Source organism: Malaclemys terrapin, chromosome 3 (assembly GCF_027887155.1).
Source record: "Malaclemys terrapin pileata isolate rMalTer1 chromosome 3, rMalTer1.hap1, whole genome shotgun sequence".
Classification (NCBI taxonomy): domain Eukaryota; kingdom Metazoa; phylum Chordata; order Testudines; family Emydidae; genus Malaclemys; species Malaclemys terrapin.
In genome coordinates, this window is record NC_071507.1 from 36,964,739 (window position 1) to 37,082,216 (window position 117,478).

General features: G+C 42.1%; 3 protein-coding genes across 4 annotated transcripts; 1 reads left to right on the forward strand and 2 right to left on the reverse strand.

Annotated features, from left to right (window-relative positions):
- Positions 1 to 333: 333 nt before the first annotated feature.
- ABCG8 (ATP binding cassette subfamily G member 8) lies at positions 334 to 27,557 on the reverse strand. 2 transcript variants are annotated; one of them, XM_054023266.1, is made up of 14 exons: positions 27,358 to 27,557; positions 25,941 to 26,051; positions 24,955 to 25,111; positions 22,634 to 22,872; positions 22,094 to 22,226; positions 18,898 to 19,167; positions 15,739 to 15,904; positions 15,545 to 15,637; positions 13,891 to 14,090; positions 13,677 to 13,753; positions 10,759 to 11,026; positions 9,481 to 9,608; positions 8,377 to 8,517; positions 334 to 3,160 (listed from the first exon to the last, which is right to left on the reverse strand). In XM_054023266.1, the coding sequence occupies exons 1-13, from the start codon at positions 27,427 to 27,429 to the stop codon at positions 8,380 to 8,382; spliced, it is 2,052 nt and encodes a 683-aa protein (XP_053879241.1). In that variant the 5' UTR covers positions 27,430 to 27,557; the 3' UTR covers positions 334 to 3,160; positions 8,377 to 8,379. The 2 variants fall into 2 exon arrangements, with proteins under 2 accessions (XP_053879241.1, XP_053879240.1); XM_054023265.1 differs by lacking the exon at positions 334 to 3,160 and having other exon boundaries at positions 5,808 to 8,517.
- A 306-nt stretch (positions 27,558 to 27,863) lies between these two features.
- On the forward strand, positions 27,864 to 56,563 carry ABCG5 (ATP binding cassette subfamily G member 5). The gene is made up of 13 exons (XM_054023268.1): positions 27,864 to 28,030; positions 28,887 to 29,008; positions 31,538 to 31,674; positions 32,026 to 32,124; positions 34,450 to 34,582; positions 36,215 to 36,354; positions 37,309 to 37,438; positions 46,136 to 46,349; positions 46,614 to 46,819; positions 47,879 to 48,017; positions 51,887 to 52,072; positions 53,455 to 53,567; positions 56,306 to 56,563. Exons 1-13 carry the CDS (start codon positions 27,915 to 27,917, stop codon positions 56,500 to 56,502), a joined length of 1,932 nt encoding a protein of 643 aa, XP_053879243.1. The 5' UTR covers positions 27,864 to 27,914; the 3' UTR covers positions 56,503 to 56,563.
- Positions 56,564 to 56,804: 241 nt separating this feature from the next.
- On the reverse strand, positions 56,805 to 114,731 carry DYNC2LI1 (dynein cytoplasmic 2 light intermediate chain 1). The gene is made up of 13 exons (XM_054023267.1): positions 114,509 to 114,731; positions 112,785 to 112,902; positions 106,181 to 106,215; positions 105,587 to 105,656; positions 103,226 to 103,314; positions 99,179 to 99,365; positions 94,242 to 94,310; positions 92,609 to 92,686; positions 87,774 to 87,850; positions 87,304 to 87,374; positions 86,715 to 86,812; positions 81,505 to 81,597; positions 56,805 to 58,444 (listed from the first exon to the last, which is right to left on the reverse strand). The coding sequence occupies exons 1-13, from the start codon at positions 114,520 to 114,522 to the stop codon at positions 58,382 to 58,384; spliced, it is 1,062 nt and encodes a 353-aa protein (XP_053879242.1). The 5' UTR covers positions 114,523 to 114,731; the 3' UTR covers positions 56,805 to 58,381.
- Positions 114,732 to 117,478: the final 2,747 nt, after the last annotated feature.

Genomic DNA, 117,478 nt, shown 5'->3' on the forward strand with positions numbered 1-117,478 from the left:
ATACTGTTTTACAGATGGGTAACTGCGGGACAGGGAGAGTAAGTGACTTGCCTAAGGTCACACGGGAAATCTGTTCCAGGCTCAGCCTTTCAGATCCTATTAGAACAACACTAATAAAATACCTTATTATAGCTGCTTATCATGCTTTTGGCATTGCACATATTACAAAGCAGCTATAATAATAAGGTACAAGAAACATAACTAAGAATAGTTTTAAGGTCAGAAGCTGAGCTTGGAACACCCTTTATCTGTGCTGTTGCATGATTTATGCAGGGAATTGCTGACATTTAACTTTCTTTTTCAAGTTGTAGGGATAACAAAAATAATTTGTTTCTCAAATATATTATTGAGAATGCACATACTCTGAAAAACTAGCCAATTTAGCCTAAAATAAATAGGGTTACCCTTAGTATCTGTGGTATTGCCTTACGATTCACGATGTGTACTATGGAAAATACCTTGAATACCTCAAATACCGAGATTAGCTTAACTTTAAATCTTCAGCTATCTAAAGTAATTATCAATTTTTTAAAAATAGCACAATGGATACAGTGAAAACTCACAATATGATTAGAAATGTCTGCACACTGCCCACTCCCTTATGAGCTGTACATCTGCAAGCTTTACTTACACGAGGTTTTTTCTTTCCTTTGTGATTTTATTGACCTAGCCTATACTGCAAATATTAAAATGTTCATAGCAAGATCACTAGTAATATTTCATGTTACACCTGATTAATTGTTACATTCCATTGTCAAAAATTAACAGCTTTAGTTTAATAGTCAAATATACATTAAGTTATTAGATGAATAAACATTAACTGGAGTTGTTCCTTTCCCTATATTTTTTTAATGACAATCATAGTCTTTGTGTCTATATTATAAATACTTCAGGGAGCACAGTATCTCATGCCTGGAAATACAATGTCTGCATTTGTATGTCTTTCTAGCAGACACCAATAACATGGTAAATTTGTCTACATTCAGCAAATGAAAACAAGGTTGAAAAACTGAGTTGTACTACTAGCTGCAGGGGGCATAAAAATTATGGTAATTTATAGCTTTACTATTGTTAGTCATGCACATTAATGTTTTCAGTGGTAATTTATCATGCTTCTGGCACTGAACATATTACAAAACAGCAATAATGCACTCTTATAATATGGAAGCATTGATGAATTCCCTATGAAATGCACAAAGCTAAATATTCATATCCTTTTATTTTATTCTATTTTCTAAAAGGACAAGTGTAAGCCATGTACATCCAAAACGTTTGACAGTGTTGAGACCTATTTTAATCATAAATGTGCTGTTCTCAATAAAGATAATACTTAGTCAAACTATCACAGCAAATGATTACAAGAAGGGGACGCTTTGTTCATTCTGAAGGCAGGGGAGCGGTTATAATATTCTGTGATTCAAAAGGCCACTGTCATTTTGCTCAGAATAAAACAAATGGTGTGAAATGTTGGCTTTTTTAATCATTCCAAGTCGCCTCAAATTCCCCTGCAGAGCTCAATCGGAGGCCTAGACTTGGGCCGGTATGGCTAGGAATTTAAGAAGTGTATTGCTTTTAGTATTTTATTAATTATATTAATTTATTATATTAAACATACATTATAAGAGAAACAATATGATTTTAATAAGCTCTTTTCTTTTCTCAGCAGTGATCTGATTCCCTTGTGGTGATAACTACCATGCTTTTGCCCTCATGAATTATCCTCTCCTGAATCTGATTATTGTCTTATGTAACAGACGAGCAATCATATCGCTCTTAATTAGAACAGCAAATGCCCCGTGTTTCAAAGTTTCTTGTTTGTGAACTGCCTGTTACCTCTGTCTCTAGCCTGGTTGTCATGCTATTGGGCCTTAGAAGGCATTCCAAACAGCTGCTTACATTTTACATCTGTCTATGGACTAGCTGATAACACAGTTAATGAAATGATTGCTTATTTTTAAGAGTACAGTATATTACTAAAAGTGGCTACTTTTAAGCTACAAAAAGGAAACCTTAAGTGATTATTTTCAGGGTGGTAGCAGTGTTAGTCTGTATCAGCAAAAAGAACGAGGAGTACTTGTGGCACTACACATGCTCCTCATTCTTGTTAAGTGATCATGGTTTTAATGGCTCTCGCTTTCTCTAGGTCATTGGTTTTGGCACCATGGCTTGCATTGCTAGCTGGAAGATCCAACTTTAGACTAGGACACACTACATGATCTAGTCTCACCTCTGCTATATCACAGACCATTACTTGTGGACACCAGACCGGGATGCAGTATTCCAGCATCAGTCTTACCAGAGCTTTGTATAGAGCTAAAATCATGTCCCAACTCCTCCTCACTGCTCTCTTGTTTGTATAATCCATGCTGAGGCCGAACTGGTCACACAAAGGTGATATATTTTTGCTTCAGCACTCTCCCAGATGAAGCATGGAATACTATTGATTTTAGCGCAAACTATAAATAGCTTAGAAAACATTTCCCCCCCCCAAAACACAGTATAATATATGGAGATATACCTATCTCCTAGAACTGGAAGGGACCTTGAAAGGTCATTGAATCCAGCCCCTGCCTTCACTAGCAGGACCAAGTACTGATTTTGCCCCGGATCCCTAAGCGGCCCCCTCAAGGATTGAACTCACAACCCTGGGTTTAGCAGGCCAGGACAATGCTCAAACCACTGAGCCATCCCTCCCCCCCAAGTATAGTGGAGATAAAATTGTGGAGAGCAAAAGTAGTGACTTGAGGAATGCTACAGACCATGTCCCAAAATGGCTGGCATGTAATGAGCATCCTGGATATTGCTGTCAGGCATTGGCCAGCCAAGGTAGCAACTGTCTTATCAGAAAATGCTAGCACAGACATTAGAAAAGAGCGTAGCAAATAATTCATAGCAGGTAATTTGTTCAGTTAATTTAGCCTGTATCTATTTGTGAACTGCCATGGCTTTACAATTTTCGTGATTAAGTCTTCATCTGTGGATTGTTCATAAGCAAGTCATTGAGAGTCTTCTCTGCCTTAAAATTTGAGCTCTCTTGGTCATGTGGCATTGTTTCTGTTTCCTCACTGGACGAGTATAACCCTTAGAGTCAGATTTCCGGTTTCTATTCTTATGTTGATTCCCTGAACATTCCTGCCAGTAAACTCATTCACAAGAAAATCTGTGGAAAGTGAAAGCACAAATGAGGCACAAAGCACGCTGAAGTGAATTAACTCTTATTCAGGCAAATATTCATGGAAAAATATTTAAGGTGCAAATCATGATGGTAGGAATGGCTTTGGTGAGATGAGATAAAAGCAGCTAAAGGTGCATAGGAGTATGTGTGTGCTGGGGAAATCTTATATGCATATACATAGATACGTTTTTGGTAAAAATTTATTAAAGTTCAGTTTCTTGTCAGAAGGAGGAACAGAAAACTGAAATGTGCTATGAACATGCAAGTCAAATAACTTCAAGCTGAGCTGCAGCCCAAAGTAAATATGTAAGAGTTGTATTTATTGGTGAAATCCACAAAAATAAATAGCTTTGCTTTGTCGGCAACTACCTTTAAGACTATATTATGAAATATGGAGTCAAACTGCAATTTGAAAGAATCATACACAAACTATTAAGATGTAATAGAAATTTATGTGCATGCATGAAAGAAAAATACTTTTTTAAAGCTAGTTAGGCCTGGAAAGGGTTATGGGATTTAAAAAAAAAACACCTCATCCCACTGCTTAAATGAATAGCTACCAATGCTGTATGAACTGTTTATCTTTGGCTTTCAGGTAAAAAAAACAAAAATACAGCATGTCACAGCCGCATATGTTTTATTGTTTCTTGTCTACTGCAGTCTAAAGGAATCACTATGGCTGAAGCCTGAAAGGTTTGTGATCTCCAGTACAAGTGGCCTGATGAGCACCTTTAATTTTCTTTCTATAGTGCACTGCATAAAGACTGCCATCTGCAAGAAACTATTTGTTTCTTAATAAACTGAGAAATTGCTGGTTTTTAAAAAAAAATTTTTTTACTGAGTTAGCACCATTAATATTTAAGCATTTTTCACAATGCATAAATATGGCATGGCATTTATTACAGACATTTATTAAAGTGACTGTCACCTTGAAATCAAATGAGTTAGAAGTAGTTTGAGGAACCGTCTCTGCCCCAAGTCTGAAAATTGCTGAAAATCACACTTTCCTATTTTTAAAAAATGTTTGTCTTCCCCCTTTGCTATGTGAAAGATCCACAAAAACAGGGAAAACTGACTATACACAAAATGCTGTCAAATACACACAGTAAACAAGAAAAAATATTCTTTCTTTCTTTCAGTGATAGTGATCTTAGATGGTGCTTATAACAACACAGGAAAATTTCATAGAAGATATTTTTAAGTGTCACTTTAACAAAGCTTTCTTGCTTCTAGGCTTTGATATCTATTTTGTTTATAGTCAGTTATTGGTGCTCCATGTATTTTATGCCATACTTCTTGAGACTCTCTCATGCTGAGTTGTGCCTGAAATAGTGTGGTCTAAACTGAAAAATGAAAGCAGTTTGCAATTAGCTCATCCACTGGCCAATTCCAGTGTCTGCAAAATATCTCACTGGGAGCTCGGCAGCCACTTACATGTTATGTCATTTCAAACACTGTCAGTGATATGGAGATATTCAAAGCATGCATTTAACAAGTGGGTGCTTTAATCAGGAAATACAAATTAATAAAAGGTGCTCTGGAACCAGAGTTATGAGTGTTGTGAAAGAACCAGAATAGATTGGAGGGTGAGGGGAAGATAAGCAAGCAAATCCCTTTGGAATAATAGCAATGTCCAATGTCTAGGTGCTGAAGTAAAAGCTGCCTTCACAAGTTTCAAAGCCGTGAATGAATTAAGAAAAGCCATTGTAGTCCAATATAGTGTATTACAAATTGGATCACAGCACTTGCACAGATGAAGATGCACATTCTCTGCTTATCCTGGATAGTTACTTGATGCAGTGGGAGATTTCATAGTAGACAGTCCTACATTTAGAAATGCAGCTTGAGCATAATCTGCTCCCAGATTCACAGGCTGGATTTGACTCTGATATTCTACCCTACACATGTACGTGTATAACGCCCACTCAGGTCAGTGGAAATTTTGCTTATTGATCATTCTTGTAATTAAATTAGGAGGTACCTGAACACTATGGTGAGGAGGGCTATAGAAGGAATTCTGTGCGTAGAAGAACAACAGACTATCCGCTCTGAAATCCATTGCATGGACGTTGCCCTTGATCTACCTAAGCCAAATGTAATTTAGAAATTTATTCCCTCAGTTAATTTATAGTGAGTTTAATGCCATATAGAGCAGGATGCAAGCTAATGTAAACGTGTATTCACTACCCCATGCAATGAAAGCCACCCTGGGTCCCATTATCCTTCGTATAAAACCTGCTGAATGGTGGTGAAAGATGGAATCTGCAGGAGGTTTCCCAATTGCTCATTAAAGCTAGTGGGGAAGTGAATGTTTGCCTCCCCTCTTCCTGCACTGTACAGGCCACAAGAGACACCCACAAACCCTGTGGATCCTGAGGGGCCAATGAAGGATGTCTGTAATAGAGGCTTTATGCCCCCACCAGATCCCTGCATAGAGGGGGCCTATAAGAAAAATAATTCTTTCTAGCGCTGTATTATCTTTCCACTTTGATCTCCGTAGGGCCAGGCTGTATGTCATCCACCCACCTTTTCCCCTGGCCTGCCCTTTCCCCTCTTCTCTGCACAGATTCAGGGGGTGGGATTGCTAGCAATGAAAGTTAAGTGCTGTCAGTCCAAGACTACTTTTTTTTTGGGGGGGGGGGGGAATGCTGTAGTCTATAACAATAGTCACAGACTAGTTCCCCCTTTTAGTATCTCCAGGCATTAAGGTCTCATTTCTGGAGGGAACAAAATTTGATCATATGTAATCCACTAATGTCATGGCAGTATATAGAATGTGAGCCTTTTGAATGTAAACATACACGCTGGCTACCTCCTGTGATAGCTCTCTTCCAACATTCCATAAGGCAGCTGTTCCTAGGCTCACAATTCGAGTCCCATTATGTATACATCTACCCTTGTCATAACACTACCTCTAAAACCCTCACACCGCTTGGTCCCCATACATACTGTTAGGAGGGTGGAATTTAAAATGAAAAAGACTGTTTAAATAATGTCAACAGCCTGCCTAATTTCACAAAAGGAAGGAAATTCAAAGTTAAGGCTCTGGGTATATTCTTCTCTAGATGCCTGAGGATTTTTGTTCATGACAATATGCCCCTAAAATTCAGAGCTGTCCCTTATTGTCTTTAATTTCTCCCATTGTCTCTCTCCTTTTTTTTATTAAACATCAAAGTGAATTCACAACAGAGAGTCAGCCTAGAATTTAATCCTCTAAATACCTTGGAAATAGAGGTTTAGAATAGAAGTACCAATATACACCCTTAAAATTTCAATGTAATATAAAAGAGATTCTAATCACAACAGATCATTACCAAGAAGAGTAAACCACTTTAAAAAAATTAAGTGTCTTAAATATAATAAAAAGGAATAATTAAGAATCAAACAGGAAGCTGCCATACAGACAATTTAATGATGCTGAGTAGGACTGAAAGAACTGGCTTTGCCATTAGAAAGCCGTGGAAATCTGATGTTTTCTATATGGCACTGGGGTAAGTTCTGGTCATGTTTTTCAAGAGCAAAGGTAACTGCAGAAACAATAGTGGGGGAAGGGGCCTGTTTGTTTTTTTTAACAAGAAAACTAAAAAAAAAAAATGGTAGAACTCACCAAAAAAGAACCTTGACATGTTCTGGATTCCTACTGCTGTCTAATGGTGAATCTGGTTCATTCAGTCCTGCTTTGTCCAGGAGTTACAGTGCAACCCCCAGTGACAGCCCCATTCATTGAACGGAACTAATGAAACAGTGTCTGGTATTTTTTTAAATTATTTTTTGAGATTTCTCTTTTTGTTAAAGAAAAATCTATGTACATAATGTCCAAGGCATTATAACTAATTAAACTATGTTTTCCATTAACTGAAGTATTACAATTATTGACATTGGAATAGGAGATTTATTTTGTTTTTACATAAACATACAGATATTTAGAAATGCATCCAAATAATGTACTGTTTTTTCAACAAGTTAGGTATGTAAAAACTAATTTATACATGCAATTAGTATGTCTGCACAGGCAAAAGATGTAATGTCACATGGAAACTGCTAATTGCAGCCACTGGTTACACCATGTCTAATCTGTGTGAGCAGTTGTGGTAGTTGCATACCTTGTATGCATTAAACGTAAGCATGTAACTAGATGCACAACTGCAGGCATTCTTTGAATGCACTATCAACCCGTTTAAAAAAAAATCAGGCCTGGTGTATTCAGCACCAAGAATGTGAGGATACAGAGTTAGTAAACTGCTAGCATACTGACTGTTTGTATGCGGGATGATGTTCATTGTTTTTTTATAATGACATTTTATTAATATTGTCAAATATAGACTATGGCAGTATAATACATAGTGACATGTTGATTTGTAACAAGGAATCATCCATACAGTCAACAAAAGTGCATCAACAACATGCAAATAAAATACAAATGCAGAATCTCTGAAACATTTAACAATTGTTCTGAGTTATTTTTAACTCTCTGGATTGGATCATTACCTTCTGCCTACATAAAATTCTTCAGTAGCTTCAATGAAATCATACGCTTCATCTCCTGTCCTAAATTGCTTTGTTACAAAGTTACCATTCTCGGTCTGCTCTCTTGCACTGAGTGAAGTGATTTACATATAGTGTATACACTGGTTTCTTTGTGGGTGAGAGATGTTGGAAAATGTAAATCATTATTTTCATTATACTGTTACTCTGAGTCTCCAAATCAAGTACATGGTCAATATTCATTCAGAATCTATAGACCAGATCCTCAGCTGGTGTAAATTGGTGTAAGTGCTTTTAAGTCAAGGGAGCTACACCGCTTTACACCAGCTGAGGATCTGGCCCATATTCTTGAACTAAAACGTAGATGTGAGTCACATGCATCTTTTCACCTATATAATGATGACGTCAAAAGGAAAAAATGTTGAAGGCACAATTTACTAGTTTAGTTTTTTTACCACTTATAGTACAGTCAAAGCTTCTGAAGCTGGCTTTCAACTATCTGTATTCTGCTGCCATCCAGTGGTTTACATAAAACAATGTGATCTTAAAAGAATGATTTTTATGGTACATCTTTGCTGTAGAGTATTAATAAAACATATGAACATTGTGAAGTGTAAAAGGTGGGATCCCTTTTGTGGTGAGGGAGTGGGCAGGTGTTTTACAAGAGTCACAATAACCAACCACCCAGTAGTGCTAATATTTTCCTTCATTTTTACCTGTTACCAATCTTGATTTGATTTCTGCTTGATGAACTTCAGAGATAAATAGTATAAAAGCATGAAACCAGTACCAATACCAATGATGATGAGGTAGCTTGCATAGAGAGGGTACGAGTCCAGATTCATAGCTTTAATTACCTGTAAGCACAGACACCACAAAATAGTAATTAAAATGGATGTGCAAAGTGGCACATCTCCTTGGTTTTGCTCCTCTTCCTTCCTTGCCCCTGGTGGCTTTTGTGTTCTTATTTTCAATTACAGCAAGATCAGCTTTGTCACGTCTCTCAATAAGTGTATTGTTAGGAGGAACACAGTTCTATTTCTAAACATTGTTTTCCAATAAATATGTAGCTGAGGTTTGTGAAGGGAATTATTGCTTTATTTGCTCTTTAAAAATGTATTTCATCTTTTCCCCTCCCCACATAACAAGGCACCATGTAAATATTCTGACACAAATCTGCCACTGCATGATCTGTCTCAAGCAGAGGCTGCCATTTGTGCTATATGATATGGTGTCTTCAGTATATGAACACACATCCACTGGAAGACCAAAGTGACACCACCAGACTTGTTCCATTTAGTATCTACAGTAACAGGCACTCCAAAAATGAAATGCCAAGACATTCAATCACTACACCAGTGGGTCTCCATGTTATTTTTGCGGCAACTGGCACCCGTCCTTTTGTACTGCTTCAAGCAGGCTTTGAAGGTTTCCTAGTACAGGGGGAAAACATATCTCAATCTCTTTCCCTCCCTCCTGTGTGCTGGGATGGGACTAATTTAATATGGCTCTGTCAAACTCTGGCCACTTCGTTTCCCACTCTGCCTATGTGGGGGCTCAAATAGCGAGTTGACAGGGAAAGGGAGCAGTCCTATTATCCCACCAAACTTTGGTGATGCCGCAGCTCAGGCTTACGCCAAAGTTCAAACAGCAGCCACTATGGCTCCAATTTAGCAAAGGTAATGAGCATTAGCACGCCCTGACAGTGCTTTGCTGAATCAAGGCATATATCATTTAGTCAACTACAATAATAAATGCCTTAGTACCTGTTCCTCAAATTATTCATCAAATATAAAAATCTCTCTGGGAGACTGACTTACAAGTTTCCCTGGAATTTGATAGGTAACATTTCCAACAGTCATTTGGTATGTGAGTTCAGTGAACTGAATTTGCATCAGGCTTTCGTAACTCCATCTGACAAAAGATAGTTTAGAAATCCAACGTGGGACTGGAAAAGATGGTAGGAGGGGGAGAGAAAGAAAGGGAGGAATCTGTCTTAATATAAACACACAAAATGAGCCTATTATATCTAACGCTGCCATGTCTACATAAGTTATATGAACCAAATCCTCGTATCAGCTAAGTTGTTGATTAGTTTGTCCACACAAATTAAATATGCATAGAAATTTGGTACCCAAAACTGGATGAAGAAGAGGAGGCAAAAAAAAGGACTGTAGCTCTTCTGGAAGGCTTTTTGCACATCCCCAGTTACGATAAGGTGTTTTGATTTGTTAGTTTGTTTTTATTTTATATATTTTACAGAGCCACTTTGTTCCAGTAATAAAATATAAAAGGACAGACTCAGGTCAAATTTGACTAACATTTTAAGTTTTGTTTTAAAAACAACCAGTAATTTTTGAAAATATTCCAATAAAGCTTTATTTAAATTGCACTCTAACAGAATGCTTATTATGTAGTCTTTGGAACTCTGTCCTTGTGCTTTGAGTACCTGATGTTGACTAGAAACTGACCATAAATAGTACAACTGAGACATCATTGTACAAGTCGAGCTAAAATTAAATAAGCATTATTAGTAAAAATGTTGATTTTTTTAAAACTATTTTTCATTTAAGTACCGTATCCTAAATATTTGTTTCCTTTAAATATTTAACTTGACAGTTCAAATAGCAAAGCAACTCATATTCTGTTGCTATTTGTTACATGACAGTGCTAAATTTGTGTTAAAGGCTTTCTAAATGACACTTATCATGTTGCCTTGAGTGTAATTTTGAACTTATCAATGAGACTGGTTTTGTACTCATCTTTGAATTATTTCTATATTTACAAACGCTGGAACAGAACAAAAATGTACAGTACATATAATACATTCTTAAATACTGCTTTTTATCCATAGATCTCAAAATATAGTAGATGATATTCCCATCTTATAGATGGATGGGAAAACTGAGGCACATAGTGATGAACTGACTTGTCCAACACCACCCTATAAGCTAACAAAAGTGTTGAGATTAGAACCCATGTTACCTGAGTTCCTGTCCAGTATTCTATCCACTAGGCCATAATGCCTCAAAAAAATTGCCTCTGATTTACAAAAGCTGTAAGTAGTTGTCAGTTATAACTTCATTTGTCAGTCTTACCTAGCCACAGGTTTTCTAAGCTTACCACGAAACCGCCACTCATGAAGAATGTTGTGAAAAGGGCGTTGCTAAAGAAGGCTGACAGCTGCAGTGTTGGGAACAGTGCTGCGAACCATAGTGCCATTGCGCGGGCACAGAAAATCACAAGCCAGACTGCCAGGAAGTTAAGAAGGAAATGTTCTGGTTCAGGACTGAGATTTGCCAGCCAGTAGATCGGAACGCCATAAATTATTACAAAAGCACAGTGTTCTGGGAGCTCCCCCAAAATCTGTTGAGGAAAAAAAGCACTGAAAATTATGGAACTTTCTCATATTAATATATTTATTTTTAAAAAAATATTTGCAGGAAATCACCTATTAAAATGCAATCGCCTTCTTCAGTGTTGTCATTGACACACTAAAAAAAAAAAAAACAGAAAAAGGAGGATCCTAGCTCATTTTCCTTCCATTTCTAGTTGTGACATTTTCTATAACTAAAACCTAAATTGATAGGCTTCTTGTTAAGGATTATATGTCTTGTTTTGTTACAGTTTGTCAGTTTCTGGGAATCTAAGACATTTTCCATAAAAGCTCATAAACTTGATGGCAATAATGCCACTGAGTCTCTGCAAATGTATTTTAGTCCAAATTCTGTTGAATCTTTAAGATGAGTATACTTCAAGTCATCCACTATGAAGTCCCTTCCTCATTTTTGCCTACTGTTGAAGCAGCACATTCTGCTGTTAATCCAGGTGTTCTCAAACTTCATTGCACCACAACCCCTTTCTGACAACAAAAATTACTACACGATCCCAGGAGGGGGGACCAAAACCTGAGCCTGCCTGAGTCCTGCCCCCCTCGTGGGGGGCCAAAGCCCAAGGGCTTCAGCCCCAGGCAGAGGGCCTGTAACCTGAGTCCCAGGGCTGAAGCCCTCGGGCTTGGGCTTCAGCTTCAGCCCCAGGCCCCAACAAGTCTAAGCCAGCCCTGGCGACCCATTTTGGTGTCCCAACCCACCCTGTGAAAACCACTGAGTTAATCCATTGGAAAACAAAAACATTAGAAAAAAGAACAGCAGTACTTGTGGCACCTTAGAGACTAACAAATTTATACAAGTACTCCTGTTCTTTTTGCGGATACAGACTAACATGGCTGCTACTCAAAAACATTAGAGTTTTAATAAATAAGTAGTAAAAGGCATATGTAGTGGTGTAATCACTTCACCCATGGGAGATAAGTAGGAGTGTACTTGAAGGTCACTTAATAGTATACGTCTACTGCTATGGTTCATAAAAAATTGATATAATTTCATTGTGAAAACTGTGTTGTCAATATGAACTACAAAGAATATTTTCCCCCAGAACCATCACAAGGGTTTTAAAGCGTGTGTGGGAATGGAAACCGAAATTACAGATGCTGTGGTGGGCAGAGCTGTCCTAAAGGAAGGGATTAGCCTCAGCTCTGGCAATAACAAGGCATATTTTTAAAAGTATCTTTGTAATGTTTTTTTCTGAAACAATTGTGCTCCATACATTTAATATGGTGGTTTTCTCCAATCACTGTTAGGTTAAATAAAATTTGGCCCTCAAAGGTGAAAGATGAAATTGCCACATTCTATGTCACTTTCTTATGCTACTACTTCTCATCACTTTGATTTAGAAGTGTGTCTGATGGTTGCATGTACATCTAACATGGCCACCTTGTGTCAGACTGCAGCATTTACAAAGATTCTTCTGTAACACGGGTCTCTTCATGTTACTAAACTCACAACAACACTTCAATAATGAGATATGCAGAAAAAAAGGTATGTAAAACTATCCAAAACAACACCTTTCCTTTTCAGAATGCCCAAGGTTGGCACCAAGTTGTGCTTCAAAACCAGCTACAGGTTTGTTATTTTAGAGACACGTTTTTTAAAAAAACCACTGTGGGAGCCAAAACGATGGATAGAAGCTCTTGAGGAAAAAAATAATAATACACTTCAGCGGTATAGCCTCCTGATTTGTAGGCATAGATGTTTACATCTGGAAATCTTATAAATGCCATTTGTGTTCAGAAGTGACTAACAGCAAAAGTGGGTCACAAATAATTGCAACCACAAATTTATGCCACGGTGAGGCCCCTTGCTGAACACCATGTCAAAGATGCATTGTGAAAACAACCATCCAATCTGATTTCTAACCACTCTCTCTAAATTATACACTTGAGACATTGGACTTAGCCTCCTTGTGCCCCAACACCTCAACCAGGGACAACCTGAAATGAAAGTGATGGTACTTGCCCTTCAGTGATGTCTGTTTCCTATGAAACAACTATTGCCCATTGAAAACAAACAGCTCTACCTTGATTGCCTAAATGGTAATGCTGACCTTGTTCTCTCACCAGTTAGCATAGAGGACAATGATAAGCTACAGTCCCCTTTAGTCAAAGGCCCACTTTTACCATTTCTCTACTCTTGGGCCGTGCCAGTGAATGGTGGAAGATTACACCTGCGCCTCCAACAACACAAAAGGGCTCATTTTCCTTAAAGGGGGCAAGTGTGACAGCCCCTGCAGCCTGACAGCTCATTGGTGAGACAGCAGAGAATAACTCCCCTAGTCTGATCTGACCTAAGGCGTTTCCATCTCCTGCCCTACCCCAGCCAGTGAGACTTACAAATCCCCTTGTCCCAGCAGTCTAAGAGAAGCCAGTGAAAGGATCCTCTTGGACTTTGACTACTTTCTGACCTAGGGCCAGGCTCGTGGTTTATGGAGACAGATGCTTTAAGAACGTTGTGAGGCTTAATTAATTAGTTAATAAATGTTTGGGAAGCAGGATGACAGCTTTAGATGACAGGCATGATAAGTGCGAAGTATGAACAAAATTTCATCACCCACACACAAGGCTTTTACTTTTCATGTTAAAACCAGATATACACTTTTCTTGACAGCTGAAACCAATTACCTTAGCAAAGAAGTAGGGAGTAACAGAATACATCCCATCTTCTAAATCATGATAAAGCATAGCTCTTTCTGAATGACCTACAGTATAAAACAGAAACAGACAGGTATATTCCATGCTAGAACTGCCCATAGTCAATACATTTTTCATTATCCATTTAAGTATTATTTTGTTTGATTGTCTTAAAGCATTATCATTAAAACTGACAGACACTTACATTTTGAAACAACATCCAGAAGCACTGTGAAGGGGATTAGTGCACCTATCATAAACAACAGTGCTATTGTGTCCTGAATAGATAACTTGCTTTTCTCATGACCATAGTATAAGAATCCAATTAATAATGACATTAGAACGGCCTCAGATCCATGGATTAATAAAGTTGAAAGATCTCTGAAGTTACTGGAGATTTGACGACTAAGAAAAACAACAACACTGACCGTAAGATACTATAATAGCTAATAATTCCCATTAAGCTACATTTAGATACTTTGGCCTGATTCTCTTATCATTGACACATATGGAACCACATTGACTTCAGATGGGATGGGAATTTGGCCTTTTAGACAGGAACATGTATAGTACAAATCAAAACTATTGTTAACAAATCTCTGGCCAGCTAGCACTTCATGGTTGTCATCATTCTAGCTAGCATGGTCATTGGGAAATTCATGGTAGAAGTGGGGATAGAAATCAGATCCTCAAGCTCCAAAATATAGATCCAATCACTTGAGCTAAAGCAGAATCCCTGTTTAAGGATAAATGACACTGTTAAATAATTCTGGCACAATCCAGCACAGGGGTGGGCAAACTATGCCCCGCGGACTGAATCCGGCCCATGATCCATTTTAAGCCAGCCCGTGAGCTGCACCACACAGCTTGGCCCCGCTCTAGCCAGGGCGCAGGATTGGGGCAGCACCACGCGGCTCGGCCCTACTCCAGCCGGGGCACAGGGTCAGGGGCCGCAAAACGCGGCTCCCGGAAGCTACTCCAGCTTCTATGCGCTCCAATGGGAGATGCAGGGGTAGTGCCTGTGGATGGAGCAGCATGCAGAACCGCCCGGCCGCACCTCTGCATAGGTGATGGAGAAGGGACATACCACTGCTTCCGGGAGCTGCTTGGGGTAAGCGCTGCTCGGAGCCTGCACCCTCTGAGCTTCCCACTCCCCAACCCCTGCCCCAGCCCTGATCCCCCTCCCACCCTCCAAACCCCTTGGTCCCAGCTCAGAGCACCCTCCTACACCCCAAACTCCTCATCCCCAGCCGCACCCCAGAGACCACACACCCCTCCCGCACCCCAACCCCAATTTTGTGCACATTCATGGCCCACCATACACTTTCTATTCTCCGATGTGGCCCTCAGGCCAAAAAGTTTGCCCACACCTGATCCAGCAGATAGTAGTGGTACTCCAGACACATTAAGCCAGTTAATTACAATTTTTTGAGTAATTGTGAAAGTACTAGTGAACGTCACAGCTAACCACAGCAGTCACTACCAGTAACAATCATGCTAAAATAAGGATAAACAAATCTCATGCCTCATGATATCTTAGTCAAAAGGAGTTGATGAAATTTCTTGAATCCCCTTGCCTGGGGGAGCATGGTGCAATGGGCTAGGTTTAGCGAGGGGAAAGGTGTGACTGCCTTTCTCTGAAGAACGAAGTAAGAGTGGCAGGATATGGGATGGACGTAGGGTCAGATCTGGTATAACAATTTCTATATTCCAGTGTGACACAAACTCATCACCAGCTTTCTCCAGACTTTCAGTCAATGTTCAATTTGCCCTTCATGCTTCTCTCTTAACATTCATTTCCATTGCACTTTTAAATTTTATTCCTGCAAGACATCAGTTTCTTTTAAAAATAAGATTACCTTAGTAATACAGTAAACTGCTTTAAGCCACCTGGTAACTGATCAGTTGAATGGGCATGCATGTTAATCACCTCTTCTGGAGTGAAAAGGGAACTGTTCAAAAGCAAAGAGAGAAAATGGGTATAGAACAATTTCAGCAACTGTTTCAGATCAAGCATATCAAGTTCTTTTTATAAATAACATAATTATTTTACCTTTGTTCACTGTGAACAGTCGTCACATAGGCTCCTTCATTAGCTTTCCATAAGAAGTCATCAAAATCTTTGACCTTCTCCCAGAACAAGGTGGCAAGTGAACTTGCCCTTTTCTGACTTTCCATCTCCTTCTCTTTGCTCCGTTTATCAATGCTGGTCAAATCAACTGCAAGACATTATCTGATATGGGTCTACGTACCTAAGAGATGATAATTTACTCATATTTGTATTGCTAATAATAAATTTCATCTTCAATAGAACCTACCAAATTATAGCACATATGTGTGATATGATGCGACAGTGGTCACTCTTAAAGTTTGTCAATTGCTCTACATAACTCAATACCATTACTTCAGTATTTGCAGTGTGTTCCCTAAATTTTCTCTAGCCACCATTCAAATCCTGAATTAATGTTATCTAATTGCTGAAGGAAAAAGTGGAGGCTTTTCAGGTTGACCACTCCAACACTATATTTTACTATTACGGTATAAATACATTTTTCTCTCTAGTTTGGGAATGCAGTCTAGTGGCTAGAGGGCTTAGTCTGCCCTTGCATGCCCCATTTGTCACATACAGGGGCTCTGAGTGTCCCCTACAGCTCCCTCCCCCTCTACCACTGTGCCCTCTTCTTCCCCATCCCAAGGGCTCTGTGTGCCTCCCTTCCTCCTGTATAAAGGGCCCCCATTCTCTCCTCCCCCAGGATTCTGTGTGTGCTCCTTTTCTCCCATGCCCTCCTATACTCCCCTTCCCCTCAACCATTCTCATTTATTTATTTACCTGGCTGGGAGCTAAGTCATTCAGGGTGTCAACATTTTAAACTGAGATGGGGAGATACTGTAATGTTGGAATATGTTATTGGCTGCTATCAACAGATTTTTTGCTCTATAGACAATTACAGGGGTGGTTGAAGGGGACAAGTCTGCTAACCAGATATTGGGGCTCTGTGAGTCCCCATTTCCTCCTTCCAGTTTTCCAATTTTCACCCAAATCAATAGGGTTCTGTTGATCGATACCTAGAACATTTTGCTAAAATTTTGGAATTGATCAGATGCAGCGTTCAAAAGTTATCACTTCCAAACGCCCAAACAACCATAGTTCAACAATCAAATTGTGTACAGAGGCATATAAGCTTGGCCAGCTATGGTTTACAGAATGATAAATCACACTGCATAGACAGATGATCAAGGCTCAGTGCAAGGAGCGGCTAAGCTGCTAATTTGACCATGATTGCTCCATTAGTCCATAGGCACAGTCTAAACAGATTATTCCATGAATGAAGACACAATACATTACATGTCCCCCCCTCTCACTTTAGGATGTGATCAGCTAATTTAGAGTCTTCAGATTTGAGACAAGTAGCACAAAATATCTCCAGTGCTCCCCGTATACAGGCCAGAATGAAAGACAAGTTTTTGAAAATCTCAACTAATAAACACTATTTTTTTCTCCGCTATAGTACCATTTTCCCGCAAGTAGAAGGGCTGGAATCCTTCAGACAATCCATTTGCCCATACCCTTTAACCCTGAAGGATCAGAAATCTGGAGAATTTAAGCAAATATACAAACCCTTATTTGCATATTAATGAATATGTAAACCATTATTTAAATAATTGGCAGTAAATATCCTGGTGTAAGGCTAATAAGGTCATCGCATGGAGTGAGTTGCTGGAATAGAGGAATTGTTATGCTCCTGACTGGCTCTGGCAACTCCCTGGTTGGTGGCCAGGTAAGTCTGGCTACTCCTTGTCCTGGACTAGGTGGAGGGTTCTAATTGGTCTTCCAGCTAGGGTTCCAATTTTGGTTGGACGTATTCCTGGAGATTTCATTAAATGACATAATCTTTAATTAAAGTTTCATCTTCAATTCCTGGAGACTCCAGGACAATCCTGGAGGGTTGGCAACCCTACTTCCAGCCCCGCTACCGACCCTGAGCTGGGGAATCTGCCTGCTACCAGCTGGAGAATACTTTGGGTGCCCAACTAGGGAGGCTGCCCCAGGCTGGTGGGAGGGGCATTCTGGCTGCTGCTGTTTGGCTGCTACTCACAGGCCCTTGTGGCCAAGGAGAGAGGACTAGAGACCTGCCCAGTGACACTCTACCATAGCTCTGCATGTGTGGACACCAGTGTGTTTGGAGGGCTACGCTCAAGGTAGTGTCTCTGTGGTCAGCATCCTGAAGGACACTAACCATAGAGATCTTGCCTAGAGAAGGCCAAATGACAGGGAGACTTCCCAGAGTGCCTCTGAGGCAGTCTCCCCAGGTGGAGGTGCTGTACACCCTGGGCGCGGCCCTGGGAGGGGAAAGCCTCACTGTGCTCCAAGCCCAGGCCTCCACCAGTGACTACCGCTTTCCTGCCCTGAGTGCTGGAGCTGGCTCCCTGAACACAACTCCAGACACACCCAGAGGGGTGACCCTGCAGCAAGGTGGTCTGTGTCCGCTGGGTCCCAGCCCACTGGGGACCACAGGATTGAGCATCTGCCTTAGAGTCCTGCAGGGTAAGATCGTCCCTGAGCTGCACATAGCCCTCTGAGCCACTGGGGCATGGGCCAGGCACAGCCAGGAGTAACACCTCCAAGATACTGGCAATTCCACGGAGGAACCTGGGACAGTGACCAGATTTCTTTGCCAAGAGGAACAAAGTACCAGCTGTTTGGGTTCCCCCTCCTTCCCCACTTCTCCAGTATCCCACAACAGGGAAAACAGGAAACTCCTATAGCCACCATAATGCTCCCCCACCCAGGAAGTGGTGAAGTTACTTACCTTAGGAAACCAGTTTCCTGCCCTAGAAACCAGAAGGTAAAGAGATCTCTGCAGAAGAGCAACTGATTGGCTCCCTTATTTTGTACTAGGTGCAGAAAGCTCCAGAGCATGTGGGACTAACCGTGTGTGAAACAAAGCAAGTGCAAACAGTAGCCATACTTCGCAGGGGTGGATGGATTGTCACATACACAGTTACTTAAGGTTGGTTTTGCCATACGATTCCACTTATTTTTAAACTGTTACTCTAACAAAGAGTAACAAAAGCTCTGATACAACATTGGTTTATAAGTCACCTATCGGACAAATGGAATTCAATAAAAATCAGTGCATTACATAAGCTTATGAAAATAAATGATTTCATGCACCCAATTTTTATTTGTTTAATCACATTTGATACTAACCATAGAAATCTGCAGGATTGCTGTATTTTGGGCAGGGATAGCCTATTTCTGTGAAATATTGGACCATGTCCCGGGCTGTTCCAGAATAGATGGTAGTTCCAGAGGTCAGCAGAAGAACTAAATCAAAGAGTTGGAAGATATCTGATCGGGGCTGGTGAACTGAAAGAAGAACTAATCTGTTTCCTCTGGCAAGCCTGGATAGTGTTATCACAAGGTTGTGTGCGGTAAAACTGTCTAGTCCAGATGTGGGTTCATCAAGTATCAGTATTCCTGTCAAAGAGAAAAGTCGATGATGGGAAGCAGGGCCGGCTTTAGGACGATACCCCTGATTCCCCCGATTTGGGCCCCGCGCCTAAGAGGGCCCTGCACCCTAAAGAAGAGTGCCTAACTTAGGCGCCTTTTTAATTTTTTTACTCATCCGGTGGCGGTCCGGGTCTTCGGCGGCACTTCAGCAGCGGGTCCTTCACTCGCTCCGGGTCTTCGGCGGCATTTCAGCGGTGGGTCCTTTAGTGCCGTGGAAGACCTGGAGCGAGTGAAGGAGCTGCCACCGAAGTGCCGCCGAAGGCCCGGACCGCCCCCGGGTATTCGAATCGGGTCCCGCACTTCCTAAAGCCGGACCTGATGGGAAGCATTGTTTGATTTTGTGTTGCATGTGAAATGGCACCAGTACATAAAATCTTATTGATACATTTTTAAAGATTTTTTTCAAAGCAGCAAGATCAAATATTATTTAACAAGGAGAAAATTCCCTTCCCTAAAGTTCTTTCTCCACATTACCAAATCATTTCCTGTAGTCCCAATCCTGCTCCCACAGAAATTAATAAGAATTGGCATTGACTTTCAAAGGGAGTAGATTCAGGCCCTATATTTTAATTTCCAGTGTTTTTCTCTTAACTTCCAGCTTTATATAATAGATACAAGACTGTAACAGTAGTCAGTTCTGTATCTTTCCATGTACAGTAACTCCTCACTTAAAGTCGTCCCGATTGACGTTGTTTCGTTGTTATGTCGCTGATCAATTAGAGAACATGCTCGTTTAAAGTTGCCCAATGCTCCCTTATAACGTAGTTTGGCAGCTGCCTGCTTTGTCCACTGCTTGTGGAAAGAGCAGCCCATTGCAGCTAGCTGGTGGGGGCTTGGAACCAGCGTGGACCGGCAGGCCCCCTATCAGCTCCCTGTTCCCCTAAGTTCCCTGTGGGGCAGTCACCCACCAGGCTAGCAATTGCAGGGCAGTTCAGCTGTCCCTCCCCCCACTGCCATGTGCTGCTCCTGCCCTCTGCCTTGGAGCTCCTCCCAGGAGCCTCCTGCTTGCTGTGCTGGGAGGGGGAAAAAAGGGGCCAATGTCAGGGTGTCCCCCTCCCCCCTGCTCCTGCACCCTGCTTACCCCATCTCCATAGAGCAGGGGAGGACACGACACAACACAGCTCAGGATGGAGGGAGCTTGCTGGTAGCAGCTGCTGTCTCAACTTCCTTGTCTACTTAAAAAGGCAATGTACTTAGAGTGCAGTCAGCATACTTAAAGGGGCAATGCACATCTCTCTCTCTCTCCCACATACAGGGTGTGTGGCTCTGTCTGCCATGCTGTCTCCCCTCCCTCCATTTGTGCTGCCTTGTAGAGTGTGAAGTTACATTAACAACAATGTGTTAACCCTTGAGGGCTCAGCCAAGTGCTAGTTCATCATTTAGCAGCAAGGCATTCCCCGGGAAATATCCCACCCTCTTCCACCCTTTGACTCCACCCCCTCAACCAAGCTTCACAATCATCATTGCTGTGTACAGTATTAAAATGTTTAAAACTTATACTGTTCATATATATATAATATAGTCTTTTGTCTGGTGAAAAAAAATTCCCTGGAACCCAACCCTCCCCCCCCAGTCTACATTAATTCTTACGGGGAAATTGGATTTACTTAACATCGTTTTGCTTAAAGTTGCATTTTTCAGGAACACAACTACAAGGTTAAGTGAGGAGTTACATGAGATGTTGATTCAGTGTGGTTAGAGTTTAGTGCAATACTTCCACTCATATTCTGTGTTCAGACTACTTGCATCATTCAGCTGAAAAGAGTCAACCAGGGTGTGTAAACTCCTCAAAACCAGAAAGATAAAGTTATCAAAAATAAATAAATAAAATAGGAGCATGAAAGTGATGAGAGGAGAAATAAGTTCTACATTAATATTTTCTATCTGAAGGTTTCTTTGCAATTGGTTGTTAAAAACTCAAGTGGGATAATGTCAAACGTTTTGAGACCTAGTATTATTCACTATTTATATTGAGGCCCCAAGTATCAAGTGCTGTACAGGCACACACAAAACCATGGGCCTAGATCCTAGAAGATATTTAGGCATGTAGCTCTCACCTAAATCCCACTGAGGATCTGGACCATGGCTCCTACCCTGAAGAGCTTATTATGAGTAAATATAGAGTTTGAAGTGCTAAAAAGGAGAAATGTGTATTTAATTTATCTTTTCCTGGAAACAGAAAGTGTTTTGCATCAATACATATGTCTTTTCCTGAGCAGCACTTACTGAAAAACATTTTTTTGCCTTCCCTGTAATTGTGGAAAAAATAGCCTTATCTACACTGGGAATTTTCAGACCCATGTTTCCTAAAGAAGGCAAGTATACTAATAGAAACTACAATGTAGACATGGATTAGGCTTTATTACCACCATGTTGGCAGGTGAGAACAGGGGTAAAAACAGCTGAGCCTGCCTGAGTTTTCACTGCATGGGGCTCACCCTGTTGGTAATTTACAAATCTGAAAAATCCTAGTGTAGCCACAGGCACTGAGATTATCATCTAGTACCCTGATCCTACAGATTGTTACTAACATAATCTTTACTCTCACAAGTAGCCCAACTGAAATCAACAGGACTAAGAGTGTGCATAAGAGTTTGAAAGACTGGGCACATAACACTGGAAAAGTGATTACAAGATATAGGGTCTGATTCTGATTCCACTGAAGTTAACAGAAATTCTTATGGTGACTTAAATGGGAGAAGATTAGGTCGATAAACTGCATAATAAAGCCATTAATGTCCAAGTAAATAATCTTCCCTGCTTGTATTTAAAATGTAAACAGGTACAATTGCTGCAGCCAGTGGAAAAAAAAAATATTTCCCTTACTAATGTAACCTCCCCTCCCCCCGTCTGGTTTTGTGGTTTAATTAAGATGGATGACTTTATTGCTCACCAGGGTTCCATAGCAGCTGCACTCCAATGCTTACTCTTCGCCTTTCGCCCCCCGACACACCTCGGATGTATTCATTCCCTACTCTTGTGTTTGCACACTGTCGTAACCGCAGTTCTGCAATAACATTTTCCACCTGGAGGGTCCGGGATAAAGCAAGGGTTATTTGTTTAACCATTAAGTACAACGCACGGGGCACATCCAAAATTAGGTTTGGCTTTAATCGTCATTCAAATATTACTGTGCTATCTGATCAATAGCCAGCTTAAAAGAAACCTTGACTTTCTTTCAGCAATTCATTTCTCATTTTAGCTCCCCTAAAGCTTTCCCTAAATTGCCATTTGGAACAATGGTCGCCTTCTATCTGGGAGCAAAAAAAATTAAAACCTATTTATAAGCAAAAACGGACAAATCAAGCGTTAGACTTTACAACTTACATAACAAATGCCCAGTTCAATGTAACTGTTCTTACCCCAAACATACTTGGGTAATTACGTCAAATACATTTTTGACAACTTATTTTTTTTCAGCAGCTTTAATTACCCTTTTTTCCCTTTGTGAGTCTGAAAAAGTCTTCGGGAGACGCAGTTTTGCAACAAATAATAATGTTTCTTTGACTGTTAGGTTGGGTAGTAGTCGATCATCCTGCCGCACATGTGCAATGCATTTCTTAACAAGCTGGTGAGTACTGGGTTTTCCATTGATTAAGATTTGGCCAGATTTAATTTTTCCACCATGATCTCGACAGGTTATCACATCAAGTAAGGATGTTTTTCCACAGGCTAGAAAAATCATAATTTAAAAAGTTAAAAATCTCTCTGGGTCAAATTCCAGAGCTGTTCCATTTGGTCACAAAAATGAGGCAAAAGTTTTTGCCACATTCATGTGCCTCCATATTCACCCCCATCCTAAGCCTCTCTGTAGCTTATTTCAGAGGCATGTTCTTATGCAAACCAACCAGACAGAATTTGCCCCTGTGTTTTTAAAACGAGCATATTACATCTGTGTTGCAAACATTTTCTGAAACAGGCAATGTGCATTTGAAACCAATTGGAGGATCTAAGCCCCAGGGTTTTTAGGTGGTGCAGTGAGCACCAATAAGTAGGAGAGCTGAGTTCAGGGTTTGACTGTTTGTTTTGAGCCAAAGGTTTAGGACATCTCTAAAAGTTATAATTTGAGCTCGTATAGGGTTACCATTCGTCCGGATTTACCCGGACATGTCCTCCTTTTTGTGCTAAAAATAGCGTCCGGGGGGAATTTGTAAATCACTCAAAATGTCCGGGATTTCCCCCCTCCCCGGCAGAGCAGAGCGAGCAGCTGGGAGGGCTGCAGGAAAGTCATGGGCTGGACTCCGGAGCAGCTGTAGAGGAGCTCCTCCTCCTCCCCCCCCTCCCTCCCTCCCTCCCTGCATTCTGAGCCAGCAGCTCCTCCTCCCCTGCAGCCCAGTGTCCCGGTCCGGCAGCACTGTGCAGGGCCAGGGACCGGGTTGTGTGTTGTGCTGGGGAGCGCAGCCACGTGTCCGGCTCTGCACAGAGCCCAACACCCTGTTCTGAGCAGCAGGGTAAGGGGGCCAGGGGGCAGGAGAAGGGGCAGGGAGGTTCTGGAGGGGGCAGTCAAGAAACGGGGGGGGTCGGGAGTTCAGGGGGGGGCTTTTGGGGGGAGTGGAGAAAGTTTTGGGCAGTCAGGGTACAGGTAGGGGGTAGGGTCCTGGGGGGCAGTTGGGGGGGGTCTTAGGAGGAGGCAGTTAGGGGACAAGGAACAGGGAGTCTTAGGTAGGGGGTGGGGTTCTGGAGGGCAGTTAGGAGCAGGGGTCCCAGGAGGGGGCAGTCAGGGGACAAGGAGCGGGGGGGTGGGGGGCTGGGAGTTCTGGGGGGGAGCTGTCAGGGGGCAGGAGTGGGGAGAGGGATCGGAGCAGTCAGGGGACAGGGAGCAGAGGGGTTTAGATGGGTTGGGAGTTCTGGGGGGGGGCTGTCAGGGGGTGGGGAGTGGTTGGATGGGGCGTGGGAGTCCCAGGGGTCTGTCTGGGGGTGGGGGTGTGGATAAGGGTTGGGGCAGTCAGGGGACAAGAGGCAGGGAGGCTTAGATGGGGGTGGAGTCCTGGGGGGCAGTTAGGGGCAGGGGTCCCAGGAGGGGGCAGTTAGGGGACAAGGAACGGGGGGAGGGTTGGGGGGTCTGGGGGGCGGGAAGTGGGAGGGGCAGGGGCGGGGCTAGGGCGGGGCTCCTCCCGTCCTCTTTTTTGCTTGCTGAAATATGGTAACCCTAGCTCGTAGGCTAGAGCAGTGGTTCTCAACCAGGGGTATGCTTTCTGACCCAGACAACCCCAGGAAGCAGGTAAATTACAGAGGAAATTCCGCTGGCCTCTGCAATGAGACAGGCTGTGGACACAAGGTGGTAGAACTGCCACCGCACACTCTTGGCGCTGGCTGAGGTCAGGACAGCTGTGTATTCTGGTCAGAGCTGTTGATCGCTCACTTTTGGAGGTGGGTCAGCCAGTGCAAGGCCCCTTCACTCCCAGCAGTTCAGGGACTACAGGCACCTTGCATTGTTCCAGGCAGACCCAGGAAATCTGGCCCATAAAATCAATTGATGGAAAAAACATCCTTTAAGAAACTGTGTGGCAAGCAAATGTACAAATCATAACAAAAATTCTTTTCACAACAAAATCTAACTGTCTTCTGCTGGGGGCCCACCTTATATTTTTTATGAGCATACTGCAGCGATGTATAACATATATTTCTAGGGAGTGTTTCTCTGTTGGATAGTTATATATCCTTTGGCATTCAAGGGCTTCAATAGTACTGTTGTCATCTATTGTACATTTTATTGTAAAGGCTTGGTCAATGCAGTAAAGCTTTCAATCCTACCAGAGCTTCCTATAATAGCTAGCATCTGTCCGCTTTGAACTTTAAAGTTCAGATTCTGGATTGCTGGCACATGGGAATCTGGGCCTTTGTTCCACATCCAAGGCATTTTCAGCTCTGCTAGGTTCTCATACCAGGGAATCTGAGATGCCATGTTAGCCTAATATAAATAAATAGAAAAAAAAGCCCTCCATTCAGAAAGTCAATACTGTAGCAATAAATACTTCAAAAGTTAAGATATATACAAAACTGAAAATGCATGAAAATAGCTGCAACCAACCTCGTGCAAATGCTCTAAATTATGTTTTAGCTAATTCCATTTGCCCTATATGCATTGTTTCCATATATTCTTTCTTATCATTGATTGATTGCCAAACTGGTTGATTACCAAATATCTGTCTGTCTCTCTAAAATAAAAGGTACTGTGTATTTGTCTGTTTGAAAATGCAAATACTGCCCTGCCCTTTACCAAATTATACACAAAGCATTAAGCCTTTGCAAGCTGAATTTCTTCTTGTTAAATTAATGGGCATGATTTGTGGGGTCTCCGGCAGCTACTTTGCAGCTCTCTGTCCAGCCTAGGGTATGTTCCTGAGAGAAAGGAGACATAACTTTTCACCCTGGTGATGCCAGCTGCCAGAGTAGCCCCTTGGATTTTGGTCATTTAAGCATAACTTCAAGCTGCCCTGAGCCTGCCCCAAATCAGGAGAATACTGGTGGCTGTCCCACCCCTTAGTGGTGTGAAGTATATCTCAGCTGCAACTGAGGATCTTTCTAGACCACTATTTAAAATGCAGCCAAGGACCCGATCCTGTATTCACTGTGCACCCAAAACGTCCATGGCTTCAGTGATGTTTGTGTGTATAACAACTGTAAGATAGGGTCCCAGTTGCTATATGTAATTTAACTCCACATTACTTTTTACAGTGTCTAAATGTTACGAGAAGGAAATTGTTGTATACATTAGCAAGATAAAGTAGAACTTGTACCTGGTAGTTGAGCTCTCTGACTTCTAGGACATTTGATTTGCCACTGTATGTAAAATACAGACTGTTATCCTCTTCAGAGCAAAAAATACTATCTCTGAATCTCCTGATTGCCTATAGGAATTATTAAAAGATTAATTACAACTCACTTCTTTCTCTAAACAGCATTTAAAAAACGAGAGGCAGCAAGGGAAATGCTTTCAATGTGTAATAATAGTACAACTGATTTAGTTACTGCAGCACAAAATATAAATAGTTGAAATGAGTTACCTCTGTCTAGTACCTGGAAAATTACTCTGCAGAGGTGTGTGAAAAACTCAAAGGAATACGTGGTGGGTTTTTTGTTCATTTGTTTGCTTGCTTGTTTGTTTTTTGTCTGGACTTAAACACGTCCACTTTCAAAACAAAAATGGACCCAATTTCATTCAGCTTTGGTCCTATTTCTGAGCAAAAATGCACAAGTTTTGAAATTTTGATTTTTAGCTTCTCCTTACATAGTTAAGCAGGCCCTGTTTAGCCCAGGCAGTCTTCAGCCTTAAGTGGGGAGAGCCTGCATGCCTGAAGTTCCTACTTCTAACTCCCTGTTCTCTTTTTCCTTTGAGCCACGGGCCCAGCTTTCATCAGTCTTTATTCCTGATTTCCCCCTCGCCCCCCAAGACTATCCTCTCCACGTCCCTTTATTTGCCATGATCTGGACAGACAGGTTTATTCCTCTCCAGTCTATCCCTGTTGTAAGCCAGACATTGGTTGGAAGTGAAGCTTCAAAGGAATCCACACGTATATTGTCTTTGGCATATGTTGATCGGGCTTATCTAAAGTAACTGTCTGCACTTCCTGCATACAGCCAAATTACAGCTCAGGTCTGACTTGACCCTTTGAGTCCAGGTAGATAGCAGTGAAAAACTGAGCAGATAAACCCAGGCACCTACTATTCATAGAAATAATACAGAAACCTCCCACAATTGCTGAAACAATTTCAAACATAACAGAAAAGTACATTAAAGTCACTTTTTATATAGTAACACTCCCCAGCAAATGCATTTAGTTAATTTTAGTATGTATATGGCCCCTAACACTATCTGAGTGCCTTTTGCATGTTAATGCATTTATCCTCCCAGCACTCCTTTGTGCAGTGTGCAAGTTCTATTATCCCTTCTTTACAGACAGGAGGACTAAAGCACAAGTTTATACAGGAAGTCTGTGGCAAAACCTAGAAGAGAACCCAGATTTCATGTGTCCCAATCAAGCGCCTTGACCACCAGCCCATGTTGCTTCTCTAAGGGCTATATATTGCCTTCATTCCACATTCACATGCAGATGAAGGACACTATATGTCAAATCCAATTTGCTGTTTAATACATCTAGTGCTAAATGCTGTCTGAAAGGGTCTCCCCTTCAGTTCTGTATGAACTCCACTCACCGACAAATCCAGATCGGTATCCTGGCTCCCAATGGCATGCTCCAGTGGGACTTTTTCAGTCATTTCTTTCATATTTGGGATGGAGCTTTCTCTCCGTATTGCCACTTTCTTTTCTGTTTTTAAATACTGTGCTTACTGTGGAAATCCTTCTCCTCTTGGTTTTGAGCTTGACCCCCTTCTAAGCCCCCTACAGAAATATAGCCGGTGTTTCTCCTGACACTCTGGGTCTCTCTGGTCTACGTGTCTCTGTAGATGGAGCAATGTTCTCCTTTTCTGGGATAGTAACAGCTCAGGCTAAAGGTTAATCAGATAATAGTTATGGCTAATCTGCCAACTGTGCTTGGAAAGGAGAAGAAAGAAAAAGTGAACTGAGAGCTACACAGCTTTCTGTCGAATAATTTCCTGGGTGTAAAAATAAGGCTGAGTCCATGACTGATCCTGTGGACTACTGGCAGAGTGAAGCGGTTGCAACTTGGTGGCTGAGTGTTTACCTGAATTAACTGATTTACCAGCTGGTTGAGAGGGTGATTTAAGTAAAGTGTCCAGTCTGCCTGAAGATGATGCAGCCTACTGAGATGGAAAGGAGCGGCGGAGGTTCCAGAGCAGAAGAAAGGACGTCTGTTGTGATTCCACATAACAGTGTCAGCGTCCATGGGATCTCTTACACAGTCAGGTAAAGCAAGTAAGGACTAGCAATGTAAGCTGGGACTCTGCAATAGCACTAATCCTCAGACCATGGGGATAAGACTTCCCTTAATTTATAGCATAACAGTAACAGGGATTTAGTTTGAAGACGATAGACCTTAGTCTTAGTCCAGTGAAGGGAGACACCAAGGATGAATTTGGCCCTATCTGTCTTGTAGTTAAGACTATATTTTCCTGAAAGTAAGGAGTGATTCTGCTTTCTGAAGATTTAATATGTGATGCTTTAAAGGAGGTCTCCAAAGGAGAATAAAACTAGGCCTGTACCTTTCTTGCATCTTTATGATGTATAAAGAAAGCCTGAAAGGGTTGTGGTTTCATTTCTTTTGCTTGTTTTTAGACATTTAAGCTTCTGTCTTGGCTGGAAGACGCTGATATGACTAGAGAGCTAGTGAACTGGTGATGCCAACAGAGCCAATACAGAATAAGATGAGCTTTAAAAGGGGAAAGGGGAAAGGGGAAAGGATTTTTAGTCAACTCTGTTTAAAACTTTGTTTTTTTGTTAATTGCTATTTAATTTCAGTGGTTCTGTTAAAGGTCTAAAACCCTCATCCTTACATTTAAAGAGCTCACAATAAATATTACTTATACCTCCCTTTGGTCATCCACCAAAACCAGGTTAGATCAGGAAGGTTAAGTCTGATTCTACTAAGGTAAAAAACAAGCAGAAAAAAAACCTTTTAGAAATTATTTTTTCCCAATTCTCTTTATACATCAAAGCAGCAAAAAAGGGCACAAGCCCAATTTTTGAAACGTTTTTTACATGTTATTTTAAATTCTTCCAAATGCCACATTTCATCCTTTTCAACCTTCTTTTTTTTTAAAAGAGAACGTGTTGGACTTTGGTGGGATATCCCATCGTATCATAAAAAATACACACGGCAGATCCTCAAAGATGTCTCATTTCACATAGAGAGTGGCCAGATCATGGCAATTTTGGGAAATTCTGGTAAGTAGTTCAAAACTTCCAAATCTAAAATGATACTACTTAAAAAAAAAACATGCTACATGAATTTTGTAGAATGTGCTGAATGTGGGCACTTCTGTAATAAGGTCACAATGTGGATAAGCACTGGTTTACTTAGATTAATAATTTACTTCTCGATTGTTATCAGCAGGCTCTAGCCTATGAATGGCCTTCTTGGGGACATTACACTGGTGAGGATTACTGAAGCACACTGCCCTAAGGCTCCACACCCTTGACACCAGAGTATCCCCTCCCACTGCCTACCTTGAAGGGGCTGGGAGGGGTGCTGGTATGGAGCTGGCTATTCTGGCTTTCCACTACTTGTAGATTCTCACGCAGGGTGCCTTTAAGGTCACTTTGCACTGCACAAGTGACCTTAGCAGGGTCAAGGACCTAGCCAAAAGATTTGTATTTTTAAATAATGGAACTCTTGCAGACTATCAAAGACTTTCTGAAAAAGAAAAGTTGTATCAATGCATACATAGTCACCATCAACCTATACTCTTTAAAAACATGGCATTTTCAGTCGCAGTCTCAGTAGAATATATGTGTGGTTGTTCTCAGGGTACCAGGGACAGTGAGTCGCCTTGTTACTCCCTGCCTCTAGTGAGAGAGGGTCTTGCCCATTGTAACTTTAAGCTAGTGCCCTGACACCACCAGCCTTTCAGCCACTCAAGCACTCTCCTCCAGGCTATGCCAGCCCGGTCTTTGCCTTGCAGGTTAACAATAGGTGCATCCTGGTCCCCAAGTCCTTTTGAAACATTCCCCTGAGATATCCAGCCCCTAAACTGACTACTCACAGAAATTCCAGATCCTCTGCCCCCACAGATTTCTTTAAGAAACAATGAAGAGTCAATTAGAAACAAGATAGTGATGGAAACGAATGGTCACAATATGAAACAAAATCATAAAACGCAAACTAGGGCCTATGCTTATTAATAGTTATCTTTCCTATCTAATAAAGTAGGTTTTCCCCTAAAAGTTCAGTCTGTTGTAGAGCTGGCTGGCTTTGCAGGAACCAAGATCCAAACTTTCATGAAAACATCCCCATGCCACAAGTTGTTTCCTCAGTGAATGGATCCAGAGTGCTTTTCCCCACTCTGTATTATGCTGAAACAGTCTTTTGTCTTTATTCACTTATAGGGTGATCCCGCTGTCTGTTATAATGGTACTTTTCCACCTCCAAGTTGTTTCAATTGTTTTTAGTTGTCTCTGATGGTTTTCCATTGATAGTCTTGGGAAACAAGGCTAGACAACTGAGCCTCTCCTTACCTCACTGGGTAATATGGGAGTGTTGACAATTCTGCCTGAATGATCCATCACTGAGATGAATCATCCCCTGGTGTCTAACTTTTACTCCAAGACCAAAAAAGCATCCTTTCAATATAGTTATATTATTTCTTCAATATTACCCATACATACATTTCACAATGATGATGAGTTTTAATAAGTTACGAGCTTTCAGTAGATACCTTACATGTTAGCCGTTATGCATAAATACCCTGTACGATGTGTTTGGTGTGGTGAGTTTGTCAGACTTGAGATGAGAGTTGTTTGCAAAGAACAGGGGATCTTTTCCCAAGGGGCCTCTGTGTCACAATATGGTTTCTTCCAAACTTGCCAGAGTTTTTCAGGTCTGTGTATGTGATTGTTATATGGTTTCCTGGGCTAACATTTTTAATCTTTTTTTCATCTTGGATTAAATTAAACCCTGTGCAAAGAGCCAGCACAGGGCCTATTAATCACTTAAGCCCTACTTAAGCTCTTTTTTGAGCTTCCAGTGGCACTTAAATGGTGCATAGGCCTTGTGCTGCAGAGGAGTTAGGCCCTCTCAAATCCTCCATTATCTTCCTCTTGCATTCCAAATGTGGTGCAAGCTACCTGCCCCGCCTACAGCGCTGCTCTTGACTCTTACTACTGCTCCTCTTCCTCACGATTCTGCTCAACCTTCCTGTCTCCCTGCTACCTTCATGGCCTTCTCCCACTCTCATCTTCATAGCTTCTCCCATGTTGCCCCTTATTCCTGGAATTCCCTCTTGCCCCTGGAACCAAAGGTGAAATTTCTTCATTTACATTTCTCCTCAGAACTTATTTCTCCCACGAAACCTACTAGTCTCCTATAAAAATGCTCCTAAAAAGAAATGCTCTCAATGCTTTGAAGCAGAACCAGCCCTGGTCCTCCATCCTTGTCTGATCTGTTTTGTCTTTCTGTTTAGATTTTAAAAGATAGGACAGGAACTGTAGTCCTCAATGTTTTGTATAGCATCAAGCATAACGAGAGTGCTTAACAAGTGATGAGAAATCAATTGAAATTTACACAGACTCTAACACTCCATTTAACTTTCATGGGCTGCCTTTTCACACTGTTGTTAGTGATAAAATATATATCTATTTTTTCATTAGATGTGTGTACAGTGTCTAGCACAATGGAGTCACAGCCTCTGATAGGTGCTGCTATAATAAAAGTAAGAATTAATGTGAATGAGAATTTTTTTTTAAACTGTCTAACAGGCTCTGGAAAAACAACTCTGCTGGATGCAATATCAGGAAGACTGAGACAAAAAGGAAATTTCTTTGGTGAAGTGTACATGAATGGGCAAGAGCTGAAGAAAGAACAATTTCAGGACTGCTTCTCATATGTTCAACAGGTTGTTTTTAATTTAATTCACATGCATGGAACTTTTTGTTATCACAAAGTTGTAGAGATAATAATAGAATCATATGGCTTGATTGTGATTTCACTAACCTTGCTGTAAATCAGGAGTAACTCTATAGAAGTCAATGGAACTATGCTGATATGAAATGTGTGTCAAAGCAGAACCATGCCCAGAGTTACTACAATACTGTTAAGTATCAGAGGGGTAGCCGTGTTAGTCTGGATCTGTAAAAAGCAACAAAGAGTTGTGGCACTTTATAGACTAACAAATGTATTGGAGCATAAGCTTTCGTGGGTGAATACCCACTTCGTCAACAATACTGTTGTTCTTTTCCTATTTTAGAATGATACTTTGTTAGGTTATCTCACCATACAAGAATCTTTGACTTACACGGCTTTACTCGCACTTCAGAAGCACTCCAACGACTTCATTAAAAGGAAGGTCAGTATGTTTTATTCTTCCACTGAGACAAACAATACAATCTTTTCAGAGATGTCCAGCGGATCAGATACCCTAATTTTATAGACACTACCTTTTAGCTGATTTGGATTCCCAAGTTCAATTCATGCTCTCACATTATCCTTTCAGCAATGGCACTTTTAATCCATAGATCTCACAGTGCTTTACAAAGGAAGCCAAGTATCATTATTCCTATTTTACAGATGAGGAAACAGGCATGTACAAGTGAAGTGACTTGCTCAGGATCACAAAGAAGTTCAGCAACTGAGCTAGGAATAAAACTCTCTGGTCTCCTGACTGCCAGTTCTGTGTCCTGCTGCCATCTGGGGAAATAATGAATATGTTGGAATGAAATTAGTGTTGCTGTAGCTGTGTCAGTCACAGAATATTAGAGCGACAAGGTGGGTGAGAACATCTTTTATTGGACCAACTTCTGTTGGTGAGAGAGAGAAGCTTTTGAGCTTACACAGAGGAAGATGACCTGAAGAAGAGCTCTGTGTAAGCTCAACAGCTTCTCTCTCTCTCACCACAGAAGTTGGTCCAATAAAAGATGTTCTCACCCACCTTGTCTCTTTGGAATGAAATTGTCATTCCTGAAGCAGTACCAATTGCTACCACGTGGGAGAATGAATTTGATACCAAATTCAGAACTCCTGAAGTGGCCATCCCCATAGTATCTGGGCACATTACATACATTTAGAACTCCATCATTTCCCTCCTGGAAGAAGAACCAAACTTTTATATCCTCCCCACTTACTGCTGCTTTATTGTGAGGAATTGAAGATATTATTTATTTGTTAACCCCTGACAAATGATCAGCCCTGCACCATGCACAGAAGAAACACGGCCTCTATCCCACTGAACTAGCCATCTGAATAGAGACAACAAAAATAAACACCAAATGGACTGGGAGACCCAGAAGGAGGGGTCTATCTAGGTTGTTAATTTCTTAGTGTCACTTGTGCCCATCCAGGTGCTTTATTGCATAGAGCTGGCAATTGATGCCATTTTTACAATTTTCCAAAAAGAAAAAAAAAAAGATGAATTCTACTTGTGCCCTAAAGCTGGCAAGATACAGGTACAGCCAGGTGTCTGGTAGAAGAACATTCTAGCAAGAGGGCAAATGGCTGCTGCCAGGCGGCCTTTGGTGTATGGAAGTCTATGAAGCTGTTTGTGAGAAGTTGCCTAGGAATCGAATAGTGGCCTCTAGACAAAGATGTTTACCCATCAAGTGTGGAGTTCCATCTCCTGGGAGGTTCCATCTATTTAGGACTTAGCCTGCAGCCTTCACTCAAGCAAACATGAGTTGTGCTTGACTAAGGTCACAGAACCTGTCCCTTGGTCAGTGAAAAGCCTGGTTCTTTAAAGCCCTACATCCTGATTCTCATTTATACTAAGGGCCCTATACACTGCTCTGGCCTTGCTCACTTTAAGGCCCCTTTACATAACCAGAGAGAGCTGTACAGACAGGCAAGAAAATACTGCAGCAGGAAGGTCCATTCCTTGCTCTTCTGAGCTACAGATCAACACCAATAGCCTGTACTGGATATAGTCCAGCACAATTCCTGATGGGAAGACAATTCAAATACTGTTCTGCTTTTGGAAAAGCACATCTCTCCAAAGTGGCCAGACATGAAGAGAATAGCGAAATCAGATAAAAAGGCAAAAAGAGATTATGAACAATTTTACAATAGACGTCACTCAGTTAGAGAACTGCTGGGTCTAGAATCTGATGAACCAAACTGGATGGAGAAAAAGGATGGACAACTCCAGCTGTTGTAAAGAAAAAGAATTAATTGCTCAGCTCATGTGATTGAAACTGACAATGGAGAGTTCAACAGAAACCATAGACATCTACAAAAAGCGTACTCCTCAGAAAGAACACTCAATAGAGAAAACTCTATAGGTGGCAGATGCAGAACAATACTCAGAGATTCCAAACTGACCACTGCCAGTCATTTAAACTAATGGACAGACAGATGGCTAAGATGCTATGCATCAGGTGGTGTAAGTAGAAAACCAGTGTCAGAGACACTTGATTGACTGATCCGTGTTGAACTTTAAAGATAGCGTGCTGGTGTAAATGGTCAACTGAAAATGAAATTCTACCTTCCCATCCAAGAATGAAATAAAAATAAGTCCAGATTATTGTAAATAACTCCCACTAACATGGAGCGTGGGCAGCATATCGGGGGCAGTTTAGAATGCTATGAGCTGCTTCTCACAATTTTTAATGTAGTGTGCAACTGTCTGAGTCGGGCAGTGAACATTACTTCACATTCTTTTTACATTGTAACTATTTTGCAGGTAGATGCTGTTATGGCTGAGCTGAGCCTCAGCCATGTTGCTACTAATGTCATTGGAAGCCGTATTTTTAGGGGAATTTCTGGTGGTGAGAGGCGTCGCGTTTCAATTGCAGCCCAGCTATTACAAGATCCTAGTGAGTACCGAACAGCTTTTCAGAATAAAACAAATACCTTGTCCTTTTCATTAGGCTGTCACTTTGCACACACTCCCACCACCCACCTCTAAATAACATTTTAAAATATAATAGCATTTTTCTTCTATCACAGATCCACACTCCAAACTGCCACTGATTTCAACATGCAGGCTCAGTGCACAATCAGCTCTGCAGAGAGGCAGAAATGTCTAGAGACTAGAGCATAGGCTGACACTCCTGTTTTGTCACTGACCTATGCTGTGGCCTTGGCAAGTCACGTAGACCCTGATAGTTAAGTTTAAGCACATGCATAGATCTTAGGGATTTCAGCATGTGTTTAACCATGTGCTTAAATTAAGTCCTTTACAACTGTGCTTCTATTTCCCATCTGTAAAACAGAGCTAATAAAACTTACTTATTTTAGCGGGGAGTTATAAGGATTAATTTTGTAATGTTTGTTCAGCACTTTGTGTTTTCAAAGTGCTATGTAAGTGCTAAATATTATTATTTATTATTATTACTTAGTCCTTCATATTTATTTATTTGGATATAAAACAGAGCCAAAAAAGTAGCCCATACCCAAGCTCTACTTGCCTTGACAATTACTTAAATTTGCAATTCAATTGGAATAACCATTTAGCAGTGCTCGTACATAAGTTAATGCAACCAGCCAGTGAATGAAGCATACTCCATACCTTAGCTAATGCAGCTTTTAGAGCACTGATATGCTGTATCCACTACTTTCTTGAACATTTTTGTGAAGAAATTTATGATTTCTGTTGGGAACTTAAAAGGGGCAGTATAATACCTATGTTGCAATAATTGAAAGAATCAACATTTGTAGTTTGCTACATTAATTCAGCCAGTGATGAAATGAGAATTGTATTTCCCTTGATGAATGATCTACACTACATTATACACTGTATGAACTCTGGTTCAATGACAGCAGTCATAGATACTAATAAAATTGGTGGACTGGTCAGGGTGGGAATTTTCCACGCTGTACCACTTTTGTGAAAAAAATAAAATCATTCATTTTCCAGGACTGTCTCTCTCTTCCTTCACCTCCCACCCCCTGAATTCTTATGTATAATAAAATACAATTAAAATTACAAAGAAAATAATGCACTAATAAGACTGGTTCACATACAGAACTATATACTGTACTACAGGATAATTTTAAATAGTTTATTATATAAAGCACAGTTATGTATCCTGTGTGCATGGCGAATACACACTTTTAGCTAATTTTATGTAGCATCCTATCCTTATAAGCATCATTTTATAATGCTAATTCTAAAAGCTGACAAACACACTGAATCTATTTTGGTAGCTTCACTAAGAAAAAATCAACATGAAAAAATGATCAAGTTCTAATTCTGGTATCAAAGAGAGGACCTGATCTTGCACTCTGTATTCACTGTGGTTGAAAATGGACCACTGAAGCAACTAAAGGCTGAAGGATCAGGCCAGAGAAATAAATGTGTTGTAGTTTTGCGTACACAGGTTTGCATGGCTGTCACATTTTAGAGATAATTCTACAGTGTGCATTGAATGACCTATAAAGGACAGAAACTATAAATTTGCTTACCATTTAACTGAGTTTTCAGAAATTATCCTGGTTATTCACAGAGGTCATGTTACTCGATGAACCAACTACGGGACTGGACTGCATGACTGCAAATCAGATTGTCTTGTTGCTTTCGGAACTTGCACGCAAAGACAGAATTGTGATTATTACAATTCATCAACCACGGTCAGAACTTTTCAGGGTAAGGAATATCAAAATAATAACAGCTTCTTACTGAGCATCACTCCATGCAGTTTTTCTTGCAGATGAGAGTTTAGTACAAAATTAAATACAGTCTATCTTCAAATCCCAGCACTAGTTCCCATTTTCCACTGCATCAAATTCAAGCTGCTTGTCCTCACCTTCTGGGCCCTTACAGCTCTGCCCCTTTCCACTTCTCTGTTCTTGTCTCTATTCATACTTCCCATTGATCCCTCTGCTGTACCACTGATGCTAACCTCAACTGCTCATTTGTCCACAACTGCCTTCATGCTTTCCTCATCCCTGCCTTTCTGAACTTATAACAAATTCCTCTCCAGATTCCTCTCCAAAACCCATTTCTTCTGTGATGCAAGAAATTGACCAACCAATGACAGATAGGCTGAGGCACAGTTGGTATAGTTTGCGTTTTTTTTTTTTTAAAAAGACAATGTACACAATGGCTAATATTTTCAAAAGTGGCTGGTGATTTTGTGTACCCAACCTGAGACACCCTTAAAGGGACCTGGCTTTCAGAAAGTGGTAAGCCTGCATGTCTGACCCTCCTGAGGCAGATTAGTATATTTGCATCCATTTTACAGATTGAGGTTACTAAAACACTGAGAGGGTCAGTGACTTGACCAAGGTCACAAAGTAAGGTTGTGTCAAAACTGAGAAGTCAAGAGTTCATGGTTCCCATTCCTGTGCTCAGCCTGCACCTTTCTTTTCATAGCTGGTAGGATCCAATACCTTTTAAAAGGGTCAGTTCTAATAGTTTATGATTAAAAAGACATTTGGCAGTTCAGAAATACAATAAGGAAATGTAATGATGGGTCAAATCTACTCTTCCTGTTAAAGAGCCTTTATTTACCAAATTGTAAAGTACTATTCCAGTATTCATGTTTTCCTTGTTAGTAGTAAGTTGATCTCATTAATATATATTGTGTTGTCCAACCAGTTATTTGACAAAATCGCCATCATGAGTTTTGGAGAATTGGTTTTCTGTGGGGACCCTCCAGAAATGATCACATTTTTTAGTGATTGCAACTACGCCTGCCCTGAACAATCAAATCCTTTTGACTTTTATGGTAAGTTTATCCAACTCATATTAGCAAAGATGTTGGCATTTTATTCTAGGCAAGAAGGTTGGAATTTTTTCCAACATAACTTATTGTAATTCTTCCTGTTCTTTGTAATTGTGCTAAGCTAGTTTGTTCCATTGCTTCTAAGTGGGGATCAGTGCTATAAAATTATGTAACGTATTCAACAGAACAACTGCTCTTAGATCTGAGAATAAAAGTAGCTGTGGGATCAGCAACAAAATAGTTTAGGCCAGTTTTGAAAACATGCTGCTTTTATCTGGTACGATACTTATTTTAAACCTGTGGGATATAGAACATTCAGATGCCCTAGTGATAGGCAAACTAGAGACAGAAAAGAAAGAACAAACTGATGTGAACTTTCCTTTGGATCAGTAAACAGTAAAAATACACAATAGCACTGCAATAGAGCAATATGAAATAATAGGGCAAACTAACACCACAACTAGTGTTCCAGGTTCAGGAATCCTTTGGATTCATGATGCTCCTTTGCTCCTAGGAATTTAGACTTGATTTTCCAAAGTATGGAGTGCCTTCAATTCCTATTGACTTTAGTGGAAGTTGAAAATGCTCAGAGACTCCACAGCATCATGCAGTATTTCGCTCTTATTGTTGATTTAAAACAAAACATTTACTTACCTCGCAGTTGTTATGGTTCTTCAAAACATTTTGTCCATGTGGATCCCACTCTAGGTGCACACGAGACTAGATGCTTTGATTTGCAGTGTTTGTGTGGCTGCACTTGAGCCCTGCATATCCTTGTGTCCCACCCAAGCCAACAGCATATAAAGGGGAGAGAAGTTGCAAACATCCCTCAGTTCTAGAGCTAATTCAGAAAATCAATTTAAGGAAGACTCACCAAAAAAAAAAAAAGTGGGGATGGAGGACAGGTCATGAGATCCACACTGATGGACAGCATCTTGAAGAACCACAATTATTGCAAAGTAAGTTGCTGGTTTTTTTCTTTGAGAAATTGTCCATGTGCATCCCACTCCCCCTTCTAGGTGATTGGCAAGCAATGCCCCATCTGGATGGCAAAACTGAGGAGTCCTAGTTGCCACTAACTAAAACACTGATTGTAACACTGACCTCCCAAATTTGGCATCCAATCTTGCGCCCAAATCAAGGACAAAATGTTTAACAAAAGTGAGGGGATTACTTAGGGTGACCAGACAGCAAGTGTGAAAAATCAGGATGGGGGGTAATAGGAGCCTATATAAGAAAAAGACCCCAAAATCGGGACTGTCCCTATAAAATCTGGTCACCCTAGGATTACTCCAGGTGGCTTCCTGGCACATCTCAGACATGGTTATATTTCTGAAATATGCAGACAAGGCAGCCTGCGCCCTAGTCGAATATTTGGCAGAAGATGTATATCAACCATGTAATAACAGACTGAATACACGGTGTAATCCATTTAGATATTCTCTGGGGAAAAACAGCTTGTGTTTTAGAAGTGCTACTTATGGAAACAAAAAGATAGGTTGTCTAAAAGGGCTTGTCCTATTCAAGTAATATAGCAAAGCCCTTGAAATGTCTTAGTATGAAATTTCTTCTCTGATGGGTAGGAGTGGGTTTTGTAAAGAAAATGAGGGGATTAATGGATTGATTTAAATGAAAGTCTGAGACAACTTTGCAAATAAATTTAGTGTGAGATCTCAGCACCACCTTATCTCTGCGGAATGCTGTGTAAGGAGGGTCAGCCATGAGAGCTTGGAGTTAGTTGACCCTACTGACTGATGTAATGACCACCAGAGTGAAATGGTGTAGAGAGCAGAAAGGCATTCAAAGGGGGAGGATCCATGAGTCCTGAAAGGACAATCTTAAGATCGATAGATAAGTGTGAAGCAGAGCTGGATACAGTAGGGTGGGAAAAATTAAACATGACTGGCTAGGAAGTTGGCATAGTGAAATTGCTACAAGGAAGACTTTAGCTGAACTGAATGAGAGTTCAGAGAGCTGGAGGGCATGTCTACATGGGAGTTTTAAATTGGATCAAATCAAGTTAATCTGGTTTGAAAATGCTTACATACACACGACACAATCTATCACTGCACACCAACTCTACATATGTCGCCAACTCTGGAGTCATCTTGCAAAGTGAACGAGGTTTCCTCCAAATTAAATTAGTTTGCACCCACATGAACAGTAGACCAACTGCTGCACAATACTTTTTGCATGCTTTCAATAGCTACCCCACAGTGCTTTGCATATTGACAATTACTAACCTGTCCGGTTACCTGTGTGCCCTCCCTGCTCTAATCAAGTTCCAAGGACAACCCACCACCCCATAAGAAGCTGGTGTGGAGCCAGATGTTGCCCATTTGCTCCTGGATCTCAGGATACAATTGTGATACACTCCCAAAGCCCACAACATGCCTTGCACAGCTGCTTGGAGCCATACCGAGACCATGGATCAGATCACCATCTGGGAAGAAGCACTGGTTCAGGAAGTTGTTGTGGCTGGACACTGGAAAAAAGATGTTTTTGTGGACATTGCAAAGCAGCTGTCCATGAGGGATCATTACCAGGACATCAAGCAGTGCCAGATATAGCTGCAATCCTTCTGGACTTTACATATCATCAGAGCTTGATTCTATGGTATGAGAAAAGTGTCTTGCACGCAGGGCCATACTTACACATATGGAAAGTATGCAGCAGCATAGGGCACCAGGAAATATGGGGCACCACATTTCCTGGTGCCCTGCGCAGCTGTGTGCTGCTCTAGTCCCTACCCTGCCTCTTCCCCATGGCCCCCGCCCCTGCTCCGCCCCAACCCCGCGTCTTCCTGCCCCTGCCCCTGCTCCGCCCCAGCCCTGCCCCCACTGCACCCCTTCCCCAAAGCCCCTGCCCCGCCCCCACTCCATCCCTTCCACAAAGACCCCGCCCTGGTCTGTCCCCGCCCCTTCCCACCCCTGCTCCACCCCAGCCCTGCCCCTTCCCACCCCTGAGGATTGCTGCAGGGCCAGGCCTGCACTCACTGGTGGCAGGAAGTGCAGCGACCTGGCCCCAGCTGCGCCACCGGTGAGTGCTGGGGGGCAGTTCCCCCTGTCCTCAAGCCAGCCCCATCCCCCCGTGGAGGCCTGGGACTAGGCCCCCCCCCCCCCCCCCCCCGCGGAGGCCTGCGGCCCCCTCTCCCCTATGTAGGGCCCCAGAATAGCTAGGGATGGCCCTGCTTGCATGGATCCTGGGCTCAGGCTCCGCCTGGAGCAAAACCTGGGCACTTTGTGTTCTCTTCAATGGCAAATGAGTCTATAATGGGATTTCCTATTGTTGAAATATCAGGCTGAGTATGGAGCTCTTCAGAGACCATTGGTGACAGATTGTCTGCTATGTTGTTGTTGACTCCTGGAAGGTGAAGAGCAACTGGGGTTATCCATGGAGTTGACCATGTCCATAATCTGATTTCCTCATGGCATAGAGGTGATGAACAGATACCACCCTGCTTCTTTATATAATAAAATGCAGATGTTTTGTCTGTGAAGATCTGTACAGTGGAATTCTTTAAAACTATAAGGAATGGTTTGCAGATAATCTGATTGTCCAGAGTTCTAGGATGTTTATGGGGAGGCTCATCTCCTTCTGGGACCATATCCCATGTATCTGAAGTTAGTTCAGGTGGAGACCCCAACCAGTTCCTGATGTGTCTATGGTCAGTGTCTTTGTAGGTGGAGGGGTGGAAAAGGTTCTGAGCATCCCTCCACCAATATAGTGATAACAAGATATAACAGTAATAATAAGAACTACCCTAGCTCTTATATAGCACTTTTCATTCATAGGTCTCAACGTGCTCTACAAAGAAAGTCGGTATCATTATCCCCATTTTATAGATGGGGAAACAGGTACAGAGAGGTAAAGTGACTTACTCAAGGTCACCCAGCAGGCCAGTGGCAGAGCTGGTAATATAATGTAGGACCCTGAGTGTCAGTCCAGTGCTACTAGGCTACATTGCCTCTCATTGGCCTTTGATGCCTCCCTGATTTTTGGAGGAAGCTTGTTCACAAAGGGAAATACTTTGTCCCACATCAAAAAATCATACTTGATGAATAATGCTTGGTAATTCAGCATGCGTAGAGTGCAGGAGTAAGCTTTCCTCCCCAAGAGATACAGCTTTTTGGGGTCTTTATCTTCAAGAGTAACTGTTGGTAGACCATGCAGGCTCACTTTCTCATGAATCACAGAGACATACCCGAGATTCGAGGATTGGATGTGTATAGAATTGTTCTAAGCCTCTCTGTGGAACTTTTATCTTTTTTCTGCTGGTTTTGCAGTCATGCAAGGGTAGCAGTGGTCTTCCAGAGGTCTATAGCTGACTCCAAGATGCCGTCATTTATAGGGATTGGTAACCTGCCCACAGTGGAGGGCTGGAAGATATCAAATAATGTATGGGCCTTTCATCAGTCACTGAGGTCTCAGTTTCCAGTGTGACAGCAATTTGACACAGCAGCTCTTGAAAAGTCCTGAAATAATCCAGAGCCAAAAGAGGCTCCTTGTCAGGGGGAGGAGATGATGACGATGAGTCTTTGGGAGAAGCTAGTGGCTCAACTGCCAGTGCTGGCTCAAATATCAGTACGTGATGATTGGTGTTGAGGAACTGGTATCGGCAGGGACCAGGGTGGCTGAGCTAAAGCTGAAACCATTGTTGTTTGCCCTGAAGCATAAGAGCACTTTGTGCTCAGTCCTTGGGAGGAGAGTGGAGGTGAACAGCTCTTCTTAGGCCTTTCAACTTTCCTCCTCTTAGGGGAGAAAGACCAGTGCCAGGAACTATGCTTAGTCTGGGGCTCTCATCTACCTTGCTTCAGCATGGAGGAGACAGTCCCGGTCTTTGGTGCTGGAGCAGCCATTGGTGCCAAGCTGATCTTTGGATTCTATCTGGCTTGTCAGTGCTGGGCCAGATTCCTTACCAGTTCCAGCTTTGGGAGTCATATTCCAGTTGATGGGGGTGTTGACAGTGTAGGACTTAGAGGTGGATGGTTCCATCTTGAAGCTTGATGCCTGTTCTTCTGGGTCCGAAGTGCCTCTGATAAACTCCTCCAGATGATATAATTTTAGATGGGTGTCTCTAGATTTTCTCATTCCTCAGGAGAATGACCATCAAAGCAATGGTCAGGCACATGGCTCTTGTTGAGATGGAATAAAGAGCTATAGCAAGGAGAATGAGTCTGTAACAAGACAGGCAGAATGAACCCCTAATTTTGAATTTGCTATTTTAAGTGGTTGTGGCACAAAGTGTTGAGAGAAAATAAGTGTTTGTTTAAAAAACAAAACAAAATAAGTTTAAGTACATTTTTAAAGAGAAAAAAAAGGATAGATTTCTATGGAAATAACCCTTAAGTAGCCAGGTAAGGATAGGCTTGGAGAATGTAAGAAGCAGACACAGCCTGGTTTCATTTTGCTGCCACTGGTGATAAGAAGGAACCGAGGAATGGTTTCAGCCATTCTGCCCTTGGGTTTGGGGGCAGAAGAGGACCTGCAGGGTGTACATCAGAAAGGAATTCACAGATTCCTATTCTAGTGTGTATGGGGTATATGGCACCTAGAGTAGGATGTACATGCCCAAATACTCAAAGAACCCATATTTTTAATCTAGTATATTTGGGTGGCAGATTGCTGACAGCTGTTTGAACGCTAACTAGTGAATCCAGAAATGTCCAAAACGTTGTATGAAGAAGCGTGGCACATTCAGAGGGAAGCAGTATTTTTCTATTGTTTTGGTGGCATTCTGCCTTCAATTAGGAGAGAGAATGATTGTAGACATGAAGCTGGAATTGAAAAAAGCTGAAAATACTAATATGACAGTAAGGATAATTTTGTCATCATGAATTTGAATAGTCTCAAAATCACAAGTTTGAGATTTAGACTCACATTTTAAAACGTTCAGTAAACACGAAGTGCTACATTCTTCAAGTGTCAACCTTTGAATGTGAAGATAAAGAAAAAAGTTTAGATCAAAGAATTATAAGTGTTCTGAAAATTGGTAGCTTCTGTGCATTCTGACTATATAAACAGGGGGTCTGACTCTGTTATCCCTGAGGTCACTTTTCACTATTGTTACTCCTAATTTACACCAGTGTCAGAGGAAAATAAAGCATCATGTTTCATAGAATGGATTGTATTAATTATGGAGTCCAAGTACAATGTTTGGTATTTGTCAAACATGACAGTAAATGAAAAACAGAATGTTAACTACAGCAATGGTTCTCAAACTAGGGCCGCCGCTTGTTCAGGGAAAGCCCCTGGCAGGCTGGGCTGGTTTGTTTACCTGCCACGTCCGCAGGTTTGGCCGATCGTGGCTCCAACTGGCCGTAGTTCGCCGCTCCAGGCCAATGGGGGCTGCAGGAAGGGTGGCCAGCACGTCCCTCGGCCCGCGCTGCTTCCTGCAGCCCCCATTCGCCTGGAGCGGCGAACTACGGCCAGTGGGAGCCACGATCGGGAGCTGCGATCAGCCGAATCTGCGGACACGGCAGGTAAACAAACCGGCCCGGCCCACCAAGGGCTTTCCTGGAACAAGCGACGGCCCTAGTTTGAGAACCACTGAACTACAGGGCCTAGTGGTTAGTGCAGGGATTAGATTTTAAAACTCTCACATTGACTTGCTGTGTGACCTTGAGCAAGTCACTTAGGGCCAAATTTTCCAAAGTTACTTCTGGGTTTGGGTGACTAAATGTTGGATCCCCATCTTTAAAGACATATGACCTGATTTTTGGAAGTACTGCCCACTATAGCTGAGGACAATATTGCTTATTTCAGTTACCTCTCAGAGGTGCTCTGAAGCTTAATTAATCTTTTGTGAAGTACTTTAAACTCCTTGGACAAAGGTGCTAAAGGTGCTATTGTTATGGTTTAACTCCCATCTGACAACATTTTACGGTATGTCTACACTGCAATTAAACACCCACAGCTGGCTCAGGCTCCTGGGGCTTGGGCTCCAAGGCAGTGTAGACTTCCAGGCTTGGGCTGCAATCTGAGCTCTGAGTCCCTCTAACATTTCAGGGTCCTAGAGAGTCTGGGCTCCAGCCTGAGCCTGGAAGTCTACACTGCAATGAAACAGCCCCATAGGCTGAGCCCCACGAGCCCGAGTCAGCTCGCGTGGGTCAGCTACAGGTGTCTAATTGCAGTCAAAGGCTAGGTCTACACTACCCGCCTGAATTGGTGGGTAGAAATCGACCTCTCGGGGATCGATTTATCGCGTCCCGTTGGGACGTGACAATCGATCCCCGAATCGACGCTCTTACTCCACCAGCGGAGGTGGGAGTAAGCGCCGTCGACAGGAAGCCGTGGAGGTCGATTTTGCCGCGGTCCTCACAGCGGGGTAAGTCGGCTGCGATACGTCAAATTCAGCTACGCTATTCACGTAGCTGAATTTGCGTATCTTAAATCGACTCCCCCCGTAGTGTAGATGTAGCCTAACATACCCCTAGAGTTTAAGCATAGACAGCACTGAAAAACAAAACTTATGAAGAGAAGGTGTAATATGAACACTTTATGTAGCCAGCTTAGCAGGTTTAGAGAAGTAAGTTATCTGTTAGAACATATGCTCCTGAGGACTTTAATCCAAGTTCTGATGCTATTGGTCAAAATTAGATAATTATTTGCTTCAAAAGAAATGTGATTTTCCAAAACTCTGCAGCATTAGCATTTGATCATACAAGTAAGACAACTAGAACACACAAGGTTCTCATCTGCTAATAATAAGAAACATCTGCTGGTGGCAAGACCAATTTATAGGTGAATTTATTAATATGGAGCATCCAGCTATGCAGAATTTTTATCTTCTGTAAGTTCCACTGCAGTAAATAATTTTTTTAAATAAATTTTTGCTTTACATGGGGTTTGGGCCAGTAATGGGTAATGTGACCAGCCAGCATTTTCTATTTTACATTTTTAAAATGGGTGGGGGAGGGGTTGTTGAGACTGGAAGTTCCCTTCCACTGGAGGAGGGAGCAAAAACCAGTGCAACAGGGCAAAGCTGCGTTGGAGAGAGAAGAAAAGTAACTCTGGTAGCATGTTTCAGAGTAGCAGCCGTGTTAGTCTGTATCCGCAAAAAGAAGAACAGGAGTACTTGTGGCACCTTAGAGACTAACAAATTTATTAGAGCATAAGCTTTCATGGACTACAGCCCACTTCTTCAGATGCATAACAAATCTTCTGGTAGCATGTTATCCCCTGAGACCAATATTTCACAAAATGAAACCCCATGGGTTAGGTTGGAGTGTCTCATAGTAGAGAAGGGGTAGGAGTCAGAGAGAAGTTGTTCTGTATGGTGGGGATTCCTCAAAGCCTGGTAGATTTCTGAGTGGAAATCTGATCATCCATTCATCCATCCTAAGCAGCATTAGCAGCTCCTTTGCAACTTCTTTTCCCTGAACAGAAGTTAGGGCATAGGCAATGGCAATATGGTTCTTTTCCAGTGGGGAACAAAGTTAGAGGCTCTACCAGTGAAAGGCAAGTCCATTCATTTCAGGATCTAGGGCTCCACAGAGTCAGGGTTCCACAGAAATTCCAGAGACTGAATTCCCCATATTGAGAGAATGGAGAGGAACCTCCACAAGGTGAAAAGTTTCCAGTTGACTTTTCCTCCTCCTGCAGATTTTTCTACAAAGGCTTTGGTGAAGGGAGAGTAAGAAGGGGAAATGATCAGGCCTTTGATAATGTCTGTAGTTTAACACTTGGGTAAATTTGCAGTGGATCTGACATCTGTGGACACTCAAAGCAAAGACCGTGAACTGGAAACCTACAGAAGAGTTCACATAATTACATCTGCCTATAAAAATTCAGAGATCTTTCGCAAGACTTTGGAGGCCATTGAAAGAACAAAACGCATGAAAGACCTGCCAGCAATACCATTCAAAAGCAAAGACTCACCCAGTGCAGTCTCCAAACTATGGATTCTCTTACGGTAAGGACTCACTCTAAAAAAAAAATTAATTTTGAAGCTCTCTAATAACATCATTTGGATAATCTTATTCACCTTGCATATACGCACATACATTATTTCTTCCTCTGGGCTTCCCAGTGCATCCCATTTTCCTTATGCTGTCTTTTACGTTGTAACATCTTTGGGGCAGAGTGCCTTTGTTTCTTTTTCAAAGCTGGACACATTATCAGTGCTTAATCAGTCATAACAAGCAAAAATAGTACAATGATTTTGTTTCAATTTCAGGAGGACAACAAGAAACTTCTCCAGAGATAAGACTGGCATCATCATGCGTCTTTCTCAGAATCTGTTGTTTGGCCTGTTTTTAGCAATTTTCCTTCTCAGACTGAAGAATGATCTTCTAAAAGGAGCACTGCAAGATCGCGTGGGGCTCATTTACCAGTGTCTGAGTGCTACACCTTACACAGGAATGCTCAATGCTGTTGCCCTGTGTAAGTTATTCGTTCCTCCATATGATGCGTAGCAAGTACTGTATATACTATGAAAAAGGCCTTTAAGAATGCTAATTTTAAGAGCTACATCATGGTTTTAGCAGATAGCCCGTAATAAGAAGTGGTACATAAGCACAATGTTCCACAGGAAAGCAATGGAAGGTACAGTGCCACAGACAAAGACCGTATAACTCAAAGCAACCTGATTGTGTTCAGTGAAGTAAGTTATTGCACTTATTTAAAGAGTATAGCATGCTCCTCTGGCATGGCCCTCTAGCTGAGATGGCAGGGAGTATGGAACAGTGGCTCCACCTAATCCCTGTCCTACCTTGTCCACTTTCTGCCTCTGTGCGGGGGCTGTATTTTTGGCCAGCTTTTACATGAATTATGCAAGTGGGGAATAGTCCTTTCTTCCTCCTATTCCCCCATCTAGCTGTGTAAAGGCAGGACAAAGTCTAGCTGCAAATTTGCACTCTGTTAATTGAAATCACAGTTATGGGCATGGAAAGGTTGAAAGGGCATATGACATGGCTGGCTTCAACAGTGACTAAGGATAGAAGTCTTGATTAGACTTTTTTATCCTTGAAAGTATTATATTCTGGTATCTTATACTTATGAATATTGTTATTTTCACATGCTCTTTCTTTTACAAGTGCCATATGTTGGCCTCCCATGTAGTAACAATACCTCTGTTTGAAGAGTGAAAACTGTTTTTTCTATCAAGGGCACATATGTGGCCCCCATCATCATAGAAGATGGACATCTCCATAAATTGACCATCAAAGACAGTTCTTATGAGTAGTGTCAGATTCTTACCTGCTAGAGATGAAGCTTGTATCTCCCGTGACGCATCTGGCCACCTCTGGTTAAGTGTATAGACTGATCTACTAGTGAACATGGTTTTCACTAGCACTAGGCCGCCCAGATGGGTTTGAACAAAGTGTTTCTGAAATATTCTAAGAGTTGTCACGTTGCCTTGTCTAAGCTTTGCGAGCATCAACTTCTGCATGGTATTTTTGGTCAATGGTGGTTTAATTTCTATTGTACTTTTCACTCCAGTTCCTCCATTACGTGCTGTCAGTGACCAGGAAAGCAAAGATGGCTTATATCAGAAGTGGCAAATATTGTTAGCATACATACTACATTTCCTTCCCTTCAGTATCATCAGTGTGGCGATTTTCAGCACCTTTCTATACTGGTAAGCATTGAGACAGTTATACCCCTCTTAAAACTATATTCTCATTATGGTGCTCTTAAATTCCTGTGTCAGGAATAGGCCTCCAGGAATAAGCTTTATGATATTGCCTTTCAGAGAGATCAGAAAAGCAAAGAAAAGGCATAGGGATGATATAGTACTTGCCCTACCTGTAGCTCTTGTTGTGACGTTGTGCAGTCTATATGGTTTTATAAAAACATGATAATAAGTGAATATAATGTAACTGGGATAGTTTTCGAAAAATGTGGTAATAAGTGAATATAACGTAACTGGGATATGCTTCATGCAAAAGGTCTCTTGTAAGGTATCATTACAAAGCTTATAATCTACTGAGTATGATCATCCGATTTGTATAAATGTACCACTTTTGTATCTAAAACTAGAAATATAAAATATAACTCTGAGGGCCTATTGTAATTATGTAAAGTGTGGGCCATTAATGATGGTTTGGAATCTTGATGACTCCCATTATTCGCAGATGGCTGTGTTTACCTGTGAGTCTTCTTATATATGTGTATGCTGGCAAGTGGGCAATGAAGTCTTCCAGCGACATGTGATCATGTCACCTGAACTGGAATCCATCTTTAACCTGGTGCTTTTCCAGTGAGGGGGGGTGGAAACCCAGAGGGACAAAGGGTTCCTGCCTTATGCAAAAGATATATAAAGGGGTGGAACAGAACAAAGGGGAGATAGGAGACATCATGAAGAATCCCCTAGCTACCACCTGAGCTGGAACAAGGGCTGTACCAGGGGAAAGAATTGTGCCCAGGCCTGGAAGGTGTCCAGCCTGAGAAAAAACTTACTGAAGCATCTCTGAGGGTGAGATTATCTGTATTCAGTTTGATTAGACATAGATTTGTGCATTTTATTTTATTTTGCTTGGTGACTTACTTTGTTCTGTCTGTTACTACTTGGAACCACTTAAATCCTACTGTCTGTATTTAATAAAATCACTTTTCATTTAGTAATTTACTCAGAGTATGTATTAATACCTGGGGTGGCAAACAACTGTGCATATCTCTCTATCAGTGTTATAGAGGGCGAACAATTTATGAATTTGCCCTGCATAAGCTTTATGCAGGGTAAAACGGATTTATTTGGGTTTAGACCCCATTGAGAGTTGAGCATCTGAGTGCTAGAGACAAGCACACTTCTGTGAGCTGTTTTCAGGTAAACTTGCAGCTTTGGGACAGGTGATTCAGACCCTGGATCTGTGTCTGGAGCCAGACAGGAGTGTCTGGCTCAGCAAGACAGGGTGCTGGAGTCCTGAGCTGGCAGGGAAAACAGGAGCAGGGGTAGTCTTTGCACATCGGGTGACAGCTCCCAAGGGGGTTTCTGTGATCCAACCCGTCACACTTGTCTACACTTAAAACTTATGCCAGCATAGCTACGCTGGTCAGGAGTGAGAAAAACCTATACCCTTGACTGACATAGCTATACCGACAAAACTCCTAGTGCAGCCATAAGAGCACTTCTGTTGACAGAGAACCTGTCACTTCTCCTGTCAGTGTATGCTGCATCTTTTTTTTTTACACGAGGGACCTATGACAGCATAGCTATGCTGACATAGGCTATGTAGTGTAGACATAGCCTTGGTGAGTTAGAATTTTGGTGAAAATGTTCTAATAAACAACACAAAAATGAGACAAAATGCTTGTTTTGGCTCTTAAAAACATGTGAATCTAAGACAAATAGATTATCTCAGTATTTGCAGTATTGCTTTGTAGTTCTAATAGGAAATACCTTGAACAGTCCAAATATTGAGGTTAGGGTAACTTCATATACTTATTTAAGGCCTAATTCTGCCAGCCACAGTCATATTGAATAGTTTCTTACTCAACAAGCGGCTCAAGGATTAAGGTATTGCTCAGCCTAAGTAAGGCTGTCAGAATTTGGCCCTTCATTATTTAAGGGATTTGGCAGGTTCTGAAGGGTCAGGTCTTATATCATTTTCATGGCATGCACAAGGGTAGAGGGGCCCACAGCCTCCAATCCTGTGGAAGCCTGTCTGTGCAAACAGTTTGAAGCTGGCATTCTGAGAGGTTTTGGAAAGAGCGGCTGCTTAGTGGCATAGTCTCCCTTCACTTCTCCAGAGTTTCTTACAGAAGTTAATGCAGAGTACAGCCAATAATCTAATCTTTTTTATTATGTGATGGGTACATGCTTAGTGTGTCTTTGCAATGGGAAAGAAAAATATGGAGTGGAAGGTTATCAGCCACTTGAAAACGCCATTGAATGAGAATTAGATCATCCTCTGGACATAGCTGTGGGATATTAAGTGAATTTGTAATCTGCGAGGGTTTCCTGTCAGTCTGAGACTCTACAGTTTCTTTGTGATCTCCTGAAGATTTTAACTGATCAGGAATAAACAGCTCCCACTGATAGACTAACCACTGGGAAGATCCCTGGTGTTGATGGCCTTCCTGCACACTACTACAAAAATTTTTGATTTATTTTGGGGTACGATTTGCTGATAATTTTGAATAAAAGCATCAGAACAATTGACTTCCCGTATATATGGCTGATTTTATACTGGATCAGGCAAAGTTGGCTTTCATAAAAGGCAGGACATGCAGCATTTTAGGTTCAGGGAATATTTTTAATTTCTTCCAAGTTTTAGTGGTTTTGAATTTATAATTTTTAGTACTATGTATCTTATTAATTTGATAATTAAAAAATTCATGTCTCTAGGTTTTTTTTTCCTTTCTCTCTTCTCTTTCTGGTATCACAAGATTATTAAAATCTCCTTGTGTATATTGAAGAGTTCTTACTCCTGCCACACTGAGGCAGTGCTTCTAAATCTGATAGTTTCTGTTCAGTTTCTCCAGTTTGCATAGGGCAGTCTGAGAGAAAGGAAAATATTTTACTCCTAGAGCTCTAAATAATGTAAACAGTGAATATTTCAACTTGGGAAAAATAATATAGCCAGTGCAAAAATGATGTCGTGAATGTTGATTTATTTTGCAAATATCTAATGGCCAGTAGCATTACATAGTATACCATCTGATCAATGTGAAATTGATTATGTCTTGAATTAATGGACCATGTAATTTCTGATTATGTACTCCCAGTAGAAACATCCACAAGGCAATGTTTTTATTTACAGGTATTTTGCTCCTTGAGGCTTCATATATTTCTGAGCTCTTTCATAAATTGTTGAGCCATTAGAGTGCTGTTTTAGGAAGTAGGGAAGGAGTCTTGCTATTGTGATCTTGGAAGGAACCACTCTAATTCACTTTTTGTTATAAGCCTCTTTTCTATACCTAGAGATGTGCTCCATCTCTTGCTGCTTATCCTGACCACTCCCTCATGCCAGCCGCACAGGAAGGCCATGGAGACCTTATTGAGAAGTCAAGTTAGGGAAGAACCAGGATGGAGCTGGTAGTATGAGATCAGATTTCTCAGCAGGTGGTGGGAGCAGGGGTGAGAGAAATAAGGATATGTTTTGTTTGGTGGAGGAGAAGTAGGAGCAAGAGCAGAAAGGGGGTTAAGACTCCTTCTGTGGAGTGAGGAAATTGATGTAGATATCCCTTAATAGAGGGTACCAAGGATGTGTACACTCTTCTTTAGGACTATAACAGCCTGATTTTAAGCAGGGCCCCAATCCAACATCCTTTTTTGCACCCAGAATGTGCCATTATAAAATATTGTGGATACAAAATTCCATCTGTAATTATCTGCAGACAGTACTGATGTTATTTAGACATCTAACTATATGATTGCACCTCCATGACTAAATGACAAAACATTAGTGCACTGTGGGTACAAAAAGTGAGGATGTTTTTTAAAAGTCTGATGCCATAATGTTTATTTTTATATTTTAAAATGCTCTCTTGACTGTATTTGCACAGGACTGTAGGAATGAACCCTGATGTTTCCAGATTTGGATATTTCTTTGCTGTTGTGTTAGTACCTCATATAATTGGCGAGCTACTAACGCTTGTTTTGCTTGGTGTGGTTCAAAACCCAAGTGTAGTCAACAGTGGAGTGATGCTACTTAACATAGCAGGAGTGCTAGTTGGAAGTGGGCTTGTAAGGTAAGGAAAAGTATTATTAAATAATTGTGGTTTTAATGATAAAATAATGTAACTATAGAATAGTCTCAAGAATCTCTGTTGCTAAAGGTGTCTATGAGTGTGTTACACAAGAAGGTAACAACTAGATAAAGTGCACCTGTAATCTTTGGCAAGGCAACTATCTAATCACTGATCTTTTAAACCTTGTACTAAATACATGGGACACACTCAATCCCGACTTTTCCTACAGAAACTGAAATAAGCCTAATGATAGTTAATGCCAAAGCCACTTCCTCACTGAAATGGCTACACCTCATAAAGTGATTCTCAATAAAAAGTATGTCTGTGTCATATTTGACAGTGCTTTTTCTCCCGTAAACAGATTTCAGCTAAAGCTGGTTCTGCAAAGTAAAACTATGTTAACACCTTCTTCAGTGCCCTATTAGCCACTGCTAAATTTAGTGAAGGGTTGTAGTTTTGTTGTGAAAGTATTTCCCACCACCTTAGTTCAGTGCCTTACTGACCTCTTTGAGTGAGATGTTTTTTAGTACACACAGTGCTAATTAAGACTGTGAATCTCTTCATTAAAACAACAAGGAGTCCGGTGGCAGCTTGAAGACTAACAGATTTATTTGGGCATAAGCTTTCATGGGTAAAAAAACCTCACTTCACGAAAGCTTATGCCCAAATAAATCTGTTAGTCTTCAAGGTGGGTTGTTGTTTTTGTGGATACAGACTAACACGGTTACCCCTGATACTTAATCTCTTCATTGTCTGTGAAGAGAATCAATATTGCCAGTGGGTCTTGGATTGCTGGACATTTCTGCAGCATTTGCTGTGTTGGATCATAAGGAGTTGTTTGGAAACTTTGTATGAGAGACAGGAAGTGCACACACTTGCTGAGTACAGTTACACTGAGCTGATCACAGACTCTGTTTTGATTCACATTATTAATTCTTTGTTTTGCAAGTATCTTTAGTAGTCCTCCAGGGTTTAATATTCACTCTGTGTCTACTTTAGAGGAAATGAAGTGAATACACATGGTGGACTTTTGTTATGCAAATAACACTCATCACTCCTAATAGTTCTTCCATTGTCATTTTATTAGCTTTTTTGATGACACAGCAACATGAATATAAATAAGTTGTAAAATTAATTGCTACTATACCTAAACAATTCATTACTGCATATCCTGACACTGTTAATGGTCAATGGTCTCCTTAACAGGTCCTTCAACATTTGTCACAAATACAGTTTGTCCTTGAAAATTGTGCAGGCAAATTAAGGAGGCTCTCTAAAACGTGGCTGTAAGGTGCTGAAGGGAGCTTTGCAGTTATAAGTTTGGGTAGAATTGGTTCTTGAAATAACAGAAGGCCAATTTAACTAGTTTTTGTTTGTTCAAGGCGCACAGAAGACATGCCTACACCTTTTAAAGTTCTAAGTTACCTTACGTTCCAAAAATACAGCAGTGAGGTTCTTGTAGTCAATGAATTTTATGGATTAAACTTCACATGTGGTAAGTATTCACTGAGCCCCCTTAAACCAATTTAATTTGTAAATCAATTTAATTAAATATATGTTTAAATTTATACACATGCTAATAAAGAGTACTTGCCATACCTTTGTAAGCACCCCATACAACTTACAAATACAACATAATTAATAACTAAGCATAACAATTCATTATAAAGCAGTATAAAGCAGTATAACCCACTGCTAGCAAACCATGCCACTCAAAAGCTTGAATCTCCCTCTCCCTCCAACAGTTCCCCACTCTTCAACTTCCACCACTTCCTCACACCCACAGGCTGTTTTCTTCCCCATGCATTTTAAAAGATGAGCTTTGCAGCAGGCCTTGAAGGTCATAAGATTTGTGCTATTTTGTAGATCATGTAGAGGAACCAAATCCAAAGTTGGGGGCCTTTGGAGAGAATGCCCTGTCAGCCACGATTTCTTGTTTATATCCATGGGGCATCACTTGAGCACCTCTGCTGATTTCAAATGCAGTGTAAGGCACCATGAGAGAGGTATTTAAGTTAGGCAATAATCTGTTTAGGGTTTTATAGGAAGGACTATGGCTCATAGTTGAAAGTAACTGATGTCAAATTAATCATTAATTTTTGATAGTGATCCTTTTCAATTATGGATTTTTTCAGTATGTTCTCCAGGCAGCCTGGCTCCACTGCCCAGGCCTCAGATTCTGCAGCAGTACCACTTCCTCCCAAGGAAGGAAGGCACATCTAGCTTCAGCAACTTATCTCCTTAGAACTTGGTTATTGCACTATTATCTCGGCACCCAAGAGCATCAGCCTACACTTCTGGCTTCCCTTGCTTCCTGACTGCAAGTTATGGTTCCCCAAAGCACCGCTTCCTGGCTTCATAGAACAGTGGAGAGAGTATCACCCTTCAATTAATTCCCCCTTGTGGGGTAAGGTAGAGTGCAAGAAGCAAGTGCAGGCGAGTTCTGGCAGGAAATGAAGACAAAATAAAAGGCTGGGCACCTGGCTCTCGCAAAATGGTGAATTCTGTGCAAAAAATGTCAGCTTCTGCTATTGTGGAGTTCACAAGGCCCTGAGCAAGATTAGTGGGGCAACTCACACCTCCGAGCTATTGTTTTAGACTTGCAGCAAATTGAGGAAGAGAACAGTGCAGCAGTTTGCACAGTTCACATTTCCACTGTTATCTCCAACTAGACTGGCTAGAAACAATTTTTGAAAACAAAATCTGAGATTCTGGAGCAGTGTTGTGACAGGGGTGTGTGATAGGATGTACAAACCCCACACTGGGCAACAAGGGGTTGTACAAACCCCACACTTGCAGCAAATACTCCATCTGCTGGAGGAATTAAAAAATAGGAATAAGCTCACTGGGGTAGCAGAGCTGGAAGAGAGCAGATTTGCAGCCCACAGCTCCAGCAGAGCAGAGGGAAGCCTAAGCACTCTGACACAGCTGTCCAAAGGGACCCACCCCAGAGAGAACCAGAGAAGGAAGTTTCCTGCGGACCTTGGTCACTCCCTCTTACTTATTTTGGTTTGGATTTTCCCACCAGGGGAAAATCTTGGACTAAGCTTATGGGGGTGGAGGGTGAAGGAGAAGGGAGGACAAGAGGAAGAGACCCAGGGAGGACAGCCTTAAGCAGCCTTGGTTGCCAGACTACTGGTAGCCAAAAGGGCCCTGGGTTGGAGCCCCGTTGACTGGGAAGGCTTGGGCTCCCCTCCCCACACCCCTTGGGCAGTCAGGGGTTGTGGCCATGACCACTAGGCCACACTTCCCAACTGGACCCCAAGTGAGATGCATTACAAGGGGTGAAATTCTCCAACTATGGACACACGGGATCCTGTTTATAAGTGAAAATCAACACCTTTAACATCTCCTTCATGTTAGCGCAGATCATAACAAGATACTACATGCTCTAAGCGGACTGACATTATAGCTAGCTTCAGTTTTGGATGGTTTTAAAATGTAATCCCATATAGAGCATATTGCAGTAAGTAACCTTGAAGACGACAAAGGCATTCATCACAGCAATGATAATAATACCTTGCACTTTTCTGTAAGGATCTCAAAGTATTTCATAAATATTAATAAGCCTAAGTCAAACAACTTCCCAGTGCTTATGGGTCCTTGTAGACAGCATATTTGATGGGCCTTAAATCTTCCATTTGGTGTGAGTGAAACTAGTGACACTTCATTCCTCTCTTTAGAAAATGCAAAGCAGGTTAGACACAGAAACATGCAGAATGCCCCAATTTCCCAAACACGGCAAATTGGCTGGGATGGGCACTGAGGAGCTCCTGGGAAGCCTGTCAGGGAAGGAAATCTGCTCAGCCACTCTGTGGGTATTACTCCAGTTTCAGGACCACAGTAAATTGCAGCAGCTGTCTGAGCTGTGGTATTTGCATAGCAAGAGATCTGCCAATATGCTCTCAAGTTTTTTGCTCTCAAGTTTTTGCTGTGAAGCAATAAGTCATTGCAGAGCTGAGTTCTGAGCATACAACGATTGTACAGCCTCTGCCCAGATTCTCCTGGAACAACACTGGCTCCACTATCGACAGTACCCTCCATCCCCACAGGGGAAGAGGAATGAGTTGTGAACACATATGTTATATTAAAATAAATTGTAAGGCCAAGTATATTAAATAAAATTGAGGTGAGTAGAACGTGGGATCCAGGTGTTTAAATCAGTGCACCACTTACAGTAACTAGCCTGGCATGCTCTATAATATAATACAAAACCTTTTTTTTTTTTTGCAGGTGGCTCCAATGTTTCTCCTGGAGTTGATGCATCATGTGTTTTCCCTCAGGGCATTCAATTCATTGAGACATCCTTTCCTGATGCAATGTCCAGGTTCACAACAGACTTCTTAATGCTATATGCTTTCCTACCCGCATTTGTCATTCTAGCAATTGTGAGTTTTAAAATAAGAGATATAATTATTGTCAGGCAATAAAAACGTTAGGAATTCTAAACTGGCTGTACAGTACTATATACCAAACTTGCAGTATTTGAGAACATTATTTGGGCAAAGTAGTATCCATCATTTTGTTGTCTTTCTAAATTATAGTAAGTGAGGAGTGAATTACATTCACACTATTCATATCTTTTTCCTTTCAGTTAACAGTTTTAACTCATGTTGGAAACAACATGTTAAATACTATGAACAAAACAGTAAACACTTAAAACTAAAAATTTTATATAATTTTTTTAATTCACAAAAATGTTTTAACATATTTGTAAGTGCACTTAATAAAGAGGTGCAGACACGGGAACAAATGTCATTTGCTTTGTTAGGGATTATTCTTGCAAGCTTGATGACCAAGGGGCACAGCAATATTTCCTCTAACAGCTGCACCTCACCTTCCCCCCCCCCAATAAATAATGTTAAAATATCAAAACATAATATAATAGACATGGTAACTCAGTTGTGTGACAGGACTTCACTTTGGTCTTCAAGTTATTAATGCAAAGGGTGGAACTAAGATACTACAAAATTTGCACAGTCGAGTGTGAAGTAAAGTGAATGTCTGTGAATCTGTATATAAATTTAAGCTCAGAAATTGTGAAATTGCTCAGCACCTGTGACCAAATATGTAACATATAATAAACTATAACATTCAGAGAAGGAAAAATTCATGTTAGATCATCCTGCCCAACCCCTTTCCAGTTCAGGATAGTTCACCAAGAAATTTTCTTATGTCTCCAGCCCAGTGGTTGTTCAATTGTCCATTTTTGTGGTAAGATGACATACCTCTCATGGGCCACCTCTTGTCTCAGTACCTCAATCCTCTATTGCTTGGTTCTCAAATATTTCATCCTGCTGATGGACAAAAGGCTGAGCTTTACTGGTTTATGTTAAGTTGGACTGTCTCCATCAATGACGTTTCCATCTTTTCAAATTGCACTAGAAGACTGATAATGAACATTAGGAATAATTTCCTACCACTAATCTAAATTTCCCTTTATTAATGCACACAAATATCCCACAATCTGTGTATGGAGAGGTGGGGACTTATATTTACTGATAGTTAACACCTTTATTAAATTAGAGCATTAAATTTGACAAACCATAACAAACTATCACTTCCAGGATGGGTAGCAGTATGGTTCCCATTGTCCAGAAATCATAACAGTACTCAATGTTATTGGTGAGCAGGAGCCATAACATAGTTCTATGCAGAATGGGTATAGTCTTTGGGAATGTTCTCCTATACAAGATTAACAGAACCTGGTTTTAACTACATTATATCAGGCAGCTTGTATGAAAGTCTCTCTCTTATAGTACTTATCAATTAATGGGTAACATAGCACCTAAAATATGTATCTGCAAACTGGGAAACATCTGACTTTATACACATTATATTTTGTGTACACAGGTACAGCTCTGGGCTTGCAATAATCTGTTTGTGCCCTTAAATGCATATTTTATGTAGGAACTTAAAAAAACCAACAAAACATATGGCCTTAAGAGTCCCATGCTTCATATTTAAACCCATCCATGGGAATAATCGTTTCCAAAAAATTTTTTCCAAAATTTTGAGTCTGATGATCCAGGTTTATTTTCTCACCAGAAAATATTTTCAGTTCACATGATAGTACATGAATTTAACTATTAATTTATAACAAGTTTTTTTTATAATTTAATAATAGATGCAATCATGCTATATTAACTGTTTATTTATTGTATGTTTGTTATTTTGTATTACATATTTTTCCAATTGTATAAAACACCAGTTTCAATTACTTTGTATAATACTCAAAAATGATGATTGATCTTAACATGTACAAAACATAAAATTAAAATCAGTGTGAGAGCTAAGCACTTATCTCAATCAAGATTCAAACTCCATTTCTTTCCAGGATTTAGAGGCATTTCTCTTATATTGTTCTAGTTCCTAAAACACAAACACATTTCAAAACACTTAGCATAGAACATCCCCAGTAAAATAATAATAAAATGCATCCATCTGTAACTTTCCAATCTACCTGCAGTTTAAGGTTTCTAGCTATGTTTCTAAATCATACATTATCACATTTTGAAAAAGTACAAGAAGAAATTTTGATCTTACTAAAATTAAAAATGTTTAGCTTTAGAGGCTGACTAAGTTGCTTCAGGAGAGAGAGCGAGATGTGATTTCCTCTCCTAGCTATTCACTTGCCAGGCCAGGGCAGGCCAAGCCCCAAGTTGGAAGCACTGTGGAGACATGGAAATTTGCCACTATCTATTGAATATACTTTAATTTTATTGCTTTGTTTGTATCATAGAGCCCTAGATTACAATGGCAAAAATAGTTTCTTATGCACGGTGTGCCAAATTCAGGACTTTGTCCATTCCAAGCAGTGAACTGTATACAGGGTACTGTCCATGAGAATCCTATGCGGGAAGGAAGCCATTTCACAGAGATTACTTTTACACATGACTGAAGTAATCCCTCCACAGCCCCAAAACACTTCATGTGGTGGGGGCGGGGGGAGGTTGCATATGTGTGTGGAAGACCAGCTGAGTCACAAAACAATGAATCCACTCCTTTACCCATGCTAATTCATCAGGATCCTTTACAAAGCTGAAGCTTCACAGGGGTGTGTGCATTCCCTCCAAATCAAGCCCTTGGCCCTCTTGTACGAGTTGTTCTGCTAGCGATAACTCTGTGGCCAGGGTGATGTAGCTAGATTTCCCTCTTCATTAGTATGCTCTATTTTGACCAGAAAGTAGTAGCCTGAAACATTTCTTAAAAGATCACAAAGGATTTATTTGACATGTATACAGGAAGATTCTTCCCTCTACATTAATTTATTTTTTAATCAGCTATTCTGAATAATCCCTTTATGGGAATGAGATGTATACACCTGAATGTAAAAATAAGCAAAAACTAAAGAGGTAGCATTTCAGGAAGAAGTAAATCCCAGTCAGTACTGGGAAATCTTTAGGAAAAAAGCTTTGAGGAACAGATTATTAAGAGCAGCAGTAAAAGTTGTTACTGTGAAGATATTAAAAAGGCAGGCACTTAGAGGCAATCACCACTACAGCATAAAGAACAATAGCCGGGTAGACAGATGGACCTACATGACCTTATTCCATCCAAAAATGTTACTATGAATTTTGATGCATATAAAAAGCTTTAGAAACATTAGCAAACAGCAGTTTTATCTTTTAGTTTCATGCAGTGATGCGTACCGTATGGCATCATAGTGCTTAAAGATTTATGAGCCGAGTTATTTAAAAGTCACTATGTCTTCTTTACATACACGACTCCAAGTTAGCTAAAGGTTTGTATTATTTTAATTACAGACATATAATTTTAGGTCTATGGTTATCTACTTTTGCAATTTCAAAGATCAGTTATCCACCTGCTACTGCATTAGAGTGGCATGTTTAGCTACACCACACAGAAAAAATTCATTATGCTGGAAATTCCCAAGTGCGTTCAATTAGTTTACATGAAATTTTGATATAGCACAGTTATAACTCACCAAACACTGAAGTAATAGTTTTTAGATAGCAAAAAGACCTTCCTGCTATGTTTTCAAGGAAATACACACTGTATCTGTGTTTTATGTTACAATTCTAATGTGAGGCTAGCTGCTTGGAATCTGAAGCAGGAAAGTCAGTGTAATGGCTCCCCTTTCTTGACTAGGATCTCTTCTGAAACTAAATGCCCAAGCCACCAGGAACCAAAAATCTACTGAGCCTTACCTCCCACGCAATCTTACTGCAATCAATGGGGTTGAAAGGGCTGCAAGTCAAAACAGATTTTTGTGCAAGCTCTCCTCATAGCTTAAGAATTCACGCAAAGGCAGTGGTATGGCAGTCTATTAAAGGCAGCCATCAAGTAAGATTCTCAGCTGATTTAAACTGGCATAACTCCATAAACTTTAAGAAAAAGATGCTGATTTGCAAGAGCTGAAGAGACAGCCCTTCTATTTAAGTGAATAAGGGAACTTATTTTATGTCTAGCAGGACTGTTAATAATCAGGACTCACTAGTTTAACATGTTTTAAGAAAAAAAACAAAATAAGGCAGAGAGAGACAGAGAGTGCACTGGATTTCAGGCATCCTTTCTAAAACCAAATAAAGGGATAGAACAACAGTGCTAGAAACCTTTGCAAATTCCAGAGCCAGTCTGCAGGAACCACAGTTTAGTAACTCTTGTAAATGTGACTGGGGATTGGGGAGTTCCAGTAGCTTGTGAGGATAGGTGGGAAATCAGAGAAAAAAAGGTGAACACAAACCAGTGATTAGTAGGAGTGTCATATGATTACTATCCTGATTTTAATGGTATGGACTAGATAAAACACTAGATGTTTCACAGGAGTTATTCAGGCAAATTGACATGAAAGCCACACTTGTTTGTGTTTAATAGAAATGATGGTCATGAGGCTCGTGGAGAATAATAGGAGACATAAGCTAAAATGATATAGGAATGGAGACGATTTCTTCTAAAAAGGGAATATGGAAATAAAATATGAAGTAAATACATGCCCCTTTTGAGGAAAATGTACAACCTCAGAGTCTTGAATCTTCTTTTAATATAGATTTTTAAAGCTATCTTTAGTGGTTAAATCAAATATTATTTCAGTACAACCTAACTAATCTGTACACCTGATAAAGTCACACAACCAAAAATCCTCTCTCCATACTTACCAAAGCCAGCATCTTTCATTATCAAGGGAGCCAGCATGCTGTCTGATGCAGATTCTTCAAACCCTTTGTTTTCCTGAAGGTTTGAGGCATGTTCCAATATCTTCAGGAAAATAGGTTTGTAGTAGTATTTTATAGTGTTTTGTCAGAAGGGGTGCTGCCATTTGCTTCAAAAACTTCAAAAGTTTTTGAAGATAGTGTCTGATTTTCAGGGAGGTGTTCTGTGTGTCTGATATTGGTTAAGTCACACAATCTCCATTTGCTTCAGTTAACCACTGCAGTTTTTTTTTTAAATCATATTCTTCTAAGAATCAATGGTTCAGATCTATTTATCATTTAGGTACTTTGGCCCTGATCCTTAAAAGGTATCTAGGTGCCGCCATCTCTCTTTAGGCACCGAAGTCTATAATTTAGGTGCCACTGCCATTTTCAAACCTACTGCTCAGCTGCTGCCTTAACCCTGTACCTTGGCTGAAAATTCTACTGGGCAGCAGGCTGCGTATGGGCTAAGGGTCAGTGTTAAGAGGAGCTGCACCTAAGTATCTTTAAGGAACTGGGCTTCCCTGGGTTCCAGTCTATTGATTTAGTCACCAGGCCAAGGCGAATAGTAAAGTGATGTTAACTGTAAAATATTATTTATACAGATATATCAAAATACAGCTTGCAAAAAATGAAAAACACGTGATGAAAGAATCCCAGAGTCAAGTGTTAAGTATTAAGGCCCTTGTAATAAGCAATTTCATGATAACCTAAGCACCTTTCCAAATAAATTAATGAGAGTCATCAAGATGCACATTTGGAAATCCCTTGAATACAAGCAAACATTACAATATAAACCTAAAAGCTATTGGCATTTTATGCTCAAATCACTAATTTCTAAGTGCAGCTAACACACATACACAAGTCTCCATTATGATGGCACAACACTAGTATTTAAACACTCACTACGTATTCAGGAATTACAGCAACAGAAAAGTCAGGGTACCCCATGACCTTCAAAGAGATCAATCCTATACCCCACACCTGGGGTGACCTTGAATAACTATACTGAGGTAAAAATTATAGTGCTTTTCTGTGCTAGGATTTTACAGAAATGGCTCCCTCAAGTTACCTATCGTGATGTAAAAAACCACAACATTTTTGCGGTGAAGAAAAAGTCTTAGAGCTTCAAGTGTTGTTAAGTAATGCATGCCTCTTCTATTGTGAAGAATTAAAAACCCATGGAATATTATAACAACCAAACTAATGCAACAGAACCTTGATAATTTGAACTAGTGACTAAGACCCATTGGAAATGTAAGTCAGTTTTGCAAACTAGCAAGTAAGTGAACAAATTTTAAAAGTACTCTGTTCCAATATTTTTGTCAACAGATATTTAGCTTTACCTAATTATAACTACAATTAACAGTAAACTTAATAAATGTAAAGAATATTTTGTAAAACTAATGAAATACCTCTGTGCAGAATCTGCTACTAAATCTTTGCTGAGTTGTGAGAAGATTCCACCAATGGCTCTGTGGATATGGGGAAAGCGGAGGATATGATATATCTTGACTTTAGCAAAGCTTTTGATACGATCTCCCACAATATTTTTGCCAGCAAGTTAAAGAAATATGGATTGGATGAATGGACTATAAGGTGGACAGAAAGCTGGCTAGATCATCAAGCTCAACGGGTAGTGATCAATGGCTCGATGTCTAGCTGGCAGCCGGTATCAAGCGGAGTGCCCCAGAGGTCGGTTCTGGGGCTGGTTTTGTTCAACATCTTCATTAATGATCTGGATGATGGGATGGATTGCACTCTCAGCAAGTTTGCAGATGACACTAAGCTGGGGGGAGAGGTAGATATGCAGGAGGGCAGGGCTAGGGTCCAGAGTGACCTAGGCAAATTGGAGGATTGGGCCAAAAGAACACTGATGATGTTCAATAAGGACAAGTACAGAATCCTGCACTTAGGACGGAAGAATCCCATGCACTGCTACAGGCTGGGGACCGACTGGCTAAGTGGCAGTTCTGCAGAAAAGGACCTAGGGGGTTATAGTAGACGAGAAGCTGGATGAGAGTCAACAGTGTGCCCTTGTTGCCAAGAAGGTTAATGGCATATTGGGCTGCATTAGTAGGAACATTGCCAGCAGATTGAGGGAAGTGATTATTCCCCTCTATTCAGTACTGGTGAGGTCACATCTGAAGTATCGTGTCCAGTTTTGTGCCCCCCACTACAGAAAGGATGTGGACAAATTGGAGAGAGTCCAGCAGAGGGCAACGAAAATGATTAGGGGGCTGGGGCACATGACTTATGAGGAGAGGCTGAGGAAACTGGGCTTATTTAGTCTGCAGAAGAAAAGAGTGAGGGGGGATTTGATAGCAGCCTTCAACTACCTGAAGGGGTGTTCCAAAGAGGATAGAGCTCAGCTGTTCTCAGTGGTGGCAGATGACAGAACAAGGAGCAATTGTCTCAAGTTGCAGAGGGGGAGGTCTACGTTGGATATTAGGAAAACCTATTTCACTAGCAGGTGAAGCACTGGAATGGGTTACTTAGGAGGTGGTGGAATCTCCATCCTTAGAGGTTTTTAAGGCCCGGCGTGACAGAGTCCTGGCTGGGATGATTTAGTTGGGGTTGGTCCTGCTTTGAGCAGGGGGTTGGACTAGATGAGTTCCTCAGATCTCTTCCAACCCTAATCTTCTATGATTTTTTGTGCAGATTAGTGATGTTCCAATCTATTTTACAAAATCAACATTAGAAAAGGAAGAATCTGATTATCTGATGAGAGTTTCAAACATATGGCTATCTGGTATAGTAACCTAGATTGGAGCATACTTGGCAAGTTTCTCTCCATCATATCTTTACACCAATGGACAGGCAGAAAAAACATTAGGAAAGATATCTAAATTATTGTTTGCCACACCACTTTTTACAGTTTGCATGCTAAATCCTGGGATCCTGTCAATGCAGTTAGCACAGAGGCAGCTGAAACAAAGTCTGACTCTCTACTTCTTTGTGCCTTCTCACCATTCCTTCCAGCTGCCTGATGCTACCATGGAAAAAGATATCATTTTTGCCAAAAGGGTTCTAGTAGTTTAAATTTAATCTTTGTAAATAGAGCTGTTACTTACACTATAGTAACTGGATCTTTAAGATGTGTTGTCCACACGTATTCCACTTTTAGTGCATATGTGCCCCAAGCACATGAGACTGGAAACTTTCTAAAAAGCGGTGTTTGTTGGGGCTGCACCCTCTAGCACCCCATAGTCATGGGCTTAAAGGGGCAGGTCAGCCACAGCCGTTCTCTAGTTCCTATACCAAGGGTGGGCAAACTACGGCCCTTTTAATCAGGCCCTTGAGCTACCGTCGGGGAGCGGGGTCAGGGGCTTGCCCTGCTCTGCGTGTGCTGTGGCTCCGTGTGGCTCCCAGAAGCAGCAGCATGTCCCGCCTCCTATATGTAGGGGCAGCCAGGGGGGTTTGCATGCTGTCCCCACCCCAAGGGCCGGCTCTGCAGCTCCCATTGGTCGGGAACCGTGGCCAATGGGAGCTGCAGGGGCAGCACCTGTAGATGGGGTAGCGCGCCAAGCTGCCTGGCCAGCACTGCGCCTCCACATATGATCTGGAGGGGGGAAATGCTGCTGCTTCCGGGGCTGCGGGGGCAGCGCCTGCGGATGGGGCAGCGTGCTGAGCCACCTGGCTGCACTGCCGCACTTCCACGTAGGAGCTGGAGGGGGGACATGCCACTGCTTCTGGGAACTGCTTGAGGTAAGTGCCTCTCGTAGCCTGGACTCCTGCCACACACACACCCGTGCCCCAACCCCCTGCCCTGACCTTGAGCCCCCTCCCGCCCTCCAAACCCTTTGGGTCCCAACCCAGAGTACCCCATCCCGCACCTCAACCCCCAATTTTGTGAGCATTCATGGCCCACCATACAATTTCCATACCCAGATGTGGCTTTCAGGCCAAAAAGTTTACCCATCCCTGTCCTACTCTTAAAGAATACAATTTGACAATGACTCAATAGCAGCGGGAAGGGTTGGGGAATACATGTGGACAAAACATCTCAAAGAACCATAGTTTATGTAGGGTAAGTAACTGTTAGTTCTTACAATAATTGTTCATATGTATTCCACGTCTGGTGACTCACAAGCACTAACTAATGTCCTGGAGGTAAGTCTACCAGAATAATTACTTCAGGACAATTCGACCAAAGCAGGCATTTGACCTGGAGCTCCTTATCAAGGAGTAATGCTGCGTGAAGGTGTGAACTGAACTCCAGATAGCAACTTTATAAATCTGTGAAATTGAGATCCCTTGCAGTGAGGCACCAGAAGCTGCCTAGCTTCTGGTGAAATTTGTTCTAACCTGCCCAGGCAGGTCTAAAAGGCCCACCTAGTAGTGTCTCAACATGTTCCAAAACCCATTTTGACAATCTTTGAGTGGAGATAGATTGCTCCTTCATTCTGTCAGCAAAGGACAGGAACAGTCTAGAACAGAGATTCCCAAACTTATTTGGCCTACTGCCCCCTTTTCAGAAAAAAAATTACTCAGCACCCCCCTGGAAATCTACCTTCTTTAAGTGAACAAACAGAAAGATACAGTGACAAATTTGCGTTCTTTTATGTATTTATATTTCTACCTATGTCCTACAATATAGTAAGGAAAGATGTGTTATTAGAATATCGCCCACGACTTCAGGCATACAGTGGTTTTTGTGTAAGATGGCAAAAGACAACCAAACTAAAATACTAATGAAACTAATAAACTGGGTTTTGTTCTTTGCTCAGCATTAGATATATGTATTTGATATTAAATTGTCAAATATCAAACTAAATTTATCAAGAAATAATTAATTTAAAATATAATCAATATGCAATTAAAATTCAGTTAATAGTTTTAATTTAGTTTGCCCTTATTTAAATAATTGTTCCTTATTAACACACACCTTATTTACCGATTAACACAGATGATTCAATAGATATAAACAAGTGTTAATAGTTAACAGTTTTTTTACAATTTCATTCCCCTGTTTTCGTTAATATTGTAATAAAAAATATAACAAATATATTGACAGCACACTTCAAATAGTACTGTACCGACACAAGCCTGCTACGATTTTATTATTAGTAAGCACTAGAGACACAGAAACGTACGGTAGATATGTAAGAAAATGTATAAAAATACTCACGTGTAAATTGCTGTTTTACTGAAACAACAATAATGCAATTTGCTTTGTATGTGATCTGTAATCCGTAAAGATCGAAGGTATCGAATATGAATAAAAAATTTTAAATACTTATTGCACTACTGTTAACTGCTTTTTACACAATTCAGAAACAATCTAAATTAGATTTCATACATGTCGCCTATTTATAGTATCGTATTGTAAACAAATCATTACATGCACATATTCCTGCCAATGCATGCTGGACTTCCCGACAATGCGCGACACGCTCGCCTGCCAACACTTGCTTGTTAAGAGCTGTTGGCGGACTTGACACCTGATCGGTTATAATTTGTGAATTTATTTGGAAAATAAAGTAATCACTACAACTTTAACTCTATGTTACACATCAGATGAAACATGTACGAACGGTTTTTCAAAATTTTCTTATATTCTCTTCATTCTTTATGCTTCCACCGCCTCCTTATTTTTATTCAACGCCCCCGAATTGCACCCGAGGCTACTACTGCCCCCCTGAATCGTTCCAGCGCCCCCCAGGGGGTGGTATCGCCCACTTTAGGAACTTCTGGTCTAGAAGAATTCCCAAACTGCTTCTTTCTATCCAGGTAATATGAGAGACACCTAACAATGTCCAAGGTCTGAAATTTGGTTTCTCCCCCAATAGTCTGACGCTTGGGAAAGAAGACATGTAGGTGAATCATGTCATTAAGATGAAAGTCAGAAACCACTTTAGGTAAGTGTAGTCTCAGCCACTTTGTCCTTGTGGAATACTATGTATGGAGGCACCATAAGGGCTTGAATCTCTCCTATTCTGGTTGAGGTAATGGCCACTTATAAAGACTGTCTTCACAGACAGACTGTACAAAGAATAGGACACCGGGGGTGTGAAGGAAGGATCCATCAAACTTGTTAAAACAATGTTGAGGTACCAGGAGCATGGGGGGTCAGGAAGTCTTGATCAAGCCGATTGAGAAACGTAGCCATGGTTGGATGGGAGAAGACGATATGGCCTTCCACAAACAGGTGATAAGTGGAGACAGCCAATAGTGTACTCTACTGAAGTGATCTGAATGCTCTAAAGTGAGCAGATAGTCAAGGATGGCTGCAAATGGAGCTCCTAAAGGGGTTTGCTGCTTCTCTATAACCCAGGGAATCTCTTCCATTTAGCAACACGGGAGCTGAATCTGTGATGCTTCTTGTTCAGGTCAGATGTGAACAAGTCTATTCTCAGGTCCCCCTACTGTCACGGACCAGGGTGTAGGAGGCTCACGTCTAGTGGTCGGAACAAGGCAGGCAGAGGAGCAATCACAGCTATGGGCATAAGCATGGAGCAGCCACTGGCCAATTGCCACTGCTGGGCTTAAGAGCAGTTGTGGCAATGCCCCCTAACCAATCAGGTGATCTGGCCAAGTAGGGTTTCAGCTGCAATTAGGTAGCTGATCCCGGGCCCAGATGCAGCCTGTCATTCCTGACACTCTCTCTCCCCCCCACCAAGGGTGCCTCCTAGTGGGCCTAGGGCCTGGTTTCTCAGGATGAGCCCAATGGAAGTCCTGTAGCAGTTCCAGGGTGTGAATGTTTTCAACCAGTTCCCAAGATTGGTCGTTTACACTGCAGCTCTCCCAGTCCACCAGGTACAGGAATTTTCCCCTAACTCACCTGGAGTCAAAGCATTGTTGATCTAAATATTCTTCTTGCCCCCAAATGGTTATGGGCGCAGGTGATGGGCTGGAACATATTCTCAGTATTGTGCTTAGGGAGGAAAATGTGAAATACCAGATGGATCTTGAGCTAAGCGGGTATTTGCAGCTTGAAGGCTATAGGACCAACTTTTTCCAAGATTATGAATGGACCCAGGTACTGGTGATCGAGTTTGGCTTACAGGTAGGCCAACGTGAGGTTCCAGATAGACAGACAGACATTGTCCCCCACGCCTAGGCTGGGGGCAGTCCAAAGACCCTTGTCAGCATGATGTTTGTAAGTTTCCTTTGTGTATTTCAATTACTCCTTGAGCTCTTGGTGTACTTGACCCAGGTGGACAGCCCAGTCTTCAGCTGCATGTACTGAGGCATTTGTGGGTACATCAGGATCAAACCCAGGAAAGAAACTGTAGCTTGCCAAGAATGGACTTTGTTGGGTTGAGGCATGGGTTGCATTGTTATAGGTGAAATCCACATAGTGGAGCAGAGAAAAACAGGCATCCCTTTTGGAAATTCAAGAAACAACATAGGTACTGTTCTAGAATCTGGTTGACTCATTCCATTTGCCCAGTAGTCTGCAGGTGGTAGGCAGATGAGGTGAGGGACTCTCTTCGACCAAAAATGGGAGACAAACTGAGGGCATCAGTCTGACACAATGCCAATTGGTAGCCCACAGTTGCGGAAGATATTCTACAGAAAAAGGTGTGTGTTTCTGGGGCAGTAGGGATGCAGCGGCATGGAACAAAATGTGCTGTTTGGCTTGGGAGATCGACCACAACTAGAATCACCGTGCACTCGTGATAGCAAGGCAGCTTCAAAATAAAGTCTATAGATTCATTAGGCCAGGCTAGAGGGGGAATGGGCAAAGGCTGGAGATGGCCAAGCAGTTTTGAGCATGGGCTCTTGGTTCACGACTAAAGATCACAAGCCCTTACATACTCCTTGATACATACCTGTAGGCCAGGCCACCAGAAATTCTGCAATATCAGGTCCCACATCTTGGATTTGTCAAAGTAACACATGAGCAGCATGTCATGACAGTTTCAGGAACTGGAGTCTAGGCTGACTCTCCGGAATATAAATATAATCCTTGTGGTAGAGGCGATCCTGCGGTCTGAGTTCAGAGCCAGACTGGGCATCTGTGTTATCCAGCTCTGGCAGATCATAGTCATGAAGGGGTCATGGGGTAGCTGAGAATGGATGGATGACATTAGATTTCGGTCAACTGAGCCGTTGACAAAGTTGGACCCTTTAAAGATTGTAGAGGTAAGTTCCTCGCTAGGCTCAAGGTACTCCTCTTTGAAGGACAGGGGGATCTACTTTCTCATTTCTAACCCCTGAGTGATAGATTACAACAAAAAGACAAATTGGGCAAAAAAGAGATACCAGTGGATCTGGCACTGATTGGGGCAGCTGCCTGACTGGAGGTACTCTAGGTTCATGTGGTTCTTGAGAATTTGGGCTGGAAATCAAGCTCCTTCCAGGATGTGATCCATTTTTCCAGTGCCACCTGGACTGCCAATAACTCCTTGTCCCAAATGTTAATTTTTTTCCGCTGCGGTCTTTTCCATGGAAGTAAAAGGCACAGGGGTGAAGTTGACTATGGGAGCCCACTAGCTGATACAACACCACACTTATGGCAAAGTTTGGGATGTCGGCTTCCACAGTAGATGGTGTGGTGGGGTCTGGGTGGATAAGAATGGATGAACACCCTCTTCAGCTGATCAAAAGCAAATCAAGGAGCAGATGAACTGTACTCCTTTTCACAGGAGCCCTATCATTGGGACAACCAGGCTAAAAAATCCTTTTATGAAACACTCGGAGAAACTGGCGAAACCCAAGAACTGCTGTACCCAGCATATGTCCTTTGGAGCCTGCCAATCAGATCTGCCTGCCACTTTGCAAGGGTCAATAGTTAGTCCCTTTGGGGAGGCAATATACCCTAGGAATTCAACCGCATCCCAGTTGAACTTGCATTTCTCAAGCTTCACATAAAGATGGTTTTGCTGGAACCTTTCTAAGACATGGAGCACATGTTGGTCATGAAGATCCTGATCCTTGGGGAAAAAAATAAGGATATCATCACAATAAAAGACCACAAATTGGTTCAATATGTGTCTGAAGGTATCATTAATGAAGTGCTGAAAGGTCACTGAGGGTTGCACAGGCCAAAAGGCATAACCAGGTATTCAAAATGCCCGTACCTGGTATGGAAAGTGATTTACCACTCGTCTCGTTCTTGGATCTTAACTAGATTATGGGCTCCATGAAGGTCCAGCTTGAAGATGATCCTGGGTGAGCACACTCTTTTAAAGAGCTCACTAATATGGGATTTGAGGTACCAGTTCCAGATTGTAACCTTATTTAATGCCTGGTAGTCCACACAAGGAAGCAGAGAGCCATCCTTATTCACGAAGATAGGAGCCCCAGCCAGAGACCCGGAGGGGCAGATGAACCCCTTTTGAAAGTTCTCCTTGAGATAGCTCTGGAGAGCTTGTAGCTCTGGCTCCAAGAGGGAATAACATTTGCCCAAAAGGGACCCCCTCTCCAGGCTGGAGGTCAATGGAGCAGATGTAGCTGCAATGTGGTGGCAATATGTCAGCCATTTTTTACTGAACATGTCTGTGAAACCCTGATACTTATTGGGTGTTCCCAAGGCAGTTGGGAGAGTAGTCAAGGCTGCCAGGTTTCTGTCCCGACTAACTCCTTTGGTTGTGGGGTGTCTTGGGGGACAGGTAGAGCTGTAAAGGACCTCTGGCCAGGTTCTGGAAGACAATATTGCCAGCAGTCTGGCGAATTAAAATGAACCATTCCAGTCCACCAGCGGATAAATAGGTCTACCTTTTATTTTACCTAAATCAACCTTTCCTGTGGGGTGCTGCTAACAAGCCCAGAATCTACTTACAAAGATTGCAGCTTCCTATCAAAGCAGATGGTTTCTGATTTCCTGACTATAAACTTTATCATCAGGCAATAATTCTTAGCCAAGCAACACAGTGGCTCATTCCCTTGTGCTGTAGAGCTCTGGATTGGCTCCTGCAGGAAGCAGAATTGGTTCCTCTTTTACCTTTGGACTACTACTGATTCCCCTAAAGCAACTACCAATTATGGCAGCCAGAAATATTTGAAATACTATGTCTCCTAAATTTAAAAATCACCCCATTCTACATACCCAGGCCTCAATCTGAGGTAACTCAAAACTTGGTATAGCAGGCAACCCCATCATTTGGCCAGATTAGCTGATCTCCAAGATCCCTTTCCAAATCCATTTGATTGAAAACAGCACTGGTGGAAGGGAGGGGCTTCAGCGTTGCAGCCGTGGTGGATGATAAAACCCTAAGTCTGAATAGAGCATCTGATGATGAGTGCTGCTCTATGGCATAATGCTGTCAGAATGTATGGGCTCATGCCCAGGTTGCTGCTTTGCAGATGTACATAAGGGGCACATTATTGAGGAAGGATATTGAGGAAGGGAGTGCTCTGGTGGAGCGTGTGCGGGTTCCCAGTAGGGGTTGTAGCTGTTGATGACGATAACAAAAGTCAATAGGGCCAGAAATCCATTTAGACAGCCTCTGCTTAGACATAGCATCTCCCTTAGATCGTTCTGTGATGGAAAGAAATAACTTTGATGATTTTCTGAAAATCTTTGTCCTCCCAATGTAAAATGCTAATGCTTATTGGAGGTGCAGGATGTGGAGTGTTGCTTCTCGTTTATTCCCGTGATGTTTTGGGAAGAACAATGGAAGATGAATGGGCTGATTCAGATGGCATTAGAAAACAACGTTAGGTAAGAACTTGGGATGTGGTCTTAGGGTAACTTTGTTTTTAAAAAATGTTGTGTATGCGGGGTGTGCCACGAGGGCCCCCTCATTCTCCTACTGGTTGGGCAGATGTGATAGTGACGAGAAAGACCGACTTAATCAAAAGTTGGAGAAGTGAACACATCACTAACGGTTCAAAAGGGGACCCTGTAAGGCATCACAGCACCAGATTGAGGTCCCATGGTGGAGTTGGGGGCTCATATTTTGGTGTAAAGTTTACAAAGACCTTTGAGAAAGCGTTTAGTGGTCAGGTAGGCAAAGATTGAGAACTCATCCACTTTGTGGTGGAATGCCATGATTGCCGTGAAGTGTATTCTGATCGAGCTCATGGAGAGACCTGATTTCTTAAGTTCCAATATATAGTCCAGTACCATTGATAAAGGAGAGGAACTCACCATAATTTGTCTATTTTGGCACCATGTATTGAATCTCTTACATTTGTGCATGTAGGTATGCTGGGTAGTAGGTCTCCTGCTGTTTAAAAGAATGTCCCTTACCTTCTCTGAACAGGTCATTTCACTGTCTCAGAGTCATGGACCAGCCATGCCTTCAGCTGAAGTCTTGCCAGTTTTGGGTGGTGGACCTGCTCTGCATCCTGTGACAGGAGATGTGGTAGAAGGGGAAGAGTGCATGGTGGGCACATAGCCATCTTCAAGAGGTAAGGAAACATTTGTCTGGGCCACATGGGGGCTATCTAGATGACTCTGGAGTTGTTGGTCCTGATCTTGTGTATGACTCTGGATAGGAGAGAAGGAAAGGCATACCGTAGAGGTGCATCCCATTTGAGGAGGAAAGCATCTCCTAGAGAGTGGGGTCCCAATCCCGCTCTTGAGCAGAAGTGTGGGCACTTGGCATTTTAGGTTGTCGCAAACAGGTCTATAGTTGGGAACCCCCAGTGTTTGAATATGCTCTGTGTATCCTGGTTTTCCTTTCCCACTTATGGTCCTGGGAGAGTTTTCCGCTCAGTGCATCTGCAATGGTGTTTTGGCATCCTGGTAGGTTGGAGGCTGAGATGTCGATGTTGTGGTTGATGCACCACTTCTGTGCATAGGGAGTGTGATTGTCCCCCCCCCCTTGTATGTTTATATAAAACTTATAAGCGACACTGTCTGTCAGAACCTTTATGGCCTTGTCTCTGATCATGGGTAGGAAGTGTGAGCTTGCACTACGGACTGTCCACAGCTCTAAGTTTATATGTAGTGTGGATTTGAATGGGGACCAGTGGTCTTGGATCATGTGGTTGTGCAGATGTGCGCTCCCTCTCCCAATCTAACAGGGAAGCGTCCACTCAGAGCATCATCGATGGAAAGTTCTGTGTGAAGGAGACTCCTGCGCAAACACTGTTTCGTTGAGCTCACCAATGTAGAGTTTTTGTTTTTTTTTAAACTTTGGTTAGCATCATAAGATATTTGTCTGTGAAAAATATATACTGTCCTGAGCCAGCCTTGCAGGCATCATATGTGCAGTCTGGCATATTTGATGACAAATGTCGTTGCTGACATGTGGCCTAACAGTTGGAGGTGGGTCCTGGCCAATGTCAGGACCCACTATGGTGATTAGATTGACTAGAGTGGTAAACCTGCATTGGGGCAGTGAGGCTGTAGCTTCCAGAGAGGCGAAATAGGCCCTGATGAACTCCAGTCTCTGCACAGGTGTGTTGATTTTTGTTTGTTTATTTGAAGACCTAGATGCGTGAAGAGAGCTACTGTCTTTTGGATAGCTTTTAGTGCTTCTTCTCAAGTTGATGCTTTGAGTAAGTGATCATGCAAATAGGGGAATATTATGACCCTTTGTCTGCAGAGGTGAACAGCAACCCCCACAAGAACTTTTGAGAATATCGATGGAGCAGTGGATAGTCCAAAAGGGAGCACTTTGTACTGGAAATGATCTGTCCCCAGAAAGCTCCTGTGTGAGGGATGTATCGTTATGTGGAAATATGTGTCCTGGAGGTAGAGGATAGAGAACCAGTCCACTTTCTAGTGCTGGTTGTGCAGGTGTGCCCCCCAATCTAGTAGAGAAGTGTCCGTTCTAAATCATTGGGTCCTCATGAAATTGGATGGAACAGCCAGTCTCAATCTCTAATACCCATTTGTCTGACATAATGGTCTGCCAAGCTGGGTGGAGTGGGGTCAGACGGTCTTTGAATGGATGGGTGGTTGTGGATGGTTCCAGCACTTGAAAATATGGTAGGTATCTTGGGCCCTTAACCAAACCCTCAAAATCGTTGTTTGGAGGAAGGATGTTGAAGGCTGGGAAGGGAGTGGTCGCCGTCTTGCGGGGCTCTGCCTTTGTGGGTTACATTGTTTTTGGGGTTGTGCATAAGGTGCAGATCTAGATCTTTCTGCCGAGTAATACTTCCCCTGTTTTTAATTCTGTATATGTGTGTATATGCCCAAGGATCTCAGAGTTGCTCTGGAGTCTTTCAACATGTGAAGGGACTCATCTGTTTTGGGGCCTTCGAACGGAAGATCCTCAACAGTTGATTGTACCTGATTGTGAAAACCAGAGAGGCGGAGCCAAGAAGCTCGTTGCCTCACTATGGCTATGGAGATGGAAAGTGCCACCATGTCTGCAGAGTCCAGTGAAGATTGTAAAGCTGTGCGAGCTGGGAATTGTCCTCAAGTATATGTTCAATAAAGTCAGACAGATTTAAGTAATTTGAGTGGTTGTAATTGGCCATTAGTGCTTCATAATTTGTGATCCTAAACTGTAGGGTCACGGAAGAGTAGACTTTGCACCCAAAAAGATTCAACCTCTTCCAGTCCCTGTCAATAGGGGTGGATTTGGAATAGTGTTGCCTGCCCCACTTGTTCATGGCCTCTACCACCAAAGAGCTTGGTGTGGGGTGTGATAATCGGAATTCCATCCCCTTGGAAGGGACATAATATTTTTCTACTCTTTTGCAGGTGGGTGGAACTGTTGCTGGGGTTTGCCAGATGGGTCTTGGCAGGATTCATGAGAGCCTCATTTATTGGGAAGGCAATCTTGGAGGAGGTTGAAAGTCTGGAGGATGTCCAGCAATTTATGTTGGGACTCCGCCACATCTTCCAGCAGTATCTCCAGGGAACCCGCAATCCTCTTAAACAGTTCCTGGAACTGTTTAAAGTCATCCCACATGGTGGGTGATGGGGGCATGATAGCTTCATCTGGGGAAGAGAATGAAAAGTTGGAAGCTGGTATGACTTCCTGATCCAAAGTCTCCTCTAATTCCTCAACTGCCTTTTCTGGAGGTTTGGAGGGTCCAGGTACAGAGGGTGAAGAAGAATGCCTCTACCTCACCTTGTGTGGACTGGGAGGCTTAGGGTAGTGTTGGTGGTAAACTGCACATGGGTCCCAGTAAGGCCACTGTGGTGGAAATGGCATGGGTGGCAGCATGCATGAGTGTCTGTACCAGTCTTGAATTTCAGGTGCTGGGTGGTATTCATGATGCTCTGTGGGACCAGGTCTGGTAGCTGCGTGGATAGGCAAAGAGTGATGGGAGGAGTACATTTCCCCTTCATCCTTATCGTCCTCGTCACTGGATAAAGGAGGAGCTGATCTGGGTGGTGTGGTGAATTAGCTCAGTACTGAACGTGCTGGAGTGAGGTCAGCACCGAGGTGTGGAGATTCCAGTGCCAAGGAGACCCCCAGAAGTTCTTTTGTGGTGGAGAAATTGCTGCAGTACTGAGAGCATCGGTATCGAGGAGTGTTGTTGGAGATACCAATGCCTTTGCCGCAGTTGTTGGTGCTGAGGGTCATACACTATGTACTGTAGAGGGAGAAGATGATGCCATAGCCTGTAGCACTACTGAGCTGCTCAGTGTAGCATGTTTGAGAAGTTCCGGTGGTACTGAGCCAGAGATTGTAGGACTCCCTTTAATGCCTTTTTTTGAGCCAGCCTGCTTAGGGTCTTTGGCTTACACAGTCTCCACGGTACCTGATGGTCCTGCTACCTCAGAGGTGGATGGTCTTAATGTGGTTAGCAGTTGGTCTCAATGCCAGGTTGTGGAACGCCGCTTTTTGGTGAATTCCTGAGAAAGGGAGGTTGGAGCCCACTTCTTTGTTGCCTTTATGGCAGAGTGCTCCTTCCCCTGAAAGAGTGGAGGGGAACCTCTGTCAGATGCTGCCGTGGGAGACTGTTGTCCAGGAGAGGTCCATGATCCCGGATCGGATCCAGGGCACAAAGACTTCTCCATCATAAGAAGTTTTAGCTGTATGTCTCTCGTTTCCTGGCATGGGCTTTCAAATTATGGCAGTGGGAACACTTTTGAGATATGTGCGTCTCACCTAGGCAGCAGACACATTGTGAGTGCCTGTCAGACACCAGGATTGAGGAGTGGCAAGTGAGGCAATGTTTAAAACCTGGGGACCTGGGCATGCCCCTCAGAGTATGGTTTCTCCTGTGAGGGAGGGTAACTATACTACACTAAGGGGTATCCTAATAACTTAAACTTAAATTCCTAAGATAAGAAAAAAGTTTTTTTTTAAAGAAAAATAAATGAGAAAGAGGAAGTAGACTACTGACTAACTATTGATTAACTAACTAGTATTCTAAAGTGAAAAATAGAGAAAAGATAAAGTACAGAGGCACTGCTAAGTGCTCTGTCTCAAGCCGAGGGCAGTACAGAAGGAACTGAGGGGGGTTAGTTGCACAGCGCTATATAACAGCCAGAGGCGGCATGAGATGGGGACAGCACATGTGCAACACAAGCAGGCACTGCTACTAAAAATCTGTGATTACATGCACAGGGGCACTGATTCACTTAAAGCGGAGCACCCACAGAAACACTCCTTGAAGAACAATGTATTTTCCCATAATATTATTGCAGGAAATGGATGAACCATTTTTGCTGAAACTTTCCCCTCAGCCTGAGGCAGGCACGCAGCACAGCAAATTTCAGCCAGAATGGCTAAAATTTGGCAAAGTTGTAAATAGCTGAAAACAGCATCTTATAATTGGAAGTGTTGGACAATTGTAACTACAGGCTTTGCTACATGTCACCTATAATTTATATTACAATGGTACCAAGAAGCCCTGACCAGGAATGGGGTTTCATTATGCTAGGTGCCGTACCAACACAAGGGTAGACATGGTCCCGGCTAAATTTTGTTGTAATGGCTTAGTACAAAGCTCTAAAGGAAAATGAAATAAACGGACTGTCACCCTGAGTCCAAAACTGTACATGAAATAATTTGAAATAAATGTGATTAAATGAAAGCTTATATTTAAATTGAAAAACAAATGTATTCTACAGTATCTGAATGACTCTCTGAGAAACACAAAGCATTGTTTTACGGTATAAACTTTTGTATAAATGTTCCTCTTTGTATTTAAAAAGATATACCATAACAATTTATTGAATATAAGAATCTAAAAAGAAAGAAAATTAGACTTCTACAGCATGTAATATTTTCCTGTTAAGATAGGAATGGTTTCAATACCCATTTTCACATAGTTATGGGAAATGTTCAGACATTTAAAAATTGAATGTAGCCAGAGCACTGTTTTCTTTTAGATGTATACTGCTATCTTACTGCATTTAACATCAAATGAAATTCAAAGATCATAAAAGGTTATTTTCATAAAAACAGTGTAAATGTAGCAATAATCTTATAATAACTGAACATAAAGATAGAAAATTTTAGGAAACAGCTGCAGATAACTAAAGTAATTTTCTTTTGAATGAAACTTCTCATTTAATGTCTAGATTTTTTTTGTAGCAGTGCCACTAAAAGAAGCTGCGTTGACTTCCAATGCCCTTAAAAACAGAAAATTAATTTTCAGTATGATTTAATCAACACCTCCCAGTATCTTGTTTTACTAGATAAAAAATATTATCTATAATAACACGTTTAATACAATTGTAAGCTCAAGATATTTAGTAGGAAATTACCCTATAAATTCCATATTAGCATATAGATTAAAAATTGCTTTAATATGCAATGATCTCTAAGACAACTGTTAACATAACAGACATATACAATCACTGTATTGGGTTAACAATTAAATACAGATATGTAAGTTCATAGTCCATAAGGAATTCTTTAAACTCATTTATTTTTTCTATCATACAGTATGATTTATATGCATATCCTTGGACAGGTAACTGCAGGTTAATTGCCTTAAGTAACCTAGCATACCTGAGGTAGTCTGCAGTGTGCATTTTTACTTACAGGTTATTCCTTGGCAATAAGTAAACACTATATATTAATATTGCTATCATAGTTATAATCATTAGGCTCATCTTTACTGGTATGCTAAAGGATGAAATTAGCTACAATAAATGTGGGATTACCTTAGATTAGTTGCAGTGCATTTCTGTAAACGTGCCTTTCATCTTAGGAGGGGTTGCTGGAAAAACTAGGATATCTAGGCTTTTATAGTCATAACCTTTCAAAGGTCTTCCACGTCTACCATCTTAGATGACTGTTATAAAACTTTGTTTAAACCAAAGTAACCTACTTTAAACCAAGTAACCTAGTTTTGTGAAAAGAAGGTACCAAAGCTGTGTGAAACAGTCTTCACCCATCTAAACAATAAAGTGTCCTTGTAAAGTAGTAAACAGAACTGCATGAAACACATTATTTTCACAATCAAAATGTGAAATTGTACTAAATAAAAAAATGACAAGGACAAGTCACGTGCTCCCATCCCCAAGCAGAAAATATTATGCTAGGCCTGAGCTAATGAGTAGGATTGGATGGCTCAGGACATTGGTAATAGGATACAAAGCCAGCCCATGTTAATGGCAACCAAAATTTGTTACCACTGTTGGACTGTTTGGGGTCCTATAGGCAGAGTCCCACATGTTTTGCAAATGTCAAAGAACACAATATAAAATGAAAAAGAATGTAACCAATGACATCAAATGAAAAAACTCACCCGGCAGCTCCTACGGCTCCTGCCTTGCAGGACTGGGCCTGGCTCCCTAAGCACTGTGACCTGGCAAATGGGGTCAGAGCGCCACTAAGATAGGCAGGTGCCAGATCACAGCGTCCACAGAGGGGAGCTGGGACCAGTCCTTTGGAACAAGTGCCTCTGCTGTGGGATGAGTGCAGGGTGGGCTCACTCTCCAGATCCCCTTCCAAACAGGATTTTTTCAGGAATTATGTTTTATCACCCCAGGAGTAATAAAACAAAATTCCCCAAAAATAAAATTAAAAGTTATAACAAATAAAAAGAATTCCACGGGGCTCTATCTACAGGAAGAGAGCTTCGTAGTCTCAGGCCAGTTTCCAGTGGACAGGTTTCTACATCATCAAATCCAAATGGCAAACTTGTTGGCATACAGAGCAGTTGTATGCCAACAAGTATAAAGGGAATAAGGAATAAATGGGAAACAGACTGACCTATCCTTTCACACTTTTTCACCACCTGAATTACAGGTGGTTCCTGTAATTCAAGGCTTATGCATGTAAGCAGAGTCTGGATGAGATCTCTCCTGACATCTAGTGGTGAGCTGTGGAAAAAGACTTCAGAAGCTGATCTCGTTTGCATGGACACACCCATTCTGCCTAGGTGCTCAGCATGATAGGAGTGCTTGCCCAAATGATCACTTGTGGCTGGTGTTGGATCCCCAGTCTCCTTGTTATTGGGGCAGGAGTAATAAAGTGTTGTTATCCTTGTTGCGTGAACCGAGGGCAGCAGAACTGTACCTGGCATACCCCAATGGAGGGACTCACCCTCAACTGAACAGCGCTCGCTAGGCAGGGGACATGGGTTCCAAAGCCCAATCAGCTGAGAGAGGGTGGGGCCCATTTGACCCTTCCTCTCTCTCCTTGATATAATAAAAGAGCTAATTTAGACTCGACTGGGAGTCTTGTTACATGCTGCAGAGCTGAAATCACTGATACCTAGGTCTAAGTATTAGACCTACTTTGGAACAGTGTCTCTATAGCAAGAGACTGCCCAGTGTGCACCAGCAGTGAGGCTCCCCCACTAACAGCTGAAATCACTGAGATCTGTCTTAACTGTGTGTGTGGGGGGGCCCTGCAGATATCTTGGTGAGTGGGCAGCTGGCTGAGAGGCGTGGAAAGCGTCCAGCAAGGGCGGCTGGCAGAGAGTCATGGCAAGTGGCCAGAAGAGAAGCTAGTGGAGAGGGCCACAGCAGAGCCTTGCAGAGGCCTGGCAATCGGCCGTAGGAGCGACGAGCAAGTGCCCAAGCAGTGCAGCATGTAAGGTGCCTCCTCTACCACCACCCCCGCCTTCCACACAGGGTGGGAGGTGAACTCTGCGGATGAACCTCTGAACTCTGGGGCTGCACTGGCCAAGGACAGCAACTGTGAGTGGGGTACAGAGAAGGGACGGGCACGTTGAAGGGACTTTTGGGTTGCTGGACTTAAGACCTTGAGAAGAAAAGGACACTGCCCAACTTACTTGGGGGTGGGTGTTTTGCTCATGGTTTGTGTTTATGAACCCTAGATGTGGTGTTTTCCCAAATTAATGCTGAGTGAATTTCCTCCTTTTCTTAAAAGTTTTTGCTACACTCAGACTCTGTTCTTGCGAGAGGGGAAGTATTGCCTCTTACAGGCACTCAGGGGGTGGTGTGTAATTGTCCCCACTGGGTGGGGGCTCAAGCCAGTTTTGTGTTGTATTGTTGAAAAGGAACCCTTAGATACTGAACCCGACCACTGTTGCTGCTGGCTCCACCTGGCAGAAGGGTTACATGCAACATGTCAGGATAGAATTCCCTTTGCTGCTAATGAAGAACTTCAGTCACCAAGACCATCAATCCAGTACCCTTCACAAACACCAACTTAAAATAAAAAATGTAGACGAAAAAAATGTAAAACTCCCACATCCCAACACTATTTCCGGGGTTATTTTGCCCGTGTTCTATAACTAACGCCTCATTGGGCTTGGGTGGATCAAAGGAGGAACCATTTCCTCAATTAAGGGTCCCTCATAGAAAATGCCCAGTTTTTCAATATCAGCAGACCCCTCCTTTTAAACTCAGAGTACCGTCAGCTTGGTTAAACATGCAAAATCAGAAGGATGAGCAAGGCTCGTCTTTAATTATACTGTGGATGGAGATAACTTTATTAGCCCCTGATCTTGTACTAAAGAGCATGAAGTGAAAGCAGATAGGAATCCTGCCCTACACCTATCCCCTCCTGAGAATCATTGCAAGGCAAACCAACATAAATGAGACTGAACATCTCAGTCTTGATTTACAACCAGCATGAAATTTTTGCACAATTTATTTTCCTGCCTTATTCCCAGCAAAAGAGGATCAGTGAACCCAAATGTTTGCAACCAATCTCCCCATTTCTCCAAAACATGGCAGAATTGAAGCCCAGATCTAGGGGAACAGATTCTACTGCCTCTTATGCTGAAAGAAATTTTTTTTAATAACAATACTGTTAGAAGCATACTTGAAGAGGAGTCACGGAAGGCAGCCAATGAACTGTTCATGTCTGACCCAACAACAAGACACAGGACTTTTAGACAATGTTTAAGTGCTGGTCACGATCACATTCCAAGAGTGAGAAGAGAGGAAAAAGATCAACCAACTAGGGTGAGATGGTTTCAATTTGGTTCTCAAAAGCTAAATGTAGATTCTATGGGTATACATACTAACTGCCTTATAAATGCTAATGAGTATTAGGGGCAGCTGATTATAGTAACATGAGCAGCAACACAATAATGTACCTGATTCTTCTGAGTTCGCATTGCATCAACTTCATACTCAGCATACTGTGGATCCTGGGCAGGGTCATTGACATCTTTTAAGTCCCTAGTACTCTGAAATTTGAAGAAAAAAATAAAAAGGATAAAAAACACCAAATCATAAAGTTTAACTTTCAGTGCTTTAACAGAATACTTAGTAAAGAGTCTGAGGAACATAATACAGGTCTTGCAAATGCATGCAAGAAAATAAGCATTTATCATCCATCACTCAGACAATTCAATGCAATATATTCATTTGCGAAGCAGCAAACTTAGTATTTAGGCCACAAGAGTCATCCCCAGCAGTTTGGTCTTTTCTGCAGGTGTAATGGAGGTTCCTTAGTGGTCTATCAAGTAAAAAAAACATACTATCAGGGCCCACGGAAGACAACCTCAGCTCTCTTTTCTGGATCCTGGTACGCGAACAGTCTTGAAAGATAGCAAATTCTTCTCTGCTTGTGACATTATTTCTATCACCTCAGATTAACTCTGCTCACTGCTTACTTCCTAGTTTTGGAATGGATATAGGCATTAATGCTTCACAGTACAAGCCAACCTCTAATTATCAGGAAGAATGAGGAAATGTCCACCGTGGACAAATTATTCCATAAATGCTCACTACAGGGTTTCTTACACCTTCCTCGGAAACAGCAGGTAGTGGCCACAATCAGAGACAGAATTCTGGACTTGACAGACCACTGGTATTGATCTCGTATGGCCATTCCTATATTGGTGTTCAGACACAACACTGGCAGACCTGTTAAAGTGAACTAAAAATATGTGTGCTGTGAGATTTAACTGTACAGCACAAAGTGTGCACTTAACAGAACTGGATGCTTTCCTTTTCCTGATTGAGGGATTATGACCCCTGTGTCATCTTGTCTTCCAGGTTTGCTCCCCACCTTGTGAAGTTTGCTTCTGTAGTGACTATGCAAGGGTATAGAGTGAAGATTGGGTTAGCTTTCTGCAAGTTAATTGCACTTACCTGTTCATAATGGGACATCTGGACATGATCTGGGAATGACACCTAATTTTGCACTACATCTGGTGAGGTTCTATGTCTTCATGGCCACATGATTCTGTGGCACCAACATCCTAATTGCTGGAGACAACTGGCTACAGTTGGCTGCCAGGAAATGGCTAATATGATTCTTTGCACTGGTCTCAAAAAGTTCTTGATTTTGAACACTTGGTAGCTCTGAATCTTTTCCACCATCTGGTAAATTATGTGAGTCTGTTTCTCTGGAAAGAGCACTGACTGTGATGTTGTCCAGGACAAATATACTTGCAATCTGAGCTTTGTTGTGACTACTACGAGCAATTTCTTAGAACTCTGGGTGCAGAGGGTAGATCAAAAGAAAGACTCCCTGTAAATACAAATGCTCATTTTATCTTCCCCTTACTGAGAATTTTGTTGATTTGGGAAGAAAGTGTGCCTAGGTTTTCATTGGAAGTTTCTGCTCTATATATATTTTATTTTTTAGTAGGAGACTAGTCTCTACTCGAATACCTATGGTGTAGGTAGTGACTAACAGATGGCTATGCTGGCTTTGATAGTGAGACTTAGGGCCTCCCTGCTTTCTCAATTACTATTTTTTTTTATATTTCCCCAGAAAGCCTCACACCTGTAAGTTTGGATGCAATGGGTATCTGGTGGGATGACTGATTGCTATTCATAGGTATGAACATGGTTGCTTTGTAGCCACTGAGTTAGGAGTCACTAGGGTAGATAGAAAGTGTGAAAAATCGGGACAGGGGTTTGGGAGTAATAGGTGCCTATATAAGAAAACGCCCCAAACATCGGGACTGTCCCTATAAAATCAGGACATCTGGTCACCCTAGGAGCCACTGTTCTTGTCACAAATAACACCAGGACCCAAGAAAAATTGCCAGATAAAAGACATTTTGCATACTACTGCAAGGACTTGACCAGAATATGAACTCAAGACCTCTCTCACTCAAGCAAGTGCCTAGATGACAAGCCACTTGCTTGCCATGAGATAGGTTTTCCTTCTTAAATACGGGCAATACTTGTGGTCTTAATGGCTAGTTAAGTCTTTGAAAGTTCATTGTACTTTCCTCACTCTTATGGTCCATGGGATCTTTTGGAAGGAAGTCCTCTTCTGAAGGGTACTATGTCTTAGTTCAACACTTTGTTTTAACCAGAAGTACCCATCTGGATTTTATGATGTGTCCTCACAAGGAGGTGAATACGGAAAAATGTGTACCTCATTCTGCTTGAAGAGGAAGATATTTATTACTATTACTGTTATTAATGAGTTCCTTTTGAGTCATTCTCTTCCTGTCCTGGGAGAGGTTTTTGCCTACTTGTTTATAGGAAGGACATAGCACACTACTCAACCTGATCTCAGATTATTTAACTGAGGAGAGATACTGGGACAAATACCTGATTGTGGAAACAGCCCACTGGATTGCACTGGATGCCTGAATGGAAGCCTGCCTGCTTCCCCAGGATGACTAGCACCCATTTGAGTACTTCAGGAAAGACCAAGAACCATTCTGGGCTTTAAATCAGTAAATGATGAATTACTGTGAACATGGGAGATTACTCACTTACCCCATCCCTCCCCCCAGTAATTCCGTGATGGTGAAGCTGCATGGGGAATTGAGTCCTATTATACCTCTATTTTGGGCACAGACTTCCTAGAGTGCATCATATGCTTTAATGAGGAGCCAGCCTATAGAAAGGTGAAGAGAAACCCATTCCCATCCTTACGCCTCTTTCCCTAGTAGAGTAAGGGTCCGTGACTGAAAACCAGACAGGCACAATTCTCATTGTGCTGCTTCATGGGACAGGGCCTCACAGACAGAAGATACTTCTGAGGGCATTCTGCGTCAAAAAATTAAATATCCTGCACACAATATTTTAAAATTCTGCAAGTTTTATTTGTCAATTAATAAATGCAGAGGCTCCTGCATGGCAGTGGGGAGCACAGGCCACTGGTTCTACGAAGCTGGGAGATCACCCTGCAGCCTCCACACATCCCAACACCCAGGACATGGACTCAGTGGTGAGGCTGCACCCAACCCTGACGCAGCACAAGGCCTGGGCCTGCCCCAGAAATACCCTGGCGCCCTGCCCCTCTGTGCCAGGTGCACCAGGTGTGGGGCAGACTCAACCAGGCAGAATCCAAGTGTGGAGGGGCTCAGTGTGGGGGGATCCAGGTGTGTGGTGAGAAGATTCTGTGTGGGACAATCTGGGTGCAGGCAGCTCAGCGGGGGATCTGGATGTACAGAGGCTCATTGGGGGGGGCGGTTCCCAGATGCAGGGGCAATGGGACTCTGTAGGGGCTTCCAGGTGAAGGTGGTTGGGGCTCACAGAGAGGTCTGGTTGGAGGGGGGGTGGCTCAGCAGGGATGGAGTCTGGGGCCTGGAGGAGTGGGGCTTTGTGGGGTGGGAGTCTGGGTGCAGCTAGTTGGGAGTCAGTAGTGTGGGTGTCTGGATGTGGGGGTTCAGGGTGGTGCAGGGGGTTGGGGCTCATTAGGATGGGGGTCTGAGTGCAGGGAGCTCAGTGGGGGGTGGTCTGGGTGCAGGGGTAGGGGTCTGGAAGCAGGGGATCTGGGTGCAGGTAGCTCCAGATGCAGGGGTTGAGGTTCAGTCAGATGGGGTTTGGGTATGGAGGACTAGGGGGGTTCTGGGTATACGGGGTGAGGCTTGGCAGGGGTGTCTGGGTATGGGAGGTCCAGATGCATAGGGGTTGGGCAGATGGGGGAGCAGCTCCCCACACAATGACCCCTCCCCCCGCAGCTGCGGAGCGATGGGGGCAAGAAGCATGGGAGGATGCCAAGCTTCCTGCAGCTAGAGGAGGTTTCTCGGGGTGGATCTGACAGCCCCAGACACTTCTTGCAGGTGAAGAGGAAGTCCCGTCCTCTCCTGCCTCCAGTCCAGCCAGGACTAGCTGCTGATCCCAGCTGAGTGTAGGAGCCACTAGCTGGGATGTCCCCAGCCCTGTGGTGATTTACCTCTCCACTGGCTGCTCTGGGTGTTGGAAACGATGTACCTGCACAGCTAGGGAGCGGTGTGTAACTGCTTTTGCAGCTTCCCTTTGCTTCCCTGTCAGAAAGTAATTTTTCAGCAGGGAAGCAAAGAAATCTGTGGGGGATATGAATTCTGCCTATGCGCCGTGGTGCAGAATTTCCCCAGGAGTAATAAGAAATGTTTCTATATGCCCAGACATGCTGCAGGGTGAGAGAGGGACAGTGATCCTGATATACAACACTATTAGAGAGCCTAATATAGGAGAAAAGACGCAGCAAACAGCCCCTCAGGGTGGGAAGGCAAAAGAAAAAAGTTTATACCTTGATTTTTACACACTTGCTCATTAACAATACTAATTACTTCCTTATTCATAGATTCTGAGGCCAGAAGGTACCACTGTGATGATCTAGTCTGACCCCCTGTATAATACAGGCCACAGAATTTCCCCAAAATAATTCATACAGCAGATCTTTTAGAAAACAATCCAAACTTGATTTACAAAGGGAACACTTACGAAAGGAATCCTTGTTTTCTCTTTTTGGGACTTGAAGTCTCTGGAGTTTGCCAGACTTACCCCATAGCAGGCTGCAAGGGTTCGCATCTCCTTGGAAATCCTCATGGTCCTGGTCAATGCTTGCCACAGTGGAGTAGCTGCTTTGGGCTAGGAGTAAAGCCCTAGCATGCCAGTCCAACTCAAAGCCCCGCACAGTGGCAGAGGGAGGGCTTGTGGCAGCAGGGCACAGTTCAACCTGAGAGGCTCCAGAAAAGCTACCTATAGCATGTCTTGAATTTGAGTCAGTGCTTGCAGGGCTTCTCTACTTCTGGGGGATGGGGGAGATGGAAGCCCACTTGAGGGGTGCTATTTCAGATAAACCAGAAGATTAAAGCCTCAGTGTTCCACTGATTCTTCAGCTGAGAAGAGGGAATGAGGACTTAGACTTTGAAATTAAGTCACTACTACACAAAAGCAAATAAAAATTAAGTTATAAAATAAAGTGGTCAGGAGAAATCGAAATGCAAACTGGCTCTGCTGCCAGCAGCAGAAATACTGATGCCTAAGCTAAAGGGCAGACCTTTAGTCCTGCAGTTTCCAACAACAGTACTGAACTGCCTCTGAATTCCACAGATGGGAGGCATTACTCATCTGTTCTGAATGAAGAAAGGAGCTGTCCAGCAAAAATAAAAATACATACCTTAGGTGGAAATGTTTTCTCATATATTTTTTTCCACAAATCCACAGGTGTATGTGCATGCAGTTTTCCAATATCACTGTTAGAGGCAGGTGGTGGTCCTAAAGATCACAGCATGATATAGAAGGACATCAGCATATTGTCCCAACAATACTGAAATTACCATATCATGTCAAGCCAATGATCCTTCTAGTATAGTATTCGGTCTTCAACAGTGACAAGTAGCAGATGAGCTTGAAGAAGGTATAAGTCTCCCATTATGAAACTAACTGTGTAAGACTTTACAATAGGGTATTTTCTTCTTGATGCAAACCAATTATCAATTCACAACTAGAATTATGAAGCCCAAAACCCCTTACAATTTTTATCTTAACTTGTGTAACCACAGAAGCTATTCTTAGGAATATAAAATTCTAATCCTTCTTTTAAATTTACTAAGATATCTGCCTCAATAATGTAATGTAACAAAGGTTCCACAGGTTAAATCCACTTTGTATAAATTAGTATTTCTTCTTATCTGTTTTAAACTTGTTTCCTCTCATTTTAATAAGCTATTCAAGCAATAAAAATGTTGGACAAGAATGTCACCAACCTATTTGATTTAGAGAATCCAATCCTGCTGGGATAAACAATGGTTTATTCTGATCCACTGATATGGATTTGCTAAACAGATTAAAAAAAGAAACCAAATTCATATTAGTAATCAAACACCTGTCAAATAGTTACACTATATAGGCCAAAGCTAAGCTTTACATTTGGCTCCAAATACACCTAAAAAACATGATCAAGGGTGGTTGGTAGTGGCTTGTGGTCCTCTCCACTACTACTCTCTTTAGGGACCAAAAATCCTTAAGAACATAGGGAGTTCCATCTGCCTTGTGCTAAGCTGCCAAGACCCAAGACTAAGAATTCAAGAGTGAGAATCTTCTACAGATGGCGTCTTTGGAGAAAATATATTTTGATGACTTTGGGGCTGAAAACCTAGCTTTGAAAAGACATTTACTAATAGCCAACAATAAACTCTGTGCAAAACGGTCAATAGTAAGGGAGAGTAGTTGTTACCTTCTGTCAAAGCCAAATGCCAAATGATTAATAAGAACACGGGCTTTCAGCAGGAGAGCCTCAGATTTGCTGGTAAACTAAAAGAAATCAAAGAATAAAGCACATGTTAGGCTCTTTCATCACAGAAATTTGTAACGTAAATTAGGTTTTCTGCAAGTGAGGATTACAGCTAGAGAAACTGGGCCACAGTCTAACATCAAGGCTTTTCTACACTTAAAATGCTACAGCAGCACAGCTTCACCACTGTAGTACTTCAGTGTAGATGCTACCTACACCAATGACAGGGATTCTCCCATCAATTTAGGTAATCCACCTCCCCGAGAGGCGGTAGCTAGGTCGATGGAAAAATACTTCCATCAACCTAGCACTGTCTACACCAGGTCAATATAGCTATGTCTCTTGGGTGTGGATTTTTCACACACCTTAGAGATGTAAGTATACCAATGTAAATTCCTAGTGTGGACCAGGCCTCAGTTACAGTAGTTCAAATTAATTGGCTTCATTACAGTTACTCCCAATTTACACTGGTATTTGGCATCCAAATCTGCCCCACTCTGTTTAAAGGACTAATGTATTTGTCAGTGACTACAGATCTCAAGACAAAATTAAAACCTACATTCAAGAAAAAACAGAAGATGGAATTCTGCAATAATGTATGGGCTCACATTTTTTATTTATACATTTTAAACTAAGAGCGATAGACCTTTTGCAAAAGATGAATGAATTATTAAACCTTTCAACTACAGTGAAAATTGTCCAGAATACCATGAACACTCAGAGCTGTAATGTAACAAACAACTATAAACATGTTCTCTTGGGACTTAAATCATATGATAAAAAGCAGTTTTACAGTCAATGGCAGGATAAGGGTTGATAGTACAAATTACTCAGAAGAGGGCTCCTAAAACACTTTTTCAAGCAGCATCCTCTCTCAGCTTCTGACTTGTTTTTCAACAGCAAACCTATATCTTCCAGGGCCAAATCCTATTCTAATGAAGAAAAGAAACTGTTACCTACTTCTCTGTTGTTTTTCAAGATGTTTGCATTCAACTGTAGGTGTGCACGTTCCTCATGTACATATTTGGGAGAACTTTTTCCCTCAGCAATACCCATTGGGACATCTTGAGAGCCCTTCTGTCACCATATGCCACTGCATGCTGGTATAAGAGGGTGGAGCCACTTCCGCCCCTTGAAGTTCCTTCATACCAGATAGATTCCGACAGAGAGGGAAAGGAAGGGGGGCCATGGAATGCACATGTACAACACATGCCGAGAAACAACAGTTACAGAAAGCTAGATAACCATTTTTTCTTCGAGTGCTTGAACATGTGCATTCCACTGTAGGTGATTCATAAGAAGAAGACAAACATGGAAGTGGCTTGGAGTCTCTTTGAACAGTGACAAATATGTACGCCATTAGATCCCAAGGTGCCCAGAGACCTTGAGTCTGCAAGGACCTCATATGAGTCCCCCAACCCAGGGCAGATGTATCTTTGACTAAAGTGAGGGTTGGTAGCAGGAGTATAAAGGGCACCCCCACACAAAGACTTCCAGGGGGTCCATCCACCAATCCAGAGATGACAGAACTGACACTGGCACTCGAACTACCTTGTCCAAAAGATGATAGTTTGGGGCACACACTGATGCTAGCTATGTTTGCAGCTTTCTAAGATGCAGCCTGGTGAGCTGAACCATATGGGTACACACTGTCATGTGACCCAGGAGGCTGAGGCGGCTGCGTACTGTAGTGAGAGGATATGCTTTCCATCACAGCACCAAGCCCCAAAGTGCTTCGAACCTGGATTGTGGTAGCAAAGTCTTGGCCTTTGTGGAGCGTAAGACCACTCCAATAAACTCTATCCTCTGTACAGGTTTTAGAATAGATTTGTCCCAATTTACTAGGAGCGCCAGTGCAATGAATGTGGACAGGACAGCGCAGGGCCAGTGCAACCATTTAGGCAAACTAGGCGGCCGCCTAGGGCGACTAGTGGTTGGGGGCGCCTAAAGGCCTGCTCAGGCGAGGAGGTGGAGTGGAGGTGAGCTGGGGCGGGGGGGCGCGGGGAGGGCCGCCCGCAGTAACGGGGGGGCCGCACAGGGGAACCGCTCCCTGCCTCAGATCACCTCCACTCTGCCTCCCCCTGAATGTCTTAGAGTCTCTGCCTCTACTAGGCTTCGGCACCGACATCCCCGATTGAGGTATTGAGCCTGAGAAGGATCTAAGCCTTTTCTTTAATATCCTGAATGGGACTGAGGAGTTGCGGACATCTCCGCTGCAGTGTGTACTAAGGCTGATGTACTTGGGGCATTCTTTGCATGAAACAAGTCCGATGCGGGCCATGAGCAAACATTTGAGCCTTTGCACTCTACCTTTCTTTGAGTGGGGCTTAAATCCCTTACAAAACTCAACATTTGTCACATATGTGGGATTCTGCCAAACATTTCAAATGGCTGGGTGTGGGTCACTGATCAGCACAGGCTTAGCGTAAGTGCGGCAGAACTTAAAACCTGGTGAGTGTAGCATCATTTTGGTATCAATACCAAAAGATGAAAACTAGTCCAAAGAGACCTAAGACTAAAATCTATCACTAAAACTAGCTAAAACTAACAAACTTAACTAACTAACTACCTCCTAACAATAACAGGGTGTATATGCAAAGGAATGAGGGAATCTTATGCCAACAAGTCTGAGATGACTCCAACAACTGTCACTGGCAGTAAGAAAATACTGAGGGGGGTCAGGGCGGCTCCGCTCCCTTATACCAGTATGCTGTGGCCACCCCAACGAGTACCACTGAGGGAAAAACTTCTCTGACAACTGTGCATAAGGTATGCACACACCTACAGTGGAACGGACATGTGCAAGCACCTTAAAAAGAATGGAACTTCTGCCACTTATTTCGGTAGGATCAGGACTAGGTCCCCAGATACCAGTTTAGGGGTCAAATGTTTTTAACTCACCTAGGCCACACAGAGGCTTAAAGGACACTAACATTCTTCTAAATTTAGTGAAATCTAATCCTAAGGGTCAAATTCTGGATAGGAGTGCACAAATGCACACGCCACAAACCAGAACAAAAACCTACCCTCTAGCTCTGGTACACAGTGGAGGATGGCTGCTGCTATGATGACCTTTCTGAGAACTCCCCCCATGCTTCACTGAAACTTCACTTGTGGAGGACCTAAAGTACAGCTCTCAAGCCTTGGCTACATGAGAAAGTTTGCACTGCCTTACCTTAAGGTGTGATGCTAAATCAATCCAAACGGCTGTACTGACATTTTTACATCAGTTTAAACCAAGTTTATTTCATTATACGTTAAGTCGATTAGGAATCAATTTAAGCTAAACCAAAGTAAGTCACTGGTAAAATGAAATAAGAGTGAGTGTCCACTAGCTTTTTGTACCAGTTTAATTAAATCAATTTAAAATCACATCTTAAGCTAAACTAGCGCAACTTTCTTGGTAGACAGGGCCTGAGAGGTGCTATCTGGGGCTCTCAACCTGCAGTATCAAAGTGAATGGGAATTTTGCCATTGGCTTCAATGGGATCACGTCCTAGGTCCTCCACAAGAGAGGCTGAAGGGAGCCATGTTTATGTCTATATTGAGATATGGCCTCCCAGACCAATCCTAATACATTAATACACACAAGTACATTTTAGCCCAACACTTGCCAGGTGCTGATTATACAAAGACATATTGTCACAAAATCCCTGAAGGGATAAACTAACGTGGAGTGCCCATATGTGTGGAGCTCTGGAAAGGGCATGCTTAAGTTGCTGGGGAAACCCACTCTAGTCTTGGGTCCTAGGGGAGCTGTACCACAGGATTCCACATTCCAAGAAGAGATACCAGCATTAGAGTCTGTACCACAAAAATGTGCCTGAAAGGCCAGATTCAGAGACAATATCTGGATGATGTCAGACTCAGTAGACTTAAAAAGGTGAGATCCAAAGCTTGGGTCTAATATAATAGCCTGATGACTGTCCACAAAGGGAGCTCAGATACGGCTGTAACTACTGTGACTATTACTTTTGAAGCACGTATGCACACTCATTTCAGCCAATTTTCCTGCAGTAGCTAGCATATAGCCTAGTCTATTAACTTAAGAAATACCACAGAATATTGGCATAATAAAAGAGTGAAACTCATCAAAATTAATTAGGAGATTTGTTAATTTGGTTTTCACTACCTTTAATCAGAGTGATTTTATTCACTATGAGGAATTTTATCCAGAGTTTATACAAGAAATTTGTAACAATTCCAGTAGCAAGATAGAGTTTTCCATTTATGCTAAGAAAATATTATTTTACCCTGGATGGAAGAGTGATCTATGCCTTTTACCTGTATCACCTCTTAAAAGGATCCAGAGTTGTGGGTGTAAGAAGTGTAATACTCTAACATATCTGGTAGCGGAGATAAGATATGAAGGCACAAATGGTGTCATCCTAACATAAAGCTTCAGTAAATGGACCTTGCACAGAAAATCTATGGGGAAAGATATCCTCTTTTGGAATACTGCAGCAAGGTGCAGGACACCAACGTTGTTGGGGGTGGCTTACACCATATTCTGTGATGGGGGGCATAGCCCCTGTGTGTCCCCTGCAGGGATTCTGACTGGTGGATCCTCAGAGTTGGGCTTACTCATTGGATATACACCACACTTCCTCTGCAGACCCCAACATCCCTACTCAATAGGTTCACTTATGGAGAAAGCCATCATGAGCCTTACTGATTTGTCCCAATCATCTCATGTTTATCTATCTATTTTAATTATTGTTTCATCTCACAAATACTGCCCATCCCTCTCTTCCCCCAACAAAAAAGAATATACAAACCACCAGTGATGCTCCGTAATAATGGGAAACAAATCTAAGTGTCTTGCACATTATTTTCCTCATCTCAGAGTCAAACTCCTAAAGAAGTACATATAAAAAAAACCATTTTTACACTGAGAATATATTTTTTTAAAAATATAAACTGCATTACATAGTTATGCTACAACGATGGAGTTTAGCTATCATTTTATTTTTAAGTGAAAAGTTGTATGACATAATTATATCTCAATACAGAATTCAATAACCATCTATTGTGACTTAAAAGACTAGTTACAATTTTTCTTTCTTTTCTACAGAAGGCTCCTATTACAGGCAATGTGTTACTCCAGGCTCAAGCTTAATTATTGCATGAAGGAGCCTCTTAACTGGGGATGTGTATTCGATTTCCAATGAGTCACTGTTCCCTGCTGCTTTAAAATTTAAAAAGTAACAACATTGCCATAATATAAGGTAATCTTTTCTTTTTAGGTCACAATATTTGACTGTCTTTGGATCTACGGCTGTATACCCTCTAAACTCCACCAGTCATACCAATTAAGGTGTGTGCATACAAATACATACACACACACACACACACACCTTTTAATTGGTAACTGGACCTGTTCAGTATATGTACAAGATCATATGAATGACCTTTCTTGGAAAAACTGTGGATAACACCTGGACTTCAAAGGGACCGGGATTTCATCCTGTGTCTATTATGTTCTGAATCATTTACTGAGTCAAGAAAATCCTGACTCTATTTAAAAAAAAGAACATAAGAATGGTCGTACTAGGTCAGACCAAAGGTCCATCTAGCCCAGTATCCTGTCTACCGACAGTGGCCAATGCCACGTGCCCCAGAGGGAGTGATAAAGAAAATGCAATATATTATACTGCCAGCTAAAGGATTCATATGGAAGCTGTCACAATATATCTGTTCAGGCCCATGAGGATAAACTGCTTCATAAAAATTAACAGTGCATTTCTTGAATTTTTTTTTTTTTAATAACAGAGAGGACCAACTGCACTGCTCTTTGACATTGGTTATCAGTTAGTTTCCTGAGAGACATTAGAAGATGTGACCACTCACTGACTTGTCCTTTCTAAATCAGATGATAAATGACTGTGTAAGCAAGTGTTTAAAACTAACATTCCAGAATTAAGAAGTGAGCATAACTCATTTTGCTGCCTAGGCTGCCCCAGCTTCCCAAATCGGCCCAACCTACCAGAGGGATCGCCTCTCTCCCTCTGCCACACTGCAACAACTGCAGTCAGCATGGACACCAAAGCTGGATTCCCCTTATTATAAAAAAGAGGTTGTGTCAGGCAGGGCATTCTTTGGGAGTACTCTGGAACTTTGTCTTTGTCTGAAACAGACCAAATCTGGTAATCTTCCAGACATGCTGGAAAAGATAAGTGTTTGCAAAGGTTTTTGGAGAAGGATGAGGGTATGCTTCCCATAATGATGAAGGGGTGAAAAGGAGTTACTGTAGGTGGCTGAGTTCCTTTTCCAATGATCACTTTACTGGGATTTTATTGCATTATTAATCATGTGTTAGGGTTCATAGAGCTTAGCTAGATGTCTTGTTAATTATTTTAAAATCTAAATAAATAAAACTGAATGGAAAAATATATATAAAATATCACTTACATGAAAAATATCATATTTGCTTCCAATTATCACCAGAGGGATTGGAAAAGGGTCAATTAATTCATGATCCTGTTAAACAACATAATATATTTAAAATCTCATAAACAAGTCACAAAAGCACAATAAAACAGCTAAACATCAGAAAACAGGATGAGAATAATTTTTAAAAGATATCAAAATCTTAGACACAAAACTTTTTGCAGTATAATTACAAAGGGCCATATTTTCTAGTACAATCTCTCCACAAATGTCCAGGAGGAAAAAAAAAACAAAAACAAAAAAAACACCATCTCTTGAGGAAGGGAATTCCTTTCTGGCATAAATCTGGTGGAAATGGCTCCTGCACCAGGCATTCCCACCCCAACACAAAGGGCATGCAAATGAATGGAAGGAAGGAAAGAAGTGCATTAGAGAGTATAAGTTAGAGAAGTACCAGGGCTGGGCCAGCATGGGATCAAGAAGCCATAACTGGCTGCCTAATGTGGCCCTCTCAATACCAAGCAGAGTGCTGAATAGGGAGGAAATGAATTTTTTGGAGAGTGTTGGGGATAACTTCCTTGTGCAAGTGCTGGAGGAACCAACTAGAGGCCGTGCTTCTCTTGACCTGCTGCTCACAAACAGGGAGGAATTTGTAGGGGAAGTAGAAGTGGGTGGCAACCTGGGCTTAAAACACAACTCTTCAGTGAGCTTAAACACAAAAAGGAAGCTTACAAGAAGTGGAAACTTGGATAAATGACTAAGGAGGAGTATAAATATATTGCTCAAGAATGCAGGGGTGTAATCAGGAAGGCCAAAGCACAACTGGAGTTGCAGCTAGCAAGGGATGTGAAGGGTAACAAGAAGGGTTTATACAGGTATGTTAACAACAAGAAGGAGGTCAGGGAAAGTTTGGGACCCTTTCTGAATGGGGGAGGCAACCTAGTGACAGATGATGTGGAAAAAGCTGAAGTACTTAATGCTTTTTTTGCCTCAGTCTTCACAGACAAGGTGAGCTCCCAGACTGCTCCACTGGACAGTACAGTATGGAGAGGAGGTGAGCAGCTCTCAGTGGTGAAAGAACAGGTTAAGGACTATTTAGAAAAGCTGGACATGCACAAGTCCATGGGGCCGGATCTAATGCATCCGAGAGTGCTGAGGGAGTTGGCTGATGTGATTGCAGAGCCATTGGCCATTTCATTTCAAAGAGTTATCTTTGAAAACTCATGGCGATCTGAGGAGGTCCCAGGCGACTGTAAAAGGGCACTTTATTTGCCTATCTTTTAAAAAGGGAAGAAGGAGAATCCGGGGAACTACCGACCGGTCAGCCTCACCTCAATCCCTGGAAAAATCATGGAGCAGGTCCTCAAGGAATCTATTTTGAAGTATTTGGAGGAGAGGAAGGTGATCAGGAACAGTCAACATGGATTCACCACAGACAAGTCGTGCCTGACCAACCTGATTGCCTTCTATGATGAGATAACTGGCTCTGTGGATATGGGGAAAGTGGAGGATGTGATATACCTTTACTTTAGCAAAGCTTTTGATACCGTCTCCCACAGTATCCTTGCCAGCAAGTTAAAGAAGTATGGATTAGATAAATGGACTATAAGGTGGATAGATCGCCAGGCTCACCGGCTAGTGAGCAACGGCTCGATGTCCAGCTGGCAGCCAGTATCAAGCGGAGTTCCCCAGGGGTCGGTCCTGGGGCTGGTTTTGTTCAACATCTTAATTAATGATCTGGATAATGGGATGGATTACACCCTCAGCAAGTTCCTAGATGACACTAAACTGGGGGGAGAGGTAAATATGCTGGAGGGTAGAGATAGGGTCCAGAGTGACCTAGACAAATTGGAGGATTGGGCCAAAAGAAATCGGATGTGGTTCAACAAAGACAAGTGCAGAGTTCCCTCCAGAGTTCTGCACTTAGGATGGAAGAATCCCATGCACTGCTACAGGCTGGGGACCGACTGGCTAAGCAGCAGTTCTGCAGAGATGGACCTGGGGATTACAGTGAACGAGAAGCTGGATATGAGTCAACAGTGTGCCCTTGTTGCCAAGAAGGCTAACGGTATATTGGGCTGCATTAGTAGGAACGTTGTCAGCAAGTGATTATTTTCCTTTATTCGGCACTGGTGAGGCCACATCTGGAGTATTGCGTCCAATTTTGGGCCCCCCACTACAGAAAGGATATGGACAAGTTGGAGAGAGTCCAGTGGAGGGCAACGAAAATGATTAGGGGGCTGGGGCACATGACTTATGAGGAGAGGGTGAGGGAACTGGGGTTATCTAGTCTGCAGAAGAGAAGAGTGAGGGGGATTTGATAGCAGCCTTCAAGTACCTGAAGGGGGGTTCCAAAAAGAGGATGGAGCTTGGCTGTTCTCAGTGGTTGAAGATGACAGAACAAGGAGCAATGGTCTCAAGTTGCAGTGAGGGAGGTCTAGGTTGGTAATTAGGAAAAACTATTTCACTAGGAGGAAGATGAAGCACTGGAATGGGCTACCTAGGGAGGTGGTGGAATCTCCATCCTTAGAAGTTTTAAAGGACCAGCCTGACAAAGCCCTGGCTGGGATGATTTAGTTGGGGCTGGTCCTGCTTTGAGCAAGGGGTTGGACTAGATGACCTCCTGAGGTCTCTTCCAAACATAATCTTCTATGATTCACTGAAGCTAACAGAAGGGCTTATCTAGGATCCTGATGAAGGTCAAGTGTATGATGTACAGTATACTTTTTGAAAATATAATTTGTATTTGCAATATAAACAAACCTAGCTAAGAGGTGCATACATTATTTATTTGACATTTGTACACAAAATTATTAACATGCAAGTACTATATGCTCAATAAAATAGGATTAAGCTGATGGCTCAGGGGATGAGTAACAGGCTAAGTAGTTTTATACCTATAGGTAATTGGCTTACATCAGGTTCAGGTTGGTAGTTACTTAAAGCTATTACCATCTGACAACACTTCAGTGATCTATGTGAAATGAGATGGTCAGTTTCTAGCGGACAGATGGCTACATCACAGCTGGCTGAAACTGGCATGGCAACCTTCTTGGACGTTCCAACTTATTGAATAAGGGAAAAAATGATCCTAAAGAATGAACTATCTTCGCTGCTTTAGTGAAGGTTCCTCCAACTAAGGGTTAAGGCAAAGTATCGGTGTTAGAGGAAAACTTGAACCATTGCCTATCCAGTGCTTTGTGGTGGGAAATAGAGGGGACTTAGTTCATTAGCACTGTCAAGCCAACACATTTTGCTAGGCTTTTCATTTACTTAAAATTTGATGTGTGGACCCAAGGGGTTGGGAAAGCATTACAATTTCCTTAATCAAACGAGAAACTAAAAATTAATTTAGGACAAAAAAATTACATACAGGGACTAGTGCTCTTGGACTCTCCTTGTCTGATTATTTTCCTCACTGCCACTAAAAAGTACTTAATGCATACCCCTCAGCCTTTTTATTTTTAAGAGATTCTCCCGATGCACTCATGCTCTCCCATTCCCACTTAAAACTCCTTGTTCAGTGCTGTTCCTTCCAGTGAGATGCCCATGATCATTCCCCCAGTAGAAACCCTATATGAACCCCATCATTTCCCCTGTAGATAGTCTCTAATCTGCCCAGGGCTTCCTCCATTGTAAGAGACAAACCTTGTTTACCCCACAAACAAGTCTGCTTTTGAATTGAGTTGACATACTTTTGAAAAATAATAGTTGTATGTGAAGTGATTAGTAAGACGTTTGCCCTACTTTCTGTATTCAGGGGTTGAATTAATACACTAGTTTAGCATGTGTGATCATGTTCCCTTTAGAGGCCTGCCTCCACAAGGATAAAAAACCTGTTTCTTACTGACAACTGATGCAGTTATTACCATTTGAGCTAAAGGATGAGTCTGTGCTTTTACGGTGCTGAAAAAACCTGTATTCTAAAGTTGCTGGCAACTGGGGCATCTGTATGTTTGTGGTCATGGGTTGTAGCCAGCTGCATTTTAATGTAATATTTTATTTTCAGAAACTACCTTTTCTAAAAAAGTTGAACATCAACCTTGGAAGTCCTTAAGAAAGTCATATTATTGAATCTAATCTTGCAACCTTTACATCCATTGAGGTGAATGGGATTGCTCACATGAGTAAGGGCTACAGTATTGGGACCATACACTGTAAACAAATCTGCTAAGCATCATATGCATTTGCTTTCTTACTTAATACATCTTTGCTTTTCACTTTTTGGAGCCTTATTAGCATTTTCTTTATCATATTGTGTTACATAAGTTACTGTAGCAGAATTTATATTCAGAGTCTGTGAACCGTAGAATATTTGTTTAGGAATTGCATACACATAACATTTGTACAACTTGAATTCACAGTGCCATATACGTTTTCAGCTGTATTTCCCACAATCTATTTTAGCTTTTTCAAGAGATTACATTAGCAATTGCATTTAAGGGTCTGGTGTTAACATCTCTGAAACTTTATAATTTAATTAGTTGTCAGATTATCAAAAGGCACTGAGTTTGTGATAGACACTTGAATAAATGCAAAGTATATAGTCATGTTGAAGGCTGTTATAACTATACTCCGCTTAAATTTGTACCTTCATATAGTCTCTTGCCAGATGACTTCTTCTGTACATTCTAGTTTTCATCTTCATTTTAAAAGAGATTATAAAATCAATATCAAACTGCTACTCTAAAACTCTGTTTCTTGTGATTGGTGTAACATGCCATAACAATCACATTAGATGTCTATGAAGAAGATATAAGAAACTGTCTTTCCTTGTTTCTGCTCTTACTGAATTTTTATTAAATTGCTATAATTTTCCAGTGAACAGGTTCATCTACATAAAATGGATTTTCAGTCATGCATAAAAATCTAAAAGAGTTATTTATGATTTTCACAAGTATTATCCTTAACTATATAAAGGCCTATGACATCTGGAGAAAATACTAGAAGAATCTTACTGGGTGATCCTTCGGCATATTGTTCCACATCCTCTGTTTAATTTCAGTAGCTACTTTAGGATTTGATTTTCCCAGTTTAGTTATAATTTTATCCACGTGGTTCCTGGTGACCTGTAGGAGACTGTCCATGGTTGGCCACAGTTCATTAGGTTTGGAAAGGTCCAAAACAAGAATTATAGCAAAAGTCCTACACATTAAAAAAAAATAAGGGGGGGGGGACAGAAGAGTTCTTATTCCGTCTAATCTTTGGTACATAAGACAATTACATTTTTCATAAACAACATTTTTCCCTCAGTACAACTGCTGAAAAAAAAAACCAGAGAGGAAGCTTGTATTAAAGGTTGCAGAACAAGCGATGGCCCTTAAGCCTACTCTGAACTCTGCTGAAACCTTTTAAATTGTCTTTGTAGCTGAATTTCTGAACCTTTGACTCTTCCACTGCTCATCACTGATTTGTGGGTGCTTTATTGTTGAAGTTTATTTCTGGAAATTTTGTTTGAATACAAGTAGTACCTGCAAGTGTCAGGGACTCATTTTGCTCCCTCCTGTTGTATGACAAGGCATTTCAACATACTCTCTTCATGCACCCCAGTCATCTCTTGCCTACCTGAAATCCCTATTTAAGTTATGGCAAACTCCTGCTTATGAAAGATCCTGACTTTTAGTGATCACCTACATGGCCCAGAAACTCAGAAGAGTAACCAAAGTGCAACCTTCCAATCAGGAAGTAGAAGAAGATAGTAAGGAAATTTATTCTGTGCCGTGACTTGTTGTGCCAGTTAGAAGGAACCTCAGATGACAAACTGAGGCTGATGCTCTGGGTGGTAGATCAGGAGATGTGAGGTTAATGATCCTTGGAAGAATGGTACCCTATACATACTAAAAGGTTGCATTGGTTTAAGGTCGGCCCTGAGGAAGAGATTAATAAAATCCAATCAAACACAGAGCACTTAAAACACATGTCTGAAACAGAATGCCACTAATAGCAGAGGACTGACTGCTGGTTTCAACCAGGCTCTATAGGAACACGTTTTACTATGTGGATTCCAGATTGGAGGGAAATCAGAAGAGATACAGAGCAAGATAAATCTCTAATTTCACCAAGTCATGCCATGAAAAATCTAATGGAAAGTGTCTTGGCCAAACTAGATATAGTTCAAGGTAGTTTAAAATAAATAAGCTTCTTGATTACAGGTGGACACAAAAACCACCAAAAAAGTATTTGTGCTGGTGGTGAAACAAAATGAAAATACTGTCTTTGCAAACATGACAACTGCACTGGTGCACTGTAATGTTGTCTTATTGACAGGGCCAGTCTTAGGAGGGGCAGAGAGAAGATTCTTTAGGCCCTGGGTCATCCAAATTAAAGATTCAGTTACCATAAAGACAGGGGAGAGGATCTTCAGGCAGCTACCAGCCTCCTCCATTCCAGAAGAAGTGGAGTTCAGCAGTTAATGCTGGAGTCCATGCACTGGGGGCAATGTTTGGAAAAAAAAATTCAAATGATAACTCTCCAAAGTAGCCAAAGGTCTCCAGGAGCAACTAGGCTCCCAGAGGCCACAGCGATATTTTTTAAATATTTTTTCTCATTATGCAATGACAGAATCCAGAGCAGCCAGTGCAATAATATACAGACAGTAAGTGCTCAAATACCAAGCCATCCCAATGCTTTCTACAAAACCTGAAGATATGGGAATCTGCCAATAGAATAAAGCAATAAAATATCAGAACATAAAAAACACTAAATAAAACTTACTAACCCGAAAAATCATTTTTCTCTTTCTATCTCCAAATCATTCTATTCCCTCTTATTGTTTTCTCTTTTATTATCCCTTCTCCTTACTCTCCTCATGTTCTTTATATAAAATGCTGTATCTGTTTTCTCCTCATTTAGTCATTTATTCTCTTCCACACTTATTGCCTCTTCTTGTCATTTATTGCCTCTTCTTGCTGCCCTTACTCCATTCTTTCTGATCCATTTCCACCACATTCTCTTCCCTCTGTTCTCCCCTGTATTGCAGTATCTGTCCCCTACCTCTCTCAGAAACTTCATCTCTCATCCTCTTTCAAGCTGCACAGGGACCTCATATCTTTTTTCGTCTTCCTCTCCCTTAGCTCCATGAGGTCCATACCACTCCATCTTCTCCTTCATTAAGGTCGGGTTTTTCTCTCCCCATGATTGATTTCTCTCTCCTCCATCAGTGAGGTCCACCTTTCTCTCCCACTCCAACATGCTGCTCTCTTAGGCTTGGTCCATACTAAAAGGTTAGGTCAACCTCTGAGCAGTGTAGTTAAGCTGACATAACCCCCAGTGTAGACAGCGCTAGATCAACCTAGCTACTGACTCTTGGGTGGGTGGATTACCTACGCCAATGGCAGATTCCTTCCTGTCAGCAAAGGTAGTGTCTATACAGAAGCATTACAGCAGTGCAACAGTGGTGCTGTAGGGTTTTAACTGTAGACAAATCCTTCAACAGGCTGCTCCTGGAGGTTGACAGCATTGGCAGCCATATTCTGTTTTCTACACCTCTTATGTTGCTTTCTTGACAGTCCAGTTGAGAGCAGGCTGGGTCCCTTCTTCTTCTGTATCTACACATGAGCCATCCTCTCCACGGAATTATATGATGGGGTGTCTACCCCACGTAAGTGAACAAAGAGTTAACAGAAGTCTGAGAGCTCATTTGGCCCACCTTGCTACACCTGGATGGTGTGTCAGGCTTGATCTTTTATGAGATCCAACTGGGAAGGAGCTGGATCTTCTTCATAAGAGTAAATGAAAACTATATGAGAGCCTAAAGACAGAGAAACCCAAGAGAGAGAAGATTGCCCTCTCTCTGGGAAGGCAGATACAAAAAAGCCACAGGGATAGAATTAATCCCTGGGGTAAGCCCTGGAAAGGGGGCCAGGCACAGAGAGCCAGTCCTGAGGGAGCAGTGTTCCAGAGCTAAAGAAGGATAACGCGTCTGACTACGGATCAGGAGATTGCAGGTTTGACTCCTGCCTGGCTTGTGGCACGTGCCCCTGCTGCCCATCTGGTGTGTTGGCCCTGCTTTTGCGGGGAGGGATAGCTCAGTGGTTTGAGAATTGGCTTGCTAAACCCAGGATTGTGAGTTCAATCCTTGAGGGGGCCATTTAGGGAACTGGGGTAAAAATCTGTCTGGGGCTTGGTCTTGCTTTGAGCAAGGGGTTGGAGTAGATGACCTTTTGAGGTCCCTTCCAACCCTGATATTCTATGATTCTATGATAAGGAATTGGGAGTATCTCAGGAGAATTCAGAGGCCTGGGAAGCAGAAGAGAGTTTATGCTAACCACAGACTCCAGGAAAGCGGCATGAAGGTCTTGGAGATAAGAAGTAGCCCAGGGAAATAGCAGCATGTCTGAAGAAGCACACCTAGCTGCTTAATACAGGGTTCCCTGAGCTGGAATCCCCTACCAGCCCCAAGGAAGGAGCATACAAGCCAGATGTAAGGACTATTCAGCCCAGGGTGGGACTGAAGACAGAGCCTCAAGGATAGGCTGAGGAATAGTCCCAGAGGGGACAGAAGCTCTTTTGTGTTAGGACATTTTGGGAATTTTGTTTGTTTTTTTGTTTGTTTTTGTTACCTGGAAGGGGCGAGACTATATGTGACTTGGCTGGAGGCCCAAGTCGCAAGAAGAGGCCGACCACGGAAGGACTGGAGCAACCTTTGGCAGGAGGTGCTAGAGGAGGACACCCTGCTATGCTGTACCCAACAATGAAGGGATTCATTGGCTGGTGAGTCTACCCTTCTACAGCTACCTCCCCGTATGGCTGGAGACAGCTGAGAAGCAGGACTATTTACAGGAAAGAAGGAAGGAGCTCACAGCTGTTAATCAGTGGCAGTTGGGGTGTCCCTCCACCAGTAAGCATAACTGATTTTTAGGAAAAACCACTCTGATAAAAACTTTCAAACCTAGTAAACAGTTTACATTTTGGAAGATTTCTCCACAACAAAATTGCCAAGATTTAATCTCAGTTTTCATTTAAACAAAATTAACTCTGACATTGTAAGGTTCTTTATCACTTACCTTATGTTGTCATTAGTTATTGGTATATGAATCAAGTCCAATAATGAGGTTCCACCACCTAGTTCCCAAAAATGTGCAATGTCTTTTGGCTGCAAAACAGTTTCTTTGCATTAGGAATTTGTATTTCCAGGTAACACATCAGAAGTTTCCAGTTGTTGTAACAATGGCAACAGACGGGTCCCTTATGTGCAATGAGCACAGTACAGGAGCACAGCATAGCACATGAGGCTTGTCCCATGAATTATGTGTCAAATTAGAAGTTAATTATGTGGCCACAATCTCTTAGGGCTTGTCTATCCAGGGAGTTAGTGTGGAGTAGCTACTGCACTTTAAATTCACACCCTAGCTTATTCCGCACTAACTTCCCATATAGACAACTCCCTATTTATGCAGCATAGATATCCTGTGCCCCAACCAAAACCTTCTTTCTTCCCTGTCATGCCCAGTTGTCTTCTCCCTCCCCTCCCTACCACTTTAAGCACATAAAGACCAGAGTGGCATGGCAGGATCAAAGACAGCTGAACCTTAGGTGGTGAATAGGACGGGATGTGTACACCTGTGTGAGGAGGAAATTGAATGGTTAGAAGCACATAGGACTTTTAAGCACATAAGACTTGATTCTCTGTTGCCCTTGTACCATGCACATTCACTTACATCAGTGTCAAGTAAATAGAAAATGGCTTTAAAACACTATCGGAGTGATTTAAACCCACTTTGTAGTGGTGAAAATAACTAAAAATACACTTTAATGGAGAATCAGGTCCATAAGGTGACTTAACATTTCAAAGAGGGTCCTGAATTTCTCAGTCCCAACGCCCACAACTTATGTTCCCTCTAAGCTGTGTGGTCGGGCGGGCACCCAGGAGTGATTCAAGTGCTGCGCACTTGGTTAGCAGAGCCACACACATCCAGCAGTGTGTGTTCAGGTGCCCCTCCCCCCGCTGCTTTGCAGCCACATTGCTCCTGCCCTCTGCCTTGGAGCCCTGGCCAGCTACTCCTGGGACCCTCATGCTGGCTGTGCAGATCCCGGGTGTGTGTGTGCAGATGTGAGGGTGTCCCTCTCCCCCTGCCAACATGTACCCCATCTACGCAGAGCGGGGGAGAGGAGATAGGGCTCAGGAGCAGGAGAGCTGCTGTGGTCTGAACGAGCCTTCCGGGGTTGAGTGAGTGCCTTAAAGAGACAGCGCAGGGTCTCTTAGAGACTTCCCCAGCAGCCAGCACACACAGAGTCTCTGTGTATCACACACACATATACAGTCTCTGTGTCTCTCTCTCTCTCTCACACACACACACACATACAGTCTTTCACACTCACCTCCCAACACTACTTGTATTAATGTGTTGTTGTTATTTCTTGGTACTTCCTGCAATGCACATATATTCTCTGTAATTATATTCTTTCAAAGTGTGCTATTTTAGTTTTTTGACTGGTCTATGCATTTCATAATTATTATTTTTCTTACCCTTCAGTTTAATTCTTTGAGCAGTGAGTTCTAAAATGCCTAACCTGTCCTGGCTGGAGTAATTATCCCTATGGTAACTTTTTAAAAATATATATTATATCTAGGTTTTTTGTTTCTACCGGTGGTGCATATCCGCACATCACCTTGGTGAACATAATTTATTCTGCACATGGATGGAAAAAATTAGAGGGAACATTGCCCACAACCCAACAGCAACTAGCTACCCCATTGCCCACTATCTGTCAATCTGTCATGCAATAAAGGACAAGCACAGTAGCTCAGTGTTTCTACTAAAACAATCAGCATGAAATAGTTAACAATGTTGATGCTTGAACTATCATTAGATTTCAGTTTTAACACCCACCAAGACTGATAGACAAGTTCATACTTCTCCCATGATTATGGATGCAGGCTGACTGTAGTCAGATACCACTACACTGGTTTAAATTCAGTTCACATTTTGAAGGTTACCTTTGGAACCACGAGGACAAAATTGTTGTTGTGGGTGTTTGTTTTGTTTTTTGTTAAATGAGAACCTAATTTTGCTCCAGAATCTATGTGGCAAGTGAAAAATAGGTAATTATAAGCATGTAGACACATGCATGATTACATCATAGACAGAGCCCTGCTCATGAAAGATATCAATCTCTTCATTTGAGAAGGTATGCTATAACAGACCAAAATATCACCCATTCTCAATGTAAAGGAGAAACATGCTGTAGATCAAAATGTAAAATGAAAGCTAGCCAAGCATTCTGAAAACTGAAGTAAAATTCAAACTGAAATACTTTCTGTCTCGCAGATGATTGTTGAGTCAAAAGAGAAAGTCACTAGTTAGGTTTTACTAATGAATGAGCTATACAACAAAAATATTATAGTACTTTTGCCATGTACTCACTCTGTTATGACCTTTTGCTCTTCTTCCAAAAGTATATTCCAAGGCTAATGTTGGTTTTGGAATTTCATCCCTATCCAATGAAGATACAGTATATGTCACCTGCATATATTCTTTCAAGATCTTCTGAATTTACTTAACATACAGTAACTTTTACCATTACCTAAACTCAATTTATTAACCAAACAGTAGAGAATTTATACTGGGAAAACAGGAATATAAAGAGAATAACTCAAGACAGACAGCAGGCGTGCCAGTTCCTTAATGGATATCAAAGGGACACAGAGGACCAAATTTTCAAAACTGTGCACACGCATACTGTGACTGAGCTCTCAAACTACCAGTGATAGCACTCTAGAAATCTGGCTCCAAATGCCAAAATGTTTTACTAACACATTATAGATATTTAGATAGCATTAACCCTTCACAAATAATGCATCAGGTCACTAGCGAGAAAATTTAAAATCTAGTCACCATCCATATTTTTACACAATAACTTTATTTTACTGGCACATAATATTCTCTGTAAGACTACTACAAAATATTATTGATATTACTCCCAGAGATGCAAAATACTTTTCAAAACTTAACACATACCTGTCAAGACACCTCAGTATAATAGTAGTCTTTCCCTGGAAATTAAAAACAATGAAGAACACTATTGTAATATCATTAAAGCATAAAAGTTATATAATTGTATATATTGTAATGCTTTATTATTGGAATGATTAAAAGAATGCATCTGAAAACTGTAAACTTATGCAGTCATTTGTAGTCTGATTACTAGAAAGTTAAGTGCCTACTTTCTATCAGAATGTAGCTACACTGCTATTAACATAATTATAATAAATTGCTGGATATGACAAATACAGTAATAGCAACAGGATACCTAAAATCAGACAATACATTAGTGATCAGTCTGGCCAACTGTGTTAAACTGTTTAACTGTTGTTAATTGCTAATAACAAGTTAATCTAATGATTGGTTTCCAGTGAATATGTGTAAATCATAATTGAGATGGAAGTAAAAGGAATTCATGAAATAACACAGTTAAACAGCATGTCTCTGCACTATTCGGATTCAGATTCCAAGTTAGGTCAGTCTAATTTAAAAAAGGTCCTAGCACTTGTAAAGTTTCATCCCTGTTTGTAATCACATATTGGAATTTCAGAAACAATTTTTTTTATAAATCTGCAAAACCCATTTATCTATTCTTAATGCTTATACAAGATTACATGTTGCACAATGCCACGCTTCTCTGCAGTAATAATGAAACACACATATGCTTCAATTCACTTAGAAAGATAAAAAGGCAAGTTCTGACTTATTTATATTTCCAACAAATAGTTATCAACAGGGCCGGCTCCAGACACCAGCTGAACAAGCTGGTGCTTGGGGCGGAAGATTGTTCGAGGCGTCATTCTGCCCAATCCTAGGGCGGCACGGCCGCTTTTTTTTTTTTGTTCTGCTCCCGCCGCCCTGTAAGGGGCGGTGGCGCGGAGAACCAGAGCACCCTGCAGGGCAGTCCTCTTCCTTCCCTCCCTGCCGACCAGAGCGGAGCCCTTGCGGCAGGCAGCAGGAGGCGGCGCAGCGGGAGAGGCCGCGTGGCAGCGCCCCTGCTGTAGCCCTGGCCGCCCCCTTCTCTCTCTCTCCTGCCCGCTCCCTCTCCCTCCCCTCCCCCCCAGCCAGTCCCCCTGCACCCGTGCTCCGGCTGCACTGCATGTTTTTTGTTTTTTTTTTTTGCTTTGCTGTTCTGGCCGCCCCGTTTTGTGGTTTTTTTTTTGCTTGGGGTGGCCAAAAAGCCAGAGCCGGCCCTGGTTATCAAGAAAAAAGTGGGGAAAAAGAGAAGAAGCAATTGAGTAAGCATAAGAGACAGTGGATCAATGTTATGAACTCCAGTATCCAGTCTAAGACCCTGATTCTCCAAACACTTATTTACATGCTTAAATTTATGTCCCACTGGAGTCATAGAGACTACAAACATGAATAAAATTAAGCATGGACATAAGTTTTATCAGGATCCCAGGGCCTATATAGATTCACAGATTCCAAAGCCAGAAGGGGCGATTGTGAAAATTTAGTCTGGCCTCCCATATAACACAGGCCATGAAATGTTCCCAAAATAATTCCTGAAGCATATCTTTTAGAAAAAGATCCAATCTTGATTTAAAAATTGTTGGTGATGGAGAATCCACCACAACCCTTGGTAAATTGTTCCAATGGTTAATTACTCTCACTGTTAAAAATATATGCCTTATTTCCAGACTGAATTTGTCTAGCTTCAACTTCCAGCCATTGAACTGTATTATTCCTTTCTCTGCTAGATTGAAGAGCCTATTATTAAATATTTGTTCCACATATAAATACTTATAGACTATGATCAAGTCACCCCATAGCTTTCTCTTTCTTAAGCTAAATAAACTGAGTTCCTTGAGTCTATTACTGTAAGGCATGTTTTCTAATCCTTTTAATCATTCATTCTCTTGCCTCTTTTCTGAACCTTCCACAATTTATGAACATCTTTCTTGAATTGTGGACACCAGAATTCAACATATTACAGCAGTGGTCACACCAGTGCCAAGTACAAAGAGGTAAAATAGTCTCTCTACTCTTACTCAAGATTCCCCTCTTCAGGCATCTAAAGATCGCATTAGCTCTTTTGGCCACAGCATCACACTGGCAGCCCTTGTTCAGATGATTATCCACCACGACCCTGAAATCTTTTATAAAATGTACTCCTTCCCAGGAGAGAGCCCCAATCCCATAAGTATGGCCTACATTCTTTGTTCTTAGATTTATACCTTTAGCTGTACTGAAACATACGTTGTTTGCTTGCGCCCAGCTTCCCAAGTGATCTAGATCGCTCTGTATAAGTGAACTTTCCTCTTCATTATTTACCACTTCCCCAATTTTTATGTGATCTGCAAACTTTATCAAGGATGATTTTATGTATTTTTCCAGGTCATTAATAAAAATGTTTAATACTGTAAGGCAGGGGTTCTCAAACTGGGGACAGGACCCCTCAGGGGGTCGCGAGGTTATTACATGGGGGGTCGCGAGCTGTCAGCCTCCATCCCAAACCCTGCTTTGCAGCCAGCATTTATAATGGTGTTAAATATGTAAAAAACTGTTTTTAATTTATAAGGGGGGTCACACTCAGAGGCTTGCTATGTGAAAGGGGTCACCAGTACAAAAGTTTGAGAACCACTGGTGTAGGGGTCAAAAACTGATCTCTGCAGGACCCCACTGGAAACACACCTGATCAATAATGATTTCCCATTTACAATTACATTTTGAGATCCACCAGTTAGTCAGTTTGTAATCCATTTAAGGTGTGCCATATTAATTTTATATCATTCTAGTTTTTTAAACAAAATGTCATGAAGTATCAAGTCAAATGCCTTACATAAGTCTAAGTATACTACATCATCACTATTACCTTTATCAAACTTTAAGACTAACAGAAGTATTGGAGCATAAGCTTTCGTGGGTGAATGCCCACTTCATCAGTCTGATGAAGTGGGCATTCACCCACGAAAGCTTATGCTCCAATACTTCTGTTAGTCTTAAAGGTGCCACAGGACCCTCTATTGCTTTTTACAGATTCAGACTAACACGGCTACTCCTCTGATACTTTATCAAACTGGTAATCTCATCCAAAAAAAAAAAAAAGATATCAAGTTAGTTTGACAGGATCTATTTTCCATAAACCCTTGTTGATTGGTATTAATTATATTACCCTCCTTTAATTCTTTATTAATTGAGTTCTGTATCAGTCACTCCATTATCTTGCCCAGGGTCGATATCAGACTGACAGGCTTATAATTATTTGGGCATCCCATTTACATTTTAAAATACTGTATAGCGAGGGGGCGTGGCCTCCCACCGGGCCTGACGGGGAGGAACCACAACCCGCCCCCCAGTGGACAGAGCCAGACAAGCCATTCCCACCCTGTCGGAAGCAAAGAGGTGGGAGAGGAAATTTTAAAAGATGGGCCCTGCAGTTCAGTGGGGCTGGAGCCTGCAAAGGAGACAGATGTTTCCTGCCCACTGCTGGGGCCTGCACTCAAGAGGGATCTATGGAGCATCGAGGACTCGAAGGGACTGCCAACCAATAAGGATGCTGAAGAGCTGCTGGGACTGGCACTGGTTATGTACCCCAGGAAGATGGAGGAACCCCACGAGACAAAGGTACCTGGTGAGGGGATCGTAGGAAGTAGCCCAGGGAAACCAGACACAGTGGAGCCCTCTGCCACTGTTAGGGCCCTGGGGTGGGACGCGTGAAGTAGAGTGGGCCTGAGTCCTCCTACCCTCCTATAGCCGCCCCACCCTTGGGGTGACTGACTACTCACCTTGGGCCAAGAGACCTGCCATCTGCCTGAATCAGGACATCAGGTGTTAGACTGCTTGCCACTCCACCCTGCCTGAATGCCTCAGCCCCTAGGCTGCTAATTCCCCTTTAAGCCTGCTTTATAGAGATGTGGAAGCGATGATCTCCCCCTGGGCCTGATGGGGAAAGATGGACATGGGCCTCTATATATTGGCACTCCATTAACTTTCTTCCAGCCTTCTGGGACTTTCCCAGTGTTCAAAGACTTATTGAAAAGCTGCAATAATGGCCCAGCGACCTCTTCCGCCAGTTCTTTTAAAACTCTTGGATGCAAGTTATCCAGACCAGTTGACATAAAAAAGTTTAACTTTAGAAGATGCTGTTTACCATACTCTTGAAATACTGGTGGTATGGAAAGACTGTTGTCATTTGTGACTACATAATCTCTTTTCCCAAATACAGAACAGAAATATGTATTGAACACTTCTGCCTTTTTTCCATTATTATTTATAATTCTACCATTTCCATCTAGTAATGGACCAATACCTTTGTTAGGATTCTTTTTGTTGCTAGTGTACTTAAAAAACTCCTTATTGTCCTTAACTATGCTGGCCATAGATTTCTCCTTACATCCCTTTGCTTCCTGTATCAATTTTCCTCAATTCCTAGCTTCTGATTTATATTCATTACTATCAACTTCCCCCTTCTTCCATTTGTCTTTATAATTTTTATAGCTACTTTCTCTTTCCCTCTAAACCAGGTTGTTTTTTTAAACTAATATAGCCATTCTTAACTGTAGCTTTTGAGTCACATAGGAAAGTGTTCTTAAACAATTTCCAATTATCATTCACATTTTTCTGATTAAGTTCTCCTGGCTGATTTCGTTCATGATTATTTTTGGCTTCGTGAAATTGGCCCTTTTAAAGCACTATGTATATGTTATTGGTCTGGACTTTATTGCACATTATAAATGTGATCAAGTCATGATCACTTGTACTTAAGTTACCAATAATTTTTTAGTTCTGTGATCTGTTCCTCTTTATCTGACAAGATGAAGAGCAACACAGAATTCCACTATGTTGGATGCGACACTTTTTGAGTTATAATACTGATTACCAATGCTCCTGAGTTAGACTTTTACTAATTAACATTCTGTGTTCAAAAATACCTTTGCATGGATGTGTTATATGACCAGATGTCAGGAGCTAAAAAATAGGACTGTATTTCTGTCTGCTGTTTTTTGGTTTGTTTGTTTTTTAAATGAAACTATACCTGCTATGTTTATTCACTGATGAAGAAGAATGGTTGTAGTCTGGCTTATTTCTAGCACAAAAGTGAGCTTCTGACAGAATAAAAAGGCATAAAATAGATACTCCTGGGGGAATTCTGTGCCACTGCGCATACACAGATTTCATGTCCCCTGCAGATAGATTTCTTTGCTTTCCCGCAGAAAAATGACTTTCTGACAGGGAAGCAAAGGGAAGCTGCAAGAGCAGTCATGCACCACTCCTTAACAGAGCAGATACATCATTTCAGGCACCCGGAGCAGCCAGCAGAGAGATAAATCACCCCAAGGCTGGGGACACCAAAGCCAGTGGTTCCTACCCTGAGCCGGAATCAGCCGCTAGTCCCGGCTGGGCTGGAGGCAGGAGAGAACAGGCCTTCCTTTTCCCCTTCAAGGAGTGTCTGGGGCTTTGTCAGACACTCCCCAGAAACCTCTGCCAGGAAGCTCAGCATCCTCCTCTGCTTCCTGCCCTCATCACTCCTCAACTGTGAGGGGAAGGATCACTGTACTGGGAGCTGCTCCCCCACCCACACAACTCCTATGCATCCGGACTTCCTTTACCCAGACACTGCTGCCAAGCCTCACCAGGTACATTCAAAACTTCCCTAGCCCTCCATATCCGAACCCCACCCCACTGCACCTCAACCCCTGCATCTAGATGCTGGAGGAATGGGGCCCCCTGCACCCAGACCCCGACCCCTACACCCAGACCTCCCCTGAGCTCCCTACAATCAACCCTCCACTGATGCCCCACCACCTGCACCACCCTGAGCCCCCACATTCAGACCCCCATACCACTAACTCCCAACTAGCTGCACCCAGACCACCACCCCACCAAGCCTCACTCCTCCAGGACCTGACCCCTACCCCGCTGAGCCCCCCAAAACCAGACCCCTCCACTGAGCCCCAACCTTCACCTGGAAGCCCCTACAGAGTCTCATTGCCCCTATACCTGGAACCCCCCCAACGAGCCTCTGTGCATCCAGATCCCCCCCACACCTAGACCCCCCACTGATCTGCCTGCACCCAGATTGTCCCACACAGGATCTTCTCACCACACACCTGGATCCCCCCACACTGAGCCCCTTCACACTTGGATCCTGCCTAGTTGAGCTGCCTGCCCCACACCTGGTGCACTTGATGCAGAGGGGCAGGGCCGCAGGGTGTTTCTGGGGCAAGCCAAGGCCTTGTGCAGTGTCAGGGTCGGGTGCAACCTCACCACCGAGTCCGTGTCCCGAGGGTAGGGGGGCTGCAGGGTGATCTCCCACTTTCCACAAGTCAGTAGCCTGTGCTTTCCACTGCCATGCTGGAACCTCTGCATTTATTTATTGACAAATACAACTTGCAGAATTTTAAAATATTGTGTGCAGAATTTTAAATTTTTTGGCACAGAATGCCCTCAGGAGTAAATAGCATGAAACATTTCTAATTGTTCTGCACATGTATGCCAACCCTCTGCACAGATTCATACTGGGGAAGATTTCTTGTTTCTACAATAGATATGGTATTGCATGTTTTCAGTGGTATACAATATTTTCAAGGAAAGCACAGCAATCACATAAAATAAAGCATAGTATCAGTGTTACCCCATTTTTGTTTCCCATAAAGAGTAGTGATTTTTCCCAAACTTCCACTCCATCTCCATTGCCTTCAAGATTTTCTTTTTTCTCCACTTCAGCTTTAGCAATATCCCACAGAGTATCACTAATAGAGAAAACAAAATAAGATGTCTTATAATAATTAATGGAGATATCCCATCTCCTAGAACTGGAAGAGACCTTGAAAGGTCATTGAGTCCAGCCCCCTGTTTTCACTAGCAGGACCAAGTACTGATTTTGCCCCAGATCCCCAAGTGGCCCCCTCAAGGATTGAACTCATAACTCAGGGTTTAGCAGGCCAATGCTCAAACCACTGAGCTATCCCTCCCCATCTTCAGAAAACCTATTCATATTTCCCACTAAGGTTTGAAAGGACAAGTGAAGATTTTGAATACTACATTCTCTTTGCATCTGAATACATCCTTGATCAGAACTAGCTATGCTTCAGTAAGGAAACTCCCCTTAGAAATCACAAATAAATCTGTGGAACAGAGAGGCATGATAGAGAAGTCTAGACCTGCAAAATCTCATACGTTTAGTAGATAAACTCTCTCATTTTGGAAGCAATTTTAAGAGTTTAATAGCTTGTTTCTGTGATAATTAAGGATTTTACTATGTGTTTCAATGCACCATGTACCATTTCACTAATGTTTTGTAACTTCCAAAGTCAGTAGTAGGTAACTGCACATAGGGTATATCTGCCGAGCACAAGTTGTGCACATGCCCGTCTACCCACGCTAGCTTGAATCATGCGAACGTGGGTAACAATAGCAGTGAAGACAGTGCAAGATAGGCAGTATAAACCCGAGCTTGCTAGCCCACTCTGAAGTTTGTGCTGCACAGTCAGCTACCTGCACTAGCTGAATTCAAGCTAGCTCAAGCAACAGAGAGTAAAGGTGCCACAGGACTCTCTGTTGCTTTTTACAGATCCAGACTAACACGGCTACCTCCCTAAAGCTAGCTCAAGAAAGCTAGCCTGGGAACAGCTGTACAGACATATCCCTACACTAAGTAATTGAAGACACTTCCAAAAGCAGCTGTGGCCATCTGTCTATATGTAATGCTGAAGTTCCTCGAAGTCTTGCAGGTGTTTTAGCCGCTTCTACCACAAAGTATTAAATGTGGGGTCAGGGTACTTCCCCACTGATCCTTTATATGGAAGCTGGCAGCACATGGTGATGATGGTGACATTAACATCTCTGAAAGGCCACAAAAGATTAATGATTTCTGAGGGCAGCCTACGTTTCCGGAAGTGCTGAATACCCGTCCCAGGCTGGGACCCCCCCGCGCTGCTCGCTTTGAAAACGTGGGCCGTGACGGCAGACCCTCTCCACTCGGATTTCATTGGCCTGCGGTGTCTTCCTGAGCCTGCTGGCGGAGGAAACAAGCTCCCAGAACCCTCCCTCCGCCCCATCGCTGTCACAGCCCCGCTCCCCGGAAGGGAGGGGCCCGGCGGCGGCTCCACCTCTGTATCTCCTCTGGGGCCCGTGGGGCGCCGGCGGGGCGGGCGCCGAGGGGGTCTCCCAGCCCCCCGAGCGGTGCGAGCCCCCCGCGGGCAGGAGTGGCGGGGGCGGCGGCGGAGACGGCCCGGCCCGGGGCAGAAGGTGCTGGCCGGAAGGGGAGGCAGCGGCTGAATGGATACAGAGGCGCCGAGCCCCCAACCTGTACCGGGAGCCCTGGGAGGAACGCGGCGGCCGCCGCCACCTCGTTACCTGGGTTTGGGCATCGCTGCTCAGGGGCCGCCGTGGGCCTGGGGGCGCTCTGACCTCAGGCCCAGCTCCTAGTCACCATGGGAACCACGCAGCTGCTGACATAAGACGCAGGAGCATCATGGGAGTTGTAGTTCCGTGGTGAGGGGGTGTGGCTCAGTGCTTGAGAACACAGGCAAGAGGCAATCTCCGTCCGCTCACACACACACTTCCCCTGCTTGAGTCCAGTCTTCCCCAGCCCAGGCAGGACAGGGGCTGGACTGAATAGGGAGCCCTTCCCTAGGGCTGCTGCAAAGAGGGCAGCTCATGAGGAGGGCTGGTCTACACTTAAAATTTAGGTTGACCTACCTAAACTGCTCAGGGCTGTGAAAAATGTCACATCACAGCTGTGCAGCATAGTTAGGTCAACCTAACTCCTACCCTAGAGGCAGCTAGATGGACACAAGAATTCTTCCATTGCTCTAGTTACTGCCTCTCCAGCATTGGAAAAGCCCTTTCTGTAGCTGAAGAGTCTACACTACAATGGAGTAACTGCAGCTGTAGCTGTAGTGTAGGGTAGGTGTGCCCTGAGATGCCCCTTTCATCTACCACAAACATATTGTTCCCTTCCTTGTCTTTTTTCACATCTCCATCTCTCTTCATTTGTGTTTCTCCCTGGGAGCCAGGACTGCCCAAAACAATATCCTTGGAGACAGGGTGAACATCTCAATGGATGTCATTTTAGCTCCCAGAACAGCTGAGAGGCAGCAGAAGACACACATCCAGGATTTACATTAAAACAGAGATAACTTCTGTAGATCAAGGCCACTGTTTAGTCTACTCATGTTGTCTTATTCAATAAACTTTATCTAAACTTTTTACTGAATAAAGTTAGCATTTTTAAATTTTACTTTTTCTATTTTTAATACATATTTTCACTGATTAGAAATGAGCTGCACCTGTTCATCTTCCTCAAAGATTATGCAGCTCACTGAATAGTACTTTCCAATTATTAGTAGTTCTTTGACCCATCTGATCACTAAAGTATCTTGTTACTGTAAATACCCTCGTTATCAACCTAGAAGAATCATAGATGACAGGTTGGATGACCTCAGGAGGTTATCTAGTCCAACCCCTTGCTCAAAGCAGGACCAAGCCCAACTAAATCATCAGAGCCAGGGCTTTGTCAAGCCAGGCCTTAAAAACTTCTTAAGGATGGAGATTCCACCACTTCCCCAAGTAACCCATTCCAATGCTTCACCACCCTCCTAGTGAAATAGTTTTTTCTTAATATCCAACCTAGACCTTCCCCACTGCAACTTGAAACCACTGCTCCTTGTTTTGTCATCTGCTACCACTGAGAACAGCTGATCTCTATCCTCTTTGGAACCCCCTTTCAGGTAGTTGAAGGCTGCTATCAAATCCCCCATCACTCTTCTCTTCTGCAAACTAAATAAGCCCAGTTCCCTCACCCTCTCCTCATAAGTCATGTGCCCCCCCCATAAGCATTTTTGTTGCCGTTTGCTGGACTCTCTCCAATTTCTCCACATCCCTTCTGTAGTGAGGGCCCCAAAACTGATGCAATATTCCAGATGACCAACATGGTCAAACTCTTCTTCTGTCTTTTGTTTTCACTGAAGATAGCACGGTGATACCAGTCATACAAACAACTTTACTTTCAGGGAGAATTTGACCAACATATCTAATTTTTTATATATATATAAATTGGGAATGGCGCATAGAAAGTGTTTGCTGTCCAATGTCTCCTATCTGAATAAGTAGCTCACATGACAATTTCTAGGCTCGGTTTCACTTGGTTCACAAAACTCAGCAGTTATTGTTGATGGTGATAGTAATAATCTGTTTGCAACTATAGTGTGAGACATAGTTCAACATTGTGTAGCATTCAACGATTTTGTTTTTTTAGCCATTTATTCCTGTGAAGTTACTTCTTGTAAAAGGTTCTGAACTGGACAGCCCTGAAGACTGGAATTCTCTTTAACTAGAAAACTGGTTCCACACAGGCAACATTGAGAATGAAAGCTTCCTCCCAGCAAGAGCATTGGTATTTTTTCTTATGTGAATTAGTCAGACCACTAAACTCATGTGATACAGAGCACTGAATAGACCTCAAATAATAGGAATTTTTGATCGCTACTAAACTGAACTGGCTTTGAACTGACAACTTGGAGGTGAAAGGTTCTCTGATTAGGCTGCTAGAAAAATGTAGGCCAAGAATTTAAAAACTAGTGTGATGAATGTCCAACTCGATATGCTTTATAGGGACTTGATTTTTAGAGGGGGATGCCGTGCATTTTCTGCAAATCAGTCCCCTTTAAGCTGTTTCAAGTTAGGCACTGATTTGCATATTTACTCATTCCTGCCCTTTTCTTCAGTTTAACTATTTTGTTATTCTGAAACATGGATTATAGCCATGATTTTCAAAAGTGACTTGTGATTTTTGTCTGCTTCCACACAAAAATGGAAGCAGACAAAAATCACAAGTCACTTTTGAAAATCATGGCTATAATCCATGTTTCAGAATAACAAAATAGTTAAACTGAAGAAAAGGGCAGGAATGAGTAAACATGCAAATCAGTAAATAAGCAAATGCATAAATATAGGCAGAATTCAATTTTTATCTGTATAATTTTGTTAGCTAGTATCAATGTTTATTTTTAAGCACTTTTTTCTATTTTTATTGATTTTAAATTTCACAGTTGCGGGAAGTTAGTGGGGATCAGACAACGACGGTTCAGATAATAAATGACTGTAGATAGCTGGATTCAGAGAGTTAAAGCTTTATAATCATTAAAACATAAACTGTCAACATATGTCAAAATATACAAACTAAATATCCTTAAATAAAACTCTAAGTTCTCAAAAAGCATTTTTCTTACTTTGCCTATCTGTAAATTACAATTATTATGGATGGAAATATTTTGTTGGTTTTGTGTGTTCAGTGAAATCAATGTTTACTGACATTTACTTGAT

Excerpts from the sequence above, each read along its gene's own strand:
- ABCG8 (XM_054023266.1), bottom strand. The coding sequence starts at position 27,429 with ATGAAAGAAATGACTGAAAAAGTCCCACTGGAGCATGCCATTGGGAGC. Across the intron at positions 14,091-15,544 it reads CAGTTTACTGTATTACTAAG|TCGTCAAATCTCCAGTAACT; the intron begins GTAATCTTATTT and ends TGTTTTTCTTAG. Across the intron at positions 13,754-13,890 it reads TCTGGATGTTGTTTCAAAAT|GTCATTCAGAAAGAGCTATG; the intron begins GTAAGTGTCTGT and ends TTTATACTGTAG.
- ABCG5 (XM_054023268.1), top strand. The coding sequence starts at position 27,915 with ATGATGCAGCCTACTGAGATGGAAAGGAGCGGCGGAGGTTCCAGAGCA. Across the intron at positions 29,009-31,537 it reads GGCAATTTTGGGAAATTCTG|GCTCTGGAAAAACAACTCTG; the intron begins GTAAGTAGTTCA and ends ACTGTCTAACAG. Across the intron at positions 46,820-47,878 it reads GCTCAATGCTGTTGCCCTGT|TTCCTCCATTACGTGCTGTC; the intron begins GTAAGTTATTCG and ends TTTTCACTCCAG.
- DYNC2LI1 (XM_054023267.1), bottom strand. Across the intron at positions 103,315-105,586 it reads GAGCAAAAGGTCATAACAGA|CCAAAAGACATTGCACATTT; the intron begins GTGAGTACATGG and ends ACTGTTTTGCAG. Across the intron at positions 58,445-81,504 it reads TGCGAACTCAGAAGAATCAG|GAACTAGAACAATATAAGAG; the intron begins GTACATTATTGT and ends TTTGTGTTTTAG.